General features: G+C 39.5%; 2 protein-coding genes and 1 long non-coding RNA gene across 6 annotated transcripts in view; 1 reads left to right on the top strand and 2 right to left on the bottom strand.

Annotated features, from left to right (window-relative positions):
* The window catches only part of LOC132988312 (transmembrane protein 164), a 20057-nt gene extending 1224 nt beyond the window's left edge, over positions 1–18833 (bottom strand). Inside the window, exons 1-6 of the mRNA XM_061055644.1 lie at positions 17954–18833; positions 7449–7498; positions 4962–5028; positions 2886–2964; positions 1290–1390; positions 1–255 (exon numbers count right to left, since the gene is read on the bottom strand). The exon at positions 1–255 is cut by the window's left edge and continues 1224 nt beyond it. Of these exons, the coding sequence (XP_060911627.1) occupies positions 49–255; positions 1290–1390; positions 2886–2964; positions 4962–5028; positions 7449–7498; positions 17954–18391 (942 nt within the window). The 5' untranslated portion in view covers positions 18392–18833 and the 3' untranslated portion in view covers positions 1–48. The remainder of the gene's footprint in view (positions 256–1289; positions 1391–2885; positions 2965–4961; positions 5029–7448; positions 7499–17953) is intronic.
* Positions 18834–27463: 8630 nt separating this feature from the next.
* LOC132988323 (uncharacterized) lies at positions 27464–49861 on the top strand. The gene is made up of 3 exons (XR_009675797.1): positions 27464–28376; positions 36604–36730; positions 49672–49861. It is a non-coding gene; the product is annotated as an uncharacterized LOC132988323 (long non-coding RNA).
* Positions 32486–118884, bottom strand: gabra3 (gamma-aminobutyric acid type A receptor subunit alpha3). Of its 4 annotated transcripts, XM_061055647.1 has the most exons (11): positions 118776–118884; positions 89940–90061; positions 84748–84815; positions 63350–63570; positions 56376–56458; positions 53266–53409; positions 50062–50214; positions 46964–47169; positions 44791–44895; positions 38016–38054; positions 32486–37871 (listed from the first exon to the last, which is right to left on the bottom strand). In XM_061055647.1, the coding sequence occupies exons 1-11, from the start codon at positions 118859–118861 to the stop codon at positions 37551–37553; spliced, it is 1548 nt and encodes a 515-aa protein (XP_060911630.1). In that variant the 5' UTR covers positions 118862–118884; the 3' UTR covers positions 32486–37550. The 4 variants fall into 4 exon arrangements, with proteins under 4 accessions (XP_060911630.1, XP_060911632.1, XP_060911633.1 ...); XM_061055649.1 differs by lacking the exon at positions 38016–38054; XM_061055650.1 differs by lacking the exon at positions 44791–44895.
* Between the last annotated feature and the right edge of the window lie 25295 nt (positions 118885–144179).

Below are 144179 nucleotides of genomic sequence, written 5' to 3'. Positions count from 1 at the left end.
CATTCAGGATGAAAGGCGTGGTCCGTCTGTGTGCGTCTTCCAGGATATTCAGTCGACTTTCTTGCTGCGCAACCGGAGCGTGTCCAGCACGGATCTGCAGACGGAGCCCGTGTGCTGTGAGAGGAGTGTGAGGACCTTCCCGTGCATGAGGGTCAGGAGGGTCTGGTGGCCCGCCGCCCACACTCGGTACCACGGGCCGTAGAAAGGGTCAGACACGGCCGGACACAACATGTTGTTCAGGTTGACCTCAGTCAGCTAGAGGAGAGACACAGGCAACAGCAATATAATAAGCTAACGCTAAATACACATAATCAGCATCACTTCAATTGACTATTTTTGAACTCTGTCAATCCATTATTTATTAAAGAACTAAACTTGATTTTATCACAGGTGTTTGCACCTATTATTGTAAAGACCTTGGTTTTGAGGGTTTTTAGGATTGTTTAAGATTTGCAGATGATTTAAAACTAAGCCTACCAACATGATGTAATCCTATGCAGAACGGCTGCAGTAAAGAATGACTCTGTGGAGCTTATAATGTTGATTTTTCATAATCTCTTTCAGATATTTGATCCACTGAGGTTCTTTGGGGCCAGTGATGGCTGAAGTGACCACTGCTGGTAACAGTTTCTTCTCTCTCTCTCTCTCTAACAGTTTACTCATGATAGTTTAGATTTAAAACAGATTGAAATGTATTCTTCTGTCAGCCACTACATCTTCATTTTCCAAGAAACTGTCTTTGAAATTGAAGCTGTTTTCTAACTCTAATTGCTATTCACCTCTGCATGACTCACTCCTGCTGCTGCCTCTGATTTGTATATTTGCACAGTGACTGGACAAAATTATAGCATTTGCACTTACAATTGTAACTTCTTTTTGATCATTTTAACTTTATATAATGTGTATTTCTTTAGTGGATCCATTCCAGACTTAAACTTCATCACATTTCATGTAAACAGAAGTATACATCTGTATATCTGCATATATGGGTGTAAATATGTCTGTATGCATGTATCTACGCATTACCAACATGTACTCATTCTCTTGACTAAAGCTTATCTCTTTTTTGTATTGTCAGAAGGGTGTGTAATGAAGTACAGCTTAATCCATGCTAGAATCTGTTTCCATATCCATACAGCTCTCAGATAATGTTTAAAACACATTTTTTTTTACCATTTTAAAGTATTATCTATTCAATCATCATTGTGCTGACAAATGATCACATCATGTGTAGTATGTTCTTTGTACAGTGAGATATCTTAAACGCCCAGCAGGGGGCTCTGTCTCACCAGGCCGAGGAGCTGCAAGAAGACAAAGTGGTAGAGGAACAGGATGCCGGTGGAGAGCAGCGCCCACCCCATGTCCCCCAGAGGCTCCGGCTTGTACACACCTGCAGAGAGGAACACTCTTTAATCACCTGAAGCAGTCTGTGGGTTAAAGAGAGATCAGGAACAAAGAATGCATCTTCTGTGCCAGCTCACACACCAACATCCTTCACCTCCCCGTTCATGTGTTCAGTTATCAAAAGAACACACTCAAGCCACATTAAACCTTTTGACAGGATGTGGTGTCAAACTGGCTTTTCCTGTTTTCTCACTGCTGGCATGTGTTACAGTAATACCAGGGGAAGGTATTTAATGTGCAGCCATTATGTTGGCTCAACAATGAATGTCTTTTTGTGTGGCTGCAGTGTTACATGACTTCTGAACAGTGATGCAGGCAGCAGGCAGAGGTTTGACTACTGTGCTACACCCTTGATTTATCTACATATGTGACATTTGCAGAACTTAGAATGAAATATACTTCTTTAAAAAGCTCCAAACCAAATGTAATCAGTTAGTGTATCTTAACTGTGTTTTCACTTTGTCTTGTTTATTCAGGGTATTTCAAACTTTGATTATTTCCTATAATATTTATTGAGACATGTTATTTAATTATTGCCTCAAAAGACAGACCTGTCAAAGAAAACAGCAGCAAAACTGCAAAGTTACAGACAGAACATTCAATGACTGAAACAGTAAATGGACTTGAGCTTGTATAGCGCTTTTCTAGTCTTCTGACTACTCAAAGCGATTTAACAACGCACGTCACACCTACACATTCACACACTGATGGCCGACGAAGCGGCGGCAGAAATTCGGGGTTAAGTGTCTTGCCAAAGGACACATTGGACATGTTGCTGCAGGAGCTGGGGATCAAACCTTCAACCTTCCTACCAACTGAGCCACAGCTGCCCCTTTTTATGAAATAATTCATAAAAACAAGCGGCGTAAAGTCAACACTTTTTCCACACATTTACATCTAGAAGCTGCCCGGTTCATTCTTTGCCATCTAGCTTTTGCCCCCAAGTGACTCTAAGAGCATCTCTTAGCTGTAAGGATCTGGTTTATGCAGCTGAACGTTGTTCTTAAAGGGACATATTGCACAGTTTGAGGTGCTGTGGGTTACATTTAAAGTTAACTTAAGGAGTCAAACCTTTGCACTGTCTCATATAGGAGTTATAATCTAGGGAGCGGTGAGATTTTGCACTGATATTCAGAGTTTTCCCTAACTGTTGAAAGACTTATAGGTTGGAGAATCTTTACTTTTCCTCTTCAGTTGTTCATAAATCTTTATAACAGACAGTGAGAAAGAATGCAGGTAGTATTTAACCAGCAGCGACAGACAGATCCTGAGCAGCTGACGTCAGCACAAAGAGCCACCTGATCTGAGCAGACAAAGAAGATACTGCAGCAGCTCAGACGTCACTGACCAAACAGGAGTCCATCCAGCATTACAAACAACCTGATATTCTAAGTCCGTGTGGTTGGCTTGTGACAGGTATTTCACTGTGGGTGTCGACGAGAAAGGAGAGAAGTTTGTAATGACTGAAGATCAACACTTACCTCCTTTCCTGAAAAGGTAAAGAGGCACCAGGTACAGCATGGAGTGCTGAATGTAGTAGACCTCCTTCTCGAACGGAAGCTGTGGAGAGAATAAACTGATTCAGCTCTTTATACCACACAGACAGATCCAAACAAAGATTTCATTTGATTAGACCCCCGGGAGATTATTTAGATGTTTTATTGTTTCTATTATAAGATAAAGGAGCAGTAGCTGAACATTTGGGGAATGATATCTGTATATATCCTTAAACCTGTACAACTAAAGGCGTAGTAAGCAGACATACTTCCTGCACTGTGTCGCACTGAACTCAGACCAGCATGCACAACCAGAGCTGACTAGTCTGAGCAGCCAGAAAAAAAACCTGCATGTCTAGGTGTAGTGGGAACCTTCGAGGCACGAGAAGGAGAGGCTGGGCCTAAGAACACCTGGTGCAGGGACCTTGAGTCTGACAGAGCAGACTAACATGGAAACAACAGGAAAGAATGCTCAGGACAGAAAACTCCTGCAGTCCTTGGTCAACGGCCTATGCTCCATAAAGGAGCGATAGGAGTCAGCTAGGTGAAGTTACCAGTAATGTTACCAGTATGTAAAATGTGATCCATACCTATCAGGACAGACATAATGATTTATGAGATTTTATAGGGTACCCAGGGGATCAATAAAGTATTATCCTATCCTTCCCATTCACACACTGACGGCAGAGGTTGCTAAGTAAAGTGACCATCAGAAGTTGAGCTGGGGATCGAACCCCAAAACTTCCGGTTGAAAGACAGCCGCCCCCCCATAACAACTCCATTATGTTTGACTTTGATGCTTAAACAGTAATAGTAGCATCTTTTTTTTACACTTTTGATAGCTTGGGGTGAGTCCGATATCAGAAGTAAAAAAAACAAAAAACAAAAAAAACGCCCTTGCCACTAGAAAGAATTAATGTTAGCCTCTCGTTTCAGAATGGTGTTGTTTTCACAGCAGGTGCTCTCTGTTAACCTAGCCACATCCCAATGGTAGCGATTTGTGCTGCAAAAACTGGTGACCCAACACGGCAACGCTCTGCTGCTGAAGCTGGTTTTAAGATCTGGTAAACGGTGGTCTTGCAGGTTCTCAAAGTTCATCTGCAGTGTTTTTATTGTGAACCTGGAACAATAGCACGAACTTGATGGTAGAAGTGGATTCATATTTAAGATTGTAATTCTTAAACTGTTATGATATCAGTCATTTCAATGAACTTAACATGTGTAACTGTTTAATCTGATCCAGCCACTAAGTTTCTAGAGCTGTAAACCCAACAGAATGTATTTTAATAAAGGTGACACTCTGCAGGTATGACTGTGTTGTTGGCATTATATTTCTTAATTAACAGAATAAAACGGTTTTAAAAGCCCAGCCCATCTCGCCCGCACCATAATAACCCTGCGGGTACCCTGGTTACTTTGACCTTGATTTCAGTTGAGTTGACTTAAATTTGAACTTCTCACTGTTCTCAGTATTCATTCTTCACAGTGCTGGTGTTTCTGCTGTGAAAACTATTTCAACACCTATGCTGTGAGAACATACAATACTCTCCTTGTTGGAGAAAACAGGTTCTTTATCTAACAGGGACGTAGAGTTATGGCAGAAAAACTCTCTTTCCTCTGGTTAGACTTGTTCAGTTCGAGTTCACTGTCACTTTCTTGATGTCATTTAAGCAAATTGAATTTAAAGTAAGTGCATTATCTCCTCTATCTGGTTTCCGTCGGCAGCTGTCAGTAGGAGTCTTTCAAGCAGGCTGAACTGATTTCCTTCACAAAAACAGCAGATTCTCATCATCAGTCAAGCGCAAACTTTCTGCTCCTCGGTCCAACATTTTGTCCTTTACATGGTGGAAGTTATTCTTCAGATTCAGAGTCTAGTAGAAAACTACTGATCAGCAGAATATAAATGTCACAGCTTTACCAAGAGGGAGATTAAATGACAAAAGTAGTCATCCTATACATATCACAGCTAAAGCAATGTAATAAATGTACAACAGAAACAGAACAAGAGAGAAGAAGCCTGAGATGAAGGCTTTAATAAAGACTCAACTTCTTGTTACTTACCAGTCTGGTGTTGACTACAGGGAACATTAAAGCCAGTAAAGCTCCGTTTAACATATGAACCTGCAGCCTGCAAACACACAGAGGGAAGAAAACAATATCAGCAAAACAGAAATTACAAGAACATCTGATAAAACCTGCGTCTCCGGTCACACCCGCCTGAGCCTCAGAGGTAAAATGTTTAACAATGGTGTCTGAGGCAAGACATGATGTAAAAAGAACAAAGTGGACAAAACATCAGAGTCCGCCAAAGGACGCTATGAGGAGAATATTTGCCTTCATATCTATAAATAGTCTTTTTGTAAATTGTCTACACAAATACAGATTGATTGATGCTCTTCTGAATGTGCTGCAGACAGTGCTGAGAAAATTGTATTTAAACTCTGTAGTGAGTGCACACACTCTGTTGAACAAACTTTCTAAATCAACCATAGCATTTTCTTCTGTTGATCTATTCTGGAATAAAAATATTCAGCACAGATCAAATATATAGACCGATACCATTGCATCTATGATGAGCCCATATCAATAAGACAATATTTTTATATAGAATCTCCAGTTCATTATATAATACAGTGTTCAGTCAGTATTTGTTCTTCAGCTGCTTTCATCTGGAGAAACGTTTCTTTTTTTTAAACTACTATTGTTCTGGAGAAGAGCCACAGTATAGAGAAGCACAGGAGCTCATGTGAAGATCTACATACATCCCTTTCGACCGTTTGTTTTGTCAAATGGGCCAAAATAACTGTTGTGACAGCCAAGGTCACTCTGAAAAAAAGCAGTGCTGTAGGAGTGTCGGTTCAAATGAGCCGGGCTGTCACTCCGATCCTTTTTGGGACAACTCTGCTTCATGCAAGTTTAATTTAAACACATCTTTTGATCATGAGAAACCACAAACATTCACTCCTTTTCATGTCATGTTTTTGAAAATATTTAAAAATGGAAATAAAAAAAACATTCAGAGTAGAAGTTTCACTCTATTACACTGTCTGTCGGTACTTTTGAATTTCTCTTCATGTCCCTAACATTTACTGTCAGACATATTCATTTATGTTGGAGCGTTATAGTCAGTTGGGCTTTTACTCTTGATAGCATACATCTCCCTTTATTAGTGCATTATTTTGCCAATTGTTCTGCTGTGACAGGAGGACGTTATATATTTGCGTCTCACAAACTGCTTTGCATGCAGAATTCACAAAAGCAGCTGAAACCAAGACGAGGGATGCTTCATATGTCTCAGAACAGAGGTGGTTTTCTGCTCTTGAAAACAGATGCCAGCAGCACCGTGTTTCTTCAACACAGGCTGATGATTTCAGTGATGCACTGAAGATGGAGATGCATTAATGAGTGAAGGACACACAGTTAGTGACATAAACGGAGACTACAGTACAGTTTGTTTCATCTTCCTTTAAATCTCTACATTCAGTCATGTTTTTAGAAATGATCACTGAGCTTGAGAAAAAAATCCTGAAAGTCTAGTTCAACCAAACTTAACCTTTAAACAATGAATAGTCCATTATTTCTTACATATTGCAAATTTAAGGCCTGATACTGACACCCCTGTTATATTAGGGGCTGAATGGTGACGTGATGTTCCTGCCCCTGATCTGCTCTAGGAGGTAGTAATAAAGGCGTAATGGGGTGTAGACAGTGGCAATTTATAACATCAGAGGCTACAGGAAGGAGGAGTGCTGTGTGTGTGTGCCTGTCTGAGTGTGTGTGAATGTAAAGCTCCCACTGTGTGTATACACACTGTGCCTCTTTTTCTTCTGCAGCACCGTAAGACAATGTAAAACGTCATCTTGGGACACCAATAATACGTTATGCTGATACGATGTATAAATACAAAGGTGTTGTGATGAGGGCAGAATTTGGTTATGGTGCTGTTGTGGAACCGTCCAAACAACATGGTTCTTCATCCTGATCTAAAGATAAATGATACTTTTCTGAACCTATTCAAAAGTATTTTGGTTTCAAAATATGACAAAGTCACTTTACTCACATTAAATCACTTCTTTAAGGTCATTTCAGGTGAGACACAGCTACAGTACCTTGATAAAACTGTCACCACTCCCTGCAGCTGTTCACCGTGACTCCCCTGGGCACCAGAGAGTGACCCTACCCGTATTGATTTCTGAGTGAATGTAACGTTCTGTTCCCTCTGGCAAAAACAAGGATATTCTCCTGAATAATTAGCTGTCCAGACCAGAGGACAGAAAACTATAAACCCGACAAATTCATTACCATAAAAGCAGTGTGGAAACCCAATTAACACTCCAGAAGCCTGCATGTAATAACAATTAAAGTGGTGATTGCTTTTATATGACTATAAAATCAGGGGTTGAATTTGGTCCGTCTGCCTAATCATTTTGGGTTGAATTCAAGATTTGCGTTTCTAACAGGTTGGAGGTTTAAACGGAAGACGAGATAAACCATGACATCTATAGTACCAAAATAAATTCTTCAAACAGCAGGGTTAAATCTACTCACCTAAATACAACCATTGCTGTTTTACATGGCGGACAGGCCAGCAGGAAGATCTGTTAAAAGAAAAACACACAGGTTTAAAATCACATTAAACTCACAGTCATTATTATGAAACAGTTTGAATGCTTCGAGTGCTTCAAGCGCTTGGTTGTGTAAGTAAGGAAAATAAAGAGAATTTTATTAAACAATAAGAGCAGGAGGCTGGAACAGAGAGTCCCACAGGTGACTTTAAAGTGCTTCAAATAAGAAAACAAAATGCTGAGTTAAGATGGGACCCATGAGGACGGTTCAACAATCAGAGGCAGGATTTGAAAGCATGGAAATAGCTGCCACATATTGGCATTTTTGTGTTTTATTGCCTGATTTGTATTCATTCAAACAATCTGAGCAGGATTGCTTATGAAAGAGGGAGAAGGAAAATAATCAATTTTTTGTTAGAGTCCGGCAGGGAGAGGGCCGTGAATAAATCCTGAATGATTCTCATCAGCTAAGTGTTGCCAGTCCTCACATGCCTTTTTGAACATTATGATCAAGACTGGTACAAATGAAAACCTTGGACTTCAGAGTCAAAGTTACATTTAAAGCAGAATCACAAATGATTCACCAAAAGTCTTCAAACATCAACAGCTTGTTCTTGTTCACAGCTCTGATTTCATTTAACATGAAACAGCATATGTAAAGTTTGAAAATGTGTTTTCCTCTGTCAAAAGCTTTTTTTTTTAATAAAAAAAGATGCTTTGCAATTAAATGAGAATTCAGGTCACAATGTGTATCCCAGTTATTCATCTCCTCTTTGCTCAGTGACTGTTGAGGCCCGGAGGAAACTGCAAACATGGATTGCTTCAAAACGCCAACTGACACAGGAAAGAAGTTGGTTTGCCTGGAAGGCAGCGGCTGCAGAAAACATAACAAGAAAGCAATTTACTGTGGATCTGTTGTACAACCGCACACTGGCCCGGGGTTATGTCTGAGGGATTGATCTGCTGTGCACCTTTCAGCTCATATTAACCTGCACTGTGAACAAAAATGAAAGTTTGTTTTCACAGTTTGTTTCACTGTCGCCCTCTGTACCGAACAAATGCTTTAAGCCCAGGACAGGATCAACTGAATATACTGCTGAACTTTTAAATACATGCAGACTTTTCCAAATCCTTTTTTTAAATCTACTTTGTAAAACAGAGTTTTGATGAGTCTTTAATGATCATATGAATAGCGCTCAGTAGTGTGGTTCCGAAAGTAAAAATCCAATTCATTTTCTCCATCGCTGATTATTTGCCATAATGTCATAACTATCCAAGGTAGACTGACCACGAGCTACCTGTTTGTAAACGATGGTTTATGCTCCTGTAGGAGACACAAGTTCATACGATATCAACCTCGTTTGAAGAAAAACATGGTTTATTCACGATATCTGGGAAAAGAACTACACTACCCACGATCATAGAGTGTCACAGCGACGTCTCTGATTGGAGGAGCTTGCTGTTACCATGGCAATGTTTTCGCCCCTGGGCACCAAATGCGAACGGATAGTTAGGCTAGCAGGCTACCTGGAAGTTAGCTAACATGAACAGTATTAATAATCTTTTTATGCAGCAGTGAATGTAGTTTCTATATTCAACAACACAAACTACAACATAGTACAAGACGCATATTAACAGTATGAACACTGTACCAACTATAAAGTTACATTTAAGAAGAAATGGTAACATTCACAAAGGATTATGTGAAAGGTAGTTCCTTGACTCAGGACGAAAATCATGTACCGTCTTGTACTATCGCCTTTTCCTCAGTTTTTTCATGCCGTTTTGGCGCCAAATGCACTATAGTCACGAGTATTGGGGTCGCTGGTTTTGAAAAAGTTGTTGTCACTGGTAAGATCTATTCTAGAGAAATAAAAGTCACTGTTGTTAGAAAAGCTGACAGGTGTGCTTCTTACATCTTTACAACTCTTTTCAGAGAATTCTCACTGTCAGACAATCCTTTGTTTTATGTCAGACTTCAAACTAATCATTCATTGCTCTCTTTTATTGAGGCCCAAATAGCTAATTATGAGAAGAAGTAAATAGAAAAAAGACATTATGAAATAAAGAACTAAATTCTAGCACAACCATTATTGAAATAATAAAAACTTAATTCATTATAATGAAAAATCCCCATTCACTCAAAACACTGTTTTTTTTATGTGTTATTCTGGTTTTCAGGCGAGCCTTTTATTTAAGGTCAACTTTATTTTCACTCCGCCACCAGTCATGACAATGTTGTCACCGCCCTCTCACCTTTCAGACCCTCTCATGCCCCCGTGCCTCAAAGCTAGCACGCTCAACAACTGCACCCAAATGTTGCCCGTTAGCTCCCGTTAACACAATGTCAAAGTTGTTCTGAATCATAATAAAACACTGTCTCTGCTCTTTGATGCTGCGTAATGAGCCAAACTCACAACCCTGCTCAGCTCAGTGAGCCAGCTAGGTAGGAATTATATGCAGCCTTGTTAGGCTAAATGATTGAAAGAAACGCAGCTTTCTGTGTTGTTGTGGAGAAGCAGCTTGATAGTTGATTCAGAGTGACTCTGACATTGATGTTTCTCCAGATAACAGCAGATTCACAGGCTATATGTTGCAGCAGATGTTAAGTCTGCTTACTAAAAGGCTGGTTAGGACATGTGATATAAAACAGTGTGAAGAAATAAAGGTGTTGGAAACTGAAAGAAATAAAGACTCTTGACAGAAAAAAAGTATATGTAATTTTAAACAAATCCTATAAAACAATGTCACAAATTCATGTCTAGTGTACATTATTACAATTTATCTAAATGAGTTTCCCATCTGTACCTATTTGTTTACTTAACATAAAAGCATGTTAGAGCTCGACTCCTGCAACATGAAAACATCCTAAAAATAAGTTGGTGGTATTTTATTGTTGTCGACATTTTCAGTATTATCGACCCTGATATGCTTTTTGAATGGCATTTAGGCAATATGTAAATCTACTGGCTGATGGAAAGTGTTGCATTTAATCCAATTGATGGAAGTGGGAATATGCCTCCCAGTTTTTACAATAATTGAAGTCTGAGCTCCTAGGGGCGCTGATGGCCTAGCAGCTAGGTTGCTCTCCATGTGCGGAGGCTATAGTCCTCTAAGTGGGGGCCCGGGTTCAGGCCGGACCTGAAGCTCCTTTCCCAGATTTCCTTCTCTATTCACTGTCTTGTAAAAATAAAGGCATGAAAAAAGACACACGCATACAGTCTAAAGTGCAGCAGTGACTTTCTTAATGCATTTTCAATCTCTACACAAAATGGACTCAAAAATGGATCAGTTGTAAATGAGTCCACATGTTGTTCCTCTCCATAAGGACTGGTGTGACTAGTTGGTGCTTGTTGGCCCACTAACTAATCAAATCATCCAATTGTCACTGTTGACACACAAACTAAGCCTATTCCATCATATGTCTGAGCTAATCTGATCCAAAAGGCCACTTCAGTCTGGAACCAGGACTAATCCCTGTGTGGGCTGCGGGCCCAGGAGGTCCTGATCTTATTTATACTGTAGGTGAGAAACACTGCTTAAGCATAATCCAGTGCTGCATAGATTAGAATTGGAAATCCTGGGCTTCTTATAGAAACATCACACATGGTAATTTGAACGTCTTTGAATATAAAATATACAGATTTAGATGATAAAAAAGTGTCATCTTAATGGTTTGATCTACTCTTAGAAATGTGGAAAAGCTGATAAAATCCTTCAAATAATTGGAAAACTAAATCCAAACATCTGAGATTCAAACACCTTATCAAATAGATGCATTTTATGTTTGCATGCTGTTGTTTGACCCGGACTTTCCTGCATTCCTCTAGATGATGTGGATAAAAGAGCAGCTACTTCCTGCCGTGTGCTTTTACTGTCCTGCCTGTAAAATTGTGTTGAGTCTGCTGCATGTTGAACAGATGTGACTTCCAATAAAATCAACCCACAAAAAAAGGTTTAAAGGAACAGGACACTCAAATTTGTAGCTAAATATCTGCTGGTTGTACTTGTAGTCTTAACAGCGACAGTTGATAATGGCTTCAAAGTTGTTTGTTTGTTTTTTAAACAGTTTGTTTAGTGAATTTAAATGCTGATGTGTGTGTTACAGTCATTAAGCTTGTTTGTGCTGACTGCAGGGGACTTCATGACTAAGTATGTAGTGCTGAACAGTAAAGGAAGGTGTCAGGTGAAACATGGACATTTGGATGATTTATGCCACCAACAAGTTTTCTAAACGTCAAAGAAAAATATGATATACTGTATATTGTATCTGTTGAATATTTCGGTGCAGTGGGGAACTTAAAGGTCAGCAACGCTTGAGTTTAATTATGATGACAGCCTGTTTTGTTTTTCTTGGAGTTTCTGAATCAATTTGATCATTTTAAAGGAAAAAGCCACTTTTACTTTGGCTCTGTTGGGTTGAACTTAAAATATACCCTGTGTGCGGTGTTTGAGGATGAACATCAGAAAGTTGTTTCCACTGTCAGGTCAAGTGAAATGGATTCATACAGTGCAATTCATTCAACAAGAGCGTGCCGTGATGTCCTCATGATTTTGTTTTTATATTCAGGCTGTACTGTGCTTGGCTGCTAGAAGCTTCGACTATCGATACTACTGGGCTAGACTGAGAAAAATTCTTCTTGCTGTTATTAATGTTTTCTGTAACTTCACGTGCCTTGCAGAGGTCATGTTAATTTCAATAGAGTGAAATGGAAATGCTTCACACACACTCACAAACACGTCTCTATCATTTCCCCATCCAGTAAAGAAGGAAACTGTGTGACATCTAATCTAATATTTCTTGCTCTTGCTGCATGTTTACATTTAATCACAAACTAACTTGTTCCAAACCTCAACAGAGCTTCAGCAGGTTGCAGTGACAAAACTAAATGATAAAGTCATATGAAGTCATATTAACACCTTTAAAGACTCACTTCATCACTGTACAAAAACCTTAAGGCTACGTTAATAGTCCAGCCCTGACAATACATATGCATGTGGCAGGTCAACACGACTTGACTTTGTTGTGGCAGTATAAAAGGAACAATACATTTTACAATACAAATTTATGTGGCGTGTCATCATCTTGCCTGTTTCCTGACGCGGATGTGCTCACAGGAAGTAGCCTAGATCAGTGCCCTATTTCTTAACCTTAGAAAGGATGACAGTTGGTTTCAAAACTAGTCAATAATCTAACTGAAATAACAGATAGTGTGCACAAGACAGCCCACACAACAACAAAATACAGGAGCATTATAAGACTGGAAATGAAAACGCACAATTCAAGGTTGGATATTAGGGATAGTTTGGGCTGTTTTGTTGCAGATTTAAGGTCCCTAGAAAAGATGTCCTTATATGTGGCAAACATGCTTTTTATGATCAGGACATTGGACCATTGAAAAAAGTTATTAAAGAATGGGTACGAGACGGTGCGAGTAAAGCTATATGACTGTTTTTATGATCTTCAAGCACTAGAGGAAAACTACCTCTGCAAGGAAAAGATCAATGACCTCCTTATTGTCAGACAACACTCATTACTGATAAGCCATACTTCCTTTTTTACAAGGGCAGCCATTGAGTAATACAGTAAAGTGTTTTCAGTGTAAACTAAATGACAGAGTCAACAGTCTGTTGAACACGAGTGCCGTGGCTGCAGCAGATAAATGTGGCTATATTTAACGATAATGCTGATACCGTAGTCTGCTGCATTGATAGTGAATGTTTGCTGCACACTTGTTAACAGCATGGCACGTCAATTTATAGCCAAGCACTCAGCCCATGGAGAAAAGACAAAGCACACAGTCTTTATGTTCACTGCCGCAGTGTGCGTCCAGGCAGTATTTTAAAGTCCTGTTAAACCCATTCAAAAACACGGAAGCAGCGAACGAGCATCAGAGTCAGCTGCTATGATGACATTTAGCCTTTAAATTCCAGTATATCAATGCTACATGTAGTTTGACATATTCACGGTATCAACAAAAAAGCAGAGAAAAACATATTCAATAGAACCATAATTATTATTCTCATGCAGAGACTGGACTGCACGCACACATACAGCCTATAGTCATGCCCTGGTCTCTCAAATTAATTTTCTTGAATATTTCCTGCTGCGTTTTCACATGGGCTCACCCTGACTTCATTCTTTATCCGTTTGTGTTCACTGTACAGCTCGCCCTGAAAATTTCAGGAAGCTCTCAGGAGTTTTGTGCATTTGTGAATGCACCGTGTTACATTCTACCTCGAGTCGGATGTTGACAAATCAGTCGATCGGGGTTGCAATGCCACTCTCTGAAAGTTGAGAAGTTGTTGAATGGATTACATTTGTTGTAAGTGTTAATTGCTTGAACTAAGTTCAGTCCATTCACCATTTACTTTGCATGTAAAACAGCTTTTGGTTGTATTGTACCACAGAGGATTCTTTTTCTTGACTTTTCATTGTGAAGTAAATGTTATGTGCACAAAGCAATGGATAATGACCAATGGTATTATTGGATCTCTATAGGCCGTGTTTTAAGTATTTAGTTCTGTCTGCCACTGGGTACCATGAAAATAAATGCTTGTATTAAAAAAACAAAAGGAGGTGCATTAAAGGAATGGTAGACGTTTGAAGAACAGGGGGACACTTTGGAAACACTTCCAGCTAAAGGAAAAGAGAACAGGGGAAAATAAGTGCAAACTCAGGGCACTTGCACTTGAGAGGGGGACCAAACGGACATTTAGTTGGCTTCTTTCTTTATTTAAACTTTATTTCTTAAGTGGTTCTCACAAGTTAATGTAACACAAAGTGCTTCACACAAAAGTGTCCATCATCCATAACTGTATGTCTTCAATGCAGCTAAATGGGCCATCTTTATTTGACCTAAGTCACCTAGGAGACACCCCAACATAGAGCTGTATGTCATCAGCATAACCATGTTAAATGGATTCCATGTCTATTGAGTGGTAGCGTGTAAAGGCTAAACAACAACAACATCCATTTACAAAATTTTAGAGACAAATTCATCTACGCTTACCAAAAATGTTCCATTGGTAAAATAAAAATACCAGAAGGGACAGTCAAACTTTAAAGTCAGCCAAAGAAGATTGAGTGATTTTCTTTATCAAAGGCTGTTCTTAAGGTCCCGATACAGAATGATCAAAGATACAAACTAGATCGCCATGTAACAAACATGTCCTCTTGTTGATACTACTGGTATTTACTGTCTTTATCCTTGCATTGAGATCAGTGTTTGAGTTGGAAAGAAAGCTGGAAATAAATCCACTATGTCTAGTGTTGTTGTTGGTTATTAGCCTTTGATGAAAACAAAAAAATATCTGGATTTCTTTTCACAAGGGATGACAAACATAATAATAAAAAGAGAAGTCTTCGCATCCTTTGGTTGAATTTACTAGAAACTATTTGTCCACCCCGGAAATTAAATCTAAATTGCTCCCTTACTAGTCTGCATCAGATAGTTAAGTTGATTTATTTCTTGGTCTTTATCGACAATCAATCTAAGCTTAATAAAGAAAAGTTAAACCCCTGTGGTTTATTTTTGTTATAATTATACCCATAAAGTACAAGGGTAAGCCCATCACATCCTGATTTGACCAGATTGAATCTGTGAGTCGATTTGTTTGTTTATTGAGCCCCGAACACATCCATTAACTCAAATGAAAATGCTTCCTGAAATTGATCAGTGTGTTGGCTTCTGTTCAACATAGAAAAAGAAGTATCAGACATCTGTGTTGTCAGAAGTGGGGCATCCTCTCATCAGTCATCAGACAGTGAACTTTTCACCCTCACAGGGCTCTCATTGCACAGGGTGATGTTTGTTGGCCTGGTGTTTTTGATTCTTAAGTCAAATCTGTAGCTGACTCCATGCATTATTTTACACCTAAATATATTTTAATTACAACTACTACATCGAGGAGCCATGGCAGCCTAAATTTAAAAAAAATGTGTTAAATCTCATACAAAATGTGTATTTTGTTTGTGCAGCAAGGTTTCCTTCATTAATGTGTGTTCAGTCTGTTACGATCATAAGCTATGGAGGAAGCAACCGTATTCAGTGAATTTAATAATAGTATTGGACACTGGTGCATAATTTAGTCAGGTCTATTGAAGAGTTCCAGCAAACAGGCTGCTGTATAATGACACTGCAGAGACAGCAACAACACAGATTAGTGTTACATTCTTTTTAGCAACACTCAGGTGAAAAGGTTGCCTGTGCTGATTATTAAAGGACTGTGCTAACTTCAACTACAGCAACACTTGTCTTTGCACATTACGAGGCCTCTAAAATATGCTCATAATTCTGAACTTATCATTTCCAGATTCACTAATTATGTGCAGAGACAGGAAATAGATCATTGCAGTACTTGTGAGATCTGTGGATTTCCAGCGGCCTTGAAGGCATTAGAAGTTGCACCACACCCCTTTACTGTAAATCCACCAAGTGAGGTCATAGGATGAGTCAATACCATTACTCTTATACACCCATACAAAGAAAATCGCCACAGTTTAACTATCAAATATTCATTAAATATTTAATCTTATTCTACAGAAAAGCTCTGCAGTTGTGCCCATCCAGTCCACAAACATTACTTACACCACACCTATTGTTCCACTTATTTTGTTCTGTTCACATACAGTCAAGCCTCTGGCCCTGTTCTCTGCAACAAATAAACTCCTAGAGCCAATCCCTGCAGAGCTACCCTGTTGGTAGTAAAAACTATTTCCTGTGTCAAAAGTAAAATAGTAATGTTGCAATAAACTGGCACTGTCCACTTCCTCTTCCTTTTTTAAAGCGTACTGTCATTTTCTCAATTTCCTCCTCTGATTACACTCGTCTGCAACCGGACATAAAGAACACATGGATTACATTAACATTGCACACGACCACATGTCAAGGACACCCTGGAACTATAAGACACTTCTTCATCACAGCGAGGCATTTATCAGCATCCACTGTCTATCATGTATTCAGAAATAATCAGAATACATAAATAATACATGCTCTCCATATCTCATTTGACAAAAAACATTATATTGCAGTTGGCAGTGACCCGTTGGCATGAACTGCAGTGTGCAATCATGTCCAGTGAAGGTCAGCCTAGCAGGGGGCGTGAAAAAGAAAACATGCAGGTACAGTATGTACTCATGGCGGCAGAGTGAACAGAGACGGCCTTTGTGTTGTTCTGAACTGTAACCTCTGGATCAAAATGTAAATACAACACTACAACAATGTTGATTTTATTCTCATGTTATACATCAGTCAGACTCTAAACGTACTGCCTTTGCATACAGACTGAACTTCTCCTCAAAAGATTTAAAGCTGTTCATAATAATACCTCCTACATGACAACAAACCATATACAGTAGGTTCAAATCAGAAGACTCCCAGTTCCTGTTGCGTACCTCCAGGGTTTAATTCACCCCAGCACTTTTTTTTCTTTTGTCCTACATCATCAAGACATTTAACAACTATAGTGCCTTACATACTTTTTTAATTGCAAACTAACTATTACTCACTCAGATGTGATTCTGTCATGTTATAAAGTAGGTTCAAATGATCAAAACATTAAATTAAATGTATCATCTCCTCCCTTCTTCTTTACAATTATAGTAGAGCTATATCCCCAGGATTTACTTGTATAACTTTGTTTATTCATTGTTAATGTTTTTTGTGTAAACTAAGGATGTTCACACCTGCCCAAGTTAACAAAGAGTGCCAACTTACTTGATCATCACTTCAGAACATAAATTCATGCATAATGCATGGCCTATACCTCAAGTTTCATTTTCATACCAACAGTACAAAGTTTAAACCTCAGCGAGCACACAATTGGAACATTGCAGAGTAACACAGATTTCAGATTTAAAAGTTACTGTTGAAGTTAAAAAAAAGGAACTTCACTGATAAAGCTCTGCACACTTGGAGTTTGTGTTGGATACAGCGTAGTAAAGTTTGAAAACGAGCAGCACAGGGTATGTTGCCTTCAGCCGTGTACTTAATTGCAATTTGGTCCATCAGTGACTGAAAAGTGTGGCTTTTGCAATTTAAGCACATTTTACCACTGTCTATACAGCATTGAAATGTATCAAGTAGAAATACAATCCAGACTCGTGTTTTTCCATCTGTTTAGTGATAATGTGTAAGGCCATCCTCTCTGTAGTTGAAAAAGTGACACCTAATGTGTGTAAACAATGTACACGCACAAGCAGGATGTTTGCTGTAGAGCTCAAATGATGTATGTGTAACTGTTTCTCAAGGGAAAATAACAATACATAGGTTTATAGGCTACTCTTGTTTCACCCTGTGAGTGAGGTTGATGAAAAAAAAAAGTCAGCTTTTTGTATTTCAGTACAAAGACTCAACACTCCTTCAGTGTGTGTGGATGAAAAGGAAACTTCACAACTCTTCAAATACAATTCTGGGTATAGACACCCTACCTGGGTATTGAACACAGAGATGCGTAGCCTTAGTAACGGTGTTGCATTCTTACCTGAACCATGGTAATGACATGGCAGGGATTCAGCAGGTATATCACAGTCTTGGTGGCGAACTTGAAGCCAACTTCGACTCCAAAAGTCATGCATAGAGCAACCAGCAACAGGTTTTTGCCCAGACTGTCTTCCTTTGCCCTTGTGCAGTCTTTCCCCACCACTTTGAGGTCTTTAGAAAGGTGTATTTTCTTGAGCGCCACGCCGATCTCCAGCAGGGAGATGAGGACCATGATGAGACTTTCACCAATGCGCTGCTGGGGCGCGATGAAGGCGGCACACTCCGGGCCCCCGTTACCCTCAAACTTCGGGTCCACCCCGCCGTAGACCCAGTCCAACAAGCTGTATATGTTATATCTGGACATATTCCTTTTCTCGTGTTGAAAAAGATACGAACAAGATGGGATTAAAGACGTCACACTGACTTCCTGGCGAAACATGAACTGCAAGATTTCCCTGTCGTAGCTTTTCTCGTGGTTGAGAGGTAGACATGTATCCACCGTCGTGGTGTGTTTGAGCTAGCTGAAGACACCAAAACTACCTCACCCGCAGGCGGAGGAGGAACTTCAGCTAGCAGCAGGAGGCAGAAGTGGTCAGGACTACCAGTACAAGCTGCTGCATGTAGGGGGAAGTGCCTCCCTCTTATCTCACGTCCCTTACACAGTTACAAACTCAGCTAGCTAACATTTACAGGCATGAGGCTTCGGCATCATTGGACACATTGAGCTGTGCTATTTACGTCCACCTAGTCATTACAAGCTAGCTGTGGAGCGGTTTCCTGGAGGTTGGGTTAGCGTTTGCTGGCAAATGCACAGGCACGGGTTAGGTAAGGTTGGCTAGCTATGCTACAAAGCTAAGTGTACCTTGTTGAACTGAAGCGGCATTTAGTTTTGAATACCCCGAGTTTTGGCTGCTAGGATTATCAGAAATAACCACAGCCTGTAGGAAATAACATGTGATACATACTGCAGCACAGCTTGCAGTATGTATCACATGTTAAGTAGGAAATTAATTCTAAATTTAAAGAAACTCGATAGATAAGTACAAAAAGTAATTAAAGTAGATTATTTTCGCAGCTTGATTATCCGCCTTGCTGATTACTCAGTTAATGTTGAATCACGGGAATCGAGAAACTCGTCTCCAGTGGCAAATAACATAATAAACATAGCTGATATTCACAAATTATGTTTTTAGAATTATTTTTACTTCAATGTATTAGTGTAACAAATGGTGTGCCCTTCCCGATAGTAAAGTTTGAGGGCATAAATAACCCTTTCACGCCGTCACCGGCACACGTGACGCTTTGGATGGTGCGTTCATGAAGATTAAGGAATCTTCCGCGATTCTTGTTGCTGCATCAAAATGAATTTCAAGAGATAAGACAAAGATAGGTTGATGGCCTGAATTGATTAATCAGCACGTCTTCAGCAAAACGAATGGGCATAAAATTAAAATTTTTACCACACATAAGAGTGATATCCAAATGTAACTATTTTACTAACATGTTTTCTCCTAAACAGGGAGACATTCTGGGGAGATAGCTTTTTAAGCCTATTGTATGCAATATACACTTTTTTTTATTAACAGTAGTTGTAATTATCTTGATATGTTAAACAATGTCACCAGCGTCCGTTTTATTGACTTTGGCATTATATTAAATGAAGGACAGGACTGGCATGACATTTTTTGTGCATAGTTATCCTCAAATTGTTCTGAAAAACCACCCACAACTATTTACGGCAACCTTCAGGGGGGAAAAATCGACCTATATAACATGTTAAATGGAAAGTAACAGTGAAATGATGTGTGAAAGCTATTGAAGTCAATTGATATATGATATATTTTAGTTAATTTAAAGTAAATGATGTCTGCATATTAAGGTGTCACTGCAAAACAATTAGTTTTCTTTTCATGCAACAGATAATAAATTCACTAACAGCTGTGGGACACATCGATTACTGGGGAAAGAAAGCTGCCATCACAATGGCTATCCATTGAAAGGGTTCTCCATTGTTAAATGCTTTTAAACAGTCTTTTAAAAAAGTAGGTTATCAAACCATAACATAAACAATATCAAGGGCCCTAATGGGTAGATCTTAATCCTTTTCTTTGAGACATTTCAACAAGTAGCCTATGAGTTAAAGCCGGCAAAGGCTGATTGAAATGAAACAAATATATACACATGCCAATAACAGAGTCCACAGAGAGATCATTTGTAAACTGATTTCCTTCATGGTAATTTGTGTTAATTTGTGATTTGGGGGTATGTGGGGGCTGGGAAAAGAGCAGGAGTGGAAAAGTGTTTGGATGCATCCAATGTTCCTCCATCAGCTCCTGCTCTTGTTCACTTTTGGTTTTTGAAATTACACCACACATGATTCCATTAATGTAGGTGAATGTGTGTAGCACTCAGTGTAGCACATGGCCTCCTTTACAGCAGCTCCATGATTCCGGGTGTAAATGACTCTGCTGAAATAGTGTATCTGTGTATCTAGTGAGTAAAAACAGAGTAGTGCTGATTGATTTCACTGGTGGTATAGTGGAAAAACGGAGCCTTGGTGTGTTTTCAGTTTCTTGTAATGGGAATAAAAATAAGATGAGTTACCCATCAAAAGATTCATTTTTAATTAAACAATTTACTGATAAGCACAGAGGATTGTGAGGAGGATCCAGTGGGATTCAACACAAACAGTCATGTTCCTGTGAGAAATAGGAAAAGAGGCTTTGAGCTTTAGATTCATTACATAAACATGATGTATTTTCAATCCAGTGTTTTCATTAACTAATTCCTGGAATCTTTTCAAGTTTCATGTGACTCAAGTTAGCCTTCACTTCTATTTAATGAATATTTATGTATATATGTTATCAAACAGCTCTAGGTGCTCTATACAGCTGCTGTGGCTCAGTGGTAGAATCAGTTGTCTCTCAAAATGGCAGGGGTTCGATCCCCAGCTCCTGCAGCCATATGTCTCGGTGTCCTTGGGCAAGACACTTAACACCAAATTGCTAAGTCAGCAGCGTGTGAATATGAATGAATGGACTAGTTGATACTGATGGACACTTAATATAGCAGCCTCTGCCATCAGGGTGTGAATGGGGAGGTGTGACCTGCAGTGGGAGAGCTTAGTCAGAAGACTAGATAAGGGCCATACAAGCTCTAGTCCATATACCAATTAATTTCATACAGGGCACTATAGTCATTGCCGAATGTGAATATGAAAAAAAACAGAGAAATGCACATAACCCATTGTCAGAACACTTTAATGCTACTTTGACCCCCTGTGGAGAAAGAGGTATGCCCTATCTCTTTGCTCCTGCATGGCATGTACATGTGTAAGTAGTTTTCTTATTGAGGAAACATCTTCCTGCTGTCGTTTAACAGTCAGATATATCACTCACTATGAATCTGTGCTGCATTCTGTTAATCTACTTGTCTGACACCTGCCTGCGGGGCAGCAGGTTAATTAAGAATTAACATTAAGAATATCCATATAAAAATAGTCAGTCTTGTAAGTGATGGTCTTGTTTGCATAACGTTGGTATTATAGAGGCTTCTTTATTAATATGAGTCTGTTTCATAACCAGTTTAATATTCCTCAAGGAGCTGTAAACTAGCTGTCAGAACTGGGATGCATTATGACTAGAAAAATGAATACGGAATTCGGCTATTAGTGAATTGTCCATTTAGGACATGATCATTTGAATAGGGGCTATATTAATGTGTTAACTGTGATGTAATGTAAAAAAAAAAAAAATCTTGACATCCAACCAGGACCTGCTGTCAAAGTATTTTTGATGTTTGAACTGAACAAGATATTGAGATGTTTGTGCTCAAAACATCAGACATACCTTTTGTATTAAGATAAAACTTCTGTTAAAGTGTAAAATGTGGGACCTCAAAGACACAGATGGACAGGTTGTCCCCCGATCTGACCTATCAAATGCTTTAAGCCTTTTTTCCCTAGGCCCATATTTATGTTGAAGTTACATAAAAGCTGTACCATATCAACATAACAAGCCTATAAGACTTCAAACATGTTGCTGAGGGATTCAGGCCTTCTTCCAGGAGCGGTAGGGCCTGCCGTGGACTCCCATCACTTGCTGCCCAGGAAAAAAAAGAAAAGAGTTCATTTTCACATTCCTGTGAGGGTAATACAGTATGTTCTCACAGTACCACAAGGGAAAATACTCTGACTCACTTTACAAGCCAGTGTAGGCTATAAAGTCCAGACTTTGCTTCAGGATGTAGAGAGGAGCTGAGCGAAGGCTAAAGATCAACCGGCTTCCCAGCACTTGATCCTGAGGGATGAAGAGCGACTCGCTCTCTTGGCTCAAGATATTCAACTCCTCCAGTATAAAAACTGTCAGAAGTAACTTAGTGAAATCCCGACCCTGCAAGTCGGCTAGAAAAAGGCCAATTAGCTGAAGATTGAGACGGACCAACCAGGCAGGAGGGGAAAATAGCAGCAGAACTTCAGTTTTATAGACTCAAAAATGTATGAGTTCAAGCTGCTGTTCTGTGCTGTAGGTTTGTTTGTTTTGGTTCAAGGCTGGATTATTTGTCTGGAAACAGAGATAGCAGGAGGTAACTGCCTATGGAGAGATATAAGACTACATATCTGACAGCTCTCCCCACTCATTTTTAACTAAGCCTCATTTTTCAACCACAGATAAATGAATCATTTTGGTTTTATTTCTTGAAAAATAGAAAAACAAATGAACCCTTATGTCAGAAACACATGTTGGAAATTTACGAATAGCAAAACAGCATGAACATGATAAACTTCTCATAATTTATCAATTCTTGGGTATATTTACTTTTTTGTTGTTGCTTGATTTGTTACACAATTTTCACTAAAGGCCATACTGCTGGTTTTTATTTTATTTTTTTTAGCATTTTTCTTTTGCATTATAATTATAGTTTAATTGTGGACACTGGGAAGTCTAGCTGTTCTTTAGGCACATTTAAGCTTGCACAAAAGAGGTACATTTTCTCCATGAACATGTCGGTTTTTGAGCTCATATACACATAGCTGCATGTCAGTTTTAAGCTCTGACTCACTGCAAAAAAAAAAAAAAAAATTAGGATTCAAAGCTGGTTTGACTCACCAGTTCTCCAAACCACAAAAATCATGATCCAAGTGTTGTCACAACTGAATCAAGTGCTTGTTCAAATTTAAAATGGATTATGTCTGACACGAACACACCCGAAGTAAGACGCACACAATCCTGTATCACACTTGTCACCGCTGTCTGTGACGTCTGTACTCAGCTGTTCTGCACACTGGGAGCTTAGGAGTGGACTCAGTATGAAAGTAAACACAAAAATAATCTTTAATGAACGCATGTTCGTTTTGAATTTGAACCATACAGCAGGAGTGTTTTAACCTCTTTATTAGGAGGAAGAATTTTCTCAGAGCTGTTGGTGTCACCAGGGGGCGATGTTACCATGTAACACCAAGTGGATTTCAGATTCCACTGGAGGCTTAAAAACCTTTTTTAAATACTCTGTTATAACAAACTCTCTATAGCTGCTTGATTTGCTCTAGTATCATGGTATGGAAACAGCATTTTACTGTCATATAGTCTGTGTAATTTTCACATTTTTAAAGATATAAGCCTAATAAAAACTGTGCGGCTGCCAGGTCAAAAATTTGAATACATTATACATCAATCAATGCTAGTCGTTCACATACATGTTTGTAATAATAATGTTTGTTTTGATTTTGTTTCATTTCATTTCATCATGCTTCTTATTTTTGCCATGGTTGCTTTGATTTTATTCCGATAGCTGTGTTTATGAAATATTGATTCAATCATTTTACAGTGTGGACTGCACGAAGATTGGAACTGCGACAGGGGCTTCAAATAAAACATACAAACGGTGAAGCAGCTGAACTAGTTTTTGTGCATATTTTCATTGTTTACACTTTGCATACATTTAAATTTCTAATTAAGAAATGGTACGATTAACAATGGTTACCAGGCAGCAGAACCATTTCCGTCTTATATAAGGGGCGGACAAACAGAGCTATTTTAAAAAGGCAGATGTGGACGACTGGGGCTGAGGAGGAGGCATCTAAATGGACAACAAATAAAGTATTTTACGGGTTTAGGAGCTTTGTGTTTGTCAGGATGGTGTGAAAATCAATGGGCTCCTGAGGGGGCGGCTGAGCTCTGATAGGCCTCCTCCTCTCCTCACTGCAGAGCAGGAATCAGTCAAGGATATTAATCTAAACATCAGTCATGCATGGGGAACACCCCACGAGGAGAATAAGCTTGCTCATCCATGCATCTCCTGGGGGAGGCAGGGTGGGGGGCAGGAGGGGGGCTTTGAGGAGGGGAGTAGAATGGGTAAGTATGTCAGGGTATCATCTCTGGAGATGTGATGTGGGCTGACTTTGGGCACACAGACAATAAAAACCCAAACCGAAGAGGTTGGCACCATTAAAACTGAGGTTTGTGCTTGGCTCAGTGAAGCACGATATAATGTGTGTTACAGCATTGTCACAGAGCTGAGCATGCACAGTGCAAACAGTGACAGGAAAAGAACAATGCATTTCCTCTGTGTGTGGAAAATGGAAGCTATACGTCTGAGTTGTATGTAAATGTAATTCATCTTACTGCAATCTTATCCTCCAGCCGTTCTAACAAGCCACACAAGAGCCTTGAAGTATTAAAATGCGGGCCTAGTCCATTTTCTTATTACCTCCAATAAGCTGTATTTCATTTTCTCTCATCACCTTCATAAAACGTCTTCTCAGCCTCTTTTTCAACAGCTCGTGCAGGGTTATCTTTCCCAAGGATGAGTACAGCTGTCGAGTCGTTTCTCCAAGAGGATACCCCATGCCGACTGCAGGGCATCTGAGCTTTCCACTCCACGGCTAATCTAATGTAGCGAGACTGTCGAGGGTGCTAACAGCTACGGAAACATGCCAACATAGTCAATTTTAATTTGCTAATCGATGGCAGAACCTAAGCTGGAAATCATGGAGTGAATTTCAAATTAAACTCCTGGAGATACAGTCAGGCAGAGAATAGAAATATTTTAAAGCAGTTTATTTCAGCTATACAGCTGGGACTGGAGCTGTGGCTTATAACTCAGTGACTCAGTGAAAATGTTGAATAATTGCAGAGTTTTCAGTTGAGTAAAGTCACATCTCCAAGTCTTATGGCTGTCTTCTATTTCAGAAATAGTGAACTATTAATGAACCATGCAAGGGTTCATCTCATTCCAGCATTCATTTGTGTATCCACTGTCTCCCTGTCCTATACTACATATATATATACATATTCACTTTTCAACATATGAACTTTTTTTAAAGAGCATAACATAAGATTTATACACACACACACACACACACACACACACACACACACACACACACACACACACACACACACACACACACACACACACACACACACACACACACAATCAGGCATTTAATGCCTGATTATCAAAGTTTTGAAAACCTGATTTATCAGTTTTCAACAAGAATTTAAGAAGTTCCTTAAATTATTATTATTTTTAAACAAAATACCACCAAACTCAGATAAACCAGGAAAAATAACAACACTAGGTATACGGTCAGTGTCTTTGTAACACTGCCATTTTGGATTTTGATACAAATGATTTGTGTTTCTATTTGAATGTTGGCATGAAGTCACATGACCTGAGTGCTCGACCCAAACCTCCCTTTAGTGTTTCTCATGATATTAAGTGCACTCACTTAGTGCCCCTCCACCCCACAGGCAGTCAAATGTCTGTATCCCTCAGGTTACACAAAAACAACTCTTTAGACACAACTCAATAAAAAACTTTAAGGTTACCAAAAGTCAGTTACTGTAAATGACACAGAACTGCAGAAACTGCATGCATCTTAATTTAAAATCAAATATACCATATCACCCAAACCTTGTTTTGTGTTCAATTACCTAAGGGATCAGATTTGTAACTTTTTCAGATTTTGTACCTAATTAGGAATTATTCACCTCTTCCACTAGAGGGCAAAGCCCACGTCTATACTGGTAAAAAGTCATCCTGCAGTGTCAATTCAGCATGATTGAACTTTTCCAGTAAAATCCAAACATTCTACCTCATCTTGATTTTGTTGAATGAGAGTTATGCAAGTATTATTTTCACTGGTCAAAACAGGCAATACAATTAACAACAAAAACACAATGAACCATTCAGGCTTTCTGCCAGGCTCCAGTACCTGACCTAACTGCTAAAAAGCAGAAAACTCTGGTGTTGAATGGATCTCTTTCTATGATACCTGTCAAAGTGGGCCAAGCTTCAGGAAAGGTGTCATCGTAGTACTCAGGCCGTGGAGGAAAAACATATCAAAATAAAGAAATGCTGGGCTGTAGCATGTTGGTAATTTAAGATGCAAGATCATTCAATATTGTATCTTGGATAGTTTCTGTTATAATGGAGAAAAATTATAGAACCAATTATTTTCTCAAAATAAGATAGAACAAGTCATTTCAAATGTTTCACACAAAGTGCTCCTTGTTGTAGGCTATGTTTTTTTTGTACTCCTCATATCATTTGACAAGCACTACAAAGGACACTGTAACCTGCTGATCCAAACACATTTTCTTCCTGTCACGATGTATCCTGAAAGGTTATTTCTCAGGTTCACATGACAGGTGGCTGAAAGAAAAATGTCAAGTTGTGACGAAAATCGTGGTCACAGTGGAAAAACTGACCTAGAAGAGACTAAAAGAAAATGTGATCCTATTTGGATTACGATGGAACAACACCTGCTGAATGGTTGAAGCTCAGCAGCAGACAAAAGGAGCCAGCTTCAGGGAGAAGATAGAGTTCACGTCGAAGAGAAAGTGCTAGAAAAGCCTGAAGATGGCACGGCAGGGCACTTCTTATCGACACTGCTACAATTAAAGATAATAACTCTGCCTCACATTTGGCTGTCAGAGACATCAGTGGTGATAAGGTCAGGCTTTTAGAAGTTGAAAGATGACTGACTCAGAAAATGTCAGTCCAACTGATGTAGTGGTCTGTGCTTTCTTATAGTCACATCTCTACATGCTTTTCCAAAGCAACTCAAACTGTGTGATACCTTCACAAATTATAAAAATGTAAAAATAATCCCCTTTCATGTCACTGACAGATTAGCACTCTCATAAATTAGTCATGTTGAAAAAGTTTTCATTTAGAGTATATAGAAGCAGATCAATCTCCATATAGTTACATTTATGGTCAGTGACATTAAGCTGTCATTTTTTTTGACATAGTAAAAATAATTTATGATTATGATGCTTAATAGTTACACCGTGTGTTGGTGAAAGCTATAACCTGAAATACATAACATTTGTAGGTATATTACATTACATGGTTGGAGGACATCCTTAAACCAAAAACTAGTATTTTTATAATTTATAGGTAAGAAAATTAAAACATTAAGTATCAAACATCTAAAGAGTCTAGGCCATGGCTTGAATAGACTTCTGGTTATATTTGAGGGTGGCTGGTACAGTGTATATTTGAGAGAAATTGTTGAGTTTTTAGACTCTAATGACTTTAATAGTTGTGGTATAGAAGGATTATTCTTTTTAGTCCAAAGAAACACAACCACAAGCCATAAATACTTCTTCAAGTCCTGCACTATTTACTGTACCATAATTGTATTAACAGCTGTTCTGCCAAGATATAGAATAAATTAACACATTTTTTCTTAGATAACAAAGGTCATTTACTTGTAAACTCAAGATAAGAGGATTGCTAATTGTAACATTGGCCTCTATACTCTTACCCTCTGGCATTAAATATAAATAAATACGTAAATAAAAATATTGAGCCCACTGAGCAAATACATCAAAGACAATACTATTAATTTAAAAATAGGTAATTCCTATTTTTTTTTTAATGGCTACTATTTTATAACATATTAAACAATATATTGTATGTAGGAATCCCATATAGTTTCAAACATTTTTTGGACATATAAAATGGCTTATATTATTAGGAATAGTTAATACTATCAGAAACACATATGTAGCAAGTGTATAGTCTATCCTAGGTGAATATCCACGACCTGCTGCACATGACACATTTTTTTGCTGGCAAATAAATCAAACGCACCCTATGAAAAATGGCGGGTTCTTTAAGCTGACCACACACACAGCTCTGTATTAGGCCTGCTACTGCTGCTCTACCTCTACAACACTGCACACTCTGCTAGATCTGCTGGTCGTTAAGTAGCAATTAGCTCACCTGCGCCGGTCATGTCTTCAGAAGGACTTTGTAGAGGAGTATTCGTGTTTGTTCTGCTCTTCATTTCGAGGTTCTTCATCCGTCTACTGTAGCACGAAGTTGAAGCTGGAGGTGAGTTCACCTGTTCTGCTGCTGTGAAGGCGTTGCTAAGAGACGGAGAGAAGCTGATTCATTCAACAAGCTAGGTAATCTAAGTATTTGCTGTCTGTGTCTTTATTATGTGTAAGCACTGACTCTGTGATGGTAAACGTTGTTTTTATGCCTTGCGTTGTGTTACTTTGTGTATGGCAATACAGCTGCCAAGCCTGCATGAGAGAGTTAATTGTGTTCACTTCGTTGCTGTTGCTATAGCTTCAAATTTTCTTTTATCACCTAATTATGATTGAAGGGTCAGCCATGGCCCTTTATTTTTATTGTGGCTGTTTTAAATGCTTCTTTTACAGACTTTGTTTGGTACACCTGTAATCATGTTAAGATTTGACAAGTGTCTTGATTTATTTGTGTTTGAGGTTTAGATAGCCTATGCAATTTTGTTGAACTGGACTGCAAGACATAGGCTGTATGTAGAGCTCACTTTACATTTGTCCCAAACCTATTTCAGTATTTTTGCAGTAGCCTGTACTGCAGTATCCTACGACCCCTTACACCTCTGTGCTAAACATGAATTAAAAAAATATTTCTGACATTATAAAAAAGGAGATGGACTTGGATCTTATTAAGTTAACAAGTGTACATAACTCAATGGCTATATTGGTGATTTGTGAGTATTTGTTTTTTGTGTCTGTTTTAGAAGTTAATCTTTCAGTCCATGTTCTTTTACAGAGTTTATTGACATGAAACCTTGTTGCACTGGCTTCTACAGGTAAATCAGGGCTTTATAGTATACAGGCTGTCACATTCATTCTTCCTCGAAGAAGTCTATCAGCTCAGCATTGGAGAACATTTCAGCTCAAAGTCATAGGTTAATGTCAAGCTTCTTTTACTGCTTTTTATAAATGCATCTAAAGTGCTGGCCTCTCTTCTATAGATTAGTGCGGCTGCAATCAACTGCACTTATCTCCAACTCATACGCATACTTAAGGTCATCTGCATCTCAGCTACGCTGCATAACATCATATTATAGAGCAGAATGTCTCCCTTCTTCTTCAGATTTTATGGGGGTTTTTTATATCAAAGATGACATTTGCCTGTTGCTGTGTATCAGCTTTAAAGTGGAGCTAAGATTTTTCCATCTGACTTCATTGGATTGTTTATTCTCTGCAATGTTTGGAGACACTCTCTTGGATAATGGCCACATGGCAGCTGGCGCCCTCCCTTAGAGGATTCTTCATAATTGTGGTTGGTCTGTGTTTATTATTGACATTTCTTTTTTTTTTCTGTGGAATGACACAAAGTGCTGCACTTAGGCCGTGCTGGTTTAGAAGAAAAATAACACCAGTGGCTTACATGCTAAAAAATCATTTTCAAAATCATATTGACAATTGTATATTCTGACTGAATGTAATAATGTAGGGTTTGCATCAGTGTTTTCAGGATTAAAACAAATACACTACAGTTAGTTTAGGGAAGCTAGGCTGGACCCATTGATGTTGTAGATGGAAAACTCACCTGCTTAGGTGATAAATTAATCAAGTTGGGCAAATTATATCATTAACTGTAAGAATAACTATCATTCACTGCTCCACCGAGTCAGCAGTTTTTGAGAGTCCAAAACGTTTACATTATAAATTAGATTTTATTCCATGTCATGCAAATGTGCCCAGCACTCACAGGCTTTGAAAATCGGAGTGATCTTATCTTATTTAAAAATATTTTGTAGATCACATATATTTTGATGTATAGTCTGTTTTATTTAATTTAATTTCATGGTTTTTGAAAATTCAGCATTCAGAGGCTCATTCTCAAATCATTTGTTAAACTCTGCAATTATATAATTTTAATTAATGCACAGTGATTTATTTTTAACAACACATTGTGCATAATCATATTTTTTTAAATCCCCCTTGAGCTTTTAGGCCCGACTTAATGTAGGGCTGTTTAATGTGGGCCTACACAGCGTAATGATGTGCATTATTCCCTGTGCACAACTGCATATCTGTGAGATTGAAGACTTACCTAAGAGTTCTTTCTGTAAACCTGCCGTCATGGGGAGGCATCAGTTGCAGCATATCATACAGTTTGTTGAGTATTTCACCAAATATGAGTTACACTGACAGACATGTCAATGCAATTATCTTTATTCACTATTAAGAACACCTAGCCCTGAACAAAAGGTTGCCCACAGTTTGCCAGACGCACTCAAAATCAAGCGGCAACTTCAGGTGTTGTAAAATGAAGCCAATGCGGAAATTCAAAATCCTTCAGTTCGCCGAGGGACTGCTTGAGGCAAGCCCCCGAGGTCACGCACACATTACATTAAAAAAAGTCTGTTTTTACCGCATAAACGAACATGTTTACAGCCTGGTACAAACAACGATATTGGTCTGATTAGTTATTGTCCTCATGGGAAGACACTGCACAGTGTATGCATCTCATCTCCAGCTCTTATCCTGTCATAGTTTGACAGAACGTCAGGCTGAGACAGGATTTCCAGCAGAGCGGCTGCCGTCGATGATCCTTGGGAGCCCCATGTAGTAATAGATGGGTGACGTCACTCAGTCTTTGTACATTAATATTTACGGTCAAAACAGAGGTTAGCATCATAGTAGAGCATCTTTTAGTCTGTCAGGATATCCTTACATTTACCTGATAACTCAGGAATCCAATATATTTCTATTTCATCAATTAGAGCGTCAGATTAAAATGTAATCTATTCTTTAAAATCTGCAGCCTCATGTCCGGCAAATTGGCCGTATCTGCACAGTTTGGCATCTGTAAGCTGACCTAAATGACTGAGGCGGTCTGTTAGAAAAATACAAATGAAATAAATAAAAACATTATACTTCGTCGTGATCTACGTGACTATACCCTGTCTTTTTTCTGGAACTTGAAGCTGTCTTGTGATGACGCTGAATTATCTCTTATTATTATATTTAGGGTTATCTTCTTAACCAGGCTGTGTTTTACGCTTGAATTAAACAAAACTACCTCACATTGTTTCTTCCAATGTGAAGCTTACATTCCATTATCTTTCTGTGTTGTGAAGCTGCTCGTACAGTCATCCTCTGTGATATGTATTGACTGATTGTGTCAGGATTGTCATTGTTCATGCTTGTAACACAAAAAGAGTTATCAACCCTGCAGCAGATGGCCATTACCTTGGCTGTAAATGAACGTGTAGCATTCTGTCCTCTTATTGTGTTCACATAAAACCACAGCAGTGCCGCTCGCAAACACAAAGCCCTATATGTTCCTGGTAACAATAGCCAGTAAATGTATAATGGATTGTTCCATTTATCATAGCAAGCACACACAAGCAAACAACCCTATGTCCATGTTGGGGGCTTTTATAGAGCTCATTTTCCCTGGCGTGCTGAGAAAAATGAGGTGTTTTAGTTTCCGACATAATAGCGTTCCTGTGCAGTCAAAAGCACCTACAGGGCAGGCAGGACTGGACCGGAGCCAGAGAGCAACAGTAACCTTCAGAGTGTGCAGACAAAAGCACTGCCACGTTTTTAATGAATACAACTCTGTAATAGTCAAACGGAGACCCTTCTGCTTCGTTAAGTGCTCTGTACAGACTTCATTTTTCAAGGAATGTTTCCATAAACTGTTTAGATAGCGATATGGACTATGTTATTGATGCAACAAAGACCAAAGCTTGTTGGTATTTCTGGCAGTTTTTCTACCTTCAAAAGTCCAACAGTGCAGTCTTTAACCATGTTAACATAATAGACTGTGAATAATCAAATATTACTGTCAGACTAACTGCAGTATAGTTCAGCTCTGAAGTCTTTTTTCTACTGGCAGTTTTCAGAGCAATTTCCTTGAATTCTGACCCTTAAAGAAAAGACATTTCAGAATACTTTTCAGTCTAAATAAGCTTGTCAGAAGGTGCACTTCGTAAGTTTTTTGTTGTGTATAATGTGCAATTGTCCTACAGAGTTATTGGCTCCTCTTTGATATGAATGTTCTCTTCCCTGTAGGATGTCCTCGCAGTGTACTGCTTGTTTTATCCCTAACAAATCGCTGTGTAAATACCACAAACAAAACGTCTGGCATCCACAGAGAGAATGAGACAGAAATACTTCTCATGTGAGCCCCTAGGGGAACTTCAGATGAGTCCACCATGTTGAAAAAAAGTGGATCTTTGACCCTTTTGGATGCAACAAAAAAAGGCCGTATGACTCCAAGGCAAAATACAACGTCCTTTTTAATCCCCATTTCCATTCGCTACATGTCAGACAGTAAGAACATGAACGAGAGAGGGCAACATACAGAGTCCAGTCACTGAGCATACACTGTAGAGAGCCACTTCCCAACAATAACACAAGAGTCCACTATGTTCCCAGAGCTGTCTTTGTGGAGGAAGTCTCTGATCTCTCAACGCGCGGGGACATGCAGTGAAATTTCTGGAGAGAGAACACAGCGTGTACGACTCCGCTCGCAGTCATCTGCTAATTCACAGTTAGGTTTGAAAAGTGCACACAAGGTACTGATCTGGTACGGAGCTCAATGAATAATACCTCTACTGTACGTCTGTAAAATACCATAACACTCAGTGTTACAGAGCTCAATGTAAGACAGCGGTACTTATCAGATGTAAAAATAAATGACGTGACATATCAATATTCACAAAAACTATTGGCATTGAATTCACAATATATACAAATTCACAACTTGGAAACACTATTCTGACTAATTAGAATTGTTGCCATTTAGTTAATAATAATTTCTTCAGTTTGTCTATTTGTCTAAGGCTTTCTACCCATCAAGAGATTTGCATGAATGCTGTAGAGATTATGTCGTATAAAACATATATAATATTTAATGCTGTACGGAATAGCATAAATATATCCATATAGTCATATGCTCTTAATATACTGTATCTTATAGGATGACATGTTTCTGCTGAATTTAACTCTGGCCCTGTGAGGAAAAGATTTACCACACAAATAAAAACACCATAATAACCAAAGCTAAATGGCAACAATACAGTAGAGTCCTGTTTTATCAAAACCGCTCAGGAATAACACCCTGAATTACCACAAACTCTTCACTCAATATGACATTTTTACATGCACATTCTTTAACAGTACTTTTCTAAATATCATTTCTTCTTTTACAGCCACTTGTTTTTGCAATCTGGCATGTTTCTCTAGCCGTCAGTGTGAGCAGTTTGGATGACAGAGATTCTACTGTAGTTGAGCTGCAGAGAGGTTGTGGTCGTGTGGCTCTGAAAGTGTTTTTTCTCCCTTTTTTTTTTTAATGACTGGCAGACTTTAAATGTATGTGAACAATGAACGCCATCTTGCAAAAAATACATAAATCTAAAAGATTTTCAGGAAATGGATCAGCCAATATTAGCTTATCCAGTGACTATCTGTCTCGGCTATTTTATCGCAGATATTTGCCATAATTTAACAGATTTATTCGCCAGTCAAATAGCATTTCATTTGAGTTTCATTGTATTACACTAACACTTTTCTGTCACCAGCAGAGGGCGCTATATGGATTACAACCATTGTTTTTTTATCACTCTCCAGGATGTCACGAACAGGCACAGTTACTTTCCAGTCGAGTGACCATTTTGTCTTTGTTATATATCTTTTCCACAAGCGTTTGATTCCCATTTGGACAATCAGCCAATACATGTGTATGTCTATCTCTACAGATTTCATAGTTTAAAGAAATATATTGGCCGATATATCGGTATCAGATTTTTTTCCCCTCTCCAATATCGATAACTGGCTCAGCTCATTGAGAGAATCTTAACACTGAAACAAATTCCATTTGTGTCTGTCTAATTATAAAATATGCAAACACTGATAGTTTTCTAGCTTTAACTGATGTTGCCCTCTCTACTAGTATAATCGCTGCTGAGTGGGCTTCTGTTTTGAAAAGAAGAAACAAATCTTTTTTTTGGATGGGGGTGGGGGGGGGGGCTACATGCTAATACTGAGAGTTAGGCATTATTGGTGTCATTTTTGGCACTGATATTAGAACAACTGAACACACATGAAATTTCCATGAGATACTGGATAAGTGAACCGACTAGAGGCGTGTGTGTAGTGGTGATATTTACTTACTGATTGTGTCACTCATGACCTTCAGTTATAACACAAATGTACCTCAACAATATGGCTGCTGCTGCGTCTTCTCGTAACTTTTAACCTACAGAACCTTGATCACATTACTCAAAGGACTCCTGCATAAACATTAGCACTTGCTGTCATCAGATTCTGAATTAGCTGCAACAAGCAGGCTTTGGACAGCCTCAGCTGATATATATCATGACTCAGTTTGTTTAAGACAGAAATATAAAAATCAAGTCTGAAAAAGAGACAGAATGCTTCAAAGTAGGAACCATTTTGCCAGATCATGAAATATATTTTGTTCTAAATGTCATACTGTCAGCTGCTGATGACTGATTAACTTCACATGATATAAAATAAGTAGACACATTTAGTATCAGTATTTAACAGGGACATGTTCACCTGGTTTGTAATTATTATTCTGACGTGGGTATGAAACTTTATGAGGTGCTCACAAATCTCATCCAGAGATGATGATGTCATGATTTATTACGTTTTAGATCGGCCATTGTTTGAGAGTTTACCAGTGGCTAGTCATGCTGTTCCTTTAGTAGGTCAGATCTCTGGTTAGCAGAAGTCTCTTTGTGGTGTCTTTAGCTTGAGGAAAGATGATTTTTAGACATGTTTTGATATGATTCAATGGTAAAATGATCTGTCTCTTACAATGTATAATGAACTAACATGTCAAATATAATCGAATCAGTGCAAAAGTGTAGTTAGTGGGACTGATGAACTTTGAATCCTAATAAAACAGATAAGAAATAAATATCTTATCATTCTTTTTAATATTAGGTTTTGAAAAGAAAAATGAAAAAAGACCCTTCATGTTGTTTGCCTCGGCTGAGCTTGCAATTACTAGTTTGAAAAGTGATCTCCAAGTTAAGAACTAAATCAAGCACATTCATTCTTTTTCTCCTTTTGTTTTACAATATTTGTAACTGAAATGAAAGCAGAGCCAGGGGTGTGAGTATGTGATAGTCCACTATAATAATCCTACGCTCTGTACTACTAGACGAGGGTAAAAACAGTTTCAGAGCGCCGTGCTAGCTGTAAACTGTTAGCACAACCAACATGTTTACTGTAAGTGCGTTTATGCCAATGATGCTGAAGTGATGTGTTAGTCATGAGTACAGAAACATTAATACTAAGCCCTATTTTAGTGCGACAAACACCATTATTGGAGGTTGCAGACATACACGTGTACAGATTGTCATGCATTAACCTATGACTGATACATTGTACATGTTTCGTGTTATTAACACCTTTTTGTGAAGAGGCAACAACACAGTCCACTCATTCTTCTATGCTTACCACTGAAGACACAGTTTGAACAGATCCACTGCATGTTGGCGTCTAAAGTACAGTGTTCATCAAAGAGTCTACGCTCAATATAATGAAAAAGATCCAGAGTGCATCCGGTGAATAAAAGAAACAGACATAATTTTAGAATCATAAAACATCTGTGTTAAAACACGAAACAAAATCCAACACGTAACAGAAACACAGATTTCACTTAACAAACAGAAAAGAAAAGTTGGAGACAGTCACCACAACTGGAGACGTATCGGATTTATGGATAGTTTTTTTTGGAAAGTGATCATTTTTGTACCTTTAATTTTGCATTTCATTGGTACTGAATAGATAATTAACTTAATTAGTTTAGTGTTGTAGGGATCAGGCATTCCTCTGTTGTCATTTCCAGATTTGAAAGCATTTTTCAGGGTTATAATCTCCAGTGATGAAAGTATCGCCAAAGTTTGTGAAGACATACTGTATTGGCCTTTTGTTGTCTACAGCAAAACACAAGAAAAGTACAGCATATGTAGACAATCAAATCGATACCAATTCACATCACACAAACAAGTAGAAAAAGGCGAAAGTTCAACGTGAAACCAAATCTTGACAGAAGGCAGAAAAAAAAAAAAAAATCAAACTAGGGTCAAAAATGGCTACAGATGCAGAGAAGCAAAGAAATACAACTCATGTGAAGAAAAGAGTGTGTAGGCTTTAAAGTATTAAACATCTTGTGTTAATTGTATTTCCACAGAAATAAACTCCTATTCAGAATCAAAACTCCTGTTTGAGGTAATGGTGGTAGTTAGTTTTGGACCACTCTGCTCATGGAGATATCGCACCAGTTAGCCAAAACATAAATGCACGTGATAATTGTTCTGGACTACCGTGGAGCCTTTAATCTCTTTGCTTCATCTTTTCACAGGCAGAGGTCTATTAACCTTCCACACTAATGGGCAATTTTACACCGGGTGCCCATGCCCAAGGGCCGAGGAGGGGTTGGTGGAGGAGAGCCACATACTGCGGTGTGCGGAGCCTGTGGACACCAGTTGGTATGTAACATACACACAGACATTATGTGTACGTGTTAGCGTGTCAGAGCCTTCTCCTTTATCATGTGTGTTTATTCACCAAGGCACATAGCTTCTCTGTCATTGAACATACTCAGCCAGTTAAAACAATAAGAGCCACTGGACTATAAAATGTGCAGGCAGCCCCCATGGGACGCCAAAGCAATCCCCGTGGTACTGCGTCGGGTTTGTTGAGATTCAGGCCAGACACTGACGATTATTAATGATGTTCCTATAGAACCTATACAGGCCGCCCTGGAGCCCAGTGCAGCAACCGAAGGCGTTTTTTCCAGTGCATCACTGTGTGTGTGTGTGTGCGCGCGCATGCATGTTAACTCGATGGATGTGTCAGAACCTTATCAGCGGTAATGAGCCACAATGAAAACTTCAAAGGCATGCTCGCTCTAACTTATTATAAGCAAGGCGCCAACATGTCAAAACATAGTGAAAACACAGATTGACTACTCTACAAAACAGCAAGCAGTCAAGATACAGCAGAGGATCACTTGGTTAGTCACAACAAGGGGAACAGGGCCAGAGCTAAGTGTGGAGAAAAGAAACGCTACACAAAAACAGTCTGATGTGACGATGTGCTCCCTCCGAGGTGTGTCTACTGTATGTTAAAATTTGCCTTCCATCTATACAGACGTGCAAAATATCAAACGCTCGAGGAAAAAACAGACACACAAAACATGCGCACACACATTCAGACACACACACACGATAAGATGTTATGGACTGGCCTCCTGCAAACCTGTCTACTCTCCACCACTAACAGATCTAGTCTAGGGTTTGGTCGGACTCAGTTTAGGTTGTTTGCCTTCATGATGGCGGGCTTTCTGTTGACATATGTGGCCCAGTAGCCTAAGTTGAAGATGAAGAACAGAACAGGGAAAATAATGCGTGATATCTTGTCCACTTTGCTGACACGGTTGTAGGACTTCTTGGCCTCCGTGTAGGGGTCATCCATTCTATGCAGATAGTGGTGTTTGGGGGTTGGTGCGGGGGCACTCTTGGAAATGGTGGTTAGACCCTGGTCTTTAGCCACGTTGATGGCGTACGTGGTTCCGACAATGTTGAAGGTGTTGTTTGCCTTTTTGGACAAAGTCGACGATTCTCTCCTCTGAAAAGAGAGAAGGCAGTAAAAGGTAAAGGTCGTCAGGAGCGAAGCACCAGACTCAACAATACTTCCATTTGAACTCATAAAGAGGAAATAGAAGCAACACCACGAGACACGACACACACAAGAACAAAACAAAAGCCTAACCATATCTTTAATCCTGGCCATGTTAGCCTGAAACGGTTCCTGAAAAGAAAAGTAGAAAAGAAAAAAAGTTTACCAATTATATTAAAATTACCCAACTTACATACTCTACTCATCAGTATCTAGCTGGAAAATGGTTTAACATTTTACACTATTAAGAATGTCAATTTAAATCTGCATCAAACAAATCTGGACTGCAGAAAAAAGGCCATGATAAAAATTCATAATGAACTTATTATCTGGCCTGTAAAATGAAGACTGCAGGAATAGCGACATTGTTATATTTTGCATCATTGCAAAACCAGGCTGGGCTGGCGTCTGATACTGCTAACAGTAGCAGTAGCAGCACAGAGCAGGATTAGAAACAAAGCAAAATAAGAGCGCCTGAAAACATGTCTGACAAACTGTATCAATGAGAGCAGCCAGGCCTCTTCAGGCAAACAGCTTGCGATAAAACAAACACGACAAAGGCTGTGTGTGATAAAAGCTGGCTGCAGAAACTGTCGTCTTCCTAGAGAGAACTCTTTGGACTGTCTTTCATATTGAAGTAGGATGGGGAGACCAGATTTTATTTGCTAAATTGGATAGCTCAGATGGCTAAACTTGCATCAGCAGAGGATGCTGTCAGCTTAAAAGAGTTCAAGAAGTGAAAACCATAAAAGTGAGAGAACAAGTAGGGCACTGAGATTGATCGCCGAGCACAGTTTTAGTTTCCTGTGTGGCATGCAGTGTGTAATAGCGTGTACTGGGGCGATTTTCTTTACACCATTCTTCCCCCACTGTGGCCACTTTACGATCTAAGAGCAAATGAAAGTGTCTGTGTGTGTCATGTAACAAAGTGTTTCATTTTCAGTGCTCCCTGTTTTCACTTTGCTTTGAGCCCAGCTTTAATTTTTGCTCCACTTTTGCAGCTTCATTTAATTTTCCTTCCTTTTCCTTTGACTTCATCTTTTTAATTAGCATAACTAATGTCCCCTCTTCCCCCTCCTCTGAAATGCTTCACGGTGGATCTCTTCCTGCACACGGCTCATCATCAAATTTTTTGTTTGGGTCTTTTGTTCCCAAAATTCATTTGGAGTCACAAATAAAAGGCAGAAAAACAGCTTTATGTGGGAGAAGACGAGAGTTTCTTTTTTTTTTATGAATGTTAACTTTCTGAACTACAGCACTTTGTCACTTCTGTGCTCATGGCGAAGGGATGTTCCAGCTATTGAAGATGTCTTGTTTATGGCTTAAAAGTAGGGTGAGGTATAAGTGAGTACATCAGCCAATGCACCCATCTGATACCATTTACTGATTAGCCAGATCACGTTGTTTCACTAAAAATGAAAAGGCCTACTTCTTTGTTTCTCCAAAACAGTAGCTCACTTGTGCTCTGCTGCCTCCTTGGATGTATTAAACTTGGTAAACAGACGCACTCAGTGTATGGTGTACTCTTCTGACCAATCAACAGAGCTACCACCCAGAATTACTGCTTTAGAGCATCAAAGAAATACTGCTATGTGGTAAACATCATGTGAAGATGGCATACAGTGTGAAATATAATATCAGTTGGAGACTAGACTAGAAACTAGACATGCTGTTTTTGTAAAGTGTCAATTTTTTTCTCTTTTGGTACTTTAAAAAATGGATTGGTTGTTTCTTGGCTGAAGGGGCTCCACTCTGACCTGTGGCTAATGTTAACTTGCTCATATTTGATTTAGATGTTGGGCTTGCTCTTATTCTTAGGTTGGGATTTTCTCGGTCTGCTTTGTTTACAGTTGGCAGAAAAAGTTGGCAAAAATGTTAGAATATAACCTGAACCAAACTTTACAAAAATGATAGCAATCACGGTTTTTGTAAGGTTGCAGATACGGGTATTCTAATCATTACTGGAGAAGAAAAACAGTTTTGGATCTTCTCTAACAGGGAGATAACCATTCATGTAGTCAAATGTGACTGTAAAATACAATAATACGCAGTGGTTGATAAGCTTCTGTCTTGGTTGATGGAGGCATCAAGACATGGGGAGATAAGCTAATATGATCAGTGTTTCCTCCTTCAAGACATCAGGAGGAAGAGGATTCTCAGAGCTCATCTCTGATACAGAGAGGTTTGTGGAGAGCTCACAAAGCTCGCAGACAGCTGATTGCATTAAAAGGAGAATGGGTGAGAACCCAATTGGTGAGCTGCTGAAGGCTGTGTGCCTGAGGGGGGCTCTCTAATGTCTTTTAGTGCAGGGGGAGAAAGAGTCTTACTGCTACCCCCTGGATAACTAAACTTTCCCCTGATATCGATTCCTCCCCATCTAAAGCCACCAAGAGCCTCCTCTATCACAGCAATGGCTTAGATCAGCAGAAAAAGCCAATGACTGCTAAAACATGTCATATGACCTTAATCATAGCCCCCTCAACGCCTCAGTCGATGGCATTAGGGATGTTCTTTGCCCGGAACCCTGACAAACGAGCCACGCAAAGTCATTTTCTGTCACCTTTCAGCCTGACTATCGTGTGCTGCAATTTCGGTGGTCTACTTGTTTGCGAAACCACATGTGGCATTGGACTGTGTGTGTGTGCGTTTTTATGAACCTAATGCGGTACAACACACAACTTGCTTCCAGCCAAAGATTTGTGTGCACTATCCAAAGTCATTTGGCAAACTGCAGGAACAGATAGCCGGCCTGAACGGAGTGCATCTATTGACCTTGCTTTTGTTACTTCGGCAAATTGTTGCATCAGAATTTCTTTACAAGCATGATTAGGTACCCTCGGGGTAATTGTGGCGCGCTGTGTCCTGCTGTTCAGAGCTCAGTGTGTGCATGTGAGCGTGTAACTGAACCTTGTGACAGTCTGTCCCCGTCTTGAGACTAGAGATGAGGTGTCTGCATATTTAGTAGCCTCAAGTGTGTGAGCACGTGGGCGAAGAGTGTGCAGAGTACATTTAGGGTCCCTCTTTGTGTCACTGGGCATGTTCTTTTAATTGGCACTTGCACTACCAACTTTTTTTGTCAATTGGTAATTGGGCTGTGCTTGATCTCACAACTGCAGGCTGTGTTACAGGTCACCGAAATGTAGTGTTAAATACTCTGGTTATCCTGAATCAAAGCAAACAATAACTCCAAAAATGATTATTTCCTTTTATTTTGTCTTGTGTTTATCTTCGTTTCATTTCAGAGGGGTAGTTAAAAATTAAAGCCTTTATTTCATCAGGGCTTCAGATGCATAAAAACACGCCAACATGTTTCAGCCATACAGGCCTTCATCAGGGCAGGTAGAAAATGGACACCAAGCTACTTCCTTTACAGATTTACAACCACGTCACATGATCAGTAGCAGTCACATGATGAAGCAAACTGGCCACACATCCAAACAAAGAAAGCCGAACATCAAAATGTACACAGGATACCAAGGCAGGTGAAAACCACAACAAGAATACATATATGCATGTTGGCATGTTTTTATGAGTCTGAATCCCTGATGAATTAAAGGCTTTTTTTAATTTACTACCCTGATGAGTGCCTCAGAACTCTTCAATAACTTCCAAGATAACATCAGCGCTAGATAGTGTTACATATTTAAATACGAGACTTGTTGGAATGAATACAACTGCTCCAATAATATTAATTAGGAAGGTTGTGAGCCACCCATCCAAAACATGATATTTGAGAAAAATGGCTGCCGTTGAATATGGTGAATCGGCCAAAGGGTTTGCATAACTTCCTACCAAAAGAAAAAAAGCAGCAAACAAGTTCCCTCTGAAAGTTGATGTTTGTTATTTAAAGTTCTTCCCTGTTAAGTGATAGTGTCATGCTGATGTGACTGAACGATGATGGCTGGCTGTGTCTCCACTAACAAACCACTGTGATCAAATGTCAGAAGTCATGTCGTCTCTTGTGCTCTAGCTTCTTTCTCTGCCTGATGAAAGCAGCACATCAAATCTAACACAGTCGAGTCCAATCACGTGTCATGGAGAGCCTGGAAATAGGGAGGCTTTCATTCAAGCCAAACTCACCACTAGATAATTTCTGTAATAAGCACACCTTCAGCCGGTGAGAGGGGCTCTAATTAGATAGGTCGCTTGTCAAACAGTGTGCTAAGCGACAAAAAGGGAAGAAGATGGCAGAGAAGCTCCATAACCAGCAAGGTAAATTAGTGCACATTGACTCGTCTAGAGCTCTACATTTTAATCCTTAAAAAGAAGCAGCCTGCAGGCAATGAAGTCATCGTTTGGATCCGGTATGAGCGGTTGCTAAAACCCTGCCTCTGATCATGGCTGGGGACTGTATTTTCAAAAAGGACTTCCTGAACTTCAACTTCTCTCCTGAAATACATTATTTCCTTATAGTGTCCCTTTCTTTTTAAATTACATTTCAAATATGTAAAAAAAAGAAAAGGGGGGAAACGCATGTGTTGTGTGATCCCTTTGCTTTCCAATAGCTCGTTCTAGCAGGGGAGTGCATTGTCTCCTTCTGTGACCCCATTCTTTTTTTTATCTATCATGACAACTGCATGCTCAGCACAGCCCCTGAGAACGCAGCCCAGGCTGTTGCCATTAAGAAGAGGCATCAAAAGGAAAAAAGAAAAAGAGGAAAAAAAAAAAACCTTTCCACTCCCTCTATGATGCTGCAAATTATCACTGCTGACTGAAAAGTTCTGTGGCAGCAATATGCAATCCTGCCAATCACTCAGAGGCCAAATGTCAAGCTTTAAAAAAAAATGGAAAGAGTGTACTGATTGTGTCAAACAGCTGGTACATTAGTGACAGAAAATAGATTTGTGGGCGCTGTCTGTGGCAGCATAAGAAATCTGATTCTCTCTGTGTTAGTTAAATATCTGATAGAAGCAACAGAAAAACAGCTTTTACAATAGTTTCATGATGTTTCTATATTACAAAGATGTTTCACCTCTCCCCCGAAAGGCTTTTGCAGTTCTAACTAAACCACCACTACACTAATGGCATAGGAGAGCCAGCTTTTCAGGACAGGATACAGCAGGCCATTTACATCTGAAGGACAGAGGACACTCCTTTGAGGATGACAAAGTGCATACCCTGGTCAGAGAAGACCGTTGGTTTCAAAGGGGTGTTAAAGAAGCCATCTATGTCAAGGTGGAAAAATTATCCCTTAACCGAGGTGGTGGTCTGAGACACCATCGTACACCAACCTACAATGCTGTTTTGAATTCTCTCCCAAAACAGCGGAAGCCCAAGGCCCCCGACATGTCACTCCAACGACCCACAGATGACTGGGCGTAGTAACGACTATAGGTTAAACGCCCTGACACACCAAGGAGATCGTCGGCCGTTGGTCGTAGTTGGTCGTTTTTTTTTTTCTTGTGTGTCCAGCTCCATCCCTACCCATCGGCCCCTGTCTGCCTTTTTTTCGGTTGACACAGGCAACATGTCGAATCAGCGTTTGTAGGTCGGCTTGATTGGTGAGAGCAAACACTCTGATTGGCTGTTCAGCTAATCGGATTAGTGCACGAGAAGAAAAACAGAAGCGACGAAAGCAAGTAAACGACTTTTTCTCGGACATTATTCCCAAAGAAGTAATTATATAACGAGTGGTGAGCGACAGCAGTGTGGAAATGGTATTCTGTATTATTAAAAACAGCAAAAAAGGAGCAATATTCCAGGTGCACGGCCACAACAAGACTAAAGGAGTGACTAGAAAGTCAGCAGCTCAACAATGGATGCTTTTCAGCACAAGGCCTTCTTCAGCGTTGGAGAAGGCCTTGTGCTGAGACGCTTTGAAGGACATTTAGTCTGCTGACTTTTTAACAACGGTTTATATTTCTGTGTTCTTCTCCGTCCTCGTCCTCTTCCGGTTTCCCCTTTTTGGAATGACCGTCGCCTGCTGGCATGGAGAGTTATTTCCCCACACATGGGCAAGAACGCATGTGGTGGTTGGCCGTGGCCGTAGTCATTGTGGTGTGTTCAAGTGCCAAGACAAAAGGCATCAGCCTTCGTCACCGCTAGTTCTTTGCCGTCTGCTTGTTGTGTCAGGGCCTTAACAACTCAGCTAACGACTCTGATGGGTGTTATCCTTGATAATTAGCATGCTTATGAATGCTTAAATTTCTAGCTCTGTCCACTAGATAGTTTGGAACTTAAGAAGCCTTTCAGTGGAGAGATGACACGTCTTCAAGATCTTCAACCAGTCCCGTTGCCTTTGGAACAAGCTTTTTATTTATCATGACCTGGATGACTGACATCCTACACATACAACCTTTTCTAAGTTGTTGTTGTCGACTAAAAAAAAAAAATCTCAGGAAAAGACCAATCATTCTTAATTAGCTGTACAATTATAGGGCTTTCACACTTGCAGAAAACTCCTGAAAAACTCTTGATATTTCCAGGAGGAGCTGTGTGTTTGAACGCAAACAGCTGAATTTTTCGCACTGATTTCACACGGAGTTTCTCCTGCCAGACCCCTAGTATTTTTTCTGCATCAAGTCTGAGGGAGCTGATGTGAGAATGCAGCAGGATATTATCAGGAGAATTCACCTCGAGCCAATGGGAAGTGGGAGTGACGTTTCTATACAGTGACTGCTGCACAGCTCATAGTGTATGCACGCGACCGCAAGGTCTCCCTGCATGTAATTGAACAGCTGCATTAAGTTTTTCTGTTCGTCAGTATGTTGTTCTCTGCTCTTTTGTTGATGTGTGTGTGTGTGTGATTCTGTTGAACTACTACACGTAGCATTGATATAAAGACAAATATTCTCATTATAGCATCATATAGTGGACTCTGTTGCTTCATCTGCTACTTTCGTGTCGTTTTTTCTATGACACGTCTTACCTCAGGAGACCCCCCGCCCCCCTCCTGTCTGACACGGATAGACTCCCGCTGTGAGGTGCATATGTGGACAGCCAGGTCAGGAGAATATCCGGAGCAGTCCTCATCCTGAAATTATCGAGATATTTTCAGGAGTGCATATGTGAAAACGGCTTTAGTGATTTGCCTCGGCCTTCTTGTTTTCATAGTTTTGACAAACATTTGTTTTAACAGTGGCTTCCTGAGTGTTACTGATATCTATGACATCATCCATTGAAAGCCCTTTAACATCCTAACATGATTTTAAAGTCCTCCTTCACACACCCCTGATAATGCCCACTTATTGTTCCTGTTTTTTCCCCCCAGCTTAGCGCTACACTTCCTTTCAGGCTTGAGCTTTTATCTGATTTATTTCTTAATGCCTTGTATTGTCTTCTGCAATTAATGCATTGAAATTCCATATAATCAGTGAAAATTTGAGTGTGTTCTGCTTGAATTCAGTAATAAATTTTGCAGCGAACCACCAGCAGGTTGTAGCTTTTAGCTAACTGTCCTGGTCTCCATTGGGGCAGAGCGTTGGAAAAGCCAACAGATCAGAATCTGCTCTTTCTCCTTCCACCCTCTATGCCGACCAAATTTCTTGGCTTCTCATGGTGAAGATTTTTGTTTTTGGTTATTCTTAAGACTCTGCTTGACAAATTTACAGCATGTCGCTCCTGCATGCTCTGTGCGTGCAATAAAGCGGCTAGAATAAATAAGCCCCGCCCCCACCTATACATTGTCATAAATCCCCTTCATGTGCAGATATCTTCACCCAACCCTTAGAGGCCTCTTTCACTGGTTTGTTATTTGAATTTAGTCTACAGCTAAAGAGACTGAAGAGAGTAAAGTTTTGCTTTTATTTAAGCCGCTGACATCTAAAATGTAAACATATGGTGGTGTTTGCCAGCTCTCTTGCTGCCAGTAATCAGTCTGACTTTGTAAACTCCACATGTGGTTCTGCAAATTGTACACAAAATCAAATCTGATGCTATTCTTTGACACCTTACGACACTATGGTGGAATCTGTGGAGATAATTGAACTCAAAAACCATCTGGGCACACGACTCAATTATTCATGGGATGTAAATCTATATTTTGACAGTAAGTAAACATATTTTATAGTCTGCTTCTCATCGCTGTCAATCAAACAGCGGGTTATCAACACCTGAAATTGTCAGTCTTATTATCAGTAGCTGGAATAAATGAGGCCTGTTTGGAGTAAAGTCAGAATGAATTCACCTTATTTCATACATTCAGTGATTACATTTTCCTCATTGCTTCTCTATGCCAGCTCTGATACCATATCATGCCTCTAATATGCTTAATTTATTCGGAAAGCTTTAAAACATCATATAAATCATGATAAATTTAAGTGCCGAGGTTATCATGAGAATCTTATCCGTTATTATTTATGTGACTTCATCAAAACTTTAGAGAAAAGTATCTTCTTAAGCGTCCTTCAAATAAAAGTACAGTTTGTACTAAGACTTTGTTCTTAGATTACTAAAATGGATAAGGACATGAATAAATGTCTTGCATGCTTATAATCACACACAAATTAAAATGCTTATAAGCATACAAAATTTAAATATGTAAGCTATGACATATTGGATTAAATGCTCAAAATAGGCATGTTGGCGTCAGGTGATTTATTTTAAATAATGCACACTCAGGTTTTAATCAGTGTGTGTATAGCTTGGATGTGGGGACGCCATCTTTTCTGGAGAAAAAGAGCCTACAGTGACTTTAGGATGAGACTTGAACATATGCTGCTGTCATAAATCAGGGCCAGTGTCTCTGGGAGTTTACCTCAGCTTCTGCTCTCACTGCTCCGCCCCTCTGTCCCTGTTCCATTTGGCTGTTAATGAATAAGTAAAGTCCCTCTTTACAGTCTTTATAGAGTACTCCGGGCTACTTAAAGGAGGGAACTTTCTATCAATGTTTCCAAAGTGCAGTTTGCCCTCATCGCTACTCTGGTGTAAAGTGAGGACCACTGAGCAGCGTTTTAACATGGTTATCCAATCAAAAGGAAAAGAAGGATTTATCTGGAACTTAATCAGCAGAAAAGGAGGACAGAAGCTCCTTTCTGTTTTATTAGGATTATTTTTTTTATGGTTGTTAATGTGGTGCAGCACAAAATGCAAGAATCACTCACCCTTATTTCCATGCCCTCTTTTTTGCCGTCCCATGCCCAGCTGCGCTTGGTGAAGTAGTTGACTGTGGCAAACTCAATCAGGGCAGAGAAGACAAAGGCATAGCACACAGCCATGAACCAGTCCATGGCCGTGGCATAGGCCACCTTAGGAAGGGAGTTTCTAGCACTGATGCTCAGGGTGGTCATGGTTAGGACAGTGGTGACCCCTGAGGATGAGAGCAAATGTTAGTACAAAGAGCAATAGTTAAAGGGAAATTCCATTTTTTACAACATCAGTCAAATATAGAGATTTAGGATCCAAGGAATCTGTGTGCAGCATTTAAAAGTTTAGAAATTTGGCGTGACATATAAAATAAATATAGGAATTATAACAAAGTTGATAATGTTAATAAATGTGAATTACTATTAGAAAACTTGCTCTTTATGCGTTTTAGACAATTTCTCAATACTATGGATGCAAGATACATTATGGTGTTATTAGCATCTAACTGGCATCACACACTGCAGTGATGCACATGTAAATAGAGGCAAATAGATAGTTTACATTTACAAATAATCTAAATGAGTGATATACATTTTATCCTAAATAACATACTGTAGCTGGTGGATAGTTGAGTTTGTTTCCATGGAATTTAAAACAGCATATATACTCTGGCATTGTAATTTAAGCTTTGTCCGATTTAGTTTTCCAATTTAGGGCAAATTGCAAAACAAATCAAAATTATTTTTGGGCTTATTCAGTTAAACTAAAGTTTAAATATATAATTTTAAAAAGAAGATGGTCCACTGTAATGCAGAGCCTGAACTTCATATTCTACTGTTTCAAAACAGAAAGTAGGGATACATAACACTGACAAAATTCACTGGTGCATAAACTTCTAAAGAACACTAGGTCATGCCTCCAGGTTCAAACATAAGGGAGCTACTTTATTGATGCGATGAACCATTGTTAATAATGTTTTGGGCCTTATTTTGGTGGAAACCATTCTGACACATGGGTTTTATTATGCCAAAGTACAGCTCTGCTTTATGGAGTCTCAAGGCCTAGAACTTGTGACTTTATACAATATTAAAAACAACTTCAGTAAGACCCAAGTTGTAAAAAATCTGAATGTCCTTTTTTTGCCCCAAACACAAACAGAGACGGACGAGCTGTTGTCTGCGTACATTTAGGCAAAGCCATCTCACTGTGAGATCCCATCCACTAAGATTAATTAATCTGGATATCCCGATCCCTCGGAGTATAAACTTTTGAAACTTTTCACCAATAATTTCACTTCCTCGCCTTCAAATTGAGTGCTGCTGGGAATGAGATGTGGGTCGGACAATGGTCGCCCATCCAAGCGCATAAAAAGCAATCACATCATCTGTTCCAGCCTATCTCCTCTGATGAAAAATAGATACACAGAGGGCTCAGAAAAACGAGTATTGTGTGGCAGAACAAAGAGGTCAACTCATTTCAGAATGTCATGGGTGAGAAATTATAGATTGTGACAAAAGATTGATAGGTAACTATTCTATTTCTTTTAGAGATTGATTTGATTTCTTGCGCTGCAGTTTGGAGGACTAGCTTAATTTAACGTGTGCTATGTTGGATTTAAAAGATTCCACTGAATACTTTAAGGACATAGAAGTGCTTGAAATTTCAATGAGGAAATAAAGTAAATAAAGGTATAAATCGGGCATTAAATAAGATATATGATGCTCTTAAACCTCATAACCCCCAAGAAAAGTATTTAATGATGGCTATAAACCCGTCTTAAAAGTCTGCCAGGGAACGGAAAGGATAAATCTATCTAATTTCTGCCAACTGTTACATCATATAAATGCTTGGAACGCGGAAAAGATGCTTATTTGAGCTGATCGATGCGACTGCATGAACAACAAATACGAGATGTGAACACTGCCGGGAGCTGTGTCCTTCACAGTCAATGTTTCAATCATTACACAGAGAATGACACTGATGACAGCTCCTCTCCTCATGTGAGTGAAAAAGCTGTCTCAGATTGAATTTATTGTGTGACTAAATGTTTTTTTTTTTTTTTTGTTTTTTTTTTTAGATGTTTCTTTTCAAGGAGACTTGTGTTCTGTTATTCAAAGGAATAATCTGGGAAAAGGAAGCTCTCACGTCTCCTCTTCAACATGAGATCATCGTGCTTGGCATGTTCTTCAGCAGCTATTGTACGACATGTGCTACACTTCATGCAGATCTGTTCACATCAAAATGCAAAATATGCAACACACACACACAGGTTAAGGGGCGCTTTGATAGCTTATGCAACAACAACAACACTAAGGATGACAGAGGAGGACAAATTAGGTCTTATCTTTGAGTACAGGCTGATCTGAGCAGACACACTGTTCTTTACATGAAGGGTGCTCTGTGGACTAATTGCATCTATTATTAATGGGACAAAAAGCAGCTCTCTTGTTTATGAATTAATTTCATTAGCATATTATTTGCACATTTTAATAAATCATACAAAAGCATAAAGGCAAATGAATCAAATCTCTTTTAGGGATAATTTTATGAAGCTTTGACCCTTTTCCAGTCTTCTAACTTACTTGAACATATTTTGTTCCACTTCTGCAGAGTCAATTATATCTTTTTCTCCACATGATTTTAAAACCAATGTGTGCTTTTGACTACATTTCTTCGAGCTGAGTGAGTAATAACTTTTCAACTCCGTCTTACTGTGTTTATGTAGTTGACAAAGCAGCTGAACATTGTCTTCAAGAGATGCAACACTCCATCCATCACCTGCCACACATTTTCAATTTCACATTCTCTCTGTGATGAATGGGTGTCTGCAGTTCCAGAGGTGGTGGGAACTGTCGATACTGTGATAAAAGCTTTGGGAAAACTAAACAACACCTCCATGCCTGTGTGCACCTGAATGCACCAAGTGCTATTTGAACATTGTGTTGTTAATTGGAACGTTTTTTTAAGACGTGTTTTTGCAGCATCATCTGATGACTGAAACCAAACACAGATCCAAACATTTCATCTCCTATCTCTTCTGAAGCTCCTCTAAATGATCCAACATGCTCTATTAATCATTGATGGCTTTGTAATGTAAACACAAGATGGCACTCACCAAATACAGTGCGGGCAGGAACAGATTCTCTGTTTAGCCAGAAGGAGACTTGAGACAGAATGACAGTCATGATGCACGGGAGGTAGGTTTGAATCACAAAATAGCCAATTTTCCTTTTCAAATGAAAATATGTTGTCATCACTACATATTCTCCTGAAGCAGAGGAGAGAAACAAAGAAAGAGACGGAGAGAGAGAAACACAGGGTCATAATGAATACAGGTAAGCCCTGTCAGGAGAAACATGAGCTGAAATATTCAGGGTGATATCTAATAAGGTGAGGACATGTACCATCAAAGTGCTTCATAGGATTGTTTTCAGTCCCTTACATGACTCATTAAACCATTTTGTTAAAAGAATCCATGTGCTCTGGAATAATCCACAGCGGATGATGTGCACTTTGTGTAATAAAAAGCAAAAACATTGGAGCTCTGAAGAGAAGAAATAAAAAATGCACACAAGAATTGAGTTGGTCTTTTTTGGTTCTCAGGATACAATCATGCTTTTTTAGGAAGGGCGCTAGTCATCATGTCAAAGTGGCAACCATGCTTTCCTTCAAATGCTAGAAATCAGAGAGCATGTTTGAGAGGAGACCTTGACCTACGATAAAAATGTTAAGAAGGAACCAGAGGGCTGAAAAAAAGGTTGTAGAAAGTCTCTCCTTTCAAAATATACATAACAGGACAAACACGATATTATTAAATATTGAAACATGTCCGGACCTTGAGCCTGAACCAGGGTATGCGACAATGTCTTAAAAATGCATTTAACTTTGGGGGGTGGTTTACTTCATGAGCTGGTTACCGTGACACAACTGACACTCAGGAAAGTCCATCATACCAAAACATCACCTACAGACATTTTCAAAAATGATTACTAAGTTTCTGGTCTGAATCTGGTCTGACACATGGACTATCAGTGGCAGTTTTAGACATGGACATTGTTCCCTAGAAAAAGTGGTTGCATAAGATAAAAAAGTGCTGGAAAAAAGAGATGGTTATCTCATCTGCCATTGTTGTTGACAGAGTAGATACCCTCACTGACCCTTCTTGATTTGGATGGTTCAGTGTTGGAGAAGTGACACTGACAAGCAGGATTTAAAAAAAACTTGACACGCTGTGAGCGCAGTGACAGAAATCAGCTAATAGGGCGTTCACATACTCAGGATGCTGAGACCTGATAATGCTGAACTGCATTAGTTTTGTATAGAAAATAGGCAATGCTACCTTTTGTTAGTGGACATGGGACCTCACGCCTCATCTTTACACTCTGTTTGCAGAATGGTACGTTTGTGGTTGATGCTGATATTTATTTGAAACGCCTTTAATGTCTGATACAAATAAAATGAATATGTAGTCGTGCATCCCCTCTATTAGTCACGGCTGGAAAACTTTGAAAAGTGTCTAGCCTACAGAGGAGAAGTGAACAACTAATGCCCAGCCGCTGTGTTTACCTTTCAAATTCATTCTTACATTTTCTCAAAGCTCTCTTTCCTGTAGATGTAAAGGATATGTACGTGAGCCACGCTAACTTTATACTGTATGTTTCCTTGAGCTCGGATGATGAGAGTGATGTCAGCAAATGGACAAACTCTCAGTTCCCCTAAGCACCAGCTCTCATTGCCATGTCTGTAATCTGTGTCGCAAAGATATGAGAAAAACAGCCTCACATTCCCCGAGGTGTTGTATTTTTCTGAGCAGATTCTAAGCAGAGCTGAACCGTCTCAAATCCTCCCGTTCCCTCGACTCACCGTAGTCCATTAAGTTTAAAGTTTAAAGAAATTAGATTTTCTAACATCCTCGAGCCGAAGCAGTTTATGAAAGAATCTCTCTCTGGTTCTTGTAGCCCGACTTAAGTTAGTGTTTCTCCTTCTTAATACTTCTGCAATTCTATCGATTTTTAAAGTTTCTCCTCCAAACAAGCACAACAATAAAGATGAGCTCGAGGAAAGTGTCTCTGCAGAGTTACACAAGTGCTCTTATTTCAGCAGCTTCCACACTCTCTGCTTCCGAGTAAACATCCCTGGTGTCATTCAACAAAGCGGTTCAGTCTTCAAACGCACATGAAAATCTGACGGACGTGTGTGACTCTGACTGTGCAGCTCACCCTCAGACTGCAGCTTCACAACAGAGGCCAGTTCTCTGAAAATCAGAGGCCAGTGTGGCTCAGTTTTTAAGCCAGTCACTCTCAGTAATTACCTACTGCGCCACTGAAGCAACCTTTTATCTGTAGCTCTGCACTAATAATAACTTCAGCCTTCTTCAGTTATCTAAAGCTGGAGATTGATGTTGATGATCTTTATCACAATTATACAGCAACTTATAATTTCTTCTACACGATAACAGCTAATAAACACAGTTAAATCACATAATTTGATCGGAGGTGGTTGAACTCTATTATATATTCTCAGATATTTGCTGTGAATTATTCGTTGTTATAGCTCTTAGCTTTGTTTTCCAGCCCTTTATGTTAAGGCGCTACCATAGGCTTTACAGGGGGAATAAAGAGTGAGTGATGTGATTGTGTGCGACAGATAAAAGGTTTCTGCAGCAGTTTGGATGAAGAGAGTTTCAGATCAAATAAATACATAATCAACGGCATGAGCTGGCACATTTCCCTTTTAATTTTGTGCTTATTAAAGTCGACTCTAGGCTATAGCCCCAATAAACCCTGAATGGAAAATAAGACTTTCACCTCTGGCACACCTCTCCATATTATCTTTGTAAAATTCGCTGAATGGTTTTCAGAAAAGAGAGAAGTCATCATTTTCTCCTGGGACCCAAATAATGCAAGCTGAATCCAATATGACACAAACTGGAGGAAAGTGCAGACTGTTAGTTTATAAAAAAAAAAAAACACAAATATGCCAGTATTTGTAGACAGAAATACAGGAAGTACATTCGATTAAGTCCTCATTTTATGCAGATAAACTAATAAGAGCTTATGTTTCACAGGTAGGCGTTTCATACCCTGATAATCCAATTTTTCCGCACTGCTTGCATTATCCTCTATCAAAAATAAAATGTGTCGTGTCCACAAGATCTGTCAAAGAGTAGTGAAGTTTCGCTTAGCTGAGCATCCTCGCACCGCAGGCTTACAAACTTAATGTGCTGTGTTGTTTTGTTTATCTTCCTACAAAAAAACAAAATCTGCTTGAAAGTATTACATTTACTGCCTTCAGGCCTTGAGGATAGCATATAAGTTACCTGTGCTGGAACTGATGGTTTCTTTGCCAATTACGTGTCCCAGTAGGTCATACTGGTTGAGCCTGGAGCCATCCTCTGCCACAGCGACGGACCGCTCGTCTCCCTGAGTCCACAGGTAGATCACCTCGTTGTTGGTGTAAGCATCTTGGATTGTTGAGAGATGGTAGAAGAAAGAAAAAGTAGAACATTGATTAGAAATGAACATATGATGCACTAGAGGTTTAACATTTATCGCGTCTGTAGAAGGAATCTTCTGAAGTAGCAGAAAAGAAGCTAAAGTTGAACAACCTTACATACAAGATTTTGCCAATGTGGTTTACAGCAGTGATTCACAATTTCCATCCACTTACTTTAAAAAAAACAACTGATGACAATCTTTGAGTTAACTTTTATTTTACCAGGAATATTCACACTGGGATACAAAATCTCTTTTACAAGGGAGACCTGTAAAATTGTAGCAGAGTATAATTATATAACACAGATTATCAGTCTGTCGCAGAGCTAGAAGTGTGGCTTTAAAATGGAAATGACAGTTGTTCTAGTTCTGACTTAAATCTGGACTGACTTCCAACTTCCAAAAAGAGATCACATACGTACCCCTGCACTGGTTTCCAGTTCAGTACAGGATTCCTAACAAAATAATCTTGTTTGTGTTTAAAGCTCTTTATGGCCTCTTATCCTCAAACAGTACAGAGAGGCCCTTCAGCTCATCAGATCAAGGACTTGTAACTATCCCACGATCACATTGTAAACTTTTTGGAGGGGGTCTTCTCTGTACTGGACCAAGACTGTGGAACAACCTGCTGTTACATTTAAGAACCACAGATTCTCTTCACTGTTTTAAGAAATACATGAAGACTCACTTTTATTCCCTTTTCGCCTCTCCTTTGTGATACTTGATTTGCGTCTTACCTTGTTTGATGAAAGCCTTTGAGTGTCTGTAAGTGCGTCTGCTTATGTGTATGTTTAGATTTCTGTTGCTGCATGATCTCTGATTGAGTTAGTTGAGGCCTCATGTCTAAACTGGGGCAGGACAGCAGTCTTCAAATCCCTGTTCTGAATGAAATAACAACCGGTGGTGACTTATGACTCCGTGGTGAGAGCTTTCCATGTTCTCTATTAAAGGTCCCATATTCTGCTTTTTCTGGTTTTGTATGCCCTTTAGTGTGTTGTCCAAGTGTCCTGTGCATGTTTAGACACATATATGTGCAAAAATTCAAAGTTTCCGAGAAGCGTGCTGAGCAACTGACCAATAACGACAGAGCGGATCGGCAGACCAATCAGAGCAGACTTGGCCCACGTGGGTCTAAGAGTGGGGGCTCAACAGAGCGTAGCTGACGGACTCAGAGCGTAGAGGGAGCAAGGAGGAGCAGTACATGAAAACAGACACTTTTTTCGAACTTTAGCTATTGTGAACGTACAAAAGTAGGAACATAGATTAAATATACGAACCCCAAAAAGGGCAGAATATGGACTCTTTAACAGATACTTTGCTGTTTTGGACAATTCTGCTGCGCTTCCCTCGTATATCTTCTCCACCCTCGCAGCTGTTATTAGCCGTGATGGAGGCTTGTCTGGACATGCAGCTAATCTTCGTCACTCTGGTATCATCACACATCACTAACAAGGTTGGGAAGTTATGTGAAGTGAGACTGCCTGTTGTCTGTCTCTGCTGGTTTCTTCTTGTGCTTTAAGCTCATGTGGTTGATGTGGTTCAACATGGAACTGGTACGTCTATGATATGCAAGTTTCAGGCCACTTATATTCCATCATACGTTATCATCATCTTTTGAAATGTGCTCTCGTCTCGCCAACGTTGAATTATAGCCAAGGTATAACAACCCATGGGTACTTGTTACCGTTATGCAGCACTCACAACACGATTTCAATCACTAAAAACAACAAAGAACTTCACTTCTGCTGTTTGGATATATTAAGGAGAAAATCCATCCCCTTACACCACAGCCAACGTGAAAGCCTACAAAAATACAGACAGCTTCATGTATTTTTGATGTTGCTGGGTCAATAAGTGAATAGCAAGAAATTCATCATCAAAGCTTAGTTGATTGCTAATTAGCTTGTAACATTACCTAACATTAGCATCAGGATCAGTGTTCGGGGGCAGTAATGTTAGTTAATGGCAGTCATATTAAACTCAAGTTTACACTATATTTGATGGCAGGATTAGGAGGAGTTTGTCTTTCGTTCCCCAGAGGGAAAGTGGAACAAAAACTTTAATTTTCTTTCATTTAAAAAAATAATTAAAATAAAACTGGTTAAAACACGTAGGAGGCAAAATGAAACCAGCATCTTCTCCAGAGCGTGCAGCTGTAAAAAGCCTTCCTGCCTGCCAGATGACTCGAGTGTGGAACGTCTGGCTATCATATCATTAACATATCAAAAACTGACTGCTGCCAGCTCAAATAATTTACAAATCACGTTCAGATGTTTTACAATTGTACTAATCCTGTTCCACTGCCTGGGCGGCTGTGGCTCAGTTGGTAGAGTCGTCGCCTCTCAACCAGCAGGTCGAGGGTTCAATCCCCAGCTGAGCAACATGTCCGATGTGTCCTTGGGCAAGACACTTAACCCTGCATTGCTCCCGCTGCTTCGGTGGTGGTGTATGAATGGATTAGTGTTGAACTTACTCTCTGATGTACATCGCTTTGGATAAAAGCATCTGCTAAGTGAATTGTAACATTGTAACTGCCTGATTAAGATTTCAATGCATTGCACCATTTGAGTTTGCTTGGAGTGAACTGTGGAGAAACTCTGCCAACAGACTTTAAGTATGTTCAAGATTTCATAATGCTGAACCTCAGTAGCTCATATTTTTCTCTTAGAGCTTCATGGCTGTTTACTCTTAGGATGGGTCAGGGGAACTCTCACTTGAGGCCAGTGGCGAGTATTCGTGTAAGTTACAAAATGAAACCCTTCTCATGACAGTTATTCAACAGGAACAGATTGATATGTTTCGTGCAGTTTCGGTCCTCTGAGGTTTTAGTGTCGAGCACATGAAAGGTGCTCAATACCTGCAAAGAACAGTCATCACTGTGTCTGTGATCTTATCGTGAACTCTGTTTTTGTTGTGAACATCTGGACTGACTTACAACTTCCAAATTTCAAAGGACAGGCGTGTGCATCCATCGGGAAATCCTCCAGGTGCATAGGACACTCGGCATGAATGGTCAACCTGAGGGGGCAGAGAGAGGGAGACAGGGATACACTCAACTAGTCAGAAGACAGGATGACACATGTCAGCAACAAAACAAAACACAGATTGCTTTTTCATGAAACTAATATTCAATGTCAGACATGGCATGAATAGGGAAATGTGAAATGAATTCTGAAATGTTTAGGCTCTCCAGCTAAATCTCTGTACTGCTTTTACATCGTAACTAATCTCAAATAACTCGTTCATAAAGCCACAGTGTGAGAGCAACAGTTACTCTTTCACGGCTACCAGTGGTAATCATGAGAGTTCAGTTGATTGACAAAAAAAACCCCAAATCTTTCAGAGAGCTCCAGAGTTTAGTTTATTTGGTCAGATGGTCCAGTTGTAAAATGCACTCTGTAAGTAAATAGAGAACTGGTGCACATTATCCCATTCATACACATCAAATCATCAATGGGATTACATTACTGAGATCAAACAAGACAGCAACTCACCAAACAATCTTACAGTGGACTAAGTTTCTCAGAAATAAACAACAAACTGGGTAGCTCAGTTGCAGCATTGATATTCAAAGCATCAAATCAAAACTGAGTTGTTGGTGCCGATCGTGATCAGAACAGATGTCTGAGTGAGTAAATGACATTATAATTGCATTTGTGTCATTCTCATTTATAAAACTATCAGCTACAATGAACATATCTTGATCATTTCAGTGGGAATGTACTGTGTGCCTCAGTAGTTACTGTGTGCCTTGGTAGTTTGTACAGGTACATGCAAAAAATAAGCATGTATGGTATCAAGTACATTGTAGATTTTTTTATTTTTTTAATAAGTACATTCAGTTGGTCTCCCCATTGTAAACAGAATTTCATGTTGCAGAATGCTCCACTTATTTAATACAGCTCTCATAAAAAAAAACCTACAAACATAACAAACCACTTCCTCAGACAAACTTACTGTATCTCATTAGCTGCTGGTGTTGCACTTGCAACAACCCTGTGATCCTTGTTTTTACACCCCCTTGTCTGCTCTCTGGCGCTGCCTCATTACTGGTAAGTGGCTCAGTAACTACGCAAATTAATGCAATACACCATAAATCAAATGTGAGCAATGCGCCGCTGCATATCATACAGCACTTAAACTGGCTACTAATTGACCAAATTCATCTCAGTGCAAAACTGCTCTGACGTTCTGACATAAACAAAACATAAATTAAATAAAAGATTACAGATAACTTAATTAGAATGACATCAACAACAGAACAAGCTTTCTCAGTGCGAAGAAAAGTCTTCATAAAAATCTAAACAAGAAGGGAGTGTCTGCAGGCGTGCTAGTGGCTTGTGGGCCTCCATCTCCACACATCCGCTCTTCTTTAATCTATAAAAGCAAAGCTTAAATGCTCCGTGGCATTGCCAGCATTCTCGTGTTTAGCTGATAAAAGGTTTACAATCCCCCTACTTCTAGTTTAGTTAACGTTCATCTATCACCACTAAACACGATGTACAGCTAAGGCTGAGTTGAGTTTGTGTAGTTAAACAGGTATTAAAATCAAACCAAAGTCAAGGACAAATCAATATGTTGACCTGATGATGATGATGCTAAATGAAATGTTACAGGATCTGTATGTTATTACAATCTCACCTGAAGCTTATATAAAGGTCCATTATAATTCATGGTAATTGGTATAAATGTAGTCAAAATGATGCAGCAAAATGAGATCAAATGATTATTTTTTCAGTGCAAGCTGTAATGTCAGGGTTCACCAAAGTCTGTAAGTTTTGTCCTTTGGTGACCAAAAATCCCTATTTTTTCTAGTGTTTATTCTGGAAGACAATATAGTAAGGGCCAAGGCATGATGCTATATTGTGTTAGGTTAGGGACTTATGTTGTATGCTTATTTTCAAGGTCTGTTGTGGGACCCTTCAAGTTTACTGTATATGGTTTTATTTTTCAAACGAAAAGTTCAGTCAGCACTACAAAATGACAAACTCACTATGTAGCAGACTGTGAATGGGGTAACAAGAGTTTTTTTATTTTATTTATTTTTTTTTTTTATACAAAACCCTCTAGTCCATCCATCCATCCATCCATCTATTATCTTTCGCTTATCCAGGGCCGGGTCCCAAATGGCAGCAGGCTATACAATTTGCCCCAGACATCCCTCTTCCCAGCATCGTTTTCCAGCTCCTCCTGGGGGATCCCAAAGCGTCCCCAGGCATGAAGGGATAGATAATCCCTCCAGCGAGCCCTGGGTCTACCCCTGGGTCTCCTCCCAGTTGGACATGCATGGAAGAACTCCAGAGGGAGGCGGCCAGGAGGCATCCTGATCAGATGCCCAAACCACCTCAGCTGGCTCCTTTTGACATGAAGGAGAAGCGGCTCTACTCTGAGCTCCCGTCGAATGTCCGAGCTTCTCGCTTAATCTCTAGTCAGCCACCTTCCGGAGGAAACTAATTTCTGCCGCTTATATCCACGATGTCATTCTTTCGGTCACTACCCACAGTGACCATAGGTGAGGGTTGGCAAAATTGATTGACTGGAAAATCGATCTATTACGACAATTCGACACAGCGCCCACAATACTGCAGACGGCGCACCAATCTGCCTGTCAATCTCGCGATACATTTTACTCCTCACTCATGAACAAGACCCCGAGGTACTTGAACTCCTTCACTTGAGGCAGAGACTCACTCCCCACCCAGAGAGAGCAGTCCACCGTTTTCCATCAGAGAACCATGGCCTCGGACACAGAGGTGATGACTCGCATCCCGACCACTTTGTACTCTGCTGCAAACCGCCCCAATGCCTGCTGGAGATCCCAGCAGGAAGAAGCAAACGGAACAACATCATCTGCGAAGAGCAGAGATGAAACCCTGAGGTCCCCAAACTGGAAAGCCTCCTTCCCCCGGCTGCATTTTGAGATTCTGTCCATGAAAATCCGAAACAAAGGACAGCCCTGGCGTAGGCCAACATGCACAGGGAGCGTGTCTGACTTTGTGCTGAGAATGCGGACATAGCTCTCACTTCGGTCATACAGGGACATGATGGCTCGCAGCAACGGCCCCAGGACCCCATACTCCCGCAGTACCCCCGCATGACCCCCCGAGGGACATGATCATAAGCCATCCCAGGTCTACAAAACACACGCAGTCTAGATTAGCATACTCCCATGCCCCCCCCCAAGAAGCCCTGCGAGGGACCTTATAGTGACAACATTATCAAATATGACATATATTCAAAATCCAACAATATTTACGAAGTCTGTGTTTTAACGGTCTGCAGTTGCACAACGGTGAGTGTTAAGTTGTTATTTGTCAAGTGGAGCATGCTTTTATTGGAATCCCTTTCATCACTTTGAACTTTATATCCCTGTATAGCTGTTTGTTTTTGTTGCTTCATCAACTCTTAAGTTTAATTTGGGGATTGAGAATAAATCAAACCCACAATAAAAAGCCCTGCATTTGGAGAGTACGTTTTCTTACTTTTCTTAAATTAACTCTCCCTATCGGGGAAACAAAATTGCTTTTGGTAAGCCTAAAGAATTTGAGGTAAATTGAGGTGAACTGAGAGAGAGTGATAAATGCTCTTGCCGGAATACAAGACTAAAGCAGCACCGGCAGACAATACGAGCTGTCTCATTTCAAAAATAATGACGCAATTCTGCAGAGCCAGGCCCTTCACGGCGTCTGTCAGTTCAGATGCTGCAGACGTGCTGATTAAAGGGATTTAAGCATTTGTTTAGTGGTTTTTAAAAATACATTGATTCGTATTCTAAAGCTTAATGCCTTTGAGGTTTTCTCATGCAAAACTTACTTATCAGTCTTTGCTTTAGAGCCTTATCTAGTAGTGAAAACTAATCTTGATCTCTGGATCCCTTCAACTAAATAAGCAGTGTTATATTACGAAGGTAGGTTTGTTTTAATGCAAATATTTTGCCAATACTTGAGAAACATTTTTTTTTTAACCTTATGATTTCTTAAAGGACCAATATGTAAGATTATCTACTGAATTAAATCATGAATTGACCTTACTATATCATCATACATTAAGGAACCATGTTATGTTGAAGGGCTAGCTTCTCTGAAAACAATACAGCAGCCAGTATGTCCTCCACCTCCACAATGCCGTTTTGTGCGGCCCTTGGTTTTTCAGGCAAATGGCAAGCCAAAAGGTGTTGTAGGGAAGAAAGGGGGCAAGCAAACTGGTTCAAATAAAACTGATTCTACCCGACTTAAAAAGCCTCGACATTTTCTAATAAGCTCCACGACCAAAAATGTACTAAAAAGAAAAGGAGAAAGGAGGAGAAATATTGGAGATGCTTTTTTAAAAAAAAGGAGAGGTTAGAAGGCAGAAAGGTTTCAAGACCGATGCAGAGCTGGTAAATACTGAAGTTTCCGTGTCTGCGACCTTGCAGCCTGCGTATGTCTCGACTCTAGGGAGGAGGGTGCGGTGAAGCTTACATAAAGGTCCATTATAATGCGGTGGGAGATGGCTCTCTCCAGTGTTTTTAGTTTGGACTGTAGTTCCAAATTCAAACCCTACGAGTCAGAATTATTGCTTCTTTAAGCTATATTAAATTACCTCCAGATTAAATAGAATTTGTCACAAAGAATAACTTACAATTTTGAGTTATTTATTATTTTGAGTTTGAGTTATTTTCCATTAATAAAGAACATTTTGATTGGTAGATTGAAAGTGAATAGAAATGTACCTTCAAACTAGAGATGTGATGACTGATAAGGGTGTCAAATAAAGACTTTTTGCATTGTCCGACAGACAAAATGTTTCATGCTTCTAACCAAACATTTACTTCTTTTATAAACACATACTTCATCAAAATTCAGCCGTCTGTCTTGGCCTTGGGAGAACTCTGTGACTGCATAAAATCTACTCCTGTGAGATTTCAAATAAAAATCTCTCATTATTTCATCTTCAGCATTGAAAATCAATACTGACCTCGAGGACGAGCATCATAAATGTATTTCTCTTCTAGACATGGAAGGCTCTGCTGCAAAGATATGGCTAAGGCTGATTGATTGACAGATTCAATAATTACTTAGATGGGTTGAAATCAGTGAATTATTTTTGCTCCTGTACTGTAGATAATAGTACTAAGAGACTGTCATGGTGTCTGATGCTTTCTTTTTTTCAGGGTGTATTTTAGGAACGACATGAGCACAATAGAAATCTGTGATCAAGAGAAAATTTGGCAAGCTGTCTGTGTGTGATCTGACACTTATACAGATTAAATGATCAGAAATGATGCCGGTTAATTTGCTGAAACTGCTCCAAAAAACAATTTTTTTAATCCTGACTATTAATCTATCAACACCATGAGTCTGGCATTTTGATATTAGGAACATGACTGGCCTTATATAGGTTAAACTCCCATTACATATGGTTGCATACATTCATTTCTCTCTTACTCTCATACTGCGATTGATTTCTGACAAGCCTAATACAAGTCCAAGAGAGAGGTTGAAGTTATGAATTAGTTTGCTGATTCAGCTCCACTTTAAAGAGCTACTGATAAAACTCAATGAAGGCAGTTTACTTTCAAGATTCTTTGTTTAAGGCTTACATATGCAGTTTGTTTTAGAACATTTCTATGATATATATATATATATATATATTTATGTTTTAATTTATGCTGTGAAAGCAATCAATAAATCAAATCTAAGAAAAAAAAAAAGAAAATTCTGGGAAAACTGGTATATAAAACTCTAATCCTTTGATTTGGTCTGAATGAACCCATCAGCCTATATATTTATTTTCCTGCCTTCACGCAGGCACTCCTTCACACGCTAAAGCTTATTAGGTAATGGCAGTAAAAGGAACCCTGCTAGTTAAAAGATAAAAATGGTTGCTGATGCTCTTCTCACAACTTGCTCATGGACTCTTTCTGCACCATATATAAGGTGCACATTCATGCATTTCTTGGGATTGGCGTATGCTGACCATATTTTCAAACCTCCAAATTGTGACACTCTTAATTTTACCTGCATTGGTCACACAAGGTGGTCGGAAAAGGTTCAGTCATGAGTAGTCCGTTTCAGTTGGTTTTCTGCAGCATTTGCCTCACTGAAGTAGATCGTAAGATAGCTACTTCCAGTCTGTTTGCGCTTGTTTTACTACGGCTTCTTATGTTGACGTTTCCACAGTGGGCGACTGGAAACCGACACTTGCAGTGTGTGCAAAAGGCAGCATGTTCATTGGCTGGTACTTTTCCAAGGAAGCTGTAACTCTTCTGGAGCTCTTTAGAAAATGCTGACTTCCTTTTCTGCACGATAGCTCGCCTACCTGTCATTATACAGCAGGTCCTATTAGTGTGATAAGCTAAGCTAGCTAAGTAACAGCCACAACCCTGAGATTGATTGACACATGTACAGACAAATCAGTATTGAACTTTGACTCATGGTACATTGGTGATGTTTTTACTATTGGTTTAAACAACAACAGTCTTGGTGAATACATTGATATGTATACTGAAAAATCAGTGTTGTAAGCTTGGTGGAGTGTTTTGGTTTGTTAAAACCAGGACAGGGACTGTTCAAATCCAGGACATATCAGTGTCTTATAGGTGTGGGTTGGGACTCAGGACACAGAGCCTGAATATGGGACCGTCCCGGTAGACTGCCTAGATTGACACCAACATTTGTCCTGCTGGATTCCTTTAAAATGTTGCTTACTCATTCTATTTTCTTCAAAGATTACGGTCTAGTAAAGGATTTTGAGATAACATTTGTTACGAATTGGTGCTATACAACTTAAAATTGATTAACTGATATTCTTGAATGAGTAAGTATGCTAAAACAAGTATTCATCTTAAACCTGCTGTATCAAAGTACAGGTGAAGAAAGATGCTAGCTTGGCTGTGTTGACTGGGGAGTCATTGTAATGCTGTCTCACCTCATTGTGTAAAGCAGCGTGCCGTTGTCCACTAGCCGTAGCAGTTTGTTTGGAGTCGTCATATTGTGGGCCACTGACTTCTTCCCATTGTGGAAAAATGTATCAGGAGTCCAGATTTTACTTGCCAGGAGGTTGTTGAGGGGTAAAACCTGCATAGGCCCGTCAAACTTCAGCCTCTCATCCCTCCAGCTTTGGCGGAAGAAGACATCGATGGTGTATTCCTGAAGGGGAAGAGAGAGCACAAGATAAAAAGTTATAGAGTTGACTTATTGTTTTGTCACATAGATGTACTTCATGTGTTTGTTATATTTAAAGCTTTAGACTTTTGGCTCACCAAGACAAGCAAAGGTGTCATTAATAACTCTGATGCATACATTTCATTTAGTTAAGTTGGTTTGTGGCATTGTGCATTCTTAGGCTGTGTAGTGGTAGTAGCTGAATAGTATTAATAGTATGAAAGTATTTGGACATGGCCTTAGTCACTGATTCAAAGGGACACTTAATGGAATGGAGCCATCGTTAACGATATAATGTTACACCTGTGCTCTTTCTGCTTCAACAAGTCAAAATGTCTGCCATGAAAAAGAGGTAATTACTCTGAAAACTGCTTCTTTGGAAGGTTACATGACAGTGAATATGCACCATGTATATTGACGGATTCACATTTTCAAAAGAGGGCATGTGTTAACAGAAAAAAGGTACAATAAAGAAGCTATACCCTTCAAGATGTGAAGGTTAACAAAATCTAAATCTTTAAAGAGAAAAAACCTGTAAAGACGTCTTTTTGAAAAATAATGCATAAAAAAACCCCCACAACAACAACAACATGTCACTTTATTGCAGAAACTGTATTAAACAACAAATGGCTTCAGCAGGAAAATAAAGCTAACAAGCCAGCACATGTATCATCTCTTTAACGAGGCATTCACACACATATATAATTTACACATGTATGAAAGTCTGTATACAACTTATTTTGTTGATCAGTTATTTATGTATTGTATTCATAGAGTAATGTTTTCTTTCTTAATGTAATTACCACTCTCTCAACATAGTTCTGTTTATCTTTCCAAGAGCTGAACGCTGGACTGAGACACAAATGAGCCTCAGCGAGAAACCTTGTAATACATCTGTTTCATGTTTTATTAATATTCAACAAAGTCTTTCCTTGTTGTCACCAACACATAAAAAGTAAACAAAGTAAAATGAATGCAGGAAGTAGCCAGCCAAAAGAGATTTATTTCTCATTATTCATTCAATAGGACTTGGTGTCCTAGCAACAGACTCCTTCATCAGCTGTGTACAGCTGCTGTGCACACTGACGCAGCCGTCTTACCACAGTGAGATGGAAGTAAGCTTTCTGTATCTCACGCTACAGTACACATTATTGGTGATCAATAACAGCAAGGCGGATGTGTTTCTCTTTAATTCTCTTGTGCCTTTGATGGTTCGGTTAAAGGGCTTGTGTGCCGCTCACCAGTGAACTGTGACTAGCTTAAACTGATCAAGCCATCTCTCTGTGGCTTTAACAACAGGAAGTCATCATTATCAGCTGGAGAGTTGTGCAGCTTCCACTGAACACATCAACAGGGCTCCTTTAAACAGCACAGGATGGACCGCTCTTATTGATGCGATTGACCTCCTGGCGCCTTGCATACCTACAGCGCTATAAAAAACATATAACACTTTGTCTGCCCTCACGACAGAGCTCTTAATAAACCCCGCAGAGATTTGCACAGACAGATATAAGCCGACAGAAGAGTGACAAAAACACATCTTTCTCCACAACATTGCTATTAAATGAGAGATATAATTCAATAGCCTGAAAAAAAGTCAGCACTTGCACCCCCCAAAAATTACATATTCCTATCTCGATTTTGCATCACTGCCACTGATAATGAGACACAACCAATTAAGTGCCACATTAACACATATAATGTATTCAAAACCCATAAATCTGACATCTGTGTGTGGAATTCATGCATTGTTTTGCTGGAACAATTTGGTCACATAGTTAAATGACATATTTTTTGCCAGAAAATAAAATGAGGAAGGATGAAGTCAAATGACATCCAAACAGATTTTCAGTCTCAGAGCTTCCAAAAACATGTCTGTGAAGTTTCTTGATTAAAAATCCACTCTGATCCTGAATTCTATAATGTCTAAAAAACCCTCTATTTCAGCCCTGCTCAGAACAGCCTGTTTTTGTTTCTATAGCTTTAAATGTAAATGAGCTATGTAAAACCTCGCCCCACCTGGAAGGGCTTGGGGTGGCTAAGGCCTGATGGCACCATGCCCAATTGGTTATAGTGAGAAGGTGTACTAGAACAGCATCTAGCTGTGGGAGTGTCAACATCCTGGGGGAGGGGTTACTGCCCTTTGTGATGTCATGAAGGGAAAAAAGAGGATGGTCTTTTCTAATAATTGGGGGGTTTGTAGACAAGAAAATGTGTGGGAGAAGCCTGTTTTTTTTCCTGGTTGATCGTAGTCTACCTGTTTCTTATTTCATGAATTATAAAAAACAACAATAGTCTAGATCATGTTTTTACCAAGCAAGCAGGTATAGACTCTGAGGCCAGAAGAGACGCTGAAACTGTTAATGTCACTGTATCTATCATTTCTACTTATCTATTTAAAACAGAGTAATCAAGAAACAAATCATCTTTTAAGCAAATATTACCATGTTAAGTTTGGCCATGATTAAGATAACCAGTGCAGAAAGCAAAGGAATCTCCAGGTCACAAGAAAGACTGAAGAACACAGATAAAGAAAGACACACACTAAATGGTTTTATTATTGTGTCCTGTGTATCTTTGTCTGAAACCTTCTAGCTCACACTACAAGACATATATATATTTTGTTTTTATCCTGGCACAGAAAGACCCAAGACCCTTTAAATAGTCTGTACCACATTCACCCTCATGTTAGGCACTTCATTCTACTTGACTTTCCTTTATTAAACCCAAGAAAAATGCCAAGTCTCATCCCCGCCGATGCTAAACATCCAGTGATGAATAAACAGACAAACGTTCTTGGCCCGGCGGGACAAATTCATCATTTGTATTTTTCTTTTTTTGGACAGAAATCTGCTGTAAACAGAGGGTATTAATTTGGAGATTGAAAGACAGAAATGAGGAGAGGCGTAGTCAATCCCCACTCAAGGCCAAATGGTACAATCAGTTCAAATGCCAGCTGGTGTTCCTCCAGGGACGGACTGATTGATTTCTCCTTGACAGAGGAGACAGAGCGGAGCTTCTACACAACACTACTTTTCAAATGTCTTTTTTATAGCAGTGAACACCATGAATAGATTAACTGTAGTAAACAACTGTAATTTAAATGACACTTTAAAACACATTCACGACACCCGGATGACAGTGTTACAAAAAGAGTCATGAATACACAATGGCTCTTCTCAAGTGCGGTACACGTTCCTTTTTTTTAATCCTTTTTATACCTGAACACATATTGTTAAAGCATAATAATAACTCTGCATACATGCGGGACCAGAAGAGAGGAATGACTTGCCACAAGGACACCAGACAGATTGAACAGGGCTCAGTGGCTCAGTTGGTAGAGTCGTCGCCTCACAACCGGAAGATCGAGGGATCGATTCCCAGCATGGGCCGATGTGTCCTTGGGCAAGACCCTTAACCCTCTGCTTTGGTAGCAGTGTATGAATGGGATTAGTTACTCCTGATGGATGATACTACATAAAGACCACTACCATGACAGTGTGTCAATGGGTCCAATCCATTTACCATTTAACAACACCTATTAGCACCAAGAAACCTCCAGATCTCCAGATTCTACAACTATAAACATTCACATGTTTTAAAACTCTATAAATCTCATTATATAATCCAAGACATTAAACATTTATATTGCCACAAATAACTGTTGAATGAATTTTGATCACTGCTACTAAATGAGAGCTGAACGTTACATCTAAAAATGACCGGCTTTGCACCTTTAAAGCAAACAAGAAGATTTTCCATTGATGTAAAACAGCCAGGATTTATAATTAATTGTTAACCAAAAAGTTTTTATAGTAGCAGCTTTTAAACACATACTGTACAGTGAAAGGCATCAATGATTATGATAATCACACAGAGAGGTTCACAGGACACTACTGTTATCCTTGGTTCTGTTAAGCATTTAAAGGCCCGGATCTGAGTGTGCTTGACCCAAAAGTCTGGTTCATTTGATCAGCGTGAACATAAACGTACCGTTCTCATACCGTACTCGGGTACTATGCTATGAATGAAGATATGTTGCAAAATGTGAGAGCTTGTAGAATGTGATGTGAGAACTTGTAGAATGTGATGTGAGCTTGTAGAATGTGATGTGAGAGCTTGTAGAATGTGATGTGAGCTTGTAGAATGTGATGTGAGAACTTGTAGAATGTGATGTGAGAAGAACTTGTAGAATGTGATGTGAGCTTGTAGAATGTGATGTGAGAACTTGTAGAATGTGATGTGAGAACTTGTAGAATGTGATGTGAGAAGAACTTGTAGAATGTGATGTGAGCTTGTAGAATGTGATGTGAGAGCTTGTAGAATGTGATGTGAGAACTTGTAGAATGTGATGTGAGAGCTCGTTTTCACTTTGACTCCAAAAGGGTTAAACAAAGAGTTTGATTGGAGGCCGGTTGATTGTCAATCAATCAATCAATCAACTTTTATTTGTATAGCGTCAACTCATAACAAGTGTTATCTCGAGACACTTTACAAGAAGCAGGTAAAATACCTTACTCATTGTCTGTTAACATTACAAAAGAGCAGGTAAAAGACCTTACTCATTGTTATGTTACAAAAAGCAGGTAAAGGACCTTACTTATTGCTATGTTACAAAGATCCGGCCTATCCATCATGAGCACTTTAGCAAAGCAGCAAAAGTTACAGTGGTAAGAAAAAACTGCCTTATTGTGTAGAGAAGCTTCTTCTGCATCACTCTAACCTGGTCCATGTGTAAATGTTGATATGTGTCAAGTGCCTTTTAGAATGTGTTACTGCTCTGGTGTCGACATTGTTCTCCCAGTTGATGGTTTTATATTCTATCTCTGTGTATTTCTGACTGAGCTGTGGGATTGATGTTTTGCATGCTTGTCTGGACTTGTGAGTGACATATTGCTGTGATATTTTTCATTATAAGTTTTCTTTTTTATTATCACAATATGTGCCTTTATAATATCTATTTCTCCTTGTATTACATGTGACGGTTTCCCCTGATGTTTCAGCTTCAGCTGTTCAAGTAATGCTCCAGGTACTGCAGGTTTTTACCTGCTGGATGTCTGTTTCTTTTTAGACTACTGTTCAGCTCTATTTTATTGTAATGTTTCTGAGCATATGTCTTTTATTAGATTGCTCTAATAGTTCTATATTTGTATATTCTTACTATGTATCACAGGACCTGTCAGGTGATCCCCGGGGTTGGTTAAACATATGGAGGTGTGTCTCCTCATGTCTGATGAAGGAGTAGGTTTCGAAACATTTCTTCATTGAATATGATTTGGAGCAGCTTCTGGTGTGTGGACTCACTCTTCTGTTGGATTTAGCATTCCCATCCAGCACCAAGTACTTAAGGATTTGGATGTACGTGCTGTTTTTAATATTTAAAAAAGCATTTTTAAACTACACGTGCATATTCCAGTATGACTTGGATTGGATAAATTGAGTTTATGTTGTTTATACATCTTTTTGTGATATTCCCAAGTAGATAAGACAAGATTAACTTTATTGTCCCAGTGGGAAATGTGCCTTGGACTTCACAGTGCTCTGATGCAGTCTCAAAATATCAAAATACATTCATCTGTTAAATCAATAAATTCCATACAAGTAAATTACTAAAACCATAAATATGTATTAATTAAGTAGTAAAAATAAACAAAAATAGTTAAGGCTGTTTGAAGAGATTCATTATTTATCCTTTTTTTTGACAGATTAACTGCCAGCTGAAGACATATAAAAATAGTTGTCCGTAGTAATGGGGCTTACTGTTAGCATGCTGTGAACCAGCCTAGAAACTAGAAGAAAATCACAGTTGTTAGGATTATTTTGGTACATAATAGATCGTTTTGTGTTTTTGTTGAACAGTGATTGTGTGAGAGAGAAGTTGTGCACCGAACAACACAAGACAGCGATTTTGGTTTTAGACAGTTTCTCTTTCTCTCAGCTCTCTCTGCACAAACACATCCAGCATGCCTTCTTATACTGAATGCTTCATTTCACTTCTGCCATGTTCAGCAGCTGCTGTATCAGTGAGTCGGGGAAGTCAAATCAGGTAACATTTAATGCAATCCCTTTAGTTTTTGCATATAAACCACATGTGAATATCACTTATTCCTGTATAATATGATCCTTACCTGATTCTGACTGCCTTGTGCTGTGTCGAGGCTTTTACACTGGAATGAACGAGGTAAAACAATCTGTGTTTAATGATGTAGAAATCACTGTCATAGTCCTATATGCTATGACTAAATGGGTATCTAATGCTTTCAAGTGGAGGTTAATTACAGAACACTTTAAGTGAATGCTGCAGGACTGTCACAGCATGTTTCTCTGACAAATAGTCACACAAACAGATAAAAATAGGGCTTATAAGGCAAGAAAAAGAACAAGCATGTCATGCTTACACATTCACGTCTCCCTCACTCAGCTTCTCGGGGGAGACGAGCTGCAAATTGCAGCACCGAAGGAGAGAAAATAATGAGAGTGAAAAGGAAATGAGGGAAATGATAGGAGAGGCTTATAAGGTGGCAGTTAAGGTAGGATGTACAGCAGACGGGCTGAATGGGTCCAGACGCTCCAAACGACACAGTGTCTGGCTTTTTAAATATGGCACGAAGGTTTGGTTTAATATCTGATGGAATATTAATGCAGCCTTTTCAGCTTTAATTAATGAGTTCATTAAATTCTAAACATTTAGCTATTTGATGAGATTTTAATGTGATCACATTTTGAATTTTAATTTGGTTTTGTGTCACAGATCTGGACATGTTAGTCTCATTTAAAGGGAACAAGCTCAGGTTGACAGGTATCTCATACAACCCCTCTCCAAAAGACCAATCTCGTGGTATTCTGATGATGACCACCAAATAGAGACGCTGTACTTCTCTTTAGACTTCTCTTACAGAACTGAGCTGGATTTAACGTCATACATTCACTTTCTATATTCTTCTTGCAGAAACATTTTAAAACACATCATGAAACTTTTTTTGTGAGTCAGTCCACAACTTACATTTGTCTTTTTCAATTCATCCCTAGTCCTAAAAAAAAAAAAAAAACATTTTTAAAATGTCAAGCTGTTTAGACCGAGTACTGACTGTATCATTCTGAACACTTACCGCCTGTCTGCCTAAGTGACCGCGCTAATTTATGGCAATAATGACTTTATTGATTGGTTTTATCTGTATTATAAATATGTATTCTCCTGTAATATATGGGCATGCCTGAGCTTTTTTTGGCCATGCCTGAGCTTTTTTTCATAATCCCCTAACATGCTATAAGCAAGTCGTCATTTAAGGATTAAATCTATGAGAGAGACGGGGAGAGAGAGAGAGACCCAGAGAGTGCAGTCTGGAGTCCGTTTTCAAACACAATCAATGACTGCTGCTTTATTAACCAGCTCTCTGCATGTTGAACGGGCATTTGGAGATCTGTGGATTTGAACTGTCAAACTAGTTATTGGTAAGGAGTAGGGACTTTTCAGTGGTAGCTGGATATCAGAATGGTCATCCCCAATTCTATACCCATGTAGAGAAAAAACAGAGATGACCCGCATGGAAAACGTTTTTCTAAAGCGTCATCATTTTGCTGTTTACGCCTTTATTTGGAGATAGGACAGGGGATAGAGTCAGAAATCCGGTAGAGAGAGAGTGTGGGGGATGACATGTGAGAAAGGAGCACCTTAGAGGACTATAGCCTCAGAAAATGGGGGGCGCACACTAACCACTAGGTCACCGGCGCCCATACAGAAAACTTTTTCACTTCCTTTTCTCCTGCCACTTTTCTTCTCCGTTGGCGTTTTTGGCAGAACTTTTTCTGGTATACTGGACTGATTAGGATACAGCGCCGCCACCACTTTGGCGTATTCCTGTACTTGCAGTTAGTAATGACACATTCATCAAGTGCTTTGCTTTTAAAACATTCTTCTTCACAAAAACTCCCATCAGACATGGACGGGTTCTGGGTGCGATATGAACTAAACTGGAGGAATATCTGTGAAGTTTTGTGCATGAAGCACACGATATCAGATCAGCTCTTATAGTTAAATGGTAAACGGACTTGAGCTTGTACAGCGCTCTAGTCTTCTGACTTCTCAAAGCACTTTTGATGTCATGGTTGGGTTGGTATGTCACACCAGCCCATTTACACACTGATGGTAGAGTATGCTGGGATGTAAAGTATCCATCAGATCAAGTGTCTTGCCCAAGGACACATCTTAGGGATCGAACCCCTAACCCTGTGGTTGAGAGACGACCAACTCTACCAACTGAGCCACAGCCGCCCGTGAACCAGGTTAGTGGTTATAAGAAGTGACAACACATAACATCAACTATGTTTTTTAGGACACAAGTTATTGCATTTCTTCTTGTTATGAACGAGAGAATAACTTTTACAGATGATCAGTGCTGACGAGGAATTATGTCAGTGTTGCGGAGGAGAGTTGAGGTTTATATTCAGCAGCTAGCCTTCCCTTCCTGAGGCCAGTATCACTCTACAGAACTCGTTGTAATCTATATGGTGACCAGGACACTTTCTGTTTGAACAGTCAGTAAAAGAACAAAAGCAAGTACCCTCTTTGAAAACCTGAGGGAGTGAAGTTTGACTTCAGTCTTAAAAACATGGAAAGAGCTGTCTGACATTTATCGGTGAAGCAATGAAGCTGTCCCAAAATACAGCAAACACTTACATTGAATTTTTTTTTTTAAATGCATTACTTTTCTAAGTATGTGCTGGCTTTATAACTGTATATAATAAACACAGTATTTATGAATACCTCCTACAAACCCACTTCAAATAACCTCAACCATCCTCTTAAGAGGTCATTTGATCTGATTTTACAGGTTTTGTTTGTGTGAATATCTGATTTAAAATATATCACATCTGCGAATATAAAAGCTGATTTTCCCTTTCCAAAATCTATCAATAAAACGTGTCTGCGGGCACACTAACACACACCCGACGCTGAGTCATGGAAATTTGAATATCTCCCCCCTCTAACTTATCTTCTAGTGTTCTTATTTTTCTACACAACAGTGTGTCTCTATTAGCTGACTGCTTTGACAAGTTTGATTTAGTGCCCCTGACAGGATTTGATATTGTGGGACGAAGCTAATTTATTGTGCAGAATAGTTATGTGTGATGCATGCGGTGATGTCTGCTTTTTGACAGTACACAGCAGACCAGAGGTAACACTCTGATTAACCAGTGAGCTGATGAAACCCACTGCTTCCTGAAGCCTGTGTATCCATCTGAACTGGCTGCTCTGAACTTCACACCGTGGGCATTACACTGATTAGCAAAAGATTTGATTAATGTCTTAATTACTAATCCATCCTGCTCTCCAGGTGTCAATTATTCTCTCTCGCTCCGCTTCTTGTGAGCTGCTCACCTTTCCCTGCTGAGAGCCTAACTTGTGTGAGACTCGCAATGAGCTGTGAATCCCACACCAACTCCAATTATCTTCAGATTTAACCAGCTTCCTCTGTAGCTCTGAGGCAAAAAAAAACAACAACTTTGAGCACTTCAGTATGCAACACTTCAGATACTCAGATTTTGTTCCACAAACATGATCACACTGGAACCAGAGAGGGGGTAAACAACTGAAGGATATGCAGCGTCGAACATGCCTGTAAAACATGGAGCATGTGTAAAAGTCCTCATCAAAGATGCTTCACTAAATGATGTTTATTGTGAGCAGCTCTCAGCGACAAAGAGAGGCTGATATTAAAGATGGAAATGAGGAACATAATTCTGTGAAAGTGTAGAAGTGAGTCCTTCAAGTGCAATCTTATCTTCTCCAATATGTTTCTGTGGGCTCATTTTAAACGGGTTTTGTTTAGTGTCCATGAAAATAAATATTGTTGCGTGGATTATATTTACCAGCAGCAAGAACAAAATTCTACCTGCTTATACCCCGCTGAAATTCTCAGAAGTTAATCCGGATGGATAACAGTGGAACAAAAACTCCAGACTCGCATGCCTGAGGTCAGGATCTGGGTCTTCCACCTTTATTGGTAACTCTTAACGGTGTGTTTACAACACCTATTTCAGTCAAATTATAACTTCCCTGTTACTTCCTGTCATGTGCTGATTGCTTTCATGTGATGCAACAAAGCTAGGCTGCAAGGTACACATGCGCCATATAATTGGGCGGCTGCGGCTCAGTGGTTGCCTGTGAACCCGGAAGGTCCCGGGTTTGATCCCCAGCTCTTGCAGCCAAATGTCCGATGTGTCCTTGAGCAAGACCCTTAACCCCAAATTGTGCCCGCTGCTTCGTTGTTATATGAACGTGTGTGATAGGGATTAGTTACTTCTGATGGTCACTTTACATAGCGACCTCTACCAGCAATGTGTGAATGGGTCGGTGTGACCTGCTGTGTATAAGCGCTTTGAGTAGTCAGAGGATTAGACAAGCGCTTTACAAGTTTAAGTCCATTTACCGTTGCTATTAATATTAACTGAGAAAAGTTTGGCCCTGAAGCTGGTCTGACATAAATCTTTAATAAAACTTGTTCTTTGTGTTCACAAACCATAACGTAGCAACATTAACAAGAGCACTCAATCACACAGCTCAGACACACTCTTGACTTAGTTTTTTTGAAAACGGCAGTTTTGAACACAGGTAGGTCAGAAAAGAAGAGGTCAAGGTTACTCAAAATCAGCACGAAGCAAGAACACAAACACTAGAAAGAAAGACACTAAGGTACTAAGACAAACTGTGAAAGAGGAGACACACCCTTACAATAACAGAGAGGGTTTAATGATGAGGGGCAGGTGCAACAATTCTGTGGGGTTTACAACAAACTATGGTGTATCTGATATTGTGTAATGACATAGGTCAAAAACACCAGGTCTTAATGTGCCACGTTTTTACTCCAGCATGCTTTTTTTGTTGCCTATACTGAACCCCAATCCTCTGTGCAGCGTAAAAAAAAAAGTGACATCAGTTGTCAAACTTGGCCGATTACATTGTGAACCACTAAGGCAACTTATTTTTTCTTCAAAAGTGTTCTAATCCAGAATGTAATGCAGAGGATGTATAGTCAAAAGAGTGGAGGCTAAATATAATACTGGAGCAGTATGTCACAAAGATGTGTACAGCAGAGCAGACACGTTTGAAAAGAACAGCTGCTATTGTTGTGAAAAGAAAACGTGTGATTCAGAATGCAAGTGGAATCACACAGGCAGCAGACGCACAAAAGGAAGGGAGCAAGTAAAGTGTCTTCAACAAGAGCGGCGGAGAGTCACAGAAACTACAGGGAACGAATGAATTATGTAACAATGATGAACAACTTAAGGAGCAAGGGGACGTTACGGGGACACGGTGAAAAAAGTCTGTAAAACCTGAACCTAAGCTTACACCTTCCCAAACAAGTTCCCAGACCTACAAAATTCTTCTTAATGGAGCTGTCAGTCAACAAAATTGATGTTATATTCAAACAAGACGGCTTCCTCCTGGAAAAATGTTGATTAAAGCGAGGAAGGCAATGCTACTTTGAGTGGACAGCAAAAATGAAAGTAAGAAATCTTAAGCTGATAGATGTGATAAACAATGAGGTCTCTGCACCTAAGTCTCACTCAAGCTCCCATCAACACTATTGCTTCCACATAATCCACATTAATCCTCAAGTTTTTAAACAAGCTCACTATAATTAATCAAAGATCCTGTGACTACAGTCGAGTGGGAAATTGGACCTTGGCACAAAGACAAACATACCACCCGCTGTCTGTGCCTTTAATGAGGTGTCATTAAGCAACTCAAACTGTGTTAAATGACATATATTTGATTTATCTGTGGAATGATTCTTAACAGCCTGTCCTAACAGCATGCGAGGACGAGCGAGCGTCAGCATGATTCTATTGCTTCCTATTGGAGTGTCCTAACTGCCCGCAAGTGACACAGCGCGAAGCTGCTTGACACGGCGCCTATTTTTTCCCCCCGGCGCCCCGTTTCTATTTTCCTCTCTTTCGCACGCGTAGACGAAGAACGAGGAAAGGATGGCGTTCTACAAGGCACTCACATTCGCTTTCCTCACTCCACAGTGCTTTTTAGCTTGTTGTACAAAGTGATAGATAGTGGTTCATAAATGATATCCACATCTATGATTGAAACGATGCCCTCGGACTCGTGTCAGCAACATTTAATCCAACCTATTTTTCAGTTCACCGCAAGTCGTTTATTGACGGCTCCTGAGTTTTGTGATTTGAGTCAACAGCTTGTAAATACAGAAGCACCACACTTCAGTTTGTCCACCTTCAATACATGTGCTCTAGAGTTCATTTTGTTTGCAAGGGGAAACTGAAATTCACATTTAACGGATGCAGTGTGGACAGCCAGGGATATACAGTATAACGCTCAGGTGCTGTGAGGACACGGTGTAAGGAGAAAAACTGTGTTGTGTTGAAATGTGCGCCTATGCATACTTCCATCCTTTGTCTGCTTTAAACTGCCTGAAAATATGCAAAAAAAAATATTCATCTTTCTTTAGTGGACTTGAAATAATAATGTACAAAACAAAACAAACAAATCCCTTTCTTCCTTTAAATTCGCAAAATAACGATCATTTTATTTCTTCATCTTATTCAGTTCATAGGCTGACAACCGTCACTTTTAGCAGACAGTGTTGTCAGGGTTACATAATGTAAGGAGAAATGTTTGCCTACAAACTAACGTAGACTCAGACACTGGAGAATGTTGAGGGTCCCACGAGCAAACACTAACATTGGGAAAACACCCTTTACCTTTTGTGCTGCACATACCTGGAATACATTACAAAACACATTCAAACTCAATACAATGGTTGCCATGGGTCAACTTAAAAAACCTGGTCTCAAATCACTGTATTCATGAGCGTAAAGTTATTAACTGTAGTTTCCTGCTTTGCCGCTTATTCTTCTTATGATCTATGTACTTTGTTGTTTTTGTCTTTGAATTGTACTCTCTTCATCTTTGTAAGTGAGGCCTTGCCCTCAATGACTTCTCAAGAATAAATAAAGGTAAAATGAAAATGAAATGAAATTTGTACCGTAACAACTTGGAAAGAAATCCTGTTAGTATGAAGGCTATCCGAGGAGTATTTCTACGACTGAATAAAAAGAACTGAAACACAGAATACATCAGTAAAAAGAATGCTTCTTGAAGAGACGCCTTGTCTTCAGCATCACAGTGTAGTGGGTTTATAACTTGAATCAAGTTTAGATCCTTAGTGGATTTTAGCTGATGTTGTTTACATGGAACCTGACAAACCTTGTTATTAACATCCCGCACTATCCCGACAGCATTCTTGGAACCCACTGCCAATTGTCTAACATCCATAAAACCTCTGGTAGGGATGATTAACCAAACTTTCTGTGGCTTCCTGTGTAGCCAGTAATAGAAGGCTTTGGCTTAGACCTCCATTTTTGTGCATTGCTATTATTGATAGTCCGACTACCTACAGTACTTAAACAGTGCTCAGTCAACAAATATACACGTCCCGTCATCATTTAAACCTTTGCCCCTTCTGCACACAAAGAATAATTTCCTTCTCTATATTAATCTTTGGATACAATTTATATATTCTCATGCAATGAATGCAGAAGGGTCGTCTTCTAAGAGGTAGTAATTCATGTGTTAAAACTCTGTCTGTGCTTTTACAAAAACAGATTACACAAAGTCTGTACCTGCTTTGTTTTCAAGTTGTTCCTGTCCTGCACATCAATCATGTTGAGAGACTAAGGAACAGGATGACCTCTATAGCAAATTGAAAAAAACAATCAAGCCTTCTTTTAAGAGAGGACGGTCTTTTTCAGACAGATATAAAATGATGGTCAACAGGGCTTTAATTGGTCTTGCAAGTTTCTGAAAAAAGGTCATGATGATTGAAGCAAAATCCTGAAGAACACACACCTATCTGTTCTGTTCAAAAGATGTTGAGCAGCTCAGTAGAGCAGCATTTTTCAACAAACTACTCATACAGCGGTGTGCTTACAATCTCAAGTAGAGAAATATTTTCTCCCACAGATTGTGAAACCCTGTTGGGATCAGACTGTCTCTGACATCTTTGTCAAAGCGAGCTCCAGCGCAGTACCTGTGACAGCCTCAATCCCTCCCCAATCCATCAGAGCAAATCTGTCAAATCCCACCATGAAACGGGTAAATGTGCCATGACAGTGCATACATGTGAATGAGACGTGTAGACAGAAAAAGGATGAAGGGGAAAGAAAAACAGCACGGACAAAAAAAAAATAAGCGGAAGGCTTGAGTCAAAACACACCCACCTACTTATCCGAGATCAGCATCAAGATCATAAACCCACATTCAGGCTCTAGGTGTGACACGCCGCAGAAATCTGCCGAGGGTAGACACAACTCTGAACAGCGTGCCTTGTTATTGGCCTAATATCTGAGTTTCTCTCTGGCTGTGCTTTTAAATAAATCCCTCCTGTTGCGATAGTCGGACAGTAAATGCAGATGTGGCGTCTCAAGGTCCAAGTAAAGGCTGAATGAGCTGCCCTCAGGGTGAGACAGAAACAGACATTTCTGGGACACTTGATGTAACAGAGAGGGGTAATTGGACCACTGGATATACAAGACACAAGAGTATGAGATGCCCTGGGTAAAGAGCATGCTCTGTCTAGGAACATCTCGATTAAAACGGTTTCTTCAAGCATTTCTGCTTCACATTTTAAGCCGCGCTTGCGGCATGGCCTCAGGGACGGCAGTGACGGACAGTTAGAGTGAGATATTCCAACAATGGATGGATTCTCATGAAATCCAGAGGATAGCTTTCGTGATCCCCTGACTTCCTTTCACAAATCCAGCGAAATATCTGCAAATCAACATGATGGGCTATTACAAATCTTTGCAAACATTCATGTTTGTCAAGCAATGTATCCTCCTGACTATCGTGATCCCCTGACTTTCCTCTGGAGCCGCTAACAGGATCATTTTTGTGGTTCTTACTTAAATACTGCATCTGAATAGCTATTGGTTGGATTGAATTCCTTTTGTGAACACAATTATTCATCATCAGGGGAACAAGTGTGTAATTTATAATCAACAGAAGGTAGAATGTGCAATTTTTGATCCAGTAGATGTCGCCCTTGAGCACTCATGCCGTTGCTCAAGGGCGATCTCTGGGGGTGGCAGAGAGAACTCCCATGATTCCCCGCTAGCCTCAACATCATCTTTTGTTACTGTCATATTGATTGAGAGCCCCCTGGTGGCGGAATCTACATATTGTATCTTTAATGTGCCATCAGAGTTAATGGAATAAACAGCTTCTTTTTTTTTTATGAACATATTTTATAAGATTTCGGAACACTTAACAATACAGTGAAATCCTACAAATTTGCAATTAATCCACCCATCCAACCCCTCCCCCTCCCCCTGCCACCCCACCCCCACAATGACAATTCCACGAATAAGACACAGCAATTAAAGCAATAATAATAAAAATAAATTAAATAATAAGAGGTACATTGGTGCAAAATCAATAATACAGACAAGAAATAATAGCATAAATAATAATAGAGTAAATATTATACTAGCACTTACAATTAAAATAAATAAATAAAATAATAACAATAATATAATTAGTTCAATTATTTTAATAAACAGCTTTACTTGGGGAAGTTAGAGGAAAGTTAGGTTGAAGATTTTGCAGACTTTACATCATATCCACAGAAATGTGTTGGACGAGTAAAAGTTGAGTTGATGATTTGGGCACTTTAATTTAAATTCACATTTTTCACATTTGGTGCCCACATTTAGTGTGTATCAGGGTTAGGAATTCCCAAATTGGGACCCTCTGAAGAGCACTTTAATGCAGAATAATGTGTAAATGTCCAAATTATGCAGGCTAAACATCATGGCAGTACTATTTTGTTAAAGAAATATCAGCTTGCTTGAAGCAGAATTTATTACTGCTCTGCCTGACTATTAAAGAACTGTTAGTGAAGCTGGAGACTCTCAGTTTTGTTTGTAACATCAAAAAACATTACAATGTTAAATAAGTACTTCAACAAATAGTCAAACATGTTTAATTCAAGGTGGCCTGCAGGTAATGTGTTGAATGTGAACAAGTAAGAAAACAAAACCTTTTCCTAAGAGTCTTTCCAGACTGTGCATTAGAGCTTCCTTACTTCAGTGAAGTGCACAACACCAGGTTCAATCCGGTGCCATCTCAGTGCTCCCCTTCCACACAGCAATATACTTATCTCCATCCTCTAATCCTTCAATGTCGCTCCATTTAATCCACAACACAAGCCTTAAAAAAGTCTTCATGTCTCTTTACAACTTCAAACTGACTAATTAATGCTTAAAAAATCTGTGTAGATAACTGCTTTTGACTTTCATTCCCACATTGGCATAAGAGCTGGTATATTCACCAAATGAGTGTGTTTTAAAATATTCAACTAGAAAAGGTGAATCTGGATTCAATTCCCTGCATTGTATTAACAGCAATGGTAGAATTTATGAAGAGGTGTATTTACTTATTTAGAGAAAGGTTACTTAATTAGGTTGTTGAAGGCATCTAGAGGGAAGTGATCAGCCTGTACTCAACAAGGAAGAAAGGTTTAAGATGCTTTTTATGTCCTTAGCAGACGACATACAAGAGCATTCAGAACATTTTCCCCACTTCACTTTTAAGACTAGACAACTTCCCAAAAGAATGTGTTAAACTCTGGTGAATTACCTCCACTACAGAACCTTCCTTTGGTGAACACATGAAGGATATATCTTAAGAAGCCTCATTCCACCTTTGAAATACCTCCAGGATCGGTGCTTTTCCTCTGCTTTAACTTGACCTAGAAAAGTGGTCCGTGCTTTTGTTTCCAAGAGCAGTTAACTGCAGAGCTCAATACTCTGAGACTGCCCTGCTCCGTACTCAGTAACCAATCCGACTCATTCTAAACTCTGCAGTGAAACTCATGAACCAGAAAACGCGATCGCACGACCCTGACCTACTGTAGACAAGCCTTTACTGGGTCAGAGTACCGGAATGTAGTGTCCTCAAAGCCACATGCATCAGTTCATGTTATTCTCTAAACTCGATGGAAAACAGAGCCATCCAGTGGGTGCGCTCCCTTTATAGAAACAAGCAGATTTCAGTAATTCAGACCGCTCATTTTTAGAGTCCAGGGACAAAGACCTACTTATTTAGTGCAGCCTACTATCCACATTTTGCTCACTGTACTGTATTATCACCAGCCTTCCCATTATCCCAGAGCTCCCAGTGATGATCTGTGACCACAAATGTGTTCCTGTGGAGATCATGCAACCACATACAACAGCTGTGCAACAAATTCTACCTTATCCCATTTAGTAAAACTGGTCGGATGAAGTTATTCAACACTATAAATACAAGGAGCACATGCCTATTTGCTTTTTGTACAGTGTGAGGATGTAACAATGAACCAAATAGCACAAAATGGCTTTTTTAAAGAAAAACGAGTATACTGTAAATGCTACTTTTCACATATCCACATCTTATTAAACAATGTTTCAAACCAAAGCTCGCAAAATAATAGCTTGAAATAGAGATATCTACAAATTCTTACAAAGACAACATTAGACAACTTATGCAAATCACAGACAAGTTTGTAATCTGATTTCATGGAAATGCATGAATTTAAGGACATTCCAACCAGTTTTAAAAACATGATCGTGGGTTGTCTGTTGCACAGTGTGATGCATTCTTCCTGAAGCTAAAGCCTGATCACCTCATGGGGCTACACTGTTTGAAATCTTGAAGGAAATGCTAGAAGCTTTGCTGCAGTGCTCATGTGAATACAGAGACAGAAAACCCAGTGTTGCCGGAGCCCATAATCATCAGTAATGATAAGTAAAATTCTGACATTATCTAACACTGACTAAGCGATGCAGGGATTAAAAGAAAAATCCCCATGTTGACACTCTCTTTCCAGAAAAATGTACTCTTCAAACCATGGCAGCTGCTGTACGTTCATGGATAACAAGTTAAGGTGGTAGTGTGTGTGGACAGCAGGTTCTTTGTCTCTGACAGCAGACAGAAAACACCTGCCGTGACCTCACTAACTTTACCTCAGATCAAAACATCTCCACAAGTGGGGTGCTACAGTGCTACACTGCCCTGTGCCATTGATTCATGATGTTGCCAAGTGCAGCGTGTGAAGGGAATAAAAGATTGGGCCCAGAATTGAGCCCTGAGAGACCATGAAGGTGATATCTGCTGCAGAAGATAAAGCACTGTCTATTGTGATAAAGTAAGGGAGCTAACACTATCTCCTAATGCTGGTTCAACACACTGTGGTCAGCATGGTGTATCTTCAAGAGTGCAAAGATGGTCTTGTAAAAGCAGAGGTGGCTTGAGAAATTCCCTGTATCTGGGCTTTCGAGGCAAGTTGAGTTGCAGTTTACAACCTTCAGTGTTTGCCAAAGAATGACTTGGTCTTTGATGGACAATACATTGATAAATATATGGAAGACCCTGAAATCGAAAACAACAGCACAAGAAGGCTTCATTCAACAGGAGAGTTTACACAACAACCATTAACAGGGGAACTGATTTAAGTCCTTGGGCATCTTTTTTTGGGTTTCATTTAGCATCTCTTTATAGGCCTTGTTGTTTTTCTGTCTCTAGTAATACAATAATCTATAGATGATACATGAAAGCCAAGTATGTCTTCCTGTCAGGCCTGTCAGATTCAAGGAAAGCCTTATGCAATCTCCCAGTGTTTTTTTTTTGTCTTGAGTTGTACTTTCAAGTATACTGTTTTAACAAACAAACAAAGCCAACACTGACAGATACATCCAAGTATCTCTCTATGAAAATTCTTATTTTGGCTGTCCAAACCTAAAAATCCTAAAAACATCAGAATGAGAATCAGAAATAGTTTATTAATCCCAGGGGGAAATTTGTTAAAAAACATCAACAATTCATGATTAAAAGGAGAAAATAGTCACCTGGTTAAATGATTCATCAAGGTAATGTAGGATTCAATTTAATGTGTGTATAAGTATGTATTGTATTTCAATTTTTTTTCTTAAATGTACATTTTGTTTTAACTTAATTTGGACACTAGGTGGTGATAATCGACAGTGTGGTTTAATTGGTCAGGTGGTATAATCAGGTGTTTATAGGTCATGCCGACCAGGAAGTTGGTTAGCGTAGATAGTAGGATGGGACACACCGTTCTAACCGTATAAACATAAACGAACAATTACAGTCTGGGCAACAATCATTCATCATCATATCATCATCACGGTTTGTCTGCGCCATCTTTTACAATAAACAACAACTTAATTTCTTTATTTTTTGGATACACGTTAAAGACCATTCCTTACACCTATGCAGGTGATTTTAAAGGAAGACGTGCACGTTGGATAGTCACTACAGGTCATTTTATGCAAACTCTTAACCTCACCATACTATTAGGCTCCTTGTGTTTCTGTATGTATATAAAATACAGAATGATGAGCAGCGGATCAGCATCAGAGCTACACAAGACATTTAAATTTCAAAGTCGGCCACATGACAACTTCATTCAGTTTTCTAAATTAATTATATTTCATATTTTCACTTTAGTTAATATGCAAAGTTACATTGCATGGAGAATTGATACCTTTAGTTAAATAATCAAACTACTTTGTGAGCCTGTAAAAACTTGGAAATGGTAAAAGCTCATAAGTCTCAGTAACACAGCAAGTTTACCTTTTATATCTACAAAACATATATTATGGTTTCTCAACATGATGAGCAGACTCAACAAGTTATTGATTGACTGAAGACTTCTATTTGATCTGCACATTCTCTACTAATGTTATTTATTATGTCATTCACATATACTGTAGTTTCTAGCCTACATGTACTTGTACTAAATCAAAAACACTCTCAGATGAAGGTTAAAACTATTAGTTGTGAACACTCGTTGATTTTGAGCCTGGCAAAGTTGAAACTAAAGACTTGTTACAGTATAAAGCAGCTCCATTGTGAGACCAAAAAAAAAAACCTCAAATCAAATTCCCTCAGACCTCTCTTATCCTACGTCACACAGGCTGTCGAGCCAGCTCATTGCTGAGCTGGAGAAACAACCCTGGTGCTCGCGGCGCTCAATTAGAGCTGCATGATCAAATATGTCAAATGGCGCATGAGGTCTCAAGACAAAGCATGAGCCATCTCCAGTATCTGCTGTTTAAAGGAGGTCAGCCAGGGCACGCAATGGAATTCTTTTTACAATAGTACAGTTTCAAAATACTTGGACTGATGACTACTTGTCTGTAAATGTTCTGTAAATGTTATTTTAATAAGATGTCATGATATGCAGTAAGGTCATCATGGCCCTAATGGCTATTACCTTTAAATTAGATTGTTGATTATTTCAACTGACATAAGGGGGCGGCAGTAGCTCAGTCTGTAGGGACTTGGGTTGGGAACCGAATGGTCACTGGTTCAAGTCCTGTTGCGGACCAAATCTGGTAATCTGGTAGCTGGAGAGGTGCCAGTTCACTTCCTGAGCACTGCCGACATGCCCCTGAGCAAGGCACCGAACCCCCCTCCTCCAGCTCAGGAGCACTCGCCTTGGGCAGCACCCTCACCCTGACATCTGTCTATTAGTGTCAGGATCCTGTTTGTGCATGTGTGTGTATTTCAGTTTGAAGCATGTCTCAATACCAGAGTGGAAAATTGAATTTCCCCTTTTAATCTTCTTCTTTAAGTATTGCCTTTCCCTGCGCTAAATGTTTTATTGTCTTTTCCAGCTTAGCTACAAAAACCAGTTAACAATCTATATATGCACATTAAAATAAGACTTAATTGAAGGTGCTGCATGCATGAAGAAAAGTAAAATGTGTCGACAGATAATTGAGTTTCAAGTTTCATGGACCAACAGTCTGGAAGTCAGCGAAGGAGAAACATCAAGTGGACAGGTAGAAGGCCTCCTGCAGAGAGCAGCTTCCTCCGAGTGAAACAGGAATATTGGTTTCAAAGAGCTGTCGCCTGTCAGACTGTGGCCACAGAGGGAAAAAAAAAAAAGAACAAGCGTTTTCTTTGGTTTTGGTTTTGTGGTTACCACGTTTTCCTACCCCGGCTCAATGAAAGGACTTTGTTTTTAAAATAACTTGCGTAAACACAGAAGCCTGAGGTTTTATAACTCATCGAGAGTTATTAAAACTGAGGAGGAAGAAAAGGAAAAAAGAAGACACACTCACCATGTCTGTATCTGACACGGGCCCAAAACTGGTCACGTAGATGTTCGTCCTCACTTCTGTCACGCTCTCTGAGGGAAGAGACGACAAGAAGCAGAAGACATCATGATGCAGTCTGTACACAAGACAGCTTTGCTGCAACCTCGCTCTTTGTTAAGCTGATTGTTTGTGTACATGACGGTGAAGTCTGCCTGTTGGCATTTAGCTAAGCCTCTTTACAGCAACAATTCAACAGTAATCAAGAGTTAGAGCAACACTTCAAACTGAGGGGAAAGTGTGGATTTATTCATGCTCACAGGACAATTTGTGCCCTTCTGGACAGCCTAATACCCAGAGATCTGCTGTCTGTATGCATCATTTTGTCAACACCACGTCAGCTTTGGAATGCCACAGATTGCAGGTTTAGAACATAATGCGATACTGTTTGATATTTGGTAAAAGGGAGACTCTGGCATTATCAGACAGCATTTATTATAGCCCTCCAAAAAATATTCAGCCAAGGACTTTTTTTTTTATTTGAACAACTATTTAGGTCTGAAAATGTTGCTGTGTGCAGCTTCACAGATGCTCTTGGAAGTCTTTAGTTCTGTAAAAGTACCATTTGTTTGGCTGCAGCTCGTTTTGTCCACAACAGCATAAACTCTGCTTTGGGCCAGACCCAAGTCTGTATCTTTGGAGAGAAGACATCCCTTTTGACCCAAAATAATTTGAGTTAGCCTGCCCCAAAAACATTAACAGCCCCTGAGGGAATACTGGCTCAGGAATAAAATTCAGCAGCTCAGCATTAAGGATGTGTGTTTGTGTGTGTGTGTGTGTTATCCAAATAATGGGCACACTTTGCCGCTATTACACAATTCTCTGCATGCATTATAATCTCATTAGACAGGATGTAGTCTTTTGTGTTTGTCCAGTGGAGCTTTCTGCTCTGCATATTCCGGGGTCAATTCAGTTCTTTATAAATACTTGATATAATTCCCATACAATAAAAAAAAGTATGTATTATTAGCCGTGGACGACATGACTAAAAATGTCATTATTACGATAAAAATCAGACGATATCGATAATTATCACAATAAATGTTCAATCATTATTAAGCTCAGGTTTAAAGGGTGATTTTTACTCGTCACTGAAAGTTGAATAAGCCAGCTGGTGAATTGTGGTTTAACCATTCTTTAGTGTCAGAAAATTGACAAACTCTGCTTGAACAGAGGAACATTTCACAACCATTATAAGCACAGTGCACAGTGCTGGAAAACACTGATCTGACAGTTTGCTGTTGGGCAATAACACTGACTGGCCCGCTGCTTACTGAGGGTCCACTAACTCTTGTTTGGGACGTTTGGTCATCTGTGATCTAACGTGGTGATATTGTTTCAAATGGTGGAAAAGGTTTGTGGCGTTTCCCGTTTTAGCTGCACTTGTCTTCGGCACAGTTAACAGAGCATGTTACTTACATGTTTTTTCTGTTTGTTCTTGTCGACAATGTTTTCTCCCTGCTTTGAGCTGGTAGGCTCAGCGTTTTCTTTTATGTCACTATCGCTCATTTCGGCTGTCTTTCCATTCTGCTCCAAACGTCTGTAAGCCCGCCTACCCATATCCCTGCAACATGATTGGCTGTTCGTCGTCTTTTTCTTCTACCCTTTAATGTCGGTTGGCAACTAGCTTCTTCTATCAACTTCTGTAATCTATAAAACTTTATGGAACATTTGTTTTATTTATTGAGAAAAATTAGATTTTATCGCCCAAGCCCATGTATTATTACATGTTATGTTACCATACAAACACAATTCTTGCTTTAAATCTGACGCAAAGTTTAAGAAATGATGCTATATTCTGTAAAGATTATCAATGGATCATCATGCTAAGAGGTCATTAGTTTAGTTTGTTAGGATGTCCATTAGCTGCAGCTATTCTTTCTGGGTTCCACAACATCCTTTTCAGTGACTATGTCATGACATCTTATCCTTCAAATCAACATTACACTCTTTAACAGGACAATATAGCAACTTACTGTACATCATAGCACATAACATTAAAACAATAACAGACAAAACATTATCACAGTTACACAATAAGAACAGCTCCTGGCAACAAAGATGATAAGATGTGTTCAAAGTGACATCCCCAGTGATGGGTAGTCTGTTAACCTACTGACAATGAAGATTACTACATTAAATGTATATAATGTAAACTAAGACAAAAATATGAATTGTGAAGATTAATGGACACATAGGAGAAAGCAGGATGTAATGCACAGAAAGAATGTGAAATAATGGACAAACCTCACCTATATATATATATATATATATATATATATATATATACATAAAAACACAAGTAAAGGAAATGAAAGAAATGAAAGAAAACAAGGAGAAGAACAAGTTGGACCAACAAAAGCGACATCCAGTCAATAGAATCAAATTGACAAATACAGAACTGGTTAGTCAGAGTTTTTAATTGTGATGTTATTCATGGCCTGTTGAATAATTGGTCCCAATGACTTGAGGATCTGAGTGTAGCTTTAAGACAGGAGCAGAAAGTAGAGACAGATCAAATGTTGCCCTCCTCACTGTGGGCTGAATCAGCTCCTCTGCCCTGAAGGTGTAAGGCAGACTACTGGCCCATCGGTGAGACAAATAGCTGCTCCCAGCGGTGCAACAACCTGAGACTGATGAGGCTTTTCTCAAAAGTGAATAGACCGTCGGCTCTAACTGTGTCCCAGATCTAAGCGGCCACCCACAGGTAAAGTTTCCAATCCTTTGGCAAAGGGCCCCCATGAGAGCAGAGATCCACTTCCACATTAATCATTCCTGCGACACAAATAGCTCGCACAAATACGTGATTATCACAACACCCAGTCAGCAGTTTGCATGGCAGCCATAGGCGAGGGTGCAGAATGAGTCGCCCTGTTTTTGTTTACAACAATGCACTGGAGCATAGGGCAGAGCTAATAGAGGCTGCTGGAAATGAAAATAAATGTCCTCCAATTTCTATCCAGTCTGAGACGGTCCCATGTGACGACTTTCTACTGAGACTTTAGGGTGTGACTGGCCAGCTTGTTTATTTACGTGCACAATTAAAACATGCTGTCCTTCAAAAAAGTTTGACATATTACAAAAAAATGACAAATAAACTCTCATTTTATTAGTCTTACTTACATTGTGTAAAGACAGATTAAGCATTATCTGGTCTCTTGAAAACAAGATATACTATTTTATTGTGATATAAAGACAAAAGAGGACCATTACCTCCACCAAGAAAATGTAATTTTGGTGTCATTTGTCTGTTAGCAATATTAAGTTGACAATAAATTCCTGTATTTTTTAGAAAATTGGTGGACATGTGTTACATGAGCCAAGGAAGGACCAAATTAATTTTAGAGGAGCTCTGCCTATGACAAAGGGAATTTGTGTGGTCCAAGTAACATACTAAAAAAAAAAACATCAGCCACCTCAAACCTCACTGTAGAAATAAATTCACAGCTGAAATGATCATGACCCTTCACCTTGGCACAATGCTAATTTGAATTATTCTTCTTTAGGCTTTTGAAATAGATATAGCCATACAGTGAAGTGGTTGTGCAGGTAGATTTTCATTTTATAGGAAACAGATTAATGTCCATGGTGAAGGTCTGCACTCTCTGATCAGCATTGAGCTTTATCATATTTTGAAAAAAAAGGATAATTTAAAATGTGGTCATCCTGCTATTATACAAACAAACACATTGAAAATTGAATAAATGAAACAGTTCTAAAAGAAAAGCTTTCATAAAAATTGCATGAAGTCTATCCCAAAGTGCATATAATGGTATAATTGAAAGTAAACAAGTGCTCTCCCACCCATATTTTAAACTTTAAAATCACTGTCTTTTCATCCAAATCTAGCTGTACCTGTGCAGTTTCTCTCGTGTGTCCATTGGCCTGTCCAGCCATTCAACTCTGTTGAGCCTGCTGGAATAGCCTGCTCTGTTTCACTGCAGCTCACAGGTCTGCACACTCACATACACTGCACTACAAACAGAAGCCATTATGAGTAGTTCAGGTCTCTCCGTCTCCTTGCCCTTGGAGAGATGAAGCTCTGCCGCTCACAGGCAGAATCTGACATTAACGTCTTGTGCCTGCTTCGTCTCTCTGGTTGCTGTCTTGGAGTCCTGGTCATGCAGCCTGGTGGGTCTGAGGCCTGGTAGCCTCGCTCATGGCTGCAGCAGCGTTCAGCAGAGCAGAAAGGAGCGTTCCAGCTGGCTGACTGAGGAACGGCAGAGCCTGCTTGAGCATTTGTGCTCGCTGTTGTGCAGTTTGCTGTCCTTGGGGGGGGCAATATTTGGATGAAAAGGCATCAATTAGTGGGCTTTCCACTGACATATGTGCTGATTTGCCATTTGGGCTTGATTGAACAAAGACTTCCACTCAGGGGAAGTCAGATTTCTGCACACAGTGGCCTGACATCAGTGATCCTGGTGTCAGTATGCCCAATATATGGCTGCTTGTAGCAGTAAAAATGTTTACAGAGAGAGAGTGAGTGACTTTCAATTCATGAGGTCTAGATTTTCCACCACGCATAAACATTCAGCCAAACCAGGTGGAGCCTGTTCATTATTACTGTACCTGTCAATCAAAATATAATGATAATCCTGTTTTTTATCTACCTGTGTATCTGAAGAATTAGCAGCTAATGTATGCAGCTAGATTCAAGAAAAACAAACATATAAAGACATCAAACATAAATGAAAGTCAAAAATAATAATGAGAAGTGATTTTTACAAAATAATTTGCTGCTTGTGTGGATTATGACACCCCCTGTGGACAAAGCTTGTGTGTTTGCTGATTGTGTCCTGAACGTGCCGTGTTTTCTGGAGAAATGTGGCCTCCTGCTCTCTGAAACAGTCAAATGTATCACCTCGAGAAAAAAGACTGTTCTGGCAGAGTTTCGTTGATCGTATCATCTGACACCTATCCCCCAGCCAGCGCTTTGGACATAGAAAGTATCTATATTTTTTTATAAATTCCATAGAGGAAGAGAGCATGAGGTAGACATGCATCATAGGGTCACAGCAGGACTCTAACCTATCGACTCATCGAGGATGAGAGACTGTGTACACGGGGCGCCTGTGCCAAAACAGCTCCCCAACGATAACAGTGTTGAAGTGTCTGTACCTGTCTGAAATTTTTCAAAGACAAATGGAAGCGCTACTTACCTCCTAGCCCAGGACGTAGCCTGTTGTCGTATCCATCCAACAGCCTGTCAAGGATTTCGGTGAAAATGGTGATATTGTCTTTAGTATCATCTGGCAACGGCTCTCTGTGCCCAACTACTGCCCTGCAGGAGGAGACAGAAAGACAGAGAGAGAGAGAGGGAGAGGGCTGGAGTCAAAAGATTGAAAACATATACAATGTAAAAAAAAAACCTTTGATAAATTGTTGAACTGAATCACTGAGACTCAGATACATCAGTGGTGTAAAATCCAGCTGTTTGTAACTAAGCTGTATTCTCACAGTGAACATTCAGTACATTTAAACTATTTTCTCAGGTCAATGGAAACTGATGATTTATTTACTAAAACATTACACCAGCTTTCAATCCAGCTGAATGATTTAATAAAGATTTTTATCTCATGATTTTGAATAGTTCCATCAGTGTAGTTGTCCATGGCCATCCCTCCAGTGATTCTGGTTCTGCTCGAGGTTTCTGCCTGTTAAAAGAAATGTCTTCACTGCTGATTCAAGTGCTGCTCATAATGGATTCATGTTGGGTTGATGTAATTAATACACCAAAGATTATACTCTAGTCCTCTTTATGTGAAGTGTCACAGCTTCTGTTATGATTTGGCAATATAAAAAAATGGTTATTTGATTGAAATGTACTTCTAATTGGAGATAAACACAAAATACATGTTTGTTTTGGTATGAACTTTGTACAGGTTTAGTTGTGCATGATAAATCAATTTGGCCTTGACCTTGATATTGTGAATAGGTTAAAGAGTTAATGCTGTTGAATGCTGAACAATTCTAATTGACTTACTGTATGGACTGTCACTATATAGTGAGGTCACCTGTGAGGTCCATTCATTTATGTATCTTTTTTAAGATACATTCCTGGCATTGGATTTATTAATTCTAGATTGATAGTGCTGGCTTCTCATTCGGCGACCTGTTCGTCTGTTGAATTGTTGTTACTGACATTTGAATGTAGCTGAATGCTGCTGTGACTGTGTTTGTTTCCTTTATGTTGTCTTTGCTTCTTTCAATGGCTGTGAAACTGAATTGCCATTCTGGGATAAATAAAGTTGTCTGAATCTGAATCTGAAGAGTTATATTATTGGAAAATTTAAAAAGAAAATCCCTACTAATGTATTTAATATAATTCAACACCGTGAGTAGAGATAATGTATCTGCCTTTCTAAAAATATATTGTATGTCACGTTGTCTTAATGGTTTTACTCCATGAAGGAGCTACTCTGCATTACGGCTGTATGTTTCCCTATGCTGTGTGTTCCTTCTCCACTTCCTGTTGTCTCCAGCCCAGGTGAAGCCACTAATTGAATAACGAGGCACACCTGGCCTCAGTGCTTAAAAGGCCAGTGCTGGCTGCAGGGAAAGAGGCATTTTGAGGAGGCATTTGAAGTTGGGACTGCTGTGCCTCTCAGTCAGGGATTGGCTGTTGTGTTTGTGTTTTATGGATCTTTGTTATCATGTTATCATGTTGATAATAAATCCCGTCATTTTGGCTTGGGTAAGGTGTTTTAAGTATTTTAATTGGGTCAATGTAGGGCCGCCTTATGGCGGGGCGTAACAATAGTTTCATGACATAAATCATCGTATACCAGCCGCTGCTTTTTAATTTCCATGGCCCACAATCCTCTGCAGAACAATATTGTGGTAAGATGAAAAGGCCACTATACTGTAGGTGGAACAGTGATGAGTTAATGAGTACGTCTTTAATTAAACCTAAATCCCCCAGAGGAGGCGCCCTATAATATCCAAGTAACCCCCATCAACAAGCACTTCCTGTCTCCATGCACGATCACACACGTTCACAGCATGTTACTGCTGGGTAAGAATGAATCTTTAAGGCTCCAAGATTTTTCCTTCATTTTATTTTAGTCAACCTTGATTTTTTCCAGAAATATAAATAGGGACCCTGATCAAGACAAGAGCATAAAAAAACAGACCATAACAAGCAGAAATCACATCCAAAACTGAATCAGCAGCATTGAACAGGAACATGTGCATTAAGTGGTCAAATAATCCTATACCCTGTTTTTTTTTTTACCTTCCATGCTGATAAAACAATCTATTTTAAGACCCTGTAGCTCCTGTAGCTGAGTTTGAGGAGTTACAGAACTACAGAACGTGTCCATGTGACCAAAGGTTACAGCTTCAGAGAGTTCAAGAATTCAGTTAGAATAAAACAAATAAGAAGGCAGTTGGCCTTTACAACTGTAGGATGGAAGATTCAATACAAATTGTTCTTTAAGATACAATCAAGTGTTTGAAAACCAAACCAGAACCAAACTGCAAGACTTCGTGGTACCCTAAGTCAAAACTGTCAGTAAAGATGACAATCAGCATCTCATATTGATATGAACATACAACCACAGTTCATTAGAGTTACAATACTGCGTGACTATGTTCTTTGTCCTCACACTGACAGAAACCCAAATCACCCTATTGCATTCAATCAAGTCAGTATTTAAAGTCGAACTTAAGCCTGGTACACACTACACGATTTTTGATAACGTGAGAGACCCCGAACATGACAACAGTCCTGACTGATTAACAGTTCAGATTGCATCGTGTGTGGTGTGCAACGAGACGATCAACTCGGCACACCACACACTAACCGATTCATTCGCCGACAACCAGAGTCTCGACTATCTCAAAGTGTCATCTCGCGCGGTCAGACATGATTTAGGAGTAAACAAACATGACGTGTGAGCTAAATGTGGCTAGCTGTTAGCTGGTAGATCCATTACGGTAAACATTTTCTTTTCTTGTCAGTTGGATTGTGGTTTGTTTTACAGGACACGTTGTAATATAACTCGTGTTGTTGCCACAAATCAACAAGTTGGTCTTGAATTCATGACATCCATTTAACTTTATGCTTCGCGATTGCTGTTGTTGCCATGGTAGTGTGTGTTGTGCTTCCTGCTTCAGTCAGCTTGCTTCCCTATTGGCCATCGTTCCGTTCCAGGTGACAATTCACAGAGTCCGTGCTCAGCCGTCCTCGGTGTTCTCCCCACACCACAGGATTTCAAATCGGGGCGGTCCCGATCGTCTTCCGGGCAGATCGGGGAGGTTAAAATCACTCTTACTACACCTCACACCACAGGAGAGTCTGGCAAGATAATCTTTGGAACATCAGATAGTCGGGCCTTTGCTGACTTTTGTTGGAAGGGGGGAATCGGGCCCAAAATCGGCCCATTTCATTTTGTTTAGTTGAAATCAACAAGTCTAACATAGTTTACTAAGATTCCTCTGGACAATATTAAAAACAGCTCATTGTAGTTAATCACACCCCATGTGGATAAAAAACAAGTATATGTCATGGTATCAACAGCAAAAAAATAACTTTGTGTTAATGAAATCTTTACATTAATCACTGATATAAGTTATAGATAAAATAGGACCCAAAACGAACCCTTTTCGAAATCATTTTGTATATTCAAAAAGTTTGAACGTAGACTTGGACAAGTTGCCTTAATGTTAGTCAACCTCTGTAAAAAAACAGAGTGATAATCAGTGTTAAGCTTCTTAAAGGGGAGTCTACTTTAAAAAGAATATCTTCCTTTACTCGTTTGACTTTCTGATAATTAAAGCAACAACATGTAGGGATTTGGTTTGGTGTGTAACTTCACTGTCTTAAGACAGTGTGGTTAACGCCCACCCCTCTTAGACAAAGTGCATCAGTTGGTCCGAAGCTGGCAACAACATTGAGAGAAGCTAAATAACCATGTCGACTAAGAGGTTACAGTAATGTTACCAGATTTTGGACAAATATGAATCTGCAAGTTTTCAGCGTGTTGTTTGCAAACTATTTGGATGTGGAGCGTGCGGATGAGTAGTCAACTGTTGCCATGATATCTATGACGAAGTCGCTCTCCTTTTCTCTTCTTAGCATCATCCGTAACCTTCCTCTTCCTCTTCACCTCAGCCATTATATCAAACCGCACACATACAGGCTGACTGGCTCCTTTTTATAACTGAAGGCTTGTGTGTGAACTAGTGCCGTAAAGCCCTACCTACTTCTTGCGAGATGACTGCCAAAGTTACATACTTCAGGAAACAGGTGATCAGTCCACACTGTGGGCATGGAGGAGACGCCATTTTCCAAGTTGAAAGTTATTGTGCTATTCAATCGACCTTTGTACCTGCTGCTTAAAGGTGGAAAAGTTGCATTATAGTGTGTATATGAGCTACAACCCCATCCATTAACACACTAAACAGACAAAGGTCACTACATGCTCACTACTGAGCATTTCTAAATGACATGCCTACCTGCTCTTAACAGTAAAAACAGCTTCATTTTGAGATATTTAGGAAAATGACTTCAGTCGAGCTAAGTGGCTATTACATGTGCATGTGTGGGTGATTGATAAATATCAATTATGCATCTCGACTCCTCCGCGTTCAGCTGTGTACGGTGTAATAAACAAGAACATCGAGATTTCAAAAAAAAGAAAGGAGAGAAAAAAAAGGGTTTACGGTTGACTTCTGCAAGTATTGAATGACTTAGTTTTAAGAATGATCAATATCACTCAGGTATTCTGTCATCTTTCTTCTTGAGTATTGCTGATTTTGTTTTGGCTGTAACTACGCTGTGACCCTGCAGTTGTGTGGAGAATTACTTGAGATGTGAGCAGACTGATGTCAAGTTACCTGTTGAAATGATTATAGACTGACGGTGTTTGGTTGAACTGTAAAAAGGCGCACCAGTAGCTCCATTTTTGATGGAGGAGCTTCCAGTGCATGTCAAGTTGAACAGAGCAGATCTACCCGGACAGGAAGATAGGCCTGGAAACGCATAGAGGGCACATTCAATTTCAAAATATAACACCATCTAAAAATTCTTAATTGTTTATCCCATTACTATGTCAACCTTAAGTCAAAACAGGCACTGATTGAGCAGTATGTGGTTCTCTTTGTTCCCAGGTTATCTTCTAATTCTCCTGGGATCTTGTGAACTTGTGAATTCAGCTCCTCCAATGCTGCGCTTCAGAAACTGATCCAGTAAGGTAGGAGTCTTCAGAGAGACCAAAGCCACATCACCCCACATGCTGTGGGGTCTCATTGTAACTGGTGAGTTTTTCTTTTGCATCAAACACAAGAGTTGCAGCGTTTCATATTTCAGGTCATTTGCTTAAGATTGCATGTCCTGTGATGTGACTATTGCACGTGCACACGTCGCAAATGTGATCGTCAAACGATTTATGGTGCAGCCCTATACATTACTGTGATTGACCAACCAGAGTCAAGGATTCAACACAACCACATGTATCTTCCCTGAGAACCCCAGCTAATCGCCCCATTCTATTTTAGGATCATTCTTAATATTGTACAACATAGATTGTTACCTTACTTTACTTTATTTCAAGTCACTTAGCTTTTTTTTTAACCTGTGTACTGAAGTGTCCTTTTTTTAATATTAACCATGCTAACTCTGGGAGAAAAAAAGAAACATTTAAACCCCTTTCAATCGTGCATTGCACTCCTGAAAATCTCCGACATTGTCTTGTGACATTGTTCATTTTTGAACACAAGAAAAAGTCCTTGTACTTGTTGTGATGACACACAAACAGTCGCCATGATGGATGACTCGTCCCAGAGCAACACCAGACACTGATTCTCCAGCTGTGCTCCAGGTGCACTTGCACAAGAAGTTTCTAAAAAAACAAAAGAAAGAAAGAAATAAGAAAGGGCCTTAATGTCCTGAAATCTCCTTGAAAATGTCAGGAGTTCATGTCTGGGCTTTGGTGGGCTGAGACAGCAGCTGTTAGTTGTGTAAAATCAACAAGAGAGCAGCCTTACAGATTAAAAAAGTTAAATAACAGCATCAGTGGTACAGTGAAAATACTGACAGCTTCTGGGAACTGAAGATGCTTTGTACTTTTCCTATCTTCAGTTAGACTTGATACTCCAGGAGAATTTGCTGCTCTATAAAGATGCACTGAAATCTCCAGAATAGACTCCATAGAGTCCTGATTATTAGCCAGGTGATGTCAGATATTTTCTACTCTGCACTCCGCTGAGACTGAGCTTTTTAACACTAAGCTCATGATTTGCACCTCATTGAGCGGGGCACAGTCTGATATATTCTGCTTGTCAAACGGGTACCTAACTGTATAATTAAGCTCTGCCAAATAATGTGGTAAAATATGACAGCGGAACAGTGTACTCGTAAGTATTTGGAGAGGAATATACACTTCTGGCTCTTCATTCAAGCACCTTATCAGAAAGTGACAGTCGTGCATGTTTGAGGCAACTCAAAAACACCAAATACAAAAAGCTTTTGAAAGTGCTTTGTGTTTAACTGCGATAGGTAATATTTCACTTCGCATGAAACGTATATCAAACAAAAAAGCCTCGCTGGCCTCTGCCACAGCACCAGTGCTAACTCAAAAATTAATGAGAAACCTTTAGTCCCTGGGAAACGGTCCCCACAATGTCTGCTGCACGCGAAAATATCCACTTCACAAAAACAAAGCACTTGTGTGTTGTGTAGCATCTGTGTGCTTTAACTTAAGCGTGCACACACACACACACTGACTGACACTCTTACATATGCCTGCACACACACGCACGCAAACACACGTGTTAACATCTTCCTGTATCAGGCAGCTGTTTGAATTCCCTGATGAGGACAAAGAAATGGGCCATTCCGACTGAATTTGACATCTTTTTTTTGTTAAAACACACATTTTATATTCATGCAGACGCTTGTTTGACTTGCTCAGTCCCCTTTCATTATTCACTCCGTCTCCACACCCACATATAAATACCAAATAAGAGATAAAAAGGAAGACTGGAACCGTCATTATAAACCTGAACTCTTCACACAGAGAAATAACATTTAAAGGGAACAAACTCTGCGTCAACAGTCAACGATTTTGAATGTTTTTTTCTGAATGTAACCTAAGGGAGAGTGTTGTGTAATGAGCGGAAAAGGTAACAACCCTGCCACTTTCCAGTATCTGCTGTCATTTCAGTTTTAACACATCCTGCGTTTATAAAATATTGATTTTGGTCATGGGTTTAACTTATAAATATCGTACATTTTTAATATCTGCAGTCTTGTTGCATTATTCTCTGTGGGCTCTGTGAAGTTGAAGTCTGAGGGTTAAAAGTGAATAGTGAGTATTTGATCATGCTATCAGTCATATTTACCCATGCTGTATGAGGCTGCAGAACTGTGCAGCTAACAGTCCTTAAAATCGTATTTGTGAGAGTGTGCAGTGTTAAAAAAAAAGGGGGGGGGGAGTATTGATTCACCACAAAGTCGCACATGCTTGAAAAAAGGTTTAGATGTTGTTGTTTACATTCAAGCACAGTTTGAGCTATTATAACATTAATAATACAACACCTGCAGGGTTCCTGTTGTTGAGCACGCTGCCTCACTGTGAGCTTCTGAATGTGTTCCTGACACACTTACTGTAAATGGAGTGTTAATCAATAATGCTAGTACTGTTTATTCCCTGCTATTACAAGTCATAATGCCATCTGAAAAAGGTCTATTGGGGGATGGAGTGTGGCTCCACTTCAACCTGGGCAGAGGTTTAATAAATCAGATTAGGAACACCTGAGTGGTATGCATTGGAATTTTTGCAGTTACTTTAAGGGGACAATTTTTTAAACATTTAATTGCAATTGTATGATATATATGTGCAGGTGTATGTATGGTTGATTCCCACCCTACACCACGGGAGATGCCGGTCAGCATTGCCCCCTGCAATGAGAGACTTGTTTCAGTGCTAGCATGGAAGCTTTAGGCATGGTCACTTGTATTTCCTGATTTTAGCTACATTTGAACAAACTCCGTCCCAAGAACCACGGTTGGTGGAAGTGTGTGCTATACTAGAAATGTTTCAGTGTATTACTTAGCCACATCATTTTAGCACTTTCTCGCAGACGCACCACAGTGTGTTCCTCTACCTACAGCGCATTGATCAGCTGTTTGGGTCTGCAGGTTTTAAAAGCGATGACTAATGCAACCAAACTGAAAGGGATCAATTTTTTACAGTGACTTTGGCATGCTGTGCACTGTGGATACAAGAGGATACAACTTTGTGAACTGGAGTAGAAGGAGGAAGAAATGATGCAGATGGAGAACCAACAGGTCAGAAAGACGGAGGAGGGAAACTTCTGCAGTAACTGGAGCACAGGAGAGATCCCCAGTTACCGATGTGTTGTAGGTTAGTAAACTGATCTCATGACCAAGAACCCAGGGAGCTGCTGAAACAGTACTTTAGGACCTTTTATATGGGCGTCTTACATATTACAGCACTCTAGATCACCTCACCCTCGGACAGAGGAACACATACGTGTTGTGTCCACGATGTTCTCAGTCCCAAAGACTAATCTAAAAAAAAGTGTCGGCTGTTATCAAATTAGTGAACTTCTTAATCAGAACACAAAGTGAACCGATCGCTGCGAACGGTGAGGCTGCGTGTCCGCCGCCTGCAAACTGTAAACCAGCATGCAACGCTGATGACTTCACTGGAAATGTCTGAGTGATGCTCAGGGCAGATGCTCAGTTCCTTGAGGCAGCTTTTGAGTAAGCATAGACCCTGTTATAAGGGGCACGTCCTCCTGCTGCTGGTCAATCTGTGGCTTCATATGTGAGCTGTAAACAGAGCAGACGTGCTCTTGCAGTTCAGTAATAGATGAATTGTAGTAGATGGTGAGCTTCGGTTTCAAAACGTTGCTGTCACAGGGCTGGAAACACCACATGCATCGTTAAAAATGGTTGATGCGCCAGTTGTCTTTTGTCCATGCTGCTGTCAGAGTGGCTGAGGGATTTTGTTTTGGATAGGAGATAGACTTCAATTCAAGATGTAAAAAGTATGATACTTTATTATTGTTTGTATTCCATTAAAACCAGATCACTTAGTTACCAAGCATATTTGCCTGTACTTTTCAAATCTCATTATACTGTACATCGCAGAGAGAAAAAATTGTGCAATGTCATTTTTTTCCCAAATGGTGCAGCCCTATATTTTTTCCTGTATAACTCTACTTTAGTGACTTCTGCTTGGCTGTTTGGCCAAGTTTCTATAGGGAGTAAACAAACTTCAACTGACTTTTCAAACCTGTTTTTCCTTTTCTGGGTTTTTCAGCAAGTACACTCTGTTGCAGCTATCCACTAAAGTCTGACATTTTGCTGTACGAAAAAGAAAACTCATGCTTCACTATTTGTGACAGAACTTGGCCGCAACCAACAACAAATCAGACTTAATGGGGCAGTGAGCAATGCACAATGTTAACCTGGGGAAGGTTTGAGATTTTTGAAGCTATACATCACAAACTCTGGTGTGTTATGTCCTCATAAAGCATGCTAACGTGTGCAGCCCGATGTGTGTATTGCCACTTTTATACAATCCTTCATTGCAGTTTGGATCATGGTGTAATTTGCAATGTGAGGCTGATTTTTAGCTTGGTGGAAACAAACGTGTATAGACTGAGCAGTCTAAGTTAGTGCAACTGGCATGCACTGAGTGAGTGGATTGGATTTGATCCAAGGTTAGAGCACTGAGCCGGTCTGACAGGTGAAAGATGGCAGACTTGGCGGGGGAAGAGATGTAGTGGTGGTCTCTGAGGGTGCTGTGTGCCTGCTGCCAGCCAGGAGCTTTAGAGAGAGCGTAAAGCTGGAGGGGAAGTGAGCTGTAATGAGGACTGTTTGGGCAGCAGTGAGAGATGAAGGTGTCTCATGAGGTGACTGAGGGACGGCAAAAATGTCATAGTGAAAGGGAGTCATTGTAAAGTTACCGTTCTGCTCCATTCAGTGACTGATTTGACTTGTTTCATGAGGTCGGTTCTTTTATCAGGCTGCCTCCGGGTGTTGAATATCTGAAGCAGTCTGAAGTAATCTTATTAAAGCCTCTCTGTACAAACAGCAGGGCACACTTTAATTACTAGCCAAAGAGAGCTCAGAGGGGGCACAGACAGAGGCCAGAACAATTCCACCAATTAAGACCTAAGAAAGACTAGTTAAGCTGGCGAATATATATTTACCTGCATTGTGTGGCTTTGTGCAGTTTAAATTTCCCATGGAGTTCCTCTTCATTAATATGATTAATTTCCACTTAACACAGGCTGTATGAGCTGCATATGAGACAGTAGAGGATCAATATTAAGTTTGACCATATGGGCTTTGGCATTTTAATTGGAAGTGGCCAAAAATATCCTTCTGTTGGAAAACTTCATTGGTTTAACTAAATCCAAGTTTTGTTTAGAAAAATCAATTTGAACTGGTTTAAATTTGCTGCATTGCAGAGAACTACAGTATCATGTAAACATACAGCAGAGAGCTGGGATGTTGAGCAGACATTCCTAATATCTTATCTTTTAGATACTTAATAGAAATACCTGAGTTTTTCAAATCCTTCATGTCCATATAAGTGTGTTTTCTCAAATGGTGCTTGATAAATGGACTTGAGCTTTTATAGCACTTTTGTAGTTTTCTGACTACTCAAAGTGCTTTTACACTGATGGCAGAGGTTGCTATGTAAAGTGACTATCAGAAGTCTCAACTCCTGCTGACGAAGCAGTTAGGTGTCTTGCCCGAGAACACATCGGACATGTTGCTGCAGGAGCTCGGGATCGAACCCCTAACCTTCCAGTTGAGAGACAAATGACTCTACCAACTGAGCCACCGCCGCCCCATAATCTCTCAGCATTTGATCAAAAGCAGTTCAGAATGTAAAAATGTGAACTCTGTTAATGGTTGAGATATGCCCATCTTTATGAGTCGCTCATGTAAGGGTTTTGAAAGTTTCATCTGCACCAGACATAAAGGGTTGAAATGAATTGATCAGTTATCTAATAAGACTATTACTACTGCATTACTTGTACCAAAAACAATATGCCACATTTTAAAGGCATGGTTGTTTTTGGTTTGAAGGCGGGCTAATATCTAGAAACTTCAACATGACATGATTTTGTTATTGAGCAAAAACATGGAGACACATTCCGCCGTCTGATGGCAGTCGAGTTACATTTTGGGAAATGTACCTGCCAAATCTGAAGGGAGATTAATATGCGGAATAAAGAAGATATCTCTAGTTCTGCTACATCAATATTGCTGACTTTTTTGTTAATTCTTCTCCCGATAAGTCTGTGCATGAAAGTGGGAAAGTGGATTGTATTTTATATGTAGCTTGGAAAGAAGTTGGAGAGAGGGAAAAAAAACAGACTCAGATTTATTCCCATGCAAACAAACATTTGGCTGCTGCTGCTTATGCATCTTGAATTCAAAGTGGGCGCCTCAGGAAGTGCCCCGACATCACCCGACCTTCTTGTCTCTCTCTCTGAGTCTGCATGGCTTCCTCTTTAGCGATGTGTGAGCGGCGGATGACTGATAAGAACCCTGATATTCATCCACCACCAAAGTGCCCAGACATCGCACTCACTGAACTGTCTTGCGGCTGAGCTCTGCGGGCAGCTGAAATCGAATGAAGGGGATTAGTGAGGCAGCTGGGAGTTCTGTAAAGAAGATATATTGGAGGCTGATGACTTTTCTTCACTGTGTTTATGGGGGCACTGGTTTACTTATTATACGTGAGGCAAGAAATATTAAATTCCATCTTCCTGTCATCTAAATCCCAGAGGGGTGGGGCATGGTGAGGAGGTGGTGATGTCTAATTAGCACATTCTGATTAATAAATAGCAAATTCCAGGCTTGAATTCATGCATAAGTTAACCTTTAAAACATAACTAATCTTTCTCTCCAGATCCTCCCACTCACTTTTCTTCCCAGTCTACCAACAATATATTGATAATGTTATGCAGCTGAGCATTATGCAGCACATTGTCTCTCAGCAATGGATGCCTTGTATCATTCAAAGCCTCTACAATGTGACTGATTTTTCTTTGTAGGCTTCTTTCTTCTGTCTTCCACGTGCCTGTTGTGAGCAGATAATACACACTGGAGAGAAACTGAAAGGGGTTAAGATTGGGATTGGGGGTAGGGGGGTAGGGGGGTAGGGGGGCTGACTCTGGAGATAATTGTGACATCTTTATTTCTGATGTCGCTTCTTTGATTGACTTCGGTTCAAGTCTTTAAGAGGAGCTGTCCAATGAATTTAATTACTGAATTTTAACACATGTTATTAAATATGGAAGTGATTTTAAATGTTTCATGTTCAGAAAAACAGAGTGGTTTTAAGAAATCTGAACTATAGAAACAAACACATTAGACTGATTTTTACAAACATTACTGATTCCTAGAAGATTCATGTAATTAAATTGGGTTATCCCATCATTTATGAGAGCTTAACAGGTACTGTAAGGGCTGCTTGCGACAGATACTGTCACCAGTTTTAGATGGGAAAAAATCACAGATTACTTATATACAGACTGGATAGTGAATCTTTTCTGCCATGCGCTCAGCTGTTATCCTTTACTACATGGGCTGCAGACAGTGCTGCGAGTGTTGTCAAGTACTTAGTCACGCTGTGCTCTGCTTGACAAACTAATATTTGACACAATTTCTTGATTATCCCAAGCATTGTTTTATTGCACTATATTGTTTGTGTAAAAACTTTAATATTGTGCATAATAGGAATCATCAACTCAATTTAATTTGACCATATGCTCTAAAATATCTGTCAACCAATGCATCAGCCAGGCTCTATTAGCCAGGCTCTATTTTCAAGACCTGCGCAAGGAATATGTTCTGGCATCTTTATGACAAACATTGATGATGCTTCAATATTTAGCAGCAAAAACTTATTCCAAATTTGGTATTTAATCATTGGTTGTTTCTACATCCTGGTCAAAGGTTTCAGCCAATAATGTCATCACTATCTTCCTCAGACCTGACGGTGTATCCAAGTATAATTTGGTTGATTTTAAACTAATGTTCCTTCATTGTACTGAACTGCCTCTCTATACCTGCCTGTTGACTCCATATTATTCCTGTTATTTGCATTTTTACAATTTTGCCCTCGCTGTTGTTCTCTGTTCAGTTGCTGTATTTGCTCTGTCTGTCACAGCACTTTGTAAACATTTGTTTGCTATATAAATAAAGCTATTATTATTATTATTATTATTAATAATTTACATGACGTTTTTATCACAGCAGCACATACAGCAACAGCACGGCAGCTTTCAGTAGCAGTTCCCGCTTCTTAATGCAGTGATTCTTTGAAACAACATCTGGTATTTCTTTGGCAACAATAAACATGTTGTGTCTGTGATGGGGGCTAAAAAAGACACTTCCCGTTACAACTTTAAAATGAGGGTTTTCTCTGGCTCTGATAACTGTTGGAAATATTTGAGGTAGCCTAACGTCAGTACTCAAAAAATATACAACATAAGATTCGTCCACTTTTTAATAAATTGAGATATTTTAGTGTAAAACTTCAACATATTTCATCTTTAATTATTGTGATTTATGTTGGTATGTATGTTTGAGTGCTTGTCCAGGTGTCCTCAATCTTGGATAATGTAAAGCACTCTGTAACTGTGTTTTTAAAAAAGTGCTATTTAAATAATGTTATATCATTATTATTTCAAATTGTTAATTCTAATTAGGACCATTGTCTGCTAAGCTGTGGCGCTCTGCTCTATGTGCCGCAGAAGGTGTTGAGAGGATTATAATTTGGAGACAGAGTTAGCTTGTAGACATACATTGTGTCATTGCACACATTTTTACGCATTATACAGTAAGGTAAAAAATACAAACATGTATGTAATGATGGTACTCAGAAACAGTATTTACTTATGCTTGTATATCAGCTATTATAATAATAATAATTGATACCGCGAGGGGAAATTCATTTTTACACTCTGTCTAGTTAACATGCTACACAAACATGCACAAACAGGATCCTATGGACATGCACTAATGGAGAGGTCTCAGGGTGAGGGGGCTGCCCACAGCGGGCGCTCCTGAGCTGGTGGGGGGGGGGGGGTTGGGTGCCTTGCTCAAGGGCAGCTCGGCAGTGCTCAGGAGGTGGACTGGCACCTCTCCAGCTACCAGACCAATTTCTGGACTCCGTCCGTGCCGGGAGTTGAACCGGTGACCCTCCGATTCCCAACCCAAGTCCCTACAGACTGAGCTACTGCCGCCCAATCATCAGCAAACCAATATATGGGTGGTAGTTATGTGGTCCTGATTTAAATGTATTATTAGCAAGCTAACATGCTAAAGTAAGATGGTAAATATTGTACATATTATACATGCTAAGATTGTTGCAGTGTTATTATCAGCATGTCTTCATGTTGAGCTTAAAATGCAAATGTACTCAAGACAAAAGTACAAACTCATGGAGTTTACATGGCTGTAGACTATTGGCCTTGTTCAACATCAATTTCAAGGTTTTAACAACAAATCCAATGTTGAACTGTGGCTCTACAAATTCCAATCATCGATCCAGGAGTCCCTGTTTTGTATCGACCCTGGAGCCTTTTCCCATTCGGCTGTGCCTGGCCCACTTCTGAGGCAAAGCTCCTTGGGGACACTTTCTTAAGAAACGGCCGAACCACCTCCACTGAACACACTGTAAAGTTTAGTTGCAGTTTATGCCAAGTTAGGTTGTGTGTCCGTTGGGAACATTTCCTTTGTGCGTGCTGCCATACGTTTACTCATTGTATTGACTTGAGTGAACAGACTGTTACACACATTTCAGACAGTGTCGAGAGATTTGCATTGGCTTTCTTGCTCCGTGAAAACAGCACCGCTAAAACTATTTCAACCTGGGAAAAGGTTTTCAATAGTTGTTCAGCGATAATGCAGCCATGGCAACAATGTCTCCTCCTCCATCTGTTTAACACTTCCAGTTAAAGCAAGAGGTGAAGGCCAATTCAGGGACTCTTTGGCCCATTGATCACCATTAGAGGCCAGGAGTGGGAGACCGTGTTTAACAGGCACTGTGTGTTTAGCCAGTGGAACCAGAGGAAGGGAATACAATCAATTGGAAAATGTTAATGTCCAGCTGGTACCAGCAACAAACCATCTAACACTGCTGTTCTGTGCCCTGTGCTTGATGGTGTCGAGAGCAAAGATGCTATCTTGACTCAATAGTTAGAGTACACTTTGCAGACTCAGCTTTGCACAGAAGTTTCTTGGTCTGTTTGTTTACCGACTACGAGGGAAATATATTGTGAAGTCTTCTATCATGACTCAGATGAATCTAAGTGAAGCCGATTTAAAGTGTACAGTATCATTTGTAGCAGAATCATTCATTCTAACTGGTACTTCCTTTCTTGCACTGCGGTCCTCTTTTTATTCCATCCACATTCATGCTCCTCCCACACACGCTGTCTCAATCCCTGTAAAAGTCTCTGCCGTTCTTGATCTTGGATTTTAACAGTTTTCGCCTCTCGTGTTGTCCTTGATCTTTAACTAGCGCTTAATTCACTGTCATGACAACCAAGGTCGGCGAGAGGGCGGGGGAAACGTCTTTCAGCTGTCTGTTCAGGCTGCAAAACGAAGGCAGAGTCGCTCTTTGAAGGCTCAGGACACACAGAAACAGTGGGAAAATGTTACTTCAATATTTCGGTATTCTAATCACAACAATATGAACGACTATTTCAAACTAATCAAACATGAAAATGCAATTCAGGCTTGACATAGAGGTCCACAGCAAGGTGTCACTGCAAGGATGTCATTTAATATTTCAATTAATGGGACAAATCTTGCAAGATTAAGGACATTTTGCGAGAGGAAATAGAACTTTTATTCGCAGCACCACGTATGAAATGTTCCGGATAAGACAACAGCCTCCCTGTAGCAGCAGGAAATGATCTAACATGAAGATATGATCTGAAATGTGCGATATCAACGTTTGTGACAGCAACCTACTTTCCCAGGGTGTTTTAGAACAAAGCCCGGCCTCTCTGTGTCACATGCAACAATGATATCTGCAGGGAGAAGAAAGGCATAATCACCCGCATCAGCAGTATAATGACGACATCATTTATTACTTTAAACACGCTCCTTCGCACTGTACAGTATGTTGATTTAGTGATGTTAAACCTGACTGTTTTAAGAGGATGTGGTTATTTTTGATAATGCAAATCATTTCCTATAAATGCCTAAAGAAATCAAGATTAAAACTAGCTCAAAAGCTGGGAATCTAGATGGAGATATTTCTTCCATTCCAACTCGAAATCTCATAAAAATGCATAGCAATTTTTTTTTACAGCAGTAGGAACAGCAAGGAACAGAAACCAATATATATTTAATAGGAGGGTGCCCAGTTTATTGTAACATAAAACCTGGCTAAACCCGCCCTGTTATTACAAACCAGTGATTGTTCTCTCTGTATTGCCTTGATTTAGTGATTCAAAGTCACATGTAAAGGACACATAGAGCATACAGTGCCATGCAGGTTTTACAGGCAACATATGCATCCCCATCTGTCCGGTCTGCTTATGTCAGAAAATTTGCTCCTCTGTAAAAAAAAAAAAAAAAAAAAAAAAAAAAAAAGAGAGGAAAACAGGGTAATGATTCTGGAGCCTCTCTCATTACTTGCATCCTTGACAGCAGTGTTATCCTTTCCCTGCTCTTCATCTCAGTAACACATGTTCTCTCTCCTCACCTCATCCCTGATCGCTGTGCTCCTTTCAGCCTGATTTCTCTCTTCTATCTATCTATCTAAAACCAGCAGAAAATGACTATATTTCAACCTATTAGGGGATACAAATGTTGGTGTTTAAGCTAGTGCATTATACTCAAAGGTAAGTCCCGGTGTTTAAGGGGTACATCAATGCAAGTGCTTTTCTTAATGTATAAAAAGGAGTCTAAAAAGGTATCCGTCACGTAAAAAAATGACTAGTTTTCATTCTTCATTCAAAGTTAGGTGTTACAAGAATAGCCTCTGCAGTAAAAGCGTGTCAGCAGCTACCTGTGTCAGTCACAGCGGTCGGTTAAGCATGCCAACCACACTGCGACATCCAGGACATTCAGATGACCTTCCACACACAGACACACAGCCACACAGCCACAGGCAGCACTTACACCAAGTTAGAGAACAGCTTTAACACAATGGAGTCTTAGTTTTAATATAGATATAAAAAAAACATGGAGGGACATCCTGATGTGCAGGTACTGCATAGACATACAAAAGACTCCTTTGGTGTAGATTTAACCACTAAAATCTCTTCTCTCTCCACATGGACTGTAGATTTAATGTTTTTTGTACCATTTAAATAATATCCCTGTGTACCATGGCTGTATTGTAACTATACCCTTTGTTACCATAACAGTAACAAGCAATATGCTAAAGATAATAGACACTACGTAGCTACACCTGGTTCCTTGTCTGATACCCTTTGTTTCTTAATAGTAGACGGGACACAGTCCTGTAGATCTGTGACTTTATAACTATGCCTGTCTGAATTCTTGCTTTGAAGATGGTGATTGGTACAAAGTAGGATCACAGCGCTAATGCTACAATTCTACAATTCATGTAGCTGACGCTTTTATCCAAAGCGACGTCAACAGAGAGTAAGCACAACACAAGCAAAGATCTAGAAAAGAGAAAACAATGTCAGTAAGTGCAAACAAACAGCTTTAAGTCCGGTCAGACACACAGGTGCTGAAAGGCAGTGCACAGAGGCAAAGCACAACATGGACAGCTTTTCTTGAGAGTTCTAACCAGAATCAAAACCATCCTAAAATCGTCATTATCAAACAAAACCATCGTCATCATTATTGTTATCATCATCAATAATATCATTAGTTGCGTAGATGGTCATGAAAGAGCGGGGTCTTTAGCTTTTTCTTCAAATGCTCTTCCATGAATGTTGAATGTTCTTTGTAGCACAAGAAAACACCAAATTCAGATATTTACAAGGTGAAAAAACATTATTTCAACGTCAGTTTCCCAGTTTGATGGCTTTGTCAAAATGAACCACTAAGAATCTTTCTCAATCGAAAGTGCTATGACAATTTGAAATACACAGAACATTTTAAAACCTCCATATAGCCAATACAACATCCTCAAACCTACAGATATTGAAAATACAAAGGAGGAAAAAAAAGCACAATATAAACAAGCTTACACTAGAGAATGTTTAAGATGTTCAACTAAAAATTATACAAGTATTAATAAGGCAGTTTTTCCCCTACCATTATATTAGGGGGGTGGGCCGGCCCCCCAGCCCGCCACCCCCCCGCCCCCCTTCAAGGTCAAGTAAAAACAAATTTATTATTATTTTTAAATGTTTTTTATTTATTTATTTATTTTTTGAGGGGCTTTTTGTGCCTTTATTGTAGGGATAGGATATTGGACTGGAAATCAGGGAAAGAAGTCATTTAAGGATACCTTTCCGATAGAAAAGGACATCTGTCATTAAAAGTAACGCATGAACACCAAGATTCCTTCAAGTGTTTGTGTCGGCGTCCCCCCCCCCCAACGCTGTAAGTACCGATTATACTCAAAATGTAGTTAAAGAGAACATAAGGCAACACATACTGTTATCACTTTCTTTCACCTACATGGCAACCTGGCCCAGAACATCACACCTCCACCTGTGACAACATCAGAAACAACGGTCGCTGAAATAAGTGCTATCACACTGCAGTCTAACAGTAACACTTCAGCTTAACAGAAACAGCACAGCCTGAAGAGTTATATATGAACCAGTTCTTCTCAAAGTGTGGGGCCATAGACATTACAGGCAGGGTGCGTGTGGCCTGGGGGAAACATGTAGTGAGCAGTCATCACCACCCAGTTATATTTTCTTCCCATGAGATCGGCATTTAAAAGCAGTGAACTTGCATACATGTTGGAGGTTTGTATACTCTGCAGGTGACCAGGGAGAGAAAAAGAGAGACACTTCTGCTGTTAAGTCTCTGAATGCATTTGTTGCAGTGCAAATGCCATCCTGTTTTTTCTGCTTTATGCAGCTGCTTGCTGCTGATGTGATTCCGCTCTCTCTTGGCTTTGCTGCGTATTGATAACACCCCTCCCCATAGGAGGCTCACCTGTTGTGATATCGGAGATGCAATTTCAAATGACTCGTACTGATGCGTCTTCCACTGGTTTAAAAGACAGGGCAGTTAAACCAGCCACAGTTTATGTTGAAAAATGTAACAGTGATACTTTGTTTAAAGGGGCTATATGTAACTTTTTACATGTAGAAATCGTTTTTTATCGACCATTAATAAGCGAACGGTTAACTAATGTGAAAAAGCAGATGTTCACTGTCTATCTGTGTTGCCTGTATAAAAAGTTTCCCTGGGTCGTATTTTCCGCGAAAGCTCCAGGAAGTGACATTTTATGCACGTTCTCAACGTCTTCCTCACTCCTCGCTCCGCTTACAGAGATCAACAGTACAAACTCATCACACACTCCTGCTCTCAGCCAGTGCCTGCAGAGACCGTCGTTTGTAGGATGGAGAATGAATACAGACACACAGACTCCTTCACAGACTTTCACATGTGTATGAACACTTACCTCCTCTGTAAACATTATGCCGGTAAATATCCAGTGCTTCACGGCCGATGATGATGCTCGTTTGTGTACGTACGAGCACGTATGACGAGCATGCGGTATCGCTACAAACACAGTATTTTTGAAAGTTACATATAGCCCCTTTAAAGAATATGGTGGAGGATACATAATGATTATTTTAGATTTTAGATTAAATCCTGGGTTAATTGTTCCTGATATCCTTTATGTTAAGGGGAAAATCCAATTGAGATTAGAGACGTGTTTAGTGAATCAGTTAAACGTCATCACCCTTGCTTGTCGCCACCAGATTTACTAAATGGTTAAACAAATCAGCCAGGGCTGTAGCAGATAGCATCTTGTAGGAGCAGTGTGCTTGTGTGTGGTTTGCCAGTTTATTGATGTAGAAAACGGAGATAAAAATGTATGTAGGCTGTGTGTGGTAAAACTGGCTTTTAGACCACAGCAATGTTTAACCACATTTAGTACGGGAATGTGGATGTTAAGCTGCAGGGAGGACTTAAGGATGGCCGTGCTAGTGCTGCTAAAGTTAGCCCAGAGCATGGCACACATATGTTAATCCATTAATTGTTATCTTTTTAATTAATTTTTTAATTTGAAAAACTATTATCAAAACCAATTTCCATTACTGTACAAACCTGGCCCTTTTAAATCTGGGGGCTTTTATTGTGAAATGCTGCTTGACCTACATGAAGGTATCGCTGCAGTGTTGATAAAGTGAAGACAGTGGTGATATATTATTGAAGGTGATATTAATTGTCAATTTTCAGTACAGACGTGTGTAATTTTGAGTTTTTAAAGACATCATGGCCTCTTAAGTCAAATCTGTTGACGTTGCAAAAAGCTGATGTTTTTGTGACTTTTGGATAATACTGGTTCATGTTAACTTCAGTTCATTATTGATAGCCTAGACTTAACTGTTTAGTCAACCTCTTCGACTACTTAATGTATTACAAATGTACTTTTGCCTCTACGAGTCACTTTATCTTCATTTGTTAACATGTTTCCTCATTTCTCTTTTCAAGTATTGTTAGAACAATTTGAAACAAATGTGTTAGCTGCATTAATACTGTGGATCTGAAGCCCAACATTACATTTATCCTACAAAAAAAAAGAAAATATATATATATATGTATTTACAATAAAACAAATCAGCAGATTTAACATTATCATTCTTAAAAAGTTTAGAGGTGCCTCTGGCCTGGTTATGAGTTCGCACACTACATGTTCAGAGGCTGTAGTCCTCGAAGTGGACGGCCCGGGTTCAAATCCAACCGGTGGCTCCTTTCCCATGTCACAACCCACTCACTCTCTCCCTGATTTTTCTTATGTCCACTGTCCTGTTTCTCCAATAAATGGATCAAGGCCCACAAATAAATCCAAAAAAATCACATCATAATCAGTTTAATATCAATGATTAAATAAGTTCTTTAGAAGTGAGCTGATCTAAAACTAAAAGCTACTAAACATAACAGTTTAAAGATGAAAGGGTACACTAAACATTTGCAGATAAAATTATAATCTGCTCAACTAGTGGCTTTCCATTTACATGCACATCTATTGTTCTTTTCCCCCCACTAGTTTGTGATTTGGATCCCAACATGAAACCGTCTATCGCTCTGCCAAACATCTGATATCAAAACCACAGACAGGAGGATAATAACTAACTCCCTATAGGAACTATTAAATATTCTGTTCCCCAAAAAGCTATTTGATAAACTGCCAAAGAAGTCTGCAGCTCTTCTTGAGTTGTTAAAATATGCAGCACAGCTGGTTTGAGTGATATTGAATCCATTACTACTTCACAGCTTCTGTATCTTTACTTTCTCTCTCTTTTTTTTTTTTTTTTAACTTTGACAGCTGTTGGTTGTTAGTAGATGGCAGGAAGAAATCTTGTTGCAAGTTTTGGAAAAAGTCATATCACGTTGTGCAGCAGAAAATATTCTTGCAGTCAGCGTTATAAAAAATCTGTGTGACTGTTTGAGTCTTTAACGATAGGAAAGAAGTGTGCGATGAGGAATTGGTAATGAATTAAAGAAAAAGAAAAAGGAGCGTAAAATCTGTAAAAAGCAACACAGAAGTTTGAAAAGTGTAACTATGAACTAATCTTATTTAAAACCAAAATGACCCAATGAATCATTCAGGAAAGTCAACTCCTGCTTCTGGTTTAATTGTACACCTACACCCTCCATTAGAAACCCTTTTTTCACAGCACCTTGAGGAATCAAAGGCACGGTTAGATTTGAGGATTGTAATCTGTATTGAATGGATTTGTTATCCATAGTTTTACCTCAGACACAGACTGAACTTCAGAGGGAGTCGGGGGCGGATGCTGCTGTTGGCGTGGGATACGGGGTGGGCTGAAATAATTGTGTTTTACAGAGAACGCTGCCTGGAAAGTGAGTCAGAAGCATTGCTTCGAGGGAAAAAACAAACAGAAAATAAACATAAAAAGATACTGCTTGAGTTAGAACGGCAAGAAGACAATTTAATAGAACTATTTGCTCCACTGTTAGAGTCTAGCGGGTCCATTCAGACATTCAGAGCGGCCTCAGACACTAGGTCAGCGTTTGCTGGACTGCAAATTGCTTCTGGGAAATCTATTGCAGCCTCACTTTGATTCATGCCTGGTGGGGTTGTCTGCTAATTGGTCAATCTGAAGATCATTGGCCAGATGCTCAGTATTTCAATAGAACATTGACTGAAACTCAAAAGTAATTAGTGCTCAGATCAATAAAATTTAGAGAGAATTTGGCATGGTGGAAGGAGAGGGATTTCACATGACACTGATGTTTCTCTGATCATTATGCCTCTGGTTGTGTACAGCCGGTCTGCCAGACTGTTCCCTTCCAAATCAAGCTTTTCTCATTCAGTGACACGACCTCTCTCTTACTTCATCAGTAGATTATTGACAGCAACTCAAGTTAATTACAAAAAAAGGTCAATGAAACTTTAAGAGAATTAACAACACCGGAAAGGGATTTAATGAATCTGGATCTTATGTATGCGTTTTCTGGACATTATTCCCAGCGGTTTAGAGCGATGGAGAGGGTTGCAAGGCAATCTACCAGAGCTAACAATAATACAGACGAAATAAATCCACCTTTACTATTTTATTTAAACCACTTCATGTGTGAAAATGAAGGTGAAGGTTGAATTAATTACCATCCATTTGAAGGAGCCATTAGAGGCTGCAGAGCTGGTGTCTCTGACCTGCTGTACATGCACCAATTGTATGTGATACACTCCTCCAACGCTTCTGATGAATAACAGATACTTAACCCGGCGTTCTGCTCGAAAACCTGAGACCAGATGATACTCAGTGATACAAAACCTGATGCACCAACTAACGCAATAACATTTTGCTCAAACAAAAGAGGTTTTTTTGAATGAGAAGCTTTTTTTGTCAGTGAAGTGAAGCAGGCGGTCAGAGATCACACTCATTATTTAGTCAAGTAAAAGTTGAGATACCGTCCAGGTCGAAGAACAACTACTGATTCAACTTCTTAACTGATATGAAGTGGGAAAGCACAGGTTAAGAACTGCACATGTACATTTTTACAGAATGTTTCTGTGTAAAGCTGGCTGAACAACATATTATAATATTAAGAAGAACAGTATCCATCCATTCATACCCCTTAGCCAATGCCAGCTGTTATTGGGTGGGAGGCAAGGTGCACCCTGGACTGATCGCCAATCACAGGCCTGACAAAGAGACCAACAAACATTCAGCAATGTAGAGCTACCAGTTAACCTAACAAGCACTGTGGGAGGACGCCGGAGTACCTGGAGAAACAGGCCAGAAGATTTAAACCAGGATCCATCTGGCTTTGAGGTAAAAGCATTAACCGCTGCACCAACTCACAGCCCTATTTAAGGGACTATTCAAACTCAAATCATTCAAATTTAAAACATAACGAGGAAATATAAAAATGTGAAATTCTACAACATGAAACATGTGAATCTGTATAGTGAGTGTATGGATGTGGGAAATAATGTGTGTGCAAGGTGAAAATAAATCCAGTTTAATCACAGTGAAACCAAAATACTTTTGGCTGGGAGAGAGAGAACTGGCAGACTGAGCCCTCTTATGTTGTGTGCAGGAGGCAAAAAATCAGAAGTAATGGATTCAGGTGTTACTCATCCCATGGATACCGCTCTGCCACTCTGACCACCTCCTACACAGGAAGACCACCTCCTACACAGGAAGTGGAAGAACAGGAAAAACACGACCACACAAAGCCACCAGCAGAATTTGAGAGGGATTGTCATCACATACGTTACATTTCTCCTCTGCAGGGTAGAGTTTTCCACATTGACTGTTTTTGTCGCTAAGTAATTATAGTCTTTCTTGATTCACTGATTGAGTTGACAAAGTCAGTCCATTAAGATGAAAGGAAGGTGGGGACAATGATTCAAAAATAATAATAATCAATAATTACCCTAACATTGAAGCTTAAGTAAGTTGCCTCTTTTTAAAAAAAAGTAGAAGTAGTAAGAACCAACATTTCCATCAAAGTGTTGTAAGTAAGAAGTTGACAGAGATATAACACTTGATTAAAGCAAAGCTCTCTCCAATGTTTTAATCTGGACTGCAGTACCCATTTTAAACACTACATCTTAGAGTTACATATTGGTCCTTTAATTACAGTTAAAAAAAACCCATTAGAAGTAGTTGACATTTCTTACCTACTACCTTAACAGAGGCATGTATTCAAATAAAATGTCTACATTTGAGATGACTCACTCCAAGTTGGAGATTCTTTTCTTTTGACATCAAGTGAAACACTATTTTAATGGTCGGTCAATCAGCAAAGTGGATCATCTGTGAATACATTACCCTTGTCTACACCTGTGACACATTAACCTTGACACTACAGAAACAAGAATGTTATCAGGTGACCCGGTCACATCTCAAAGTGATGCCCCTCTCTCTGCCACGCTGTGAATAATTCATGCGGGACGTTGAGGGGAAGCCAGTAAAGGCTGGCCAACTTCAGGGCGGATCCATAGGCAAAGTGTACGTATAGCACTCTCATCCTTATAGCTATCGATTATGTGACACGTTAGCCAGCAGCTTGGCAACCGATTACAAACAAAATAGACAACAAGACAGCCTGAGTGTCCACACTTGTTAGGTGTTGACTAGACGAAGGCAGAAGGGAAAGAGGGCAAATGGAGGCGAAGCAGCTGATAGATTGAGAGACATCCTCTGAATGGAAATAAACCCAGCCTCCTCATTTATATGTAATACATGGATTCCTGGGAATAATAGCTTAATCAGCCTCGCCTTGTACTGTGCGGGAAATGAGGAAATGTGGTGATGTGCAGAATGACAGACCCTTATATGGAGGATTTGTCTGTTACACCTTAATCCATTAGGAAAAGTATTCTGCCTCGACTGTAGTAAAGCCGATTTGGAGCCGGTAGATAGCATCGCTGGGCATCTGGGGGTGGCAGCTCTCAGAGAGAAACTGCTCTGCTGATATGCGGGGAGTCAGATGTATTGAGGATTATGTCTAAACCCAAGCAGCTTCAACTTTGATGGACAATTAATGTACACTTTTAGTCTTGGTTGCACAAATATTCACATTCAGTTCAGGTTTGGATTAGCCGAGAGGCAACCTAACGTCTTCCCCTCAAATGAACTGTGGTAAAGCCTCATTTAGTGGTGGTTTAACTGGATAAAAAGTGTTTAGTGAAGACTGCTGTGCCAGGGCTCTGCATACATGCACTACATCATGTCTCAAGTAATTGCAGAAAGATGAACATTTGTGAAAATCCTTGTCACGTGTCATTTGGTTCATGCATAATTAATTGCATTGACTGCTTTGGCCCTGCTTCTAAGAGGGAGATGGCAATTTTCCGTCCCTGAATGTGTCAACACTTTATGCTTTTCCATTATAAACCCACTGCTCCCATCGCATCTAATGATTTCCCATAGTTTTATCATCATCCTGAATGCTAATGTCAATTAGTCCATCCACTGTTTTCTGGCCTCATGCTGCATAATCAATAGAAGGTCAGACTTTCTGTACTTTTTCAATTTTATAGCGATGAGTATATTAATAATTTATACATTGATATTGGATGTAGTTACCAAGGTGAAAGTCAAGCTCTGGACAGAGGATGGACACTGGATGAACATAGTTTCTCTCCTGTGGTTTCATGTTAACGGGAGTTTAAGCACCATGTTTGTGGTATTTGCTCGACATTTATCCTTTCAAATTATTCCAAACCTTTTTGTGTTTACATATTGACAATTTATATTGACATTAAAAACAGTATAATCTAGTTTCAAAGTAGTACCTTCTTGAGGTGAACCCATAGATGTGACCTAAAATTTTCACTTATATATAAGTACGTTATATATAAATATAACGTTATATAACGATATACGTTAAGGCTGAGATCAATTCTGTGGCTGTGGAGCATCTTTTCCCTCTGATTTCTAAGCACATTTAGCGGAGATAATAATATCCTCAGAAAGTGTAAGTCACACTGAACCTAAGAATAAGGATATCATTCCCCGTGTGTTTAGATCTGACTGATTCAGGCTAAGACTCCAACAGGGACGACTAATCTGATGTAAATTGTAGCACGATGTGTCTCTCTCAACGCCCCCTGCTCCAGCTCTCCTGCTGGTTTGAAACCTCTGATCTCGATAGATGCTGACACCTGAACATTAAACCTCATTCCAAAACCATGTGCATTAATAAGCTGCCACAACTGTTTCCTCTCCTCTGGGAAAGCTTCCCAAAAAATATTGGGACCTGGCTGCAGGGTTTTGCTCCCATTTAGCCCCAAGAGCACAAGTGAGGTCAGCTGCTGATAAGACCTGGCTGGCAATCAGGGTTTAAATTCATCCCAGAGGTGTTGGAGGGGAGGCTGAAGTCAGAGGGGTGACTCAAATGTCAGGAGTGCATCAGTCTTTAAGACTTTCGAACTTAGCAGGTGCTTTCCTGGGAGTCTTAGAGCTGAGGGCTTTCCAAACCCATAATGTACTCAGTTCAAAAGGGACCTTAAGCAGACATAAGGTAGACATCAAACATTAGTATAGAAGATATTTGGATTCGGTCAGGTCAACTTTTTGTACTGAAAACTAGAAAAATCATTCCTTTATGGGCTTTCTACGTGGTCATTGTCATTGACAGTTAGCAGCTCCCCCCCCCCCATCAGAGGAGAAGATCCCCAGTTGATTTGCATTTTGTCAGCCAAAAAATCTTAAACACATCGACAAACAGACCCGGTGATTCAAAGTATTTAAAACACTAAATAGAGCTCGCTTTCCAATAAATATAATAGAAGTCCTTCATCCGGGCTTACTGATTTAAATAAGAACAAGGTGTCGTAACTAAAAACTCCAGTGGGTTAATATCCATCTGACAAAGTTGCAAAACTCTGATAAATAATGTTTTAGATGTAAACCATGAGACTCCAAATTCCGAGTGTGATACATAACTTAAAGGGTTTGAATGCTTAATGTCTGAAAAAAAATTGGGAGCAAATGAAAGCAGTAGCAATACGTTTTTCCTTCACTGAAACACAGTGGTAACCCCCACTATATAAAAGACGAGGGTGTGAACCAGCAGGTGTGTCCCCACCATCATCCGACATGTCCTTGAATAGGAGAGGTACAGGGAGGGCCAAAGCACATATTCTTGTGTAAGATCTCTTGCCAGGTTTGGCCACACATTTCTATTAAACATATGTAATTACCAGCACTGTGTGCTCGTAATAAGCAAGGAGAGCCAAGTGGCACAATGACAAAGCAAACTGGGCTAATCCCTGTCACACTGTTCTGATTTCTTTTCCCAGCCCGCTTTCTCCCAGGACTGGTGAGCCTCTCCTAGCGTGCAAAATCTTAAAGTGATTTACACTCTGCTGCTTTTCCTGCCATGACATCGTTCCTTATCAACAATGCTAACATGGCAACCTGTGAAATCTTTACATATGAAATGACAAGAGGTGTGATTAGAATGACTCCCAGACATCCTGGAACCTGATTTTTTTTTTAATGCTGACTCTTAACACACAACTTGAAAAATGTGCACAGGATGCAGGAGTGAAAATGCTGTTAGTGGACAATAGTAGCTGTGGTGTGCTGCACAATGCAAATTAATTCAGCAGTCAGTGAAATTCGGACCAGTGCAGACGAGGGCAGGAGCTGCATGCAAGAATAAGCTCAGTGTACCTTTGCTTTAGTTCAGCCTGATCCAGGATGAAGTAGCATTGGTTCTATTTTTATAGTCTCTTTGGTTTTATTTTAATGTTAGAGAAAGAAATATGGCTCGAAATAATCAAAGTTGAGTCTCATTATCAACTGCAAACAAATTGAGTGAACACAACTTTTCAACTGATAACATTTTTAGATCTATTTAGATCATTTCTAAAGATGTGGAGACATGTGGAGCAGATTTGTGATTGACATCTGCCCTGCTTCACACACAACACAGCACATGTACAAATCCTTACACACAACGTTTGAGTCATCTGAGATAGAGGAGCAAGCAGAAACTCTGTCATATAAATATTTACATTTCAATCCCTCTGGTGATTTTCAACATTCTTTTCGATCCATGTCATAGTTTGTAGTTAGCGTACACATGTAACATTAACTGAGATGCTACTACTAGTTATTAAAGCAAACAGCTGCAGTGCTAACTGAAGGCTCTGTAGCGCTAGCCGGTTTTATTACAGGATAAACTTCCCCGGGCAAGACTACCTGCCAATTGTCAGAGCAAAAGTAGAAAACCACAGTTGACACTCAACACCAGCTCCTGTCAATACTTGGCCATAGCATGGCACAATTGCTGATTGTATCCTGGAATTCCTGCTTTATGACTCCTTCTTTCTTTTGATAGAATAAACAGTGTTTTTACAAAATACCTGCCAAGGTGTAACCAGGCCATATTCAAACCCCGGAGTTAAGGAAAGATATTAGAAACTGAAATGACAATTTTTTTTGGTATTGGATCCAAACTAACACTGCAGATACGATTATTGTGCGCATTACCTATAAACGAAATAGCTAAAAGGCTTTTGTGAAATTGTGCTTCCTAAGCCTTAAAAGGTTTTTTTAGGCTTCAGTTGCTTTTTATATTATTAAGATGTGGTTATTTAATTTGCCAAACTGACAGGCCTTGCTGAGACCATCTCACTGTGTAATAACAAAAACACCCTCTGCTTTTTCTTTGCTTACAATATAGATGAACTTCTTCTTCTAATGGTGTTGTTTTGATTACAATGTCTCCTGCAGCTGTGAGCCTGATTAATACCGGCATTATACCAACCAAAACATAAACAAGAGGGACAGAAGGGAATAAATGTAGAGGGAGAAAACTAATGTAACCAGTGGTGAGATTTGGAGGTGAAATACAGCTTCTGTTGTTGTACCTTGCTGCAGGAAGGATGCTGAGGAGCAGGAGGAGGATCCACAAGCCTGAGTCCACAGATTTAGGTTTCCAAAGTGCAGCAGCCATATCAGTTTATCAGAGAGGACTCCTGTGGAGAGCGAGAGAAAGAGATGATGTCATTGTGAAGCTGCAGACAAACACCAGCAAACAGCTCATAAGCTACTTTAAAGAACAATGTAAACATGCTTACAGCCTCTTTCGTTTCTAATAATCCATTTAAACCCTCAATTATAGTCCATCAGCATGCTCAACCCGTCTACTGACTGCTTTATATTTTATTTTTATATGATGGAAGGCGTCAGTTTGGCCTTAAACTGATTCACTGACATGCTTATACCTCAGGGCATGTTGCTGTCATGCATGATTTTCCGTGACTTTTTTCATGTGACATAACTCAAACAGGTTGACAGTTTTGTTAACAATATGTGATCTGCTCACATTTTTCCGTTTGTCCAAAAGAGTAAACCAGAAAGCCAAAACACCAGAGCTAGTTTATGTGCTTCATTTTAACATGTAAATCATGACTAACCATGTGCTTCATTAAACGTCTCATAGTGTCAGGGTATACGAGCACACACAGATGTACCCTCCTCTCCTGCTCATCACGGAGCTTTAACCTCACACAATTGTCGGATAGTAATTAGTTCAGTGATGCTATTTAGCAGTGAGCTGTCACACCTGTGTGGAGGACACTGTCTCCTATGAGCCGGGAGCTGCTGATCCACAACACCTGGTTAACCTGTCTTGTTAGGCAACTAAACTTGTAATTCTTTTGTGAAGATCACTCAGACAACTCATCTGATATTAGACCATACATAAGTTATAATTAATTACAAGTTATAGTTAATAATATTAAACTGAGCGACTTGTCGGTGTTGGAAGGAAGAGAGAAACTGGAAAACATCATAATTGTATTATGTAAGTCATGGAATGGGCAATTTCTAGTTTGATCTTTAATTGGTAATTACAAATAATAAATAATCACATCAAGGTATGTTTTATTTTTGGTAAAGTCGGAGGAGACAGCTTAAGAGAGACCACCAAGAGGAGAATGTATAAGTTTGCTACCATAAAAATTCAAAGCCAGTCCACCTCAAACCAAGTGGCAACCTCAGGTGTTCAAAAAAATGATGCTGACGCGAAAGAGCAAAAACATGTCATTCCTCGAGTGTCCACTGGAAGCTGTCTCTAAAAGTGAGTAAATCTCCATTAAGCACAATGTAATGAAATATCAGTTTTTACAGCAGAAAGAAAACATATTAACTGCTTGGTACGGAAAACAATTGAGGTCTGTGCAGCTCATTTCTGCATTCATGACAATTTTAACTCACTTGTTTTATAATTTAATAAAGGTAATAAGCTACATGGACACTTAGAGTGCCATGTGACAACCTATAGCTGTCTGAAAGATGTCAACAGCTACTGTAATCAGTTACTGAACCGTGACCCGATTGGCTGGAGGTAAGTGGTAGAGTCCGTCATCTCTTCACCGACAGGTCTCAGGGTTCGATCCCTGGTTCCTGCATTCACATGCTGAAGTGTCCTTCAGAAGAAACAGAACCCCAAACCGCTCCCACAGTTTCACCAGCGGCGTGTGTAACGTGAATGGAGTAGTACTGTTAGCCACTTTAGTTATCAGTAAAGTGCTTTGAGGAGTCAGAAGACTAGAGAAGTGATGTATAAGTCCAAGTCCATTTGCCAACTTCACCTCTCGGACATGGTTGTGTTGTTGGGTGTGGGTGACTTGCATGTATCAGGGTTATTGTTGGCTTTTCCTCAGAGTGGCTGCAGAAGATGGAAGAGATGATATCATTGGTTAATTTAGGTGACGTGGTACGTGTTGCTCACCCACCGCTTTGTTATACGTGCTCCCTTAGCTTCTTAGTCAAATAAATAACTATAGTCAGTGACTACCAAACCAGAATCTCACTCTGTGGGAAACTTCAGGGAAAACTAGCTCTGTCACCAACTCGTGAATTAACCACAGGTGTTGATTGTACATCTTTGATGCTATTTTGATTAGCCGAACTGTGGCTAGATCTCCAGTGCCAACTTCGTTTATTAAATAAGGCCACTTCAGACAGGAAGAACCAGCATGTCGTCAGGTAAATCATACAGTCAAGAAATCATTGGGTGACATCACATTTGCTACATGGATTATTTATGCAGCCTCAGCCCCAAGCACATAAAAATTCCCTTCTAAAGTTGCTGTATTAGATGACAAGATGTCAACAAAACAAACAACAACAAAATGTAAAAGGAGTGCAGACTACCCTGTTCTCTAATTCCTGTCTGACTAGCTTGCTTGTTTTACCTCGAAAGACTCTGCCTTTGCACCTTTTTCTTTTGTCTGAAAATCTGATTTATTATTTGTCATCAGGACTTAAAAAGAAAAATGCTTCTATAATGAATTGCCTAGCATGCCTTTAAAAGAGTTGTGATTGTATATTATGAGTTAATGTTAGGAAGGTTTCTGCAATTTCTGTCTCTAAGTGTAGAGAAGGGAATTTTCTTGAGGAATGCTACAGCTTCACTTCCTACACCCATCATGCTTAAACGCCCATAAACTTACAGTATATAGCTGTGTAACTATTAGCGTTAAGAATGCGGGCTGAAATAATCAAGTCCAACTCAAGTTGAATACATTATATTTTAGACTACTCCAAATATCCTTGAGTTAAATGAAAACGAATATATGAAGAGAACACACATGTTTCAATCATTAACACAGTCACTGCGAGTGCTTGATTGTGTCCTTAAACTCAGAGGACCCTCAGTAATCATGAGAGATGACGTCGTTCACAAGCTCCAACCCTTTGAGTGGTGCATTAAACACAATTTGACCAAACAGCAGCGGGATAATACATCACATAAAAACCCAGAAATAAAGCCATTATACAACGGCACACAATTTCCTCCTTCGTTATATCTCCTCTATACATGTTGCATAGCGACTGGGCTCCTAACTCTGTAATTATTGTTAATTATTGCAAGGAGGTTACAGTCTGGCAATTTAGAGAAAGATTAAATGACCCCTCATTAAAAAAACATGCACTCAGAATACTGAATGCAGCCTTAAAAAAAAACACCAGGAAGACGAAGGGAGAGGAAAACAAATCACTGCAAAACACTGATGTTCTGCAGTAACACAGCCTTCTGAGGATACACACATGTAGCAGCTTTGTTTCGTACTTAAAAGGCTCTCATTGTGCTTTTGTGAGAACCAGCCCCCTTCCTTTATTTGCCCCCATATAGACAGAAGATCAAATGCTTTCCTAAAGGGGGAATCAGTGTTGTCTGCAGAGCACTGATCATTACAGGAGGAGGGAGCAACTGAATGGAGGCTGCATATGTAGCTACGACCTGAGAACATCCGTCTGCTCTGTGTTTATGACGCTTAAACCACATTGAAAGAGCTTTCTTAGTATCGATAATAGCTCAGCACCAACTTAAATCAAGATCAAATTCATCTTTACACTGGCTGGGATGCTTGTGAGTCAAAGGAATCTGTATTACCAGTTAAGTATTTTAACATGCATGGCTTTTGTGGGAAATAAGAAAAGCTGATTTCTTGTAAATCTGCAACCAAAATTTTGAGATATTTTAACATAACCCACTCGTAAAAAACTTGTTTCAACGCTTAGAAAGGCTCAGACATCACTACTTGTGGCATTAAGGATACATACTATCCCCTTCCTCTCATTGTGCGACACATTTAACAGCTTTTAAGCGCTTCATGCTATGTAGCGCTGCAAAATCTAGATGATCAATGGTTAATGAAAAAAAAAAAAAAAGATCCAAAACAGCTACACTCTCTTTAGATAATAATCTGATATTAACAATAAAAATGTTTTTTTTCCCACTTGTTCCTGAAGAAGGGATGATGGTAGCATGTGCAGTCATAAATATGCTCATAAATGTGATACATCAATCAAAATGAGTGACTGAGCTCATATGAAATGTAATTAAGGATTAATTGATTCCATTACTTTGTTATAATTAATGTTCGAAACATGTTGGAAGAAATCACTTTATGCACTTGCAGGCTATTTGACAGGAAGTGATTGTCATCCAGTCTCATTAATCCAGGAGTGATGAGGTGTTATGGATGTAAAGATATTCACAGGCATTGTTGTTTACCTGGTAGTGAGTGTCCATGGTTGCCATGAAAAAACGTCTATCCATCTATTTATTTGCGTATGTGATGTGGGGCGGCTTTGGCTCAGTTGGTAGAGTGGGTTGGAAGGTTGGGGGTTCGATCCCCAGCTCCTGCAGTAACATGTCCCATGTGTCCTTGGGCAAGACACTTAACCCAAAGTTGCTCCCACTGCTTCGTCAGTGGGGTGTGAACCATGTGACAGACCTTCTTTCTTTGGCTGTAAAATATGATTGGAACCCTGACGGTCCCAGTGGGTTGATTGTGTGTCTGAATCTTTGGCATGTTTTCAAGTAGGCCAGGTTATCCCAACTACAACAGGAATACTTGAGTATCTTGGGTATTTAACCCAAACTGAGTCACTTGAAAAACCCACTCTGTAAAAAATTGTAAAGGCAGCCATTTACTCTGAGTGAGGTTCATGCTAATTTGTTGAAATGTAATTTTTTTTTTCTTCATAATTTCCACCCTCATCTCCCTTTCAACAGATGTCAAGCTCAAGGGCAGGCCAAGTCCCAGAGTGTGTCAAATTAAACCCGGTCCTGTGTCGCCTCACAAACGCTGGTAAACACAGAACTGCAGCCAGCTGAGTTAATTTTTTTGGCACATATTGTACTCCTCTCTTTATTTCTGTTCTTTTCTCTGTGTACATTTTGCTCAGGGTATATATGAAAACTAATCCTGGATCGTTATCCATTAAAGATTTAATGTTGCTCCATAAAAACCTACAGGATGCCCTCGGGGGTTCAGAGGTATCATTTCCTTGTCTTTATGATGTCTGTCTGAAAACTGCGATGCTAATTTCCTGACATATATTGTCACCTTTTCAAGTCATTTCCACTCCACATGGGGATCATCTTGGCGTATGTGTCATCTTTAAGGCTCTAAATGTCCCCCATGAATAAATCTTTTTAAAAAAAACAGTGATTACTGTATGCCTCGAGGTTCAGTCAGTGTAGATTCAACACTGATAGTCATTATGGTTCGTAGAAACAGGGACTGAGGATGAGTTGTTATTAAAAAGATGCAGAAAAGGCACTTTTAGAGCCGAATAATTTGCTTAGTAAACAAAAGCAAGCAACTCTTCTCAAAGACAGCAAAGAGTTAAATGTTCTCATTAGTCAGTCCATAAACTCCATCCATCATATTTTACATAGGATCTGTTTTCGTTGTATTTGTTTAGTTTGTGTCTCTTCAAGTCAAGCACCAATTAGAGCTGCAGCGCAAGAACCATCCAGAAAGCTTACTAGACACAACTCTTACAAGTGTCAACAAATTCCCTCCATAAGAAAAAGACAAACAGGCATTAAAAGACCGGCTGCCGGCTGCAGTCTACAATGCTGCACCTGATTTACCAATACATGTCATGCAGATGAAGGGCTCAGCGTTCCCTGAGGCTTAGATTGAGCTTGAAACAGAGAATAAGAAGGAAGGGGGAGGGGAAAAAAAGAGACAAGGTGCTTTTGTTGGCAATTAAAAATAGCTTGCCTAAGGTGACAGTAGAGCCATTTCCCAGTCTTCTAACATTTGTTTTTAGTTCTTCTGTCAGTTATTATTATTTTTTTGTTAAAAGAGAAAGAGTAATATAATCATATTTGTCAGAATTAAAAGGCCATAAATGCCTTTGATGCTAATTAGGTGAATAGTGTGACTGGAAAACAATGCAGATTGATTTGTTCGACAATAAAGGAAATAATACATGTTAGAATAAAAAGTGTCAGTGCCTTTCTCCTTCTAGAAAGATGTCAGATTGGGACAACTTAAAAAAAAAAAAAAAAATACTTGTTATAGTTTGGCTTTCATTCATTACCTGAAGGAAAGTGAAAGTTTGATATTATAAAGGTCCTGTTTTGTTCTATTCAAATGAACCACCACTGTTGCACTCAGGCAAAATGATGTAAAGGAACAGCTTACATCGAAATAAATGATGGACCTCATCAGCCGATAAACACTGTCGACTGCAGTAATTGTTGAATTTAGGACACAGCTCTATAAGCATGTAATCCGAGTGGCTGCTTCCTAAAAATAGCCCTCAATCCCTTGATATTTAATGTGACAGTATGCAATGTGCATCTACTGGGGATCTTTGTAGTCCAGTATACCTATGTAATAAATAATTGAAAAATGTGCCTGTTGTTGCTTTTAAAAGCCATTTGAATGTTTTTAGAATAATGTTAACGTCTCCACTTATTTAGCTTGAGTTTAACACATTTTCTGATGTCATATTGATCCAGAAAGAATCAGAAGCTTTGTTGTTTAAACCAACTAGATCGTTTTGCTTGTCAAAAAAAGATTCAAAGAAGAGTATATAAAAGCAAAAATAGGTTACACTGCTGAGTTTACATTTTCAATGCTTTTTCATCATCCAATTAGCCATAACACACACATCACTCTACGTAAGTGTAGCTTACAGTGATGGATAGACTGTTCAAATATAAACTAATACTAACAGTTAAAAAAATGACATGTATATCTTAAAGTGATGGCAAACTGCTTAAGGAGAGACAGTTTGCATAAGTGAATGAATAACATCACATTGTTAGCTTACAGTTAAGGAAAACAGGAAACAGTCGGCCAAAAGTAAGGAATAGCAGCCTAAATAATGATAGCTAGTTATTGCACTGAATAAGGGTTAGGGTTAGTAGCCTAAAGTACCTACCAAAAGTAGCCTAAGCTAGAAAAACAAGTGGTTGAGATTTCTACTCCCTGACACTCTGAGCAGTTCTCATGATACCTGAACCGTATAAACACAGACAGTTCAGTAGAATGACATAGTATGTAGTTTTGAAATAAAAACCTGTTTTAATTCCCTTCAAAGAGAACCTTTTGAACACTGATAGTGCTGTGGGTGAAGTGGTACTTGAATTGAGGGAGGGTGTGTCAGACACAAAGGGTGTGAAGCCCCTGCTGTACATAATTTCCTACATAAGGGAAACAGGTGGGTCCAATGAGTGAGGACAATTTTTCTCTCTGTTTCGGGACTGTGGGCATAAGCGTTATTATGATCATTAGGCCTCATCGCTGCCAAATGATCAATGTATTTGGCTGCCAGGCTACCCTGTTTCCAGTGGAGCTCATCATTGTAATGTTACGCCGGTGATAATTTGTCAAGATTCAGATTTGTTCCTCACAGACATGTAATGAGAGTGGAGTCGATCTATAATAAACTCAGCAGCACACGACAATGCGCCTCTGCTGCTGTTTTTAGGGCAGGAGAAAGATAAATGTCATTGTGTCATTTTCATCTTGCTGTGCCAAGGTTTGGCTGAATAATGTTGAGAGGACGGATATTGTTCACAGGTGCTGAAAGGAACTGTAGCATAAACCAGCCAGAATGGTCCGGCTAGTCCAGTTAAATCAAGGCCAAACATATTTAATCTCCTGTAAATTTAGTGTGAAGTGACTTGATAAATGTTTTTATTATTGCTATACTTGGCAGGACTCTAAGGACAGAGGTCTAACATTGACTGGTTTTGCCAAGATCTGATCTAGTCTCCTTTGTCTGCTCCTTTACAGGGGTGGGAAACTGTACAACATACTAAAAGGCACCTGGGTCCTTTATTAGCATAAAGAAATGATTTAAAAAATAGACCAGATGGAGTTATTTTTACACAGATAGACTTGGACTTTTCATGCTGTGTGCGTAAATTTACATGACAGAAGAGAGGGAAAAAGCTGAAATCTGGTTTCCCGAAATGAGGCCAGAGTGGGTAAAAGCAAAACACTGTCACAGCCCTTAAACATTTGTGATTTGATGTTCAAGGAGCTCAAACCGTCTTTGAAAATAAAACTTAAACTGCGAGCGCAAGAATGTGGTCTTGGTGGTGACAATACAGCACATGTGACAGCGAGTAAGACTTGATATTTGACAAGGAGAGGCTTTCAGGAGCTTAAGTTCTTCCTCAAGGCTGGAAAACAGCAGACCACAGACCAGCGATAAAAACAAAGAGAGAAACAGCCGAGAAGTGCAGATTCCTGTAAGGATTTGAAGTCACTGTAATGTTTAAACCCACTGTAATGCCACCTTGGCTTCCATAAAATCATGATTGTTCCTGCTCAGGGTATGGCCTGAAAGGACCCTGGAAGGTCCTGTACAACATGAGGAAAAACCAGTAATGTGAATATAGTGTTGACCGTGTAATGTACAAAAAAACACACCAAATGCCAAGTGTGCATGTCAGTTCCAGTTGTTCTAGCGCGATGTTATCAGTCTCTATCAGTGTCTAATATTACCTAAAAGCAGTAAAAGATAATTGATAAGTTTGCCAATAAATGCATCAATTTGATACCAAGTCAGCAGTTGATTTTACAAGTATGAAGAAAATTTGTACTTAGAAGCAAAAAAATTTATTGAAACAGCTTTAATTTTAGCGCCTATGCCTAAGGCTCTACTATTTCTGCACAAGTTCTTCCTTGACCACATTCCCCCTCGCTCTCCTCTCCTGCCTAAGCCATTGTGCAGTAAAACCTCATAGTCACCACTAACTTGAAACCAATTAATCTGAGGTCAGCTGACAGATACTGTGGCTTGCGCTCCGTTTGATGGCCAAAAGGTGTGAATGCTTGGCCCGATTATACAGTACAGGGCTCCATCTGATGGGGCAAGTGTCAGCATGCTGATTATTAATGCATGCGGCATGTATCCATAAAATGTTCTTCCTATTCATTGTGGTTCAGGCAGTCTTTTGCGATGCATTTATTCACATGTTCATATTGCAATGACAATGGAAATATAATCTACTTTGCAGCTCGACACCCCAGCCAGCATGATCAATTTCTACCCATTTCTCCACATGTAAAAGTGACGTTTTATTGTTTGATATTCCCCACTGTGTCTGGATAAAGCTGATTTGGCTAACACCTTGGTTCAATATTTCTACAAGCCATCAACACCTGTCAAGTTGCTAATGTGTGAGATCTATAATGCTTACCCAGTCGGGCATGTTTGCGCTCACAAACACAGCACAGCACAGCGGGGTAATTCTCTATAGATACTGCTGAATCTACAATATTTGATATCCATTTATCAAATCTGTAAAGTATACAATAAAGAAGTGACTGGAGGGTGTTCACAGACGCTGACACCAACAGAGTTTAATAAACAGTCAGTATATAATAACCCACAGAGGATTTAAAAAGCCCATATTTTATAGTGAGCAAACTATAATTATCAGAATATTTCTTACAATAAGGAAAGGGTTACAATTAGTTATTTAAAAAAAATTCCAATTTGGAAAAGTGTGACTGAGAAATGATCTTGGATATTGAAACCGTTTATTAGTATTCTTAACTTACTGTAATAAGGCAATTGTCCTCGCAATAACATTCATTATGCTGCTGGAAGAACAAGTTCCGATCAGATAAATAGAATTATCATGTAAATCAGTGTGACTTCTACAATTAGAGACACAGAAAGCTAAACTGCTGCTGATCTGCATACAAGTCACGGCAGCCGTGATGTGAAAAAAGAAGTGGAAAGCAGCTGTTAAGCCTGAGACAGGGTGTCTGCCTCGTAGCTGAAATCTGTCAGAGTTCATCAGGGATTCCTGGTGAAGAGCAATACCTTCTCTGGCTCTCACCACCTGTGCACATGCATTACCTCAGGCCTTGTTACTCTGTCTGCAGCTCGACGCCAGCACCATTCAGGCTGTTTATACTTTTCATTCTGCCTACCTGTTTAATGACAAAGGTGATACTGGTTTATATTTACATTTCATGAACTCTTTTTTTTCCCAATGCGGTAGGGGAAAAAAAGGCCATAGTGTAAAAATCTAAGAAATGAGAGTCCTCTGTTTTATGCTGGATACAAATGCCAAATGTGGGGATGGGAGAAAAACTGTGTCAGTCCCAAATAATTCTCTGCTAATAACATTTCAACATCATCCTTTAAAAAAAAAAAAAAACGTCAAGAAAGAACAGTAACATCATTAGTGGTGGTTCTTTGGCTGTGCTACAATTTAAGCTTTAAAGCTAAGAGCAAGAAAAATAAGTCACTGTTTGCAAAAGACAAAGGCGTGAGAAGACAAATAATAAAAAAATACATCAGAATAAATTATATGTTGCTTGCCCAGTGGATCACATTGCAAAAAAAACACAATCCATGTCCTCTGGGTTAAGATATAATTGTTTTAGACACAGAAATATTACTGTTTTTTATTCAGTATTCTGGGAAAAAATCAATGAGAATGTTTGACTTTTTGAATATCTTATATTAACCTGCATGCTAATTTACAAACAAGAACAGCACAACAATTTCTCATCATAGCACATGTTCTCTTTATCTATTATACTTTTATGATCAGTACAGTAAGGACAATAATGAACTTAAACTGACAAATTGATGGATTAATTAACATACAAAGTGATGCCAAAATGAGTGGAATGATGTCCAAAAGCGCTGAGATCGTATGCTTTTATTCTGAAAGGGACTTTTCTTGTGCCATCAGCACAAATGAATTCTAAGCATGAAAATAGATGTCAAGCAGAGCATTTGTGAAAGGCTTAGGAAGACAAGATTCCTTCAAAGCTGATAGCGTAACATGGCCGGCACAGCGGGCCCCACACGGAGGGGAAATTAATATCTCGGTTCAGCCTGTGACACTTTCTGCATCTCCTCAACGGATTATGATTACAGCTGGAACAAAGTCTTTTCTCATTAGAGGGGGTAACCAGAGGGGCTTATGAGGAGATGAAGTGGACACCATAAGGAAGGGATTGAGTAGTGAGATGTACAGTACATTTTATAGAAACGTCATGTGAATTGTATTGCCAGGCGATATGATGGTGAGGAGTTTGGAGTAATATAGAATTAAGAATTTATGAAATTTTATTGTGTAAGGTTGTATTGAACTTGCACTTGGCATGCACTTAATGGACTCCATGTGTCTGCAAATATGGATTTCCTATTACTCCCCTGTACAAGCTGTTTATATAGAGAGGAGGATCGAAGCTTGATCCAAAGGCAACAGGACTTAGTTGAAGATCTTAAAGACGTTTCACCTCTCCTCCGAAAGGCTTCTTCAGTGTTTTAAACTCACTGGTGGACAGAGCTAGAGAAAATTGTGAGAACATTTCTACCAAGCGGACCAAGCTTGGATTTACCATGACCTTTATGACTGAGAACCTGCACACGCATAGAAAGGAGGATGCACCGTGTCTCTGTGTTGTTTACGCCTGAAATTATATGTCATTGACCCATCTTAAAATTAAAAAAAAAAAAAATATATATATATATATATATATATATATATATATATATAATAAATGAATGAACACAAAAAGGCTACAGCTTGTTTGCAATATGACCTTCGCACATATTATTCACCAACTGTTACATGTAGGTGCATAGTTGTGGATATTACCTGCCCACATATTTATCACATAGAAAAGATCACATCTTTTTTCTTCTCCTTATTTCTTCTTCTCTATCTACTAAAAATCATATTCTCTAACAAAAACATAGAAATACATTATTTTAGAAGCTGCTATTTAGGTAAAACTTCTGCAAGTATAGAGCCTGAATTAAAGGTCTGTTACCAATGTCAGCTAAATAAGGCAGATAGTGTAGATTAGTTTCAGATACATTTAAGTATAAGGATAATGGGGTTAGATTCAGAAGAGACTGGTTCCAAAGTCAAACAGAAACTTGCACAAAATTGTCTCATAGTAAGATTTCTCCGATCTGCACGTATGGACACACGTTCAGCCAATCAGTTCACAGTGATGTTGACACAGCTTAGCTGTGCGCTTGAAATGATAATCTACCGCTGTGAGGATTCTATGGGAATACAAAAGACGTTTGCATGCAATGGATACAGCATGCGACACTCTGCCAGTGGAACGAAAGAAGGAACATAGGAATATACCATGGACTATATTTTGCTTCAGATACGCTGAAAAATGATGAAGCGTATGAGATGATACAGTACTCTGAGGAACTGAACAGCAGATAAAAGTGAACAATAAGCCCCTCGTGGAGCTGGGCCTCTCTGGACCCTGTGCAGAAGTGTATTATCCCTCCAGCTTTTGTCAAAATCACGTCTCTAATGTCTAAGTTATCACCTGAGAAATCCCATTTGAAACTTGATGCACCCAAGCTAATTAACCCTGGGGCTGCCTGCATTATTAATGAATAACGGCATGTTCCACTTGTTTGCATGCCAGTAATTGTTTTACAATAAACCTGATGATTGCACGCTCCATTTTTATCTTCAACATGTTTTCAAGGCATTTCATAGCTCTCAGATTTTTGCCAAACTTCAGGTTTTGATGTGCTTGGCGGGCTGATTTTAGGCCAAGAGGGTCGACTTGCCCCAAAAAAGCTTGTTACTTTTGAGTTACAGTTGGTATAAGTTTGACTATTCGTCTCTTGACATAGAATCCAAGGGGAAAGTAAATCAAAACAAGCAAAAACTTGGCTTTAAATAGGTCATGAGTACTCTCATGGACCTGAAGTCAGAAAAGTTGGATATCACAGGAGATTCAACACAACACCTGCAGCACTGAGCTTCCTCAAATGGGTCCTCTTAACGCTGAAAAACTTTAGAAGATTTCCACAGTGAGATAGAAGCATTTTATATTTCAATAATCCCAAATATGAAACGACTTTGCAGACAAGTATTATCAAAATGATCATAATAAATCATTTAAAACTCATGGTTAAATAATGTGCTCGAACTAATTAGGTGTAAAGTCATTTGAGGAGAAAAAATCTATCCATCAGTCGACTTCAGACAAACTGTTGTCCAGCTCGCGAGGCGCTGAGTCACCGCTCCATCAAATTTATCTCCCAGAGGAACATTGGCTTCAAACCAAGAGGCGATAAATTATGAACAAGGAATCACTTTTAACAGATAGGTTACATTCGTATTCATTTTTTATGTTCAGTATCCAATAAAGTATATTACTAACAAGACATTTTAGGACGAGCCCAAGAGCAACATGGGCTCTGCTATTTAAACTTTCACGCCGTCTAGTTTTGTTAATGAGCTGAACCCTCCAGGTCACATTGGGGTTTTTTTATGCGTTACACAAAATGGTTTTCCAACTGCCTCTCAAACCTACCTGGAAATATACATCTTACATAAGTGAACCATTGATTTAATGTACTGTAAATGGCATCTATCGAAACCATAAAGGTCAAACACTGCTTACCTCAGCAGGGACCAACTTTAACCGACCAACTGGTTGGATAAAGAAAAAAAAGAAGGAATTCAAAAGCTTGATACCAAGTAGAGATAAAATGTTCCACACAGAACAGATACAAAACATCTCCAGCATTATTTATTTGTTGGTCTATTTACAAAGCTGACCCAGACTGTACAGGTTTTTAGGTCATAAAGTGAGTCTGAAATGTACCAGCATTAATATTTCAACAGAACAGTCCATTCACAAGACTGGCAGATAGTGCTGTGAATTCATCAGAGGAACAGGGTATGAAAGGATAAGGGGGCACAGGGTAAACGTCTGTCTGGCTTCATCATGTCCTCTGAGTCTAGAGGTTTTATAAGATTTTAAACGCACAAGTGAAAGAACATGAGATGGGCTGTTTGTTCTCTTATGGGACATTCATGTCACCACCATCAATCAAATGTTCTGCACATCACTCTGCATCAGTAATGTAACAAAGATGGTCTGTGCATGAACATGTCAGGTGTCCCTTAGAGTTATAATTCACTGTCCCTCCTTGGTGGCCATCTTTTGAGCCATACTTGGAGAGTGTGGATGGCAAAGCTGTAATCTGAAATGTATTTACCTCTATTAGATTGTTCACCTTTTTATTCGTTCATCGCGTCTAGTGGATGAGGTTCCTGGCTTTGGTGTTCCTCTGACTTTTCCTCTAGAGTACCAGTCCACCAGTAGGTCTTTTTAATTACTTTCCCCCTGAATTTTACATCAAGAGTCAAACTGTCTAGTCAAACTTTTGTAGTCAGACTGCAGCCCAACAGTAAAAAGCTTTTTTGGAGGCAAGCCGACCCTCTTGGCCTACATCATCCTGCCACGCACATCAAAACCTGAACCTGAACCAAAATTAGATAGCTATGAGATGGCCCTGCCTGTCTTCTATTTCCACCAGTAGGTCAAAGTTTTCAGTCATCTGCTGACCTATTTCAACCAAAGTCTGTTTAAAAAAGTGTGTTTTAGTCACAGTTATGTAAACAGCTAGGTTATTATCCCACTTTAAGGCCTAAGGTTTAACATTTTGGCCATTGCCATCATGTTTTGGGTGCCAGATGTGACCTTATTTAGTAGACATGATTGAAACACATTGTAACGACTATTAATGTTGACAGGGACCCCAACATCTAATCCTGCAGTTATCGTCAGTGTTACTCTATAGGGGACTTGAATTTACAAAATGAACATCACGCTGTATGAAGAATACTTCAAACTTGCCAAGACCATACATTTACAAGAAAATGTTTACTAGCTGTAGATTCTGTACAGTCATTTTAAAAGACTTCAAAAAGAAATCCCAATGGCTTTGTTTATCCTAATAGTAATATTTTAGAGTTGACAGTTGTGGTTTTGAATGTCACAATTGGATGGATTGCCAGTATATATGGTAAAGACATTTGCATATCCTTTAAAAGGAACTATCATGAATTTAGTCAACCCTTTTATTTTCCTCTGAGTCTATCCTCAGTTCAACTTTCTCAGCATACAACAAAGTTTGCATGGACTACCCCCTGTATCCAATGAGTAACAACTAAAGAGAAAAGGTCATGGATTTTGGACAGGATTTTAAAGGATGAACAGGTCTAGACTAGAGACCGTAAATATTAATGTGTGAAGCCTGACTGACGTCATCCATCTGTTACTGCAGGGGGCTCTGGAAGCTCATCGGTTTCAGCCGCTATGCTGGAAATCCTGTCTCAGCCTAACTTTCAGACAACCTAACGACAGGCTAAGAGCTGGAGCTGAGGAGGGTTTTAAGCCTCCTGACAAAACCGCTATACGGGGCCCCGCCTGTCAATGAGGTCTGCCTCTCAACTAACTAAGTATGCCCCATATGGTTCATAAAATCCAAAAGGATGTGTTTAAAAACAAAAAACAATAGACCCTACTGGTGTGCTGATGAGGACAATAACTAATCACACCAATATTGTTTTTGTACCAGGCTGTACACATTCTTTTCTTCTGTAAAACAGGGTTTTTAAAATGGGGTGTGTATGAGACTTGCGGGGCTCTTGAAGCCAGCCTCAAGTGAACACTCGACAAACTGCAAGATTTTGCACTTCCGCATTGGCTTCCTTTTTTAAACACCGGAGGTTGCCGGCTGCTTGGTCTAAACATAAAAAAGTGGTGTCAAAAATAAACTAAAGACTACTGAAGCCATCATGTAGATAGTCTTGCAAATGATTCCTTTCAACATGTTAGAATCAACAAATCATATCCTGTTAATGCTAAATCGCACGTAAAGCTGCTGCACACTGGAGCTGACGTGTACTGTCTGCTTATATTGAGTTATCTAAACAATATCTAAACAATATTTTGTTAGGTCATGGTTGAATCAGTTATTAGCTTACTCCTTAAAGTAAACGTTGACTATTGTGATGAACCTGGGTATGCACATTAGAAAAGTATTTAGATCATGTAAACAACAATCCTTTGACAATCTAACATCTTTCTTACTATATTTTTAGTAAGAGTCAAGTGGCTCTTAAACACCAACACAGCCTTTTCAACCTAAGAGTACGTGTCTGAAGTGGCTTGATCAATGGCTATCAATCACACTAATAGACACAATATTCATGTGCAGGCTGCAGGATTCAGTTTAAGTGGAAGCAATAGTCATTACTAATGTGAATGACAGCTATATAGCCTACCTGTAATTGGAATGCAAGGTTTCACTCTGTGGTAATAGCTTTACAAAGAGCAGTAGAGTCCAGCACATGCACCAGACTGGCCTCATGGAATAATTTAGACCATAAATCAAACATCCACGCTGTGGTTCACCTTGAGGCTCTATAGGATTGTCTTTGCCACTTACAGAGGCTGGAAATGGTGCTGAATAAGTGTGCTTGGTTTTGGTTTCTATCCAAACAAGGTTATACTTTGTGTGTTTAAGACTGTACAATACACCAACGTAAGCTATACAGAGATTTTTAAACCATTTATGACTAACAAATATATTTGATATGTATAGTAAAAACCCACAGATATAAAACAAGTTATTTATAGAAGCTATCCAGACATGTGGCTACACATAAATCTAATGTTTAATTTTCAGATATCTATTATTACTCAAATTCAAATAACTTTATTTATCCGTTAGGAACTTCAGTCACTTAAGTCACTGAGGTTCAGCTTATTGGGAAAAGTTTGTACATTAAGACAAAGACGGAGATTGTTGGTGTAAATTAGTGTCAGGATTTAGATATTAGATTTAAAAAAAGATTTAAACAGTCATACATCATTATACCTGATTAGTAGAAAAATGTACAACAATGTCAATACCACTGATCGCAGTTAAACATTTTTTTCTTTTTAAAAAAAGAAGTCCAAGATTGAAATACCTAACCTAAAGTTTTTGGTGGAAAACCCCCCCTTTGTTGACCAACATTAAACATAAGCCATTTAAGAAATCTTCCACTGTTGTCTCATGCCTCATACACTGAATTTCAAAAATGAAGGAAAAAAGTTGACAAATGGTTTTGTTCGAAGCTCAACATGTACTTAATAGTGCTATAAATTCAAAAAGGTATTATGATAATAATAAATGAATAAATTCAGATTCAGTTTAGCATGAAACAGGAATAACTGACAGAGCAATGAAAACATCTGGCAATATCATACTGTACAGATTGTTTCAGTATTTCAATGTGTCAGTGTTAAGTTGCCCCTCTTTAATGTCTAACAGGTTTTTCGGCTTACAGTGTATTTAATAAATATGGAAGAAAACCAGTTAGTGAAATTTCCACTTCATCAGTTTGACAAAATACCGTTGGACATTTGAGCATTCTTCTGAAACGTGTTATCTTTTCACACATTGAATGATTTTAAAAGATTTGAACTGAAAAATCTATATACTGATGTTATATTTTGTGATAGGATTAGTGCAGATGTTTTCATTTTAATGTTAGATGGGTTGCTTGTACAAGCTCTTAGGGGTGCACCATGTGCATTTTGCATGTACATGTCTCCCTCTGTCTTATTTTTGTTCTTATTTCTTCTGCACAAAAACACAAATGAATAATCCTTCGATTCAGAGCCATATGTGTTATTAAAACAGTCCGTATACTGGATTTCACTGGATTTTAAATAGGCAATTCATATTTAAACTTATCTTCGTTCAGCCAGATATGTAGGCGTTTGTGCTCTGGGCGGGAGTTGGCCACCCATCCCCCCCCCTCACCCCTCCACATGACATGGAGGAATATTACTGATGGTGTTCCTCTCTGAAATACACGGGCCGCAAGAAATATTTAATCTTATCTGGAAAGCAGAAACTGTATATCAAAAAATAAAAGACCTGACGCTGCAAGTGTGAATCCCACATATCTGGTCTCACACATCAAGTTTCATTACCTTCTTATTACAGCACACAGATGGATGGAGGACATGTTAAAATATGATCCATGAATGTTGGTACAGCTCAAAAACACCTGCCCATAAACACATTCTTCTCCAGAATCTCCCTCCATTGTGAGCGAGATAATAATCAGCTTCTCTCTGATGGAATGAGGTGGGTGCGTCTCTGAGCAGGCGTGTGATCAGCTCAAGGTACTGATGTGAGTCTCTGTGGAGAAGATGTTTACTGGGCCTCTTTGTGTGGCCAGTAGGATCCCACTTAGAGTGAATGATGGCAGCTGTGAGGGAGCCTCTGGCAAGTGTGACTCCCAACTATGGCTGCATGCTCTCATGTAGCGTATAGAGCCAGCTGCTCAGCCTGTGTAGCACTCCACTGAGCATGACTGATTGTGGCTGAGGTAAGCACGTCTCTGGCGAGGGCGATGCTGAACGCAGAGAGGGTGAGTGCCACTATGGCTAGAAACTAAGGCAGATGACAGCAAACAGTGGCCCGGTGCAGCTGGCCACTTGCACCGTGGCTACATGAAGTGTGACTGAGGGCCTGTGACGAGAATAATGCTGGGTGCCCTGTGTGGGCTGCTGCTGCACAGGCAGACAGAGTGTGGTGAGAGTGATTGTAGTGATCAAAGCAGCTTTGACTGCTGGTGCAGCAAGTTATTACCCTGGTGGAGTTAGCTGGTCGGGCAGAGGGCCGTGATGAACAACAAGTGAGACCGACTGCAGCTGGAGAGAGCAGTTAAGCTTTGTTAGTGCTACTCTGTTTGTTTCAAGCAGCAGTGTGTGTGAGACTGATAAGATGGGCTCCTGCAGCCTGGACACACACTGGTGAGTGTGTTTCTGGTTTTAATGTTTCCGGTTACTAACAGGGCCAGCAACTCACTTGTTTTCTTCTGCAACAAGAGACAAATGTCACTAAGGCCCATTTCACACATGCTCTGCATTCCTAAAAGGTTTAGGAAATAACCTGGGTAGGTTGCGTGTGAAATGCCAATCTTTGAATGTCTTCATGCAGGTTTTAAGCAGACTTTTTCCTGCCTGCCCCTAGCTATAAGTCTGTCTGAAGTTGGCGGGAGATGACGTGTTAACGCATCCGATAAAAGGTCTAGAACATTCACTGAGAGCGAGTGGGCGGGGGAAGATTCTGTTCACGTTGAGCAGAGTTTTGCTGTTTTATATTCACTGCTTGCCTCAGTATCCAGTACATTATTTACCAAGTTTTGTTTAAATTGTGGACACATGTTGTAATGGTACTAACCAAGAAACAAACAATGTTACTGAAGGCTCCTTCTCCTATGAGCACACATCGGACACTCTCCCGCTCTGTGAGAACGGACATGTCATAAAATCTCATCTGATTGTCTGACAATTGTCTGGAGTTCACGTGTGAAAGGGGCTTCAGGCTAGGTCTGTGGAATTAATGCAATATGCTCAGTGCAATATATGAGACTTTGCAAGATACACATTGCAAAAGTCTTAATTTATAAGACATCATTTCATGAAAACAAACATGCTTTCTCACTCAGCATACGACATTTTACCCATTGGATAGAGGGCTCACATCATTTTAATGCAGTCAGATGAGGGTCAATCTGACTATCAGCTACCCTCAGATTAATTGGTGCTGATGGAGTGGTTAAATGAAGCTGCTTTTTGGGTTGATTTAAAATTCAGGAGGAACAGGTCGCATACATATACACAGGTATTTTTGTAAAACATGAAGGAGAGCAGATAGATATAAAAACTGCGCTTGTCCACTTTTTAGTTTTTGTTAATTAATTGCAGTTCATATTGTTGCAAGCCCGCTTCAGGCAACTTAGATTGAAATGACAAGTAGATTTTACAAGTAGAAGTAATTTAAAATATATCCAACATGTAAAATGCTATCAATCTAAAGTGGAGGCTTATTATATTTCAAAAGGAAAAAAAATCATGTATGAGCAGATTCAAACAGATGTCTGATTGTCACATCTTAATATTACATCATAGCTGGCTCAGCACTGATTAGAGCCTCTACACTCATCACTGGCACAGCTATCTGACATCATGTCTCCCAGCTATCTTCAACCTCAACTTCCATCTTAAAAATAGATTTGTAGGACAAGTGACCGACTCATATGAAAAGACAAATCGAGCTGTGAATTGATTTCTGGAGCTGACAACTTGCTCACTGATCTATTGTCACAATTAACAAAGGCTGGACTGACGCATGCTACTGCTGGTTTGAAAAGCTTTACAAAGTGGGATAGTGCTTCAACAGTCTACATGCATAAAAAACGATACATTTTACAAATGTTATCTATTGTTTGTGATTGACGATATCATAAATCTACATGGTTCTGCCTTTAACTTTTGTGACAATCATTTAAAAAAACGTAAGCACAACAGCTGTGCCTATGAAAGCTTGTTCTGAATATCAAACAAAGCACGTGCCAGCTCTTTACTTGGTCATTAAAGATCCCATTTTATACAAGTTTTCACCTTTCATGTGGTTAGTCTATGAAGCCAGAGTAGCCTTGTACGTTTTGCAGCTCAAAAAAACGTGTACACTGGCTTCTATAAGAACCCTACATTCAGTCCCTGCCTAAAACAGTTTGTTTCTGCTGCTGTCTCTTTAAGGCCCCCTCCCTATGTGCCTACTTTCTTCTGATTGGCCAGCTCTCTGGAAGCCTTCCAGGTGGGCAGAATGCTGCAGGGTTGCTAAGGGAGGGCTTCTCGTGTGTTGGTAGAACAGCCAATGAAAACGTCTCCACCTGCCTGGTTAGAGGCCTGAAGACGCCTTGTGAACGTCCCGCAGAACTCTCGTGTGGTTTAGCAGAACAAGCCGCTTAGTGCACTCTGCAGACTTATCCTGGGACAGACTTACTTTGCATTACTTTACATTGGAACACCATAAGTGAGTTTTAAAATTGCGATCGGCATAGTAGGTCACCTTTAAAGATGCACCAAATGAATAAAACTAATTTATCAGGAAAATGGGTTTGTCAAGACTGGAAAGAGAGAGTGGAATAGAAGTTTTCCAGGATTAATAGTCACATTAAAACTTGCCCAAAGTAACTTTAAAAAGTAAGTTCAATAAAAGTGACTGATTAAACCTTTTTCAAATAACTCCTGCTGAAGTCTTGAAGTCATCATAGGGTACACTGAGGGTTTGTTTCTGAAAAGCAAAGCAGCTTTCATTTATTTTGGTACCACTGATATACATAATAAAATAAAGTCAGAGTGTGGTCTCAAAATAAATGGCAGCCGACACTCCCAACAAAGTGGAGAGGACTTTCAGTTCTCGAGGCACGGCTCACGGTGAATATAATGTTCTTATCGCTCCCTCCTCTGAGTTCAAAGACGTGAATGTTTAAATGTGCTGTGCTTCAGAAAAACAGAACATCAAGGAGCACCGCTGTGGTCCACATGGTAAAAAAAAAAAAAAAAAACAGTGTTTAATAATAATGGAATATAAAAGTGCTATTATTAAAAAAGTCATTCTGAATACAATCCATAACATTCACTGAATAAAACATGTAGACATTCACAGTGGAGGATTGAATGCAGGTATTGTGAGGAAAGAATTAGCTGGACCTTGGCTCTTTTCAGTGGCCTCTGCAGTTGATTGAAAACCTTTCATGTCCCACCAGCCTGAATTATGAAACTTACTGCAGACTCTACTGTAAGAGCAACATTATGTAACTGTTTTACTTTAAAATAACAGCTACAGAATCATACTGACGCTGACTGACACTGGCATGAAACAGGAAGACTGGTGCCTCTTTCATTCCCTTTGCGTGCCCAGAACACCTCTTCTTGCACTACAGAACTTAGGTGGAGCGGGTTCGATCTCCTCGGAGAAATACGGCGCTGCTTTTCGGGGAAAAATCCCTCAAGGAAAAAGCCTCCAATTACTGGTCTTACCTCGGTATTCTTAGAACGGGCACAGTGGTAGAGGGGAAGAAAACATTAGCTGTTATCACATATGCACTCCTGAAATTGTCTAGATAATTTCAAGAGGACTACTCCCAAAACCCCCTGATCTGGCTGTTGAAATATGCACCTCACAGCGGGGGCCTGTCCATGTTGGACGGGGTGGGGTGGGGTGTCTCTCAGGGCAAGACATGAAGTCTGCTGAACGGCGCAATAGTGAGAATATTTGCCTTCATATCAATGCTATGTGTAGTGCGACAGAATCACAATATGAACAAAAGTGCAGAGAACAACATACTAACTAAAAATGTAATGCAGCCGTTTAATTACGTGCAAGGAGTTTGTAGTGGTCGTGTGCAAACAGTCTATGGTTTTGCATCGATCACAGGCAATACATTTCACCACCCCCTCCCACTCACCCAAGATGAATTCTCCGGTTAATGTCCTGCTGCATTTCCACATCAGCTCATCTTGACTTTCTGTGGCAAAAATACTAAGGGGTTTGCTGCAAAAACACCAAGTAAAGTCTGAGTGAAAAAAGTGGCTGTTTGTGTTTACACTTACAGCACATCATGCAAATCAGGAGTTTTCTTCAAGTGTGAAAGCCCTAAAAGTGGACGTTAATGTGAAAATTAAAACAAGAGCATCCCTGCTTTTCCAGTAGCATGCTGTTTTGTTTTGCTTAAGTTTGTCCACAGTTGCCCCGATAATGGATTTACAGTACATGAAATATGCACAAAATCCCAACACACAACTACCTTCTTTCCAACATTGCAGCCTTTGCGTAATCTTCTGCTGTGCAAAGATTTTGGGTCAGTAGAGCCAAAAATGCATCTTGGCTTGCATGTTGCAAAACTTGATAGTGTGAAAGTACGAGTTCTGGACTGTAGCCCGAAATCTTGGACTTCCCTCTCTTTTGTTTGCGAGACAGTGAATTGAAATCTGAAACTGTGGTTATGCCGAGTCACAAACAATAACAGTGTGTGCATGCTGTTGCTTTTATATGTCAGGACACTGTACTTTTTTTTATTGTTAAAAGATCCTCTTAATGAAAGACAACTCCAAATACCAGGAAATAACCGCTCCAACACACATTACCATGCACAAGCAAAATAGTAGCCACCATTCAACAGAAAACCCAGAGTCTACTGAGACTACTGCAGAAACAATTGATTAATCAATAAGTCAACTGAATGGAAATAACTGGTAGTAATGGTGTTCATTGATTATTTGTTTTGTGTTACTTGTTAAACATATTGTCACTACAGAGTTTGGGTTTGAAGCATTGCACTGCTAGAGGAGCGTTTGTTTTCATGCGCTTTCTTTGACAAGACTTCAAGGCCAGTGAAAATCCCAAAATATATCTAACACTGAGTTTGTATTCGCTCAGTCTGTTCTGCTTTTTTCTTCCTTTTCCTCATCCATTATTGAGAAGTTGGCAACCTTACCTCTTGAAAACCCTGACCGATAATCCACACACAACACTGAACAAAGAGCACCAAGTCTTTCAAGTTGAGTGTGTGAGTGTGACTGTAAGGTAATACTGAAGTTTGCTGCATTGAATCAGCCAACAGGAACAGGAAATAAGAAGACAGGAAATACCAATTGAATAGACTTTTACGAGGCAATTAAGATTTATATCCCCAATATTAGGCCATTAAATACATATTGGAAATGTGACAAACTTGACATGGATCTGGGTAAAAAAAGTAAATTCCAGTAAATTTGGCACCTGATTAATGATTACATGAACACCACAGCTATTATGGATAACAGTTAATATCTGGTTTAAAAAATGTGCCTTAAATTTAAGGGTGAATGTCATGAACAGTATATGCACATTAGGGTGTAACAGAATGTGTATGCGTCCTGAACGTCTGAATGTTTCCTTCCATGCAGTCATATGATAAATACGTCTGACTGGAGATTAAAGGCAGTCCCATGAGTCGATGTTCACACACCAATCCAGGTGGTGGTAATGCTGGTAACTATTTGCTAACTGCTATTAAACAGCAATAGAAGAACAAGCAGACGCCACAAAAACCCGAGAAGAAAAAGAAGTAGCAAGATGACACAGCAGCTACAAGACTCCCCTGCTTCTTTAAATCAAATGTGTGGGGAAATTTCAGTTAGCACTGTGGTTTGTAATTGGAAACTCGTAGAATGTGCTAATGAATATTAGACGGCATCAACCAGATGTGCCGATCACCAGAGCTTGATGTGAAAGCAGAGACAGTCGACGGCAGCACCAATGCTGGTTGCATATTTCAACAGTTATGGGCCCATAAGCTCTAGCAGAGGACCTCAGCTTCAAGTATTTATTAAAAGGGCCCAAGCCTCATTACAATGTCTCGTACCTTTCGCCCATGATGTTATTTATTTCTGTGTTGCTTTCTAGTTTGCTTTATTTTGTTTCTTTTTACTCTCAGTTTTTTAATCCTTAATAAACTACAGGCTGTATCAGCAATCACAGGTAAATAACACTCGCTTGAGCAAACGATAACTAGCATTACCGTTGGTTATAATAACCTCGAGATACTTAAAACTTTACATTGGGGATTTCTGGTTCCCTTTTCCCTGTTGTAACATTCTCCCACCCAACCATGAAACCAAAACCGAGTTGCAAACCGAACTGTGACTTCATTTTACGACCATACACATTGCAGAAACATCCGAGGACTAAACACAGGCCGTTAGTGATTGACTATAAATGACAAGAGAAAGTGACAAAAGATGTAGCTACCAACTGGAAAGTGACTGACGACATGTAGTCAGCCATGGGTAAATCCTAGAATGGGTAGAAATGTTCTACCCGAAATGTTATCAGAAGACTGCTCTCGTGATTATAGAACAAACAAGTACGTGAGGGGAAGAGTGCAAAAATGTATTCTACAAAGCAATAGCTAATGGACACAGATTAAAAAAAAGCACACATAATCCAATGCAATGAAGTGTCCTCAGGCATTGCTGAGATATTAAGCTACTGAGAATTGGACACAGGCGTAGTCACTGTGACCTCCACCTTTGACATTTGATCAAGGATGAAGTCAGTTCAACTTTTTTGTGCAAAATTAGAAGACATTCCTCCAGGTGTTCCCCCAGAAATCCCCCTGACAATTACGAAAGAGAGAGAGACAGAAGGACAACTCAAGGCATAATTTCCTTGGCTGGGGCGTTCACTGAGGTATAAAAGTGTCCAAATAGTCATAAAATCATCCTCATAATAATCATTGGTGATATACTGACTTAGAGCACCATGGACAGCGTCAACCCTGCAGTCACATGAAACTAAATAGTTGCTGCTGCGTGCAATCACAACAAAAGAAGAGCTGTGACCGCTGGTGCATCAAAGTAAATGAATGTCCGACTGTTTTGATCAGGCGGCCATGTTCCCAGAATCCTGTGACAGGTTTCTCGGGAGGACAGTCTCACTGCTGCAAGTCACCCTGTCCACACAGATAACTGTGTTTACAATCCTGGCAGGAAGTCAAACTCATTCAAGGTGGGTGTCAGAGTCTGACAAAGTTGTCTCTCCGCTTATTCGTGATGTTCATGGATATGCAGCAAGGCAGAAACAAGGACTGACTGTCCAGGTCATAGACAAAACAGTTTCAGTATTTATGCTTCCTTCTTTCGCCTTAAAGGCTTACTATGCGATTTTCACACTTAAATGCAGCAGAAATCAAGTATATCCTCTGAAAATAACTCTGTGAGTCATGACTGTCTACAGTGAGTGTAACACCCGAGTCCAGCTGTCTGTGATGCTTTCCGAGCTTTCACTTT

Source organism: Labrus mixtus, chromosome 14, assembly GCF_963584025.1.
Source record: "Labrus mixtus chromosome 14, fLabMix1.1, whole genome shotgun sequence".
NCBI lineage: Eukaryota > Metazoa > Chordata > Actinopteri > Labriformes > Labridae > Labrus > Labrus mixtus.
The sequence above is the reverse complement of the archived record's forward strand: the minus strand, read 5'-3'. Positions and strand labels throughout refer to the sequence as shown.

What these genes read in the sequence shown, in the direction of transcription:
- gabra3 (XM_061055647.1), bottom strand. Translation starts at nt 118,861, where the DNA reads ATGGCTGCTGCACTTTGGAAACCTAAATCTGTGGACTCAGGCTTGTGG. An exon ending in AGCATCCTTCCTGCAGCAAG is followed by an intron (nt 90,062 to 118,775) that starts GTACAACAACAG and finishes CTCCTCCTGCAG; the next exon opens with GGCAGTAGTTGGGCACAGAG. An exon ending in GCTACGTCCTGGGCTAGGAG is followed by an intron (nt 84,816 to 89,939) that starts GTAAGTAGCGCT and finishes CTCTTCCCTCAG; the next exon opens with AGAGCGTGACAGAAGTGAGG.